The sequence below is a fragment of the Myxocyprinus asiaticus genome, chromosome 34 (assembly GCF_019703515.2).
Source record: "Myxocyprinus asiaticus isolate MX2 ecotype Aquarium Trade chromosome 34, UBuf_Myxa_2, whole genome shotgun sequence".
Lineage (NCBI taxonomy): Eukaryota > Metazoa > Chordata > Actinopteri > Cypriniformes > Catostomidae > Myxocyprinus > Myxocyprinus asiaticus.
This window is the reverse complement of record NC_059377.1, coordinates 12,113,969-12,248,090: the sequence shown is the minus strand read 5'-3', so window position 1 is coordinate 12,248,090 and position 134,122 is coordinate 12,113,969. Positions and strand designations below refer to the sequence as shown.

At 38.8% G+C, this 134,122-nt stretch overlaps 5 protein-coding genes and 1 pseudogene across 10 annotated transcripts; 4 read left to right on the top strand and 2 right to left on the bottom strand.

Moving 5' to 3' along the window:
* The first annotated feature begins 1,884 nt into the window (after window positions 1–1,884).
* On the top strand, window positions 1,885–8,934 carry LOC127425263 (sialidase-1-like). The gene is made up of 6 exons (XM_051671010.1): window positions 1,885–2,108; window positions 3,176–3,365; window positions 3,481–3,743; window positions 4,040–4,222; window positions 6,421–6,640; window positions 6,730–8,934. Exons 1-6 carry the CDS (start codon window positions 2,034–2,036, stop codon window positions 6,948–6,950), a joined length of 1,152 nt encoding a protein of 383 aa, XP_051526970.1. The 5' UTR covers window positions 1,885–2,033; the 3' UTR covers window positions 6,951–8,934.
* Window positions 8,935–10,106: 1,172 nt separating this feature from the next.
* Window positions 10,107–17,039, top strand: LOC127425262 (sialidase-1-like). The gene is made up of 6 exons (XM_051671007.1): window positions 10,107–10,337; window positions 12,661–12,850; window positions 12,974–13,236; window positions 15,336–15,518; window positions 15,668–15,887; window positions 16,088–17,039. The coding sequence occupies exons 1-6, from the start codon at window positions 10,254–10,256 to the stop codon at window positions 16,306–16,308; spliced, it is 1,161 nt and encodes a 386-aa protein (XP_051526967.1). The 5' UTR covers window positions 10,107–10,253; the 3' UTR covers window positions 16,309–17,039.
* Window positions 17,040–38,452: 21,413 nt separating this feature from the next.
* Window positions 38,453–59,128, top strand: LOC127425573 (protein PRRC2A-like). 3 transcript variants are annotated; one of them, XM_051671703.1, is made up of 17 exons: window positions 38,453–38,574; window positions 42,259–42,410; window positions 43,577–43,754; window positions 46,633–46,729; window positions 47,051–47,120; window positions 47,783–47,926; window positions 48,067–48,317; window positions 48,526–48,608; window positions 48,731–48,879; window positions 50,179–50,281; window positions 50,398–50,596; window positions 50,743–50,835; window positions 50,965–51,511; window positions 52,629–52,873; window positions 53,166–53,451; window positions 53,539–53,764; window positions 53,906–59,128. In XM_051671703.1, the coding sequence occupies exons 2-17, from the start codon at window positions 42,296–42,298 to the stop codon at window positions 56,862–56,864; spliced, it is 5,745 nt and encodes a 1,914-aa protein (XP_051527663.1). In that variant the 5' UTR covers window positions 38,453–38,574; window positions 42,259–42,295; the 3' UTR covers window positions 56,865–59,128. The 3 variants fall into 3 exon arrangements, with proteins under 3 accessions (XP_051527663.1, XP_051527662.1, XP_051527664.1); XM_051671702.1 differs by having other exon boundaries at window positions 38,462–38,724; XM_051671704.1 differs by lacking the exon at window positions 50,743–50,835 and having other exon boundaries at window positions 38,462–38,724.
* Window positions 59,129–60,342: 1,214 nt separating this feature from the next.
* LOC127425584 (casein kinase II subunit beta) lies at window positions 60,343–67,714 on the top strand. The gene is made up of 7 exons (XM_051671718.1): window positions 60,343–60,424; window positions 61,160–61,240; window positions 63,143–63,245; window positions 63,391–63,506; window positions 63,621–63,696; window positions 65,669–65,858; window positions 66,276–67,714. Exons 2-7 carry the CDS (start codon window positions 61,169–61,171, stop codon window positions 66,364–66,366), a joined length of 648 nt encoding a protein of 215 aa, XP_051527678.1. The 5' UTR covers window positions 60,343–60,424; window positions 61,160–61,168; the 3' UTR covers window positions 66,367–67,714.
* Window positions 67,715–69,417: 1,703 nt separating this feature from the next.
* LOC127424789 (protein disulfide-isomerase A3-like) lies at window positions 69,418–82,532 on the bottom strand (annotated as a pseudogene).
* LOC127425574 (GON-4-like protein) lies at window positions 81,566–106,140 on the bottom strand. Of its 4 annotated transcripts, none has more exons than XM_051671706.1 (29): window positions 106,099–106,140; window positions 105,531–105,733; window positions 102,420–102,491; window positions 101,398–101,606; window positions 101,157–101,231; window positions 101,022–101,072; window positions 100,455–100,505; window positions 100,255–100,353; window positions 100,040–100,153; window positions 95,832–95,996; window positions 95,416–95,626; window positions 95,213–95,314; window positions 95,068–95,108; window positions 94,871–94,980; window positions 94,557–94,761; window positions 93,385–93,471; window positions 93,078–93,246; window positions 92,705–92,834; window positions 91,682–91,829; window positions 90,928–91,044; window positions 89,208–90,713; window positions 88,183–88,219; window positions 87,744–87,871; window positions 87,299–87,496; window positions 85,112–85,255; window positions 84,739–84,996; window positions 84,432–84,613; window positions 83,054–83,156; window positions 81,566–82,794 (listed from the first exon to the last, which is right to left on the bottom strand). In XM_051671706.1, exons 2-29 carry the CDS (start codon window positions 105,712–105,714, stop codon window positions 82,654–82,656), a joined length of 5,037 nt encoding a protein of 1,678 aa, XP_051527666.1. In that variant the 5' UTR covers window positions 105,715–105,733; window positions 106,099–106,140; the 3' UTR covers window positions 81,566–82,653. The 4 variants fall into 4 exon arrangements, with proteins under 4 accessions (XP_051527666.1, XP_051527668.1, XP_051527665.1 ...); XM_051671705.1 differs by having other exon boundaries at window positions 81,567–82,794; window positions 84,432–84,616; XM_051671707.1 differs by having other exon boundaries at window positions 81,567–82,794; window positions 84,432–84,616; window positions 100,461–100,505.
* Window positions 106,141–134,122: the final 27,982 nt, after the last annotated feature.

Genomic DNA, 134,122 nt, shown 5'->3' with positions numbered 1-134,122 from the left:
GTAACGTTTAAATGTGTATGTTTAATTCCTTGTACTCATCTGTGTTTATTGTTTCACCTTCCCCATCTTCATTAAACAAGCCTGCGATTGGATCCATTGCTCTCTCGCCTTATCACAACAAAACGTTACACTGCAAAGCTCTCATTGCTGCACGTGGAGAATTTTTTGATGAGAACTCTTTGAAGTAATTTAAGAAGTTCTGAAAATGTTTCAAGATATGCTTTCAAACCAACATCTTATGACCATTTGTTTACAGCTTTTCTATTATAAAATTATTATTAAAATCTTAATATCTCATAAAAATATGTGTATATCATGCATTTGTTATTTTTTAATATGTGCATGTACCTGGTGTTTCTGCAGCCAGTCAATATCTTGCCCAAGTTTTATCCTGTATTGGGCAAAAAAAGTGGGCTCTGCCCAATGCAGAGTATGCCAACGTATCAAACCAAGGTTTACAGTGCCATATGAACCAAACATACTGAATGCATAACAATGATGGATTGTGTTTTATCTGGTAAAACATGCTCATGAATGCTGATTTTGTCCCACTTCCTACTAAAGCTGTCTCTACTCGACTCAAAACAACTTATTTTGGCCGAGGGTGTCGTTACATGCTGAGATCTCACTCTCTTCAGTCAGAGGTATAACACACTTGGCGATTAAAAATGGTGGAGGGGTGACACACATACGACTCACCACAACTATCTCTCTCTGACAAAATAACAACATGAGTACAACTGCAATAGAGTGATCTGGGGCGTTTTCAGACCTGTAGCATGCTTGATTTTTCCAAAACAGGGGCTAAAATAGTTACAATGTTGCATTTTCTTTATGGTTCGTTTGGCTTTCACAAGGTTATGTTTTAAAATGCACCAAAACTGTAAAATGTCCATCAAGGTTATTTTTTATCCATCATTAGTTGTTTTTGCATTATTTCTGCAGAATGACAGAATTACCATGGATTTTAATCAGCGTATGTGATATGCTGATGAGTGTGATAAAAAAAAAAAGTTCAGAACATCTTGTCAGTTCTTCTCAGTGACAGAATTATTATTTCAAACAAAAAAACCAGTGTTTTCAGTGCTTGAAGCCATTAACTCAGCAGGGAGTCCCGACGGTCAAGTGATTAACACCAGCCGCTGAGGGGTGCTGATGGGCACTCTGTCTCACTCTGCCTGGCCGGTGATTATGTTAATGAATCTAACACCTGAAAAATCACTGGAAAAATCAGCTAGTGTAGAGCCAGCTTAAGTGTGTATCATAGTGGACAACTATTGTCAAATTGGCCACCTGCTGGAAAATAAGTGCTATGATCATAACAAAGTTCAAAATACATTACTTTCTATTAAGATTTTATCTAGTCCCTCAATTAATTTAATAAAATATCCAATTTAGTGTACATTGTACTAAAAACACAATACTGCACTCAACTCTGGCATCCAGTGATCATCTGTCTTGACTATCCACTCAGCAGTCAGTAGCACTTTATTTGACAATACTGTACTACATTTACGTACTATATATTTACAACAACTATAGTAATTACTACTAGGTACTAACCCTAAAGCTAACCCTAACCTCAACCCATATTAAGTACATGTAGTTACCTAATATTACTCTGAACTTTCTTGGGTAAGTACACTGTAAGTATACTGAAAATACACATACTGTCAAATATACGATACGTGGACATTTTGTTCTACAACATAAATTACACACTTTCATACCTCAAACGTGAATTTTGAAACCATATTGAATTGCATAATAAAAATAAATAAATTTAAAAAAACACACGGTGGCTTCAAAATTCATGTTTTATATATATATATATATATATATTTCCCCTCATGACTCTGACGTCACAGAATGAGAGTCATATGACTTTATAGTCGCGGATGTGAAGCTGCTCTTGTTGTCATGTGACGGTAGTCCACGATTCACAAAACCTGTCAAAAAAACGAATAATTTAATCAAGGAACCGTCGTTTCTCTGCTGCATTGTTGTGGAGAACAGTTGCATTGTTCGTCTCAATGGATTTTATTGGACATCTTTGGATTGTACTTTGTATTACAGTGTTTTCGTGTGCACGTGCAGACTACTCTCAGGTAAATAAATGTGTATAAAGGAATATTCCTGGTTCAGTGCAAATTATTCTCAATCGACAGCATGTCTGGCATAATGTGGATTACTACAAAAATGTTATTTGAATCCTCCCTCATTTTCTTTAAAAAAATACACTTGCTGTATAATGGAAGTGAGTGGGGCCAATTTTTGAAAGGATTAAAGGTAGAAATATGAAGCTTATAATTGTATAAAATCCCTTTCATTAATTCCCCTTTTAAAACGTGTGTATTATTTGAGCGTTAAACTTGTTTAAATTGACGTTGATGAATTTACGGTCGTTTCAGGGTTTACAAGGTGTTCGTCATGGCTACGAAGTTGTAAAATTGGCCATAACTTTACACAGAAAAGGGTAGTAAGTGATTTTATCCCAGTAAAATCAAGTTTACACACATACTGTTTATGTCTTGTGGCTATACTTTTAAAACAGTGAGTATTTTAATGTTTACAGATTGGCCCCCATTCACTTCCATTGTAAGTGCCTCACCGTAACCCAGATTTTTGCTTTTTTTAAGAAAAGGAGGGTTGACTCTAATTTTTGTGGTAATCTAAAAAATAAAATATTATTCCACAAATGCAGTCAATTGAGCTTAACTTGTATTGAACCCCAAATATTCCTTTAATGACGTGGTGCCCCATAAACTGCTGTGTTCTGTTATTAGTGTTCAATAGTACATTCAAGTATATTATGCAAATGAAGTGCATTGTTTCCAGGTTTTGTGTTCCAATGAAACATTACAATACTAAATATGGTCCTGCGTATCGTGATGTTGGAAACTTTTCTCCAAGAGACCAGTGTATTCAAGCCTACTCTTTATTACACAACCAGTGTGCCAGTTTGAGAATTCATTCATTCATGTCCAAAATTTTGACTTTTAGTATATGTTACACAGATATCTCAGCTTCTGATTAAGATGTTTTGGTCATAGAATAACTTCCGGTAATAAATTGAGGTGACACTACACTTGTTGTTTTATTTATAATGTTTCAAGTAGACTTATTTACTCATTTGTTTTATTACATTGTAATACCCCACACTTCCCTTGTACAGATTGACCCACTGATATATGAGGAGCAGCTGATGTGGGTCGGTGGTGGAGCTGGTGAGGTGAACACCTATCGGATCCCTCTGCTCACCTACACATTAAAAGGTAGTTTGCTGGCGTTCTCTGAAGCCAGAAAACAGTCCTCCAGTGACATCGGGGCGAAGTTCATTGCAATGAGACGCTCCACAGACAAAGGTAGACCACCCACTTTAACCATCTCATTAGCATCTGAAATGCCAATATTACGTTTCATGTATCATAAACCCTATGGATTGTGGTTTATTTGAAATCTCTTCCTTTTCTATCTCAGGAGTCACCTGGTCCCCCACCTCATTTATAGTGGATGATGGTGCACTAGCGGATGGGTTGAATCTGGGTTCGGTTGTTGTGGATGAGGAGACTGGTGCAGTGATACTAATCTACTCTCTGTGCTTCCACCGTTACCAGTGTAACCCCTCCAGCACCATGCTTGTGGAGAGTCTGAATGATGGGCTCACCTGGAGCACCCCAAGAAACCTCTCCATTGAGCTGGGGGTGAAGAGCTTTGCTCCTGGGCCTGGCTTTGGTATACAGGTGTGACTTACCATGATTGTCAAACGAAAGGTTGACCTCCCTTTGTCAGAAGTTAATGAGATAGTAATGACTTTATTTTTCTGGTTATGTAACAGAAAAATAAACCATGCCATTTTAAACTATGACTAAGCATAGCAGTTAAAGGATAATAAATGGTATGGCATTCAATAAAAGTTCAACTCTGGACCACTGTATTATACTGATAATATACAAACTATACTACTAATATACTATGTATATATGTGTTTTTATATGCAATTTTATATAGTGCATGCATGATGCATCTGTGTTTGCAGAAACGCTATCGCCCTAATGTTGGCCGTTTGGTGGTGTGTGGCCACGGTTCCATTGCTGGTGATGGAGTCTTCTGCATCCTGAGTGATGATCATGGTAAATCCTGGAGATATGGAGCTGCTCTGAAGAGCATCCCTTACAACCAGCCTAAACAAGATCTGGACTTCAACCCAGATGAGTGTCAGGTAATTGTCAGAAAACTTCTCAATGTTTAGTTGGATTTAAATGTTAGAGTTCACTTGAATCTAGTTGACTTCATTGAATCTAGTCATTATAATGCTTTTTACTTAACAGTATGTCACATTTAATGCTCCTTTTGAGCCATTGAAGTCTAATATAGGTCATTTGCAGTAGGTTTCGGGTGCCTCCTGGAGGTGTTTTGCTGCAATAGTCACATTTGAAGCATCTATTTGCATCGCCTAAGTGGACGCATTAGCTGCCACCTTTTGTTTATCTGAGAGGTTTGTCTTCGCATTGCAGAAACTTGCAATCATAGTTTATACAAACACTCACATGAGACATGTGACTGCCTCCAGCTTATCAGGGATTGTAACATCAGTGTTACTTGTCATGTTGTTTTTTGTGGATGGCCAAATTACACAAAATTAAATATTTAAATAAATTATGAAATACATAATTAAATAGTTTGAACTATAAACTATAAAAAAAATATATAAATAAAAATATATGTAAAACTATAAAATCATTAAATTAAACATTTAATCTCTAAATAAATCTGTAAATGTCCCTTGTATTTTATTTTAGCACTTGTTTGCATCCATTTGCATTTTACATTTTTTGGGTTGGTTTTTCATTTGCACAAGCTTTGTGTCTTTTCATTTTCAGGGTTACGGTTATCGGCATGTTGATTTTACAAGGTGACAGCCAAATGAATAACTACAGTCTTGACCAACACAGAATAGGAATCATTTTAACGCTTAGAAGCTGTACTTTACAATGCATGTAGTCATTATGACCAAAACCGAACAAGTCCTTTGTAATTTGCAGGCAAATAAGAAGTGGTCTTTTTTAATAATTTGTGAATGGTAAAAACATCAAACTGATCAAATAGCCATATGTCATATGTCGTTGGAAAGCTCTCAAAGAGTAGAATAAAAGCGAGTAATAGCTAATACATGTCCTTGACATACATGTTACATGTAAACAGGTGTTGCTTATGAGCCGCATTGTCACCTTTAACTTCAGGAAAAATAAACAAAACATAAAATATATCATACCATTACTGAGAGGAGGGGATTCACATTAAAATGAGCCCACATACAATGTAATTGAATGCATAGGTCATTAGATAATCCACACGAAGCACAATGTGCACACAGCACATAATGTGCCATCTGGCTGAAAACACGTTAGCTTTCATGGATCAGATGATTTTATCAGAAATTATGTTGTACGTTGTCCAGCGTTATGGAACACTAAACCAATCGCATTAGGATTCAGATTGCTGCAACCAGAGGTGGAAGTCATCCAGATATGGGCAGAGAGGATTGTTCACTCTAAGTACATATGACCACCAGAAGATGGCGTCAAGTACATGACAGACTCGATGACTCAAGTGATACAGAATGGAATTGAATGAGATCTTTTTACCCATGCCTGCATGCTTTGGAGAGAGAGCATACCTTATTATGTTGTATTTGCATGTGTAATTAGTTCTTATGTGCAGTTATTATATTTTATTTGTTTGGAGACATTTTTTGGACACTAGGATAATTATTATAATTTTTTTTGTAATGCTATAACTTTTGATTGTTTTGTCGTATCAATGCAAAATTTTACTCAGTTACAGGTGACATGACTACCTTATTTTTTCAGCGGTTTCTTCATTATGAGGCTAAAAGTCTCATAATTTTTCATAATCTATATCATTAAAAAATTGGAAATGTTTTCTTAAAATTATACCAATCAATTGACCCTCTTTGGTTTGTTTGTAGAGTTATAAGTCATTTAATTTTGGGCATGCCACTAAAGTTAAGAATTTTAGTAAAAATGTTTCATCTTTTTTTGGCATTTTGTTTTGAAATATTTAAATACTAATGTATCATTAGAAAATAATCAAATTGAATCGAATCGTGACCAAATTTGAGATTTCACGATGCATCTTAATCGTTAGGTAAAGAATCGTAATCTAATCAAATTGTTGTCAGACCAAATATTTACACCCCTGGTAATAATCAAACACACAAGAGGCATGGAATCTGTAGTATCTTTGTGAATAAGAGGCGTTACAATTCTGTGGAAATCTGCAGAATTCAGCAGACAAAGATTCACTTTTCTTTGCAAGTAACCAAAACTAGTAGACTTCCTACTTGGCATAACACATCATCTCTTATTTCATTTTTTTCTATCTGCCATATCTCAGCCAGTGGAACTGCAGGACGGAAGCATAGTCATCAATGTACGCAACCAGAACAACTACCACTGCCGCTGTCGAATAGTGGTACGGAGTCTGGATGGAGGCGAGTCTCTGCCCGTAGAGGAGTTGGTATTTGACAAAACACTGGTGGATCCTGCTGTTGCAGCCGGTGCCCTGCAGAAACAAGGAGTTATGTATTTCACCAACCCAGCCAGCTCTCAACATAGTGAGGAACAGCGAATGACAAAGTCTTTTTTAGAAATATATAAGTTAAATCCATATTTAAATTTCTTAAGTATCTCAACTCTTTTACAGGAATCAATCTGACTCTTCGCTGGTCTTTCACTGATGGACAGTCATGGGAAAAGGAAGCGGTCCAGATCTGGGCAGGGCCAAGTGGTTATTCCTCTATGACATCACTCAAAGGGGATTCTCCCGATGACAAGAAATACATCTTTGTCATTTATGAAAAGGGCCATAAAGAGTACACTGAGACCATCTCTTTCACTAAAATCCATCTATATGGAGGCAAATAGAATACAGGAGCAAGAGCTAAGAATAAAGGGAAATTCAGGACTTTTTAAAGACATTTTCTAAGCTATGGTTTCAGTCTGATCCGAAATCATTTAAAAACATTTTTCCAATAAGTTTTGATTTCCGGCTAGTCAGTGCCATTGCACTGCTTGGCTAAGTCTAAATTAGAGAAAGTTTACAAGAAGCATGACATGAACCACTCCAAAAAGAATCAGAAATCCTGGTTTAATGTGACACTGATATAATTTTGATACAATTATGATTGTATTCACTGGTGTTTTAACATTGTCACGCCAATGCACAAAACTTGCTAAAATAGAAGTGGCTTGATAAAAATTATTTATCAGTTTTATCAAAATATTCATCAGTTTCCTGCAGTTAGACTGCTGCACCTGCAATTGCACATGGGTTTTTTGAGACTGTACTGTTTGATTGTTTTTAAACAGCTCGTGCTGTTTTTCTTGATGATTTTTTCACTTGTTGAATAGGTTAAATGGTTTTATATGTTGTACAGTAATGTAAACTAAACTTCATATACAACCCAATTCCGAAAAAGTTGGGACAGTATGAAAAATGCTAATAAAAACAAAAAGAAGATATATTGAAAGCACCACAATTACACATAATATGATGTTTTACCTTGTGATTTTTTTTTTTTTTTGAAAATGTACAGTAATTTCAAATCAGATGATTGCATCATGCTCCAGGGGCAATTTAAGACTAAAAACAATTTGTCGAGTTGAAATAAGGTGATGTGAAACAGGAGATGTGAAACAGGTGAGGCAATTGTGTCATAGTACTGTATACTGTATAAGGAGCCTCCAAAAACAGTCTAGTCCTTCAAGAGCAAGGATCGTTCAAGACATGCCAGTTCGGGGGACCTGGGTAGCTCAGTGGTAAAAGACGCTGGCTACCACCCCTGGAGTTCGCTAGCTTGAATCCCAGGGCGTGCTGAGTGACTCCAGCCAGGTGCAAATTAAGACTTTACTATGCAAAAAGTGGAAACAATGCTTTTTAGATGGAAAGTAGAACAGTGGAACTGTGTTTTTTGGTCCAAAGAGTCCACATTTCAATAAGTTTTTGAAAGAACAGCCGTCGTGTTATCTGGGCCACGATGTTATTAGCATCAGGTCCAAAAGCCAGTGTCTGTATGGACCAGGGATGTGTCAGTGCCCATGGCATGGATAACTCGCACATCTGTGAGAACACCATGAATGCAGGCAGATACAGTATGTTCAAATGTTGGAGCGACATATACTGCCATCCAGCACCGTCTTTTCCAGGGATGTCCTTGCATTTTCCAGCAAGACAACTTCAAACCACATACTGCCCAGGTTACAAGTGCATGGCTGTGTAAGCAGAGAGTGTGGGTGCTAGATTGGCCTGCCTGCAGTCCTGACCTGTTTCCAATTGAGAATGTGTGGTGCATTATGAAGCGCACAATATGGCAACGAAGACCCCGTACAATTGTGCAGCAAAAGACCTACATAATGGATGAATGGGGGAAAATTCCACTTTCTAAATTTAATAAACTTGTGTCTTCAGTGCATAAATGCTTAAGTGTTATTAGAAGAAATGGTGATGTTTCACAGTGGTAAACACCCGAGTGTACCAACTTTTTAAGAGCGTGTTGCAATCATCTGATTTGAAATTACTGTACATTTTAAAACAAACAATTAAATTCACAGGGTAAAACATCATATAATGTGTAGGTGTAGAGCTTTTGATATAGCAAAGGGTGATTATAATTTACAAATCACTCCTTTTTGTTTTTATTATCATTTCCATACTGTCCCAACTTTTTCGGAATTGGGGTTGTATGAAGATAAAGTTTTCTGAAACTGCATAACAATAAGTGTTTTCAATATGTTGAATTTCTCTACTTTTTCCTGGTTTTGATTGAATTGACAGAGCCCTCTAATATTACTGATACACACTGGAAGACAAAAGGACTTGTGACAAGTAATAAAAGCCTACTGAATATGACTTTTATATATGTAAACCTGCCTTGAATGACACTCAAAATGGCTTACTTTATAACATTTTATAACAGTTTATTCATTTGCCTTTTTCCTTGATTAGTTGAATTACACAGGGACACATTTTATTGTTCAATAAAATTGTACATTTTGATAGGCAAATACAGCACTGTAGGACTGTGGCTAGTGTACTGTGAAGCAAAATGGTGTTTGTCTGGGTCACCAGTGGAAATTATAGACAGGGAACCATAACAGGATAAACAAAATTCTCTAATACTGAAAGCAATTAATAAGGTACAATGGGGCTAAGGTAAACATGCTATTTTTCTGGTCATAAAGTGTATCAAGATTGAAAAAATACTTTTTTAATTGAATATTGATAGAGTAACATCATTTGTGTGAAAATAAATTATAACAGAATCTTGTTTTAATTATTATTTATTATTTATTTTTATTTATTTAAGGTGGCGAGGTAAATGGACCCCACATTTGGCCCCCATGGGGGTTAAAATTATATTGTGTAACTATAAGGACAAATACCCCAAATACCATCCTTTCACTTATTGGACAGTTATTTAAAAAAAAAAAAAAAAAACATTTTGATTTAATGACCTTGAACCAAAACTGAAAATGATAAAAAAAGTATTTTGTCTCAAAATAAATGTGATCATTTCAGGGATTCTCATTAACTACAGACATATGCAACATTTTAATATTATAAAATATTAGATCAAATTACCTCAGAATCAAACTTTAGACATTAATCTCATGAATCAGGAATATGTTGCAGTGTAAAGTGACAAACAGGTGTTTAGGAAAGTACTTTGGTAGTTTTTACTGTTTTGCATAAAAATAAAAATGACAAAAAGTGCCTTTTACCCCGGGGGGATTTTAGCCCCATTATACCCTACAAAACTATTAATACTGAGAATAGACATATTGCAAATAATAAGTAACAAGAGGCAAGTGATAACGTGCAAACAGATCATGATGATCGTGATTGTTATTGTTAATAATAATGATGGATATTGTCATTTATATTCAGTGCACTTAATAAGTAATCGGGTATTATTAGACTATACTAGCCTAATATTTCACATGGTTTACTCTCGCCTGTCTACAATATGAATGTTAGACTGTGAGTGATTTTACATGCCAGTGTATGCCTTATCTACACTTCCTGTACAAATGCCACAATACTAAAACTAAACCGGTCGGTAAAACCAGTTATGATGTCTTTTGTTCTTTATCAGCTGATTGACTCCGTATGATGTGTCGACATGAAATAGTGTATGTCACACCACAGGACTCATATGGACGTTGTACATGGCTTCAGAAGTTGCGGTTATGGATCGTCTTTTGCGCATGTTGCTTCTGGCGGTCCTGTGTTGGCTTGCGCACAGTGAACAGGTAGTAGCCATCTATAATTTATATAATTTAATCATTTTGATGAGAATTGAAATTGAACCTTGAACGGACAGACGTCGCAGAAGATTAAATCACATTGGAACATTAATAATCTAAAGATATCCAAGTCTATTGGATATTTCCGTTGTTAGAAACTTCATGAACTGGATTTACATTTGCTGAAGGAAATGCTTATAAAGCAGCTAAAATAGCGTTTAACAGTAAAGTTTTAAAACAGGCAAAAGTTTTAGTTATAGTGGGTTTTGGGGCTTTTGTTCTGGAATGGGAACAAGACAACGGCTGAGTTCGGAATGGCATAACACCATTACTGCTCTGAATACTTCTGCCATTTGTGTCTACGGCAGAAATAGTATAAGCAGTATGGTAGTATGCCATTCCGAACTCAGTCATCATCTTTTCAGTGTAAAGGCAGCTAAGATAAAAAAAAAAAAAAGAAAGTAAGAAAACAAAATCGAAATACAAGATGACACAAAGGCAAAAGTTACTGAGTGCACCTTTAAGCAGTTCTTGCTTAATTGTTAAAAAATGTGGCAACGAAAAAGAAGAAAAACTAGATTTTTGTCATTTTCTGAAATTTTTTTTAACTGATGCTAAAGTATTGTGGGTGTTCGCCAAGCCATGCACTTTCCAAGGCATTCTGATTGGGTTTTGCACTTTGCTATCCAGTTGCCAGGGTGTTCTGAGTGGTTGCTAGGGCGTTACTAGGTGGATACTTCTCTCAAGACAAAAGCCCCCACCCACCATCTTTGACAGCTGTGTCGGGCCTTGCTATTTTTTCTTTAAAGGTGCAGTATGTAACAGTTTTCATGTAATATTCGGCTCTTTTTTTTTTTGCCAATGTGTGAATGGCTTGTAACGCAGCTTTAAAAATGTGCCCTTTCCGGACTTCCTAGGTTGCCTATTAAAGCCTGTAGGCTGATTTTCATGCGAAAGGAGCGGGTCGGTTTTGCTGGGAATATGCAAAGGTTGTGAGGTTTATGCGCGCCCCCTAGAGCCTTGCCTCAGACAGTAATATCTTCTCTTCTGCTATTCAACAGCGTAAAATTACGTAACGTTATCTTAGAGATGGAATCCAGCAAACGTCCGGCTCCCAGCACAACTCCTACACAAACAGTGTAAGCCAAAAAAAACCCCCCAAAAAACATTTATCTACTGAATCCCGTCTGGCTAAGTGGAAACGTGATCGTGGTTGAGTGAAAACTACAGTGAACATCGGCATGACATTTGATTCCTGGAGAGAAATTTTGGGGATCAAAACCGACCCTGAATTGGCGTTCTTTTTACTGGACAGATAAGCTTAAATATAGTGCCATAAGGATTGATCTGTGTAATTTTAGCTAAACTACAATAACACATGAAATGAATGCTAGACAACGTTCAAGATAATGCAAAAAGACACATTCATTAGTGTAACGTAACATCAATATATCAAAATGACAGTTGTGATGGAATCACATCAATACTGAATTGTGTCAACATATTTAAAATGTACAGTCTATTTTATAAACAGCTACTGTCATCATCCACCAAATTTAGCTAACAGCTATTGATAAAGCTGGCTAGCTAGCTAACGTCGACATAGGCTATCGTATAAATGCTGTCAATGTATCATGCAAAGAAAAATTATTACTTCAACAGTCTTGCGTAGTCAGACCTATATCCACACTTTGTTTTAGCCCTGTTCCAGCACTGGAGAGTCAAATATAATATACAGTCTCAAAGTTTGTAGTAAAACAATCATAACATTTAATTTTAATTATGCTATCTCATCTGCCGGTGAATCACGTTGTCTCTTTGTACGTTACGTCATTGTTTTGGTCGATGCTCGCATCCCTATGGAGTGTGTGCACAAGCACGACCATGAGCAACAGGTAGCTGGCTGCAGTTCACTTAACGGCCACAGGTGTCATTAATAACAAGGGTTTCTGAATCTTACATGCTGCACCTTTAAGATGATGTTTAAAGAACATGATCTTTTAAAAATGCGTCTTGACGCACCTGGGTTCTGTTTCATTCGTTGCACTACACAGTGGCATATTGTGGATCTTATGAGCACAGAGGACCCCCCGTTTTTGCCCTCGTCATTTTCTACGGTCATGGTCGTTTTGGGCGGACGTTTCAACTGCCAACCCCACCTCCCCCCCCCCAGACCACTGTATTTAGCTGCTGGCACTACATCAACCTTTTTAATGAAATAATTTTTTTTGGTCTCAACCAGCCCTTGGAAAAGTAAAAGCACACCTCTATTTTTAAAAATAGCGCTAACCTGTATTATTTTATGCCTTTAATTATTAAATGTACCTAGATCAAACCAGCTATTGCTGATGAGCAGTTGCTCTGGGTTGGTGGTCAAACTGGAGAAGTACACACCTACAGGATCCCCCTTCTCACCTATACTCCTCAAGGAAGTCTGCTGGCTTTTGCAGAAGCACGGAAGATGTCTTTCAAAGATACTGGAGCCAAGTTCATAGCCTTGAGACGTTCCACAGATGAAGGTGTGTCATATTTAGTTCAAATCTTGGTTTTCTGAACTGAAAGATACTAAAGGTTCTGATTTTCTGTCTCATTTCCTTCTCCAACCATCACTTCCTTTTTCATTTCCTCTCACATACTCTCAGGAGTCACCTGGTCCCCCACCTCATTCATAGTGGATGATGGTTCTCTAGCAGATGGGTTAAATCTGGGTTCAGTTGTTGTAGATGAGGAGACTGGTGCAGTGATCCTCATCTACTCTATTTGCTTCCACCATTACCACTGCAAGCCCTCAAGCACCATGCTGGTGGAGAGTCTGGATGATGGTCTCACCTGGAGTGTCCCAAGAAACCTTAACCCTCAGCTGGGGCTCAAGAGCTTTGCTCCTGGACCAGGCTTCGGTATACAGGTGTTGCTCTTAGTTGAGGAGTGGGTTTATCTGAAATAGCTGATACAATAACACTAGTCTGGCATGGAAAATACAGTGTATTGTTAAGGCTCAATGTGTGTTAATGTGTGCAATATACTTCAAGCGAAATCGAAGAACGAACAGGTGTGCATTCATTTAGAACAAAATCTGGCCAAAACCAAGGTGCTATTGAGTTTGTTGCGGTGGTTCGAAACAGCTTGCCAGCATGAACTTAAAGATCCTGTGAAAACAGAATGAATGTTTTGCTACTTTTAATCCATATCTATTAGCTTAAGGTCGTCTATATTAAAGTGTTCTTCTAAATGTTGACAAACTTCGTTTTCAGAAGATACAAGCATTTCAAACTGCAGTCTCTCTCTCTTCTGGCTTAAAAGACTCACTAAGAAAATTGTCCAATCAAATGCCCACCCCCAACATCTGTTAAGTTCGTTTGGCTGTGTTCTAACTGGTGCTGATAATGCCTTCGCAGAGCTCTTTAAAGGGAGCACAATCCATGCTGTAGGGTCGTTCCAAACAGATTTTTTTTAATAACATTTGCTTAAAAAGTGAGTTCTGACTGACAGATTTAGCCATCTGAAGCTCTCACAGTGGAGAGTAATTGCTTTCAAAGGGAATAGGGCATAGGGATGATCACTTCTGAAGGGGATGCGCCAACCGAGAGCTGGACGCGAGGAAAATTGCTGAAGTTAATTTATATAAACTTGGGATGATCAGCTCGAGTAAGTGTTCTTTATTCTTTATACTTAGTGTATTGTAATTCAAAACATGTACATATTATCTTTTACTCACATGTTTCTTATTCATCTATATTGCCACTGGCTCCAGCCTCGTCATAAGCAAAGACCACGATGTGCTGTGTGCGTTTGTGGGCTGGTTATGGATGAATGTTGTCAGTTACTGTAGATCACCATTCAGTTCTCAAGTCTTTAGAAAAGCTGGCCGGTATTGAGATTGCTTCTCAGTGGTCTGCAGTGGTTTGCGCCAAACTCACACAAAAGTAAACACAGGTGCATAGTGCAAAAGTGCAAGGCGCTCTGGTTTCATTTCAATTTAACATTCGTGATATGGCAAATATTTTTGGTCCTTACAGGGTAGTAAGTTAATGACAGGTAGTGACAGTTAAATGCATGAAAATGTAATTAAGAACTAATTCTATTACCACTGGATAATAATATTCAATTAAATAATAATGATAGACATTACATTACTACAATATAATAGTTGGCTGGTTTCAGAGACTATTTAGCCTATAGACAGAGCACTTGTATTCAAATAAATGGGAGAAATTGGAACACCCAATATGGTAGTTGTAGAAAAGGAAGTCCCGCCTAAAAGTAGCCAGTCATCATTCAGATACAGACATTGCTTGCCCTTCAACTCGAGAATGTGCATGCGCATTAGCTGGACTAGCCTGAAAAATTTAGTTTTTTAGCAAGATCTGAGCTAAAGAAGCACAATATATGATACTGTTGTTGTCAGATTTAACTGCTGATTTGAAATATGTTTTTTTATCGTAATCTTGACCAAACATTTTTAGAGATTTCAGTATTTCCCCATTTAAGTAGATAAGAGCTGTACTTTTATACTGCTTGTATCCATTGATAGCTGCCCATTAGCGTTTCCAAGATTGCCACCGAGTTAACTGACTTGCCTTAAAGGGACTTTGCTGGGTTCCAAACACAACTGTGTGAATGTAATTGAACCAAGACTAAAGTTGACCAAAAATAAATATTTGTAGCCCAAATATTTGAGTTATTATTCATGTCATTCTACCCCTGTGCAATATTTTCAATGTTTTCAAAGCCTTATTTCAAAATTATAGGCTTATTATGTTATTATGAAGTTAAATTGATATTATAGGTAGGGCCTTTATGAAGCTACATATGAATAAATGACCTCATCTGGTCATCACAGAAAACTGTGCGATTTCATTCGTTTTTTTTATGAATTCACAAACCTAAAAAACTAAGCAGAATATACAGTTGTGCTTGTGGATAGTTCTTCTTTTAAAAGCACTTATTTTCAATATTCTAAATATTCAAGCTCTGACTTTTCTTTCGATCTAATGGTGCTGACAGAAGCGTCATCCACCTGCTGTTGGGCGTTTGGTGGTGTGTGGCCACGGCACCATCGCTGGAGATGGAGTGTTCTGTATCCTTAGTGATGATCATGGAAAAACATGGAGATATGGAGCCGAATTGAAGAGTATCCCATACAACCAACCCAAAAAGAACCTTGATTTTGACCCAGATGAGTGTCAGGTTAGAAGATAATAGGCTTTTCACTTTAGAGCTTCTATTTTCAGAATAATTTAAGGGTTAAAGATATCTGGATCTCAAAATGCAAACTAATGCTCTGAATCAAAATAATTTAGCAAACCTTCAAACTTCTGATCTGTCTTTCCTCAAAGCCAACGGAGCTGGACGATGGCAGCATTGTGATCAATGTGCGCAACAATAGGAACTATCACTGTCACTGTCGTATGGTTGTGCGCAGTCTGGATGGAGGCGAGTCTCTGCCTGTTGAGGAGCTGGTGTTTGATCAGACTCTGGTGGACCCTGCGGTCGCAGCTGGAGCTTTACAGAAGGAAGGAGTGCTTTACTTCACCAACCCATCCAACTCTAATAGCAGTGAGGACAATATTATAATCATTTATTTAATGATGGGTTGTGGTTTAAAAATAATGGCCTGAAATCTATAAAGGGTTTTCAACCCTGCAACTCATCAGCTAATTAGTAAAGTACTTCTTGAACTGAACTGGAAGACATCTAAAATGTGCAGTGAATGATAAACATATTCATTTTAAGTGCTGTATTTTCTGTTTTCTCAGGAGTTAACCTCACCCTTCGCTGGTCTCTGAATCATGGTAAATCATGGGTAAAAGATACATTGAAGATCTGGGCAGGGCCGAGTGGATACTCCTGTATGACATCACTTAAAGGCAATGGAACTGACAATCACAAGTACATTTATGTCATCTTTGAGAAAGGTCATACAGACTACTTTGAGTCCATCTCCTTTGTAAAAGTTGACCTGTACAGCAAACAATGAAAAAAGGCACTTCTTTCAAGTCAAAAGAAGCTTGAAAATGTGAAAAAGCTAAGTGGTGATGAAAAGGCATTTTTTGTTTTTATTTAAAACATGCTTTTAGTCATACAATTTATAATCTATTTGTGGAATATTCATGATTTGTGGAATCAATTGCCTTTAAAGTTCATGTGGTGATACAGTTACATGTAAGATGTGTTATGGAACTTTTTTGTTTTTTTGTTTTTTGTTTTTATAAAAATGTCTTCATTTCACTTTGGAAAGTGGCTTACAGTGCATTCAAAGTATACATTTTATCAGTACGCATGTTCCCTAGGAATTGAACCCACCACATATCATTGCTAGTGATTCTTAACCAAAGGATTTTGTTTTTAATAACTTTGAAAGTAGTTGCATTTGTAGTATTAGACTTTCACTTGTTAGTATGATTAAAGAAAGATTATTTAAAGTTTGATCAGCACAGGATCAAGTCTAAACAAGACAAAATTAATTTAATTTAACTAATAATGTACTGCAAAGCAAAAGCTGTTTTTACTTCAGGATAATCTGTGGATTCAGAACATGTGAGATTGAGATAAAATGCTTGTTGTTCCTTTGGGTTTTGTGTCATGTGAGTGCATGCATTTCCATAAATATGATTGTTGAGTGCCACCATTATTCTGGTTTGTTTGTTGGATGTTAAAGGTTCACTCAGTAACTTTTGTCTTTGTGTCAATAAAAATCTTATACTGACACCTAGTGGCTTGGATGCAGCATCATTTAAAATCAATAGTGTTCAGTTTCAGATGCCATTATAGAAATGTAGTATTCACAGTCAGCCTTGATTACTTTAATCAATGAGTGAAAGTGTCAAATAACAGGACGGTTTCTGAGATTAAGCAGTAGTATTCAGCTGATCATTTGATTCAGTCATGGCAGCCCCCATGTGTGGAAACCTCTCCATGTAGAATAAAACAGCTTTTAGAGGAAGTCCAGAGGAAGGGTGCTGGGTTCCATCTCGGGACATTCTGGATTGCGCCCTCATTGACAAATTCCATCAGCGTCATTGTGGACCATCTGGGGATGTCAGGAGTCTTCCTTGGTTGGTGGGTACTGTCACGGTCTCAGTCGGGTTACCGGCTATATCTATGTGTTTTCGTTCTCCTTGTGTGTTTTCCTCTGCCACGCAGCCAGTGTAATTAGCATTTCCTTGGAGACACTCATTTGCACTGCTCGTGGGGCAATTACCCACACCTGTTGTGTCGTGTTAGTCGCCAGATTGCTTTGTACGCTCAGTCGTTTCAGTCTTGAGCTTGTTGATTTTGTGCTGTTTTTTGTTTTCTCTCTTCCAGTTTGTTCCTGTGAGGATTTCTCCCTATCAGACTTTGCTCTCTGGATATACATTCTTTGGACTACTTACTTGGACTGCCTGTTCTCGGACTGTTGTTCGTTTGTGGATTTCATACCCTGTTGACTCCAGTCATCTCTTCGCTGCCATTCTCTGCTCTGGGTGGCCCACGCTGGTACACTGCTGTCATTCATCTTTCATTCACATCACTCCAGCGCTTTGCAACCTCTGCCAGGTTTCTCTGCCCATTATTCCATCGCTGAATTTTCAATTAAGACTTATCCATGTATTTCCTCTGCATTTGGGTCCTTCCTTAAACACCATGTGACAGCATCATTCCCAAAAAGACTTGAGGCTGTAATCGCTGCCAAAGGTGCTTCAACTAAGTACTGAGTTAAGGGTCTGAATACTTATGTCAGTGTGATATTTAAATTTTTCTATTTAATACATTTGCAGAGTTATCAAAAATAAGTTTTTTGCTTTGTCATTATGGGGTATGGAGTGTAGATTGATGTAAAAAAATATTTTAAGCATTTTAGCATAAGGCTGCAACATAAAATGTGAAAAAAATGAAGGGGTTGAATACTTTCTGAATGCACTGTACAGTTCTTGGTGGAGGCAGACGTCTCAGAGGTAGGCATCGGGGTGGTTCTCTCCCAGCTCTCACCCAAGGATGGCAAGATTCACCCCTGTGCCTTCTTTTCTCACCATCTTTCTAAGGCAGAATGGAATTAGGACATCGGCAACAGGGAGCTGTTGGCAGTCAAGCTGGCTCTGGAGGAGTGGCGTCACTGGCAGGAGGGGACCAGTGAACAGTTTATTGTTTGGACCGACCACAAAAATGTAGAGTATATTAGGTCCGCCAAGAGGCTTAATTCTCGGCAGGCTCGCTGGGCACTCTTCTTTGGGAGGTTCAATTTTGTCATCTCCTACCGCCCTGGTGCTAAGAACACCAAGCCTGATGCATTCTCCCGGGTCTTCCAGGACCCTGCACCTCCCTCCTCTCCCGACACCATCGTTCCCCCCAGCCGGGTGGTGGCGGTGGTGTCGTAGAGGGTGGAAGCCAGGGTCCGGAGAGCTCTCAGGAGTGTAACCGTTCCGGGAGGGTGCCCAGGGGGGCTGCTGTTTGTTCTCGAGTCGATCTGCTCTTCCGTCCTCCAGTGGGGCCACTCGTCCAGTGTTACTTGCCACCTGGGAGTGCAACGCACTTTGGACCTCCTGTGGCAGAGGTTCTGGTGGCCATCTATCGTCGAGGACACCCACTGGTTCATGACAGCATGCTTAGTTTGTGCCCAGAAAAAGCCTTCTCATGCCCCCACGGCCGGCCTCCTCCAAACTCTCCCCAATCCTTCCCGTCCCTGGTCCCACATCTCCCTTGATTTTGTTACTGATCTCCCTACTTCCCAGGGCAGCACAGTAGTATTAATGTTGGTGGACCGTTTTTCCAAGACTGCCTAATTCATTCCCCTCCCCAAACTCCCTTCTGCCAAGGAGACTTTGGCCACTGTCGTTAATCACGTCTTCCGGATTCATGCCCTCCTCCTTGTCACACTCCTCCCCACCCGATTCAGGCCGGGGCACCATCCGGACTGGCCTACGTACCCCTCCCCCATCTCTGGAGGGGAGACGCTGCCCTTCCGGTCGTTCCGCCAGCCGGTGAGCCACCCTGCCTCCTGGGAACCTGGGGAGAGATGAGGGGAAGGTGAGTGGGACAGACAGAGAGAGAGAGAGGAGAGAGAGAGAAAAACTTGCTCATTTGCGACTGGGCTTTAACTTCTTGGCTGATGTCTTGAGGTGTTGCTTCAATATCTCCACATAAATTTCCTTCCTCATGATGCCATCTATTTTGTGAAGTGCACCAGTCCCTCCTGCAGTGAAGCACCCCCACAACATGATGCTGCCACCCCCATGCTTCATGGTTGGTATGGTGTTCTTTGGCTTGCAAGCCTCACCCTTTTTCCTCCAAACATAACGATGGTCATTATGACCAAACAATTCCATTTTTGTTACATCAGACCAGAGGACATTTCTCCAAAAAGTAAGATCTTTGTCCCCATGTGCACTTGCAAACTATAGTTTGGCTTTTTTTACGGAGGTTTTGGAGCAGTGGCTTCTTCCTTGCTGAGCAGCCTTTCAGGTTATGTCGATATAGGACTCGTTTTACTGTGGATATAGATACTTGTCTACCTGTTTCTTCCAGCATCTACACAAGGTCCATTGCTGTTGTTCTGGGATTGATTTGCACTTTTCGCACCAAACTATGTTAATCTCTAGGAGACAGAATGCGTCTCCTTCCTGAGCGGAATGATGGCTGTGTGGTCCCATGGTGTGTACTATTGTTTGTACAGATGAATGTGGTACCTTCAGGCATTTGGAAATTGCTCCCAAGGATGTACCAGACTTGTGGAGGTCCACAATTTATCTTGGCTGATTTATTTTGATTTTCCCATGATGTCAAGCAAAGAGGCACTGAGTTTGAAGGTAGGCCTTAAAATGCATGCTCAGGTATACCTCCAATTGACTCCAATTAGCCTATCAGAAGCTAAATTAGGCTCATCATATCATTTTTTGAATTTTCCAAGCTGCTTACAGGCACAGTTAACTTAGTATATGTAAACTTCTGACCCACTGGAATTGTGATATAGTCAATTAAAAGTGAAACAATCTGTCTGTAAACAATATTTGGAAAAATTACTCATGTCATGCACAAAGTAGATGTCCTAAACGACTTGCCAAAACTATAGTTTGCTAATATGAAGTGGTTAAAAAATTTGTTTTAATGACTTCAGCCTAAGTGTATGTAAAATTCTGACTTCAACTGTATATATATATATATATATATATATATATATATATATATATATATATATATATATGAAATTTAAATTGTTTTAAATATTGCCCTAGTCTTTCTTTACTGTTACCGGATGGCCCCAGACACAGAGACTAAAAGAGTGCAAACTGAATGAAATCCCAGATGCATTTTATTGTGCTACTCCAATCCAAATCAATAATTACCAGAAGAAAACAAAAAGTGGTACACAATACGGGACTTTTAATTATAAAGAAGCCCAAAATACACTCTTATTTTGAAATGTCTGTGCTCTCATTTGTGAGCTCACTGACGGCTGAGAAAGTGAATCTGATTCAAACTTCTAACCTGAGCTCCTGAGTTCAAACCCTCAGTTCTTTTTGGGTGATTCATGAAAAAGACCCAGTTCAAAAGAGTCATTTGGTCACGACTCTCTCGTGCTGGGTTTGTTGTTGTTGCGTGCGGTGCAGTGAGCTCATCACAACATAACGGGTGAAAAGTGGTGCGAGAAAAATTTATTCAATAACTCACAAGATGATATCTGACAAAACCGCATATGAACGCACACAACCAGACTGTCGCCAATGGCAACTAGATTTTAAATAATTGTCGCAATCAATTATTTTTGGTTGCATTTGCGACCATTTTAGTCGCAGTCTGAAGCCCTGTGAGTATATATATACAGTACATAAAGTATGTCTTAAGCCTTAGAATCCAGGCGGTGGGCCTAGTGGGTGTCTGGGGTGCTAGTTAGGCACTGTTATCTGCAGGACATGGGTGTTATTGTCCATCGAGGTGTGAAAAACCCCATCAGACACCATGTTAAACGTTTTGGACACAGTGGTTTGCTGAAATATACATATAAAAAAACAAAGGATGAGACATTGTTTGCCTTTTAGAATGTTTGTACATAGTCTTTGGAATTAGAAATGTTCTCACCATGAAGGTGAAGACCATACTGGTAAGTGTAGACTCTGTATTCAAGTACATCTTTAAGTTGGTCAACTCAGTACCAACACACTAAATGAGCAAGGGAGATAATTATGTAACAGTTAGCATTAAACAATTATATATATTTAAAAAAAAGCACACTGCTAGGATTGGTAGGATTTAAATACCATTACAAACACTATTAAGTGTATGATGCTCATCGTGTGGTAATTAGGGTGAATAATTATTGTAATCATTAGTCTTCTTCTTCATAAGGTCTATGGCAGCCCATAGAACTGTACGTAGGAAAGTTTTGAAATTTGGCACACTGATAGAGGACACTCTGAACTGTAACTGATCCAAATTTGGGGTCTCTAACTCATACCTACTAGTGCCACCAACAGTTCAATTTGCACTTATGTTTATGCTAATAACTTTTGAACCCATGTTGGCCATATTGGGCATTGGCTATTTTGAATTTTGTCTTAAACTGCTGTATATTACAAAGGCATTGGTGTATCACTATGAAATTAGGAATGTGTCATTGGGGCCATGCCCTGAGGGTACCTATAAAGTTTGGGGCCAGTGCCACCTAATGGACAAAAGTTATAACAAAATGTGTAAAATTGCTTGTAATATTTGAGTAATTTGGCCTACCCTCCTGTGTGACTGCTCTCTGTAGATTCCTTGGGTCAGGCCGAGTACAATGATACCTAATTTGCCTTTGTCGGCCATAGTTCCTGTCCGTAATTTTGAATTTCATTAACATCCTACTTTTTTAAACTCCTCCTAAGCCCTAAGCCTGACTTGCACGAAATTTTGCATGTATCATGTAGGGACACACAGCGTTTTGATAAACCAAATCGTTCTAGTGTAACGCATCAGCAAATTTCATGGCAACATGCCAATAAGGATCTAAGGCTGTATCTCGGCAAGGCTGTGCCATATTGACATGAATGTGTTATTGTGACCACACCCTGACAGCATCCCATAAATTTGGTGACAGTGCCACATATTGGTCAAAAGTTATAATTAATTGTATTGTAATATTAGAAATTCTTCCATTGTTTTTTATGCTGCTTTTCTTAAAGTCATAATCAGTGATGTCCAGTGATACCTCCTTATATGCCATTTGGGTATTTGGCCCCTTAACTGCTGCTTTCAGCTATATTTAAAATGATTGTTATTGGAGTCAATTGGCAACATTTCATGTAAACAAATGTTCAACAAGCAACAAGGTCACATACAAATCACATACATCCAAATCCAATATATATATATATATATATATATATATATATATATATATATATATATATATATATATATATATATATATATAATTTATTTATTTATTTTTATTTTTTTTATAAAAACTACAGGTAGAACTTTTTCATCCAAATACACACCACAAGAGTCACACATTCAGGTCAAAATGTACTTTTAAATAAAGACACAAAGATAAGCAGCATTAAACATTTTAAGATGAATCAACCTGGTAACAAAAGACGTGAATGATGAATGATGCTTTACTTGGATGTACGCAACAGCCTTCGCATTTGCAAATTGCTGGGGAGGGAACTGAACATCACCCATAATGGACAGAGCAAATGGAGAAAGAGGTCAAATTAAACAAAAAGATAAAATGTATAATGTGCATTAAAGTTAGGGGAGTTATCAACTGAACACGTGGTGTTCAGATAATTCATGATAATGAGAGCTGCAAAACAAATCTACACTGATTAATAACAGAGACACTGAGGGAGTATGGTGACACCATACGAAGGGCAGACGTGTGAGAGAGAGCTCTGCGCACTTTGCTAATTTTTTAAATTATTTTCATGATATAATCCGGTGAAATTCGATACACCCAGCTACACATTTATTGTTTGAGGTAAACATAGCAAAGAAGTCAAAATCCTCAGTCTCTGGAGACATTAAAAGACACTTACGGGTTCAAGATGAAAGCCCAGACAGGCCTGTGGACTGGAGACTCGATTTGGATCACGCGGCAGGAGAAGGAATCCAGCGTCAACTGTCCAACATGTCGGTGATGTTGACGAAGGTACTTGCGGACTTGGAAGATCTCGCTGTAATACATCGATTGATTACGGCGATGGAAAAAATTCTCTGAGTTAGTCATAAGAGTGACAGATGTTGAAAAACGAATCGATTATTTGGAGTCATCAGAGAGGGAATTAGCCGCTAATCCACCCGCGACCAAAGTTGATTTGGAACGTGTTCTTGAAAAGCTTGAAGATCTTGAGAATAGAAGCCACAGGAATAACATTCGAACTGTTGGAATTCCTGAGCATGAGGAGGGCAGAGATATGGTGAAATTCCTAGACGAGCTTTTCCCGAGTCTGCTCGACATAACAGGCCACAAGCTGGAAATCGAGCGAGCTCACAGAGTCCCAGCTCACAGATCTGCTGAGGGAGGAAGGCCCCGATCGATTCTGGCCAAATTTTTGAGATCATCCGATAAAGATCTCGTTTTGCGCCAGGTGAGGAGCAAAGGAAAGCTTTCTTGGAAGAATTAAAATATTTTCTTGTTCCCGGACTTTGCGAACTTGACAAGAGAGAAACGCGATCGGTTTAGGGAATGCAAGAAACTCTTACATCAGCGGAAGATCACTTTTGCTCTGATATTTCCAGCCAGACTGAGAATAAACACCAAGGACGGCAGCAAAGTATTTACATGTCCCAATCAGGCAATGTCTTTTATTGAAACAATGGCTGAGTAACCACTGGGTGTTTATCTTGTGAGTGGATTGACTCACTGTACCTACTCTGGCTTTCGGAGGAAGCTGGGCACCATTTTTGTTTCCATTTGCGTTGGCTCCACCGAGCGGCTGGAGTTTGTTTTGTTTTGTGGATTAACACTTTTCCTTAAAGAAACATTTGCATTGACGGAAGATCACTTTTACAACGAACGGATGACCACAAAATATCTACATGCCCACACAAAGGATGTCTTTTATAAAGTTGACGGATTGTGTAAATCATGGGATATACTTTTATGCGGTAAATTGACTCTTGACCATCCGAGGAACTGGGATGCGTGTTTCGTTTCCTTTTGTGCTGGTTCTGCCTAGCGGTTTGAGCTTGTTTTGTTAAATAACATTACTTCAGGACAGTTATGGATGAATCTGTCAGTTCCTTGTGCTTATGCCTCCTGCTGTCTGGAGTATGATTTGTGGAGTATTTTCGTGGGACATTGGAATGATTATGTCATCTGCTGCACTCATCAGCTGGCTCACTGAAGATTCGTTTGTCTGACCGAGGAAACTGAACGGCTTTATTTCGGCTGGAATTTGTTTTGTAAAGGAACACACCTTTGAGACAGCTCTGTGAATGAGTCTACACATTCTTTGTGTTTATTCTGCCTTTTGGCTGGGGTTTATTTTACAAAATATTTGATGTTATGTAATTTTGCCTTACAAATTTGTGAGGCAAAATTGAGCAATCTGATGACAAAGTTGTCGCAGCGGGTCTTGACGCCGGTTGGCGCTTTCGTGCATGGGGTTAATGCGCACGTTTGTCTTTTTTCTGTTTGTTTTGTTCGGGGGGAAGTTCGGGGTTTTATTGTTGCATTGATGTTGAAATGTGGTCTTCATAATTTTGTTTTTGGCACATAATTTATTTTTTCTATTATATCAAAATATCGAATGTTGGTATGAGTGTACTATCTCTCTCCACTTGGAATGTGAATGGGTTGGGGCACCCCATAAAAAGAAGGAAGGTTATTTATTTTCTTAAATATAAGAAATATGATATAGTGTTTCTTCAAGAAACACATCTTTCCCCGCAGGAAGTGAAACATTTGGGAAGATTTGGGGTGGACATGTTTTCTTTAGTGTTGTTTTAAGTAAGAGCAAGGGAGTCATTATATTGGTAAATAAATATTTACAATTCAAATTTCTCAAACAGTTTAATGATAAATTAGGAAGAATCATTATTGTTTTAGCAGAAATCCAGGGATAATATTTACGCACCTAACGCTGATGATCAGGGCTTTTTTATAGATTTTGAAGGGATGTTGCAAGCCGCTGGCACCCCTCATGATATAATATTGGGAGGAGACTTTAATCTTTTGCTGGACTCAGTCCTTGATCATAGTGAAGCAAAAGTGTGTAAGCCCCCTAGAGCAACACTGACACTTCACAGGATGTGTAAAAATCTTGGTCTTACAGATATTTGGACCCATCTGGTAGAGACTATACATTTTTTTCATCAGTCCATAAGATTTATTCTAGAAAATATATATATTTTTTATATCCAAATCCCTCATTTCATCTGTTGTTGACTGCTCAGTTGGAAACATTTTAGTCTCGGCTCACGCCCTGGTGAGTTTAGAAGTGTTGCCACATATAGAGAAAAAGAAATCATAGTTGGCCCCTTAATGTATCCCTTTTTGGAATGAAATATTAAAAGTGCAGAGGCAGAGCTTAAGTACCGTATGTCATCTGATGGCCTTAGAGATTTGACCCAATTGAAATACAGATATAATACTATTTTGTCGCAGAAAGTGGAGTTTTGGTTATTCAGGGCAAGACAGTCATACTTTGAGTCGGGGGACAAAGCAGGGAAGCTTTTGGCTAGATATATAAAGCAGAGAGAGTCTTTTTCTACCATTCCCTCAGTGAAATCTGCTGGTGGTGAAATATTAACCTCAGCCACTGATATTAATAATGCCTTTAAAGAATTCTATCTTGATCTTTATATTTCCACGTCTTCGTCTACTGAAATTAAGATATTAGAAACTTTGTGGAACTATTAGATCTTCCTAAACTGACAACTGAGCAAAAAAACTCTCTTGATTCTGAGATAACCTTGGAGGAGCTTGACGAGATAATTAAGTCCCTACCTACTGGCAAGGCTCCGGGGCCAGATGGTTTTGCAGCAGAATTTTTTAGATCTTAAGCTACAGAACTGGCTCCACTTTTGTTAGAAGTTTATACTGAATCATTAAAGAATGGAAAGCTTCCTCCAACCATGACACAAGCACGGATCGGTCTGATTCTTAAAAAGGACAAAGATCCAAGTGAGTGTAAAAGTTACCATCCAATCTCCCTGATCCAACTAGATGTAAAAATGTTGTCAATAGGGGCACTCGGCAGGGTTGCCCTCTTTCCCCATTATTGTTCTGTCTTGCCCAGGAACCATTAGCAGCCGCGATAAGAAAGGAGGATGATTTTCCAGGGGTGATTGCGGGAAGTGTGACGCATAAGCTTCTGATTTACGCAGATGATATTTTATTATTCATCTCCGACCCCACTAGATCTATGCCTTGCCTCCACAGAATTATTAATTCCATTTCCAAATTCTCAGGATACAAAGTCAATTGGTCTAAATCCAAAGCTTTGGCTTTGACAGCGTACTGTCCAGTAACGGCCTTCCAGCCGGGCGCCTTCCAGTGACCCAAACAGGGCATTAAGTATTTGGGATTTTTATTCCCAGCAAATTTGTCTGATTTAGTCAGAGTTCATTTTGATCCCTTAATAAAAAGGTTTTCGAATGATGTGGACAGGTGGGCTTCATTACACTTATCGATGATTGGGAAGGTTAATGTAATTAAAATGAATTGTATTACAAAATTCAACTACCTGTTACAATCTCTCCCTATAGATGTCCCCCTCTCTTATTTCAAGCAATTTGATAGCATAGCGAAGTCCTTCATTTGGAATGGTAAGCGTGCCAGGTTAAATTTCAATAAGTTACATAGGCCGATTGACAAAGGTAGGTTAGGCCTACCCAAGATTTTGTTTTATTATTATGCATTTGGTCTCAGACATTTGGCTCACTGGTCACTTCCACCTGAGAGAGCCCCTCCCTGGTTTTGTATTGAAAAGGAAGCTCTTGCCCATATCTCACCTCTGCATAGCCTTTCGATCAAATTAACCTGAGAAGTCACACCCCGTTATTTTGCATTTGCACTCGATATGGACAAAAGTGTCCAGAATGTTTAATTTGGATATTTATTTAAACGTAGCCTCGAGCATATGGCAGAACCCTAAACTATGCATTAATAAGTCCCCTTTCTGTTGGTCAGATTGGATTGTGAGGGGAGTTGATACACTCGGTAACCTATATGAGAGTGGAGTATTGAGACCTTTTGAAAATTTGATTCAAAATTTTGGGATTCCCAGATCTCAATTTTATAAGGATTTACAGCTGCGCCACCTACTCTGCACTGTTTTTGGGAGTGGCACACACACCCCATCGCCCAAAACACAGAGTCTGGGGCAAAACGAAACCAAGTGCCCAACATGTCACACACAAAACTCTGAACCTTCAACCAAAATTCCTGGATCTCAGCACACCACCAAAAAACATGGGCCATGTCTTCATCCTCCGACTGGCATCGCCAGCAGGTGGATGTGTCGTTAAGACCAAGCCTATACAATCTAGAGGGGGTCCAATAGAATCTATGTAAAATCTTGAATTGCATAAGGCACACCCTTGCATCTTTAGATGCAGACTTGACGTTTTTAAGAATCCTAGCCCACACTCCCTCCTCCAATACCAAGTTAAAAATCATTCTCCCATAATCTTTTGATAGAAGTTAAAGCTCCGTCCCCCAGACTCTGAATTAGCAGGGAGTAATACACTGATGCTTCATGACCTTTTCCAAAAGCAGTAATCACCACTCCCAGAGTGTCTGCCGCTTTAGGGGGGTGTATGCTACTCCCAGAAATAGTACAGAGCAGATGGTGCAGCTGTAAATACCTAAAGAACTGAGATCTAGGAATCCTAAAATGTTGAACCAAATTTTCAAAGGATCTCAACACTCCACTCTCATATGTGTCACCGAGTGTAGCAACCCCCCTCACAATCCACTCTAACCAGCAGAAAGGGGACTTAATAATTCATAATTTTGGGTTTAGCTATATGCTCGAGGCAGCATTTAAATAAATGTCCGAATTAAACACGCTGGACACTTTTGTCCATACCAAGTGCAAATGCGAGATAACGGGGTTTAACTTAACTTCTCCGGTTAGTTTGATAGAAAGGCTTTGCAATGGCGAAATAGGGGCAAGAACTTGCTGTTCAATACAAAACCAGGGAGGGGCTCTCTCAGGTGGAAGTGACCAGTGAGCCAAATGTCTGAGACCGAATGCATAATAATAAAACAAAGTCTTGGGTAGGCCTAGCCCACCTTTGTCAATCGGCCTATGTAACTTATTGAAATGTAATCTGGGACGCTTACCATTCCAAATGAAGGACTTCTCTATGCTATCAAATTGCTTGAAATTAGAGAAGGTGCCATCTACAGGAAGAGATTGTAGCAGGTAGTTGAATTTTGGAATACAATTCATTTTAATAACATTAACCTTCCCAATCATAGATAAATGTAATGAAGCCCACCTACCTACATCGCTCTAAAAACTTTCTATTAAGGGGTCAGAATGACCCTGTCTATGGCCCTGTTTGGGCCACTGGAAGACGGCCAGCTAAAAAGCCGTAACTGGGGAGTACGCTGTCAGAGGCAAAGCTTCGGATTTAGACCAACTGACTCTGTATCCTGAGAATTTAGAAAAGGAATTAATAATTTTTTGGAGGCAAGGCATAGTTCTAGTGGGGTCCGAGACGAATAATTAAATATTATCTGTGTAAAGCAAAAGCTTATGCGCCATACCTCACGCCACCACCCCTGGAAAATAATCTTCCTTTCTTATCGCAGCTGCTATTTGTTCCAGGGCAAGACAGAACAATAATGGGGAAAGAGGGCAACCCTGCCGGGTGCCCCTATCCAGAGTAAAATAATCTGAAATTAATCCATTTGTTTGTACCGCCGCTACCAGGTTTCTATAAAGTAATTTAATCCATCCAATAATAGTATTCCTAAACCTGTATATTTCCAAAATCTTAAAAAGATAATCCCATTCTACCATATCAAATGCCTTTTCAGCGTCAAGTGAAGTGGCAGCGACCGGAATGAAACGCCTAATGTTATCAGAAGAGCTGCGGCCCTGAATAAACCCCACCTGATCTATATATATATATATATATATATATATATATATATATATATATATATATATATATATATATATATAATATAAGAGATGTCATAACTTTACTTAATCGGTTAGCCAAAATTGGACGATAACTCTTACACTCTTGGATCTTTGTCCTTTTTAAGAATCAGACTGATCCAGGCTTGTGTCATAGTTGGCAGAAGATTTCTATTCTTTAATGATTCCATATAAACTTCTAGACTTAAACTTCTGGAGCCAGTTCTGTAGTATAAGATCTAAAAACTTCAGTGGCAAAGCCGTCTGGTCCTAGAGCCTTGCCTGTATGCAAGGCCTTAATTACCTTGCCAAGCTCCTCCAAGATTATCTCAGAATCAAGATAATTTTTTGCTCAGTCATCAGTTTAGGGAGTTCTAATGGTTCCACAAAATTTCTAATATCTTAATCAGTAAACAAAGACGTGGAGCTATAGAGATCAAGATAGAATTCTTTAAAAGCATTATTAATATCAATAGCTGAGGTAAAAATTTCACCACCAGCAGATTTCACTGTGGGAATGGTAGAAAAAGACTCTCTCTGCTTTATATATCTAGCCAGAAGTTTTCCTGCTTTGTCCCCCGACTCAAAGTATGACTGTCTTGCCCTGAATAGCCAAAACTCAAATTTGAACCGACCTCTAAGAACTGCCTTAAGTGCCTCCCAAGCCACGCCCACAGAGGATACTGAGGATCAGTTGGTCTCCATATAAACACTGATTTCGGGCTTTAACATTTGTTGAAGTTCAGGATTTTGCAAAAGGGATACATTAAGGCGCCAACTATATGATTTATTTTTCTCCGTATGTGGCAACACCTTTAAACTCACCAGGGCGTGATCTGAGTCTAAGATGTTTCCAACTGAACAATCAACAACAGATAATGAGGGACTTAGATATAAATATATATATATATATATAAATCTATTCTAGAATAAATCTAATGGACTGATGAATGTAAATGTATAGTCCCTACCAGATGGGTTCAAAAGTCTCCAAATATCTGCAAGGCCAAGATTTTTACACATCCTGAGAAGCGTCAATGTTGCTCTAGGGGGCTTGCACACATTTGCTTCACTATGATCAAGGACTGAGTCCATCAATAGAATAGAAAGTCTCCTCCCAATATTATATCATGAGGGGTGACAGGGGCTTGCAACATCCCTTCAAGATCTATAAAAAAGCCCTGATCATCAGTGTTAGGTGTGTAAATATTAGCCAAAATCAACTTTTGCTCCTGAATTTCTGCTAAAACAAATAATGACTCTTCCTAATTTATCTTTAATCTGTTTGAGACATTTGAATTGTAGATGCTTACTTATCAAGTACAGTACTTTTCTAAAAACTGATTATTGCAAAGATTTAAACCTGTGAATTAAAATCAGAATCAGCATTATCTATAAAAATATTTTTCATCCAGTAATAATAAACGACTGTGTTTGGCCCATCCTGGCCAGTGGTGAGAAAAGTAGCATGTACCACGTGACACCACCATCTACGCTAGAAGAGTGCGCGACACTAGTTGGGTGAAACCAAATCGTACAACGGAGGGGAACTTTTTTTTTTGTTCATTATTTTTTTTTTCTTTTCTTTTTTTTTACTGATTATGACAGACTCATGGTCTGCAAGTTATCTCATACTAAATTATTTTAGTGTCGATAAAAACATATAACCAGATGCGTGATAACGACAGATGCATGATTGGGAGGGACAAATCCCCCAGCCCCCCACAATTATATGCCAATGATTTATTTATCCTTTTATAGCTCCTTTAACTTCAACATCTCTTCTAATTAAATAACTTTTCATTGGGCCAAACAGTGCTTGAACTGAACTGTCATGAAAAGCAGGTTAAAGCCACGTCACAAATTACAAGGTTTTCATATGATATTTTATATCAATGACTGTGTTTTTATAACAATAACTTGATGAAGATAACATCACATTTTAAGGGACAGTGATGCAGAAGTTTTATCTGTTGGCTTTCCCAGTAACATGCACTCTTTTTTTTTTTACGGCTATAACTGCAGCACTCCTCAGACCATGCTGATTGAAAGCCTGGATGATGGCCTGCAAACGGTTGCAAGAAACCCCTTAAGTTAGGAAAACCCTTAGTGGTAATAGCCTTAAAGGGTTTTGTAAACTGAAGATGTTCTGTGCAACTGGGCCCTGACCTGGAGCGCCCCACGATACCTCAATCCACAGCTGGGAACAATTAGAGCTTCACCTCTGGTTCTGGTTATAGAAAACAGGTTCTAACTTTTCTTTCTACTACCTTCTGCCACCTAGTAGAGCAAGTTTTTGTTTTTTTGAGGTGATGTAACTTATTGGTTTGATTTTTGGGCCAATCTAAAGTGACATATCCTAGTAGATTTGTATGTTCTATAAAACTACAATGCCCGTAAGCAGCAATCAGTTGATGCATTGTGGACCAGAAATAAGTCGTTATTCACTGAAATCTTGCATGCTTTCTGCTATACGTAAGTCTCCCTTACGCTTTTGCACATTCAAACCTAACTAACTTAAGTATAATTGTATCTATACATCATGGTAATTATACATCTAATTTTTTTGTGAGATTCATTCTCATACAAATTGTCAACATTCACTAGTCATCTGTCGATAAATGTGTTTTGTTGACTTGGTTTTGACTTCTTGTTTCTGCAAAACATGAAACCACAGTCATTTTCAGATTGCTTTTTGAAAAACACTGAAACTTCTTTTTTGTCCTTCCTCAAACCCAGTTGAACTAGTGTCAAACTCAGCTCCTGGAGGGCCACAGCCCTGCAGAGTTTGTACTAACATGCCTCCTTGTAATCTTCAAGCACTTCTGAAGACCTTAATTAGCTGCTTCAGGTGTGTTTAATTAGGGTTAGAGTCAAAACCACTATCACTGCTGCTGTCATATGGTTGATATGGAGGCGAGTCTCTTCCTGTGAAGGAGCTGGTGTTTGATCAGACTGGTGGACCCTGCAGTCGCAGCTGGAGTTTTGCATAAGGAAGGAGTGCTTTACTTCACCAACCCAGCCAACTCACATGATGATAGTAAGAAAGTGGATTAGAGCAAGGGTTGTCATGAGTTTCTGACCTGTTACAACATTATTATGGGTTCAAAGTACCATTAGAGTGGTTTTGTGGATTTTTATTGCATGATCTTTGCCATCTGGGTCATGTGCACTGACCATAAAGGTTATACTGTACAACAATAATTGTATAAACATTGGCCCCAAAAAGTATTTGGACACTTTTGAACACACTTATACAAAATTTAAAATATATGAATGTAATTTCATTAGGTATCAAATAGCAAGTAAAATATCAAAGCAAGTGGCATCAGCAAAAAAAGAAAAAGAAAAAAAGCTAGAGCTTTTATCAGAACTAATTTCACTTTTCCATTTTTGCAAATACTTTTAATTTAAAAAAAAAACTGTGGATGTATGAAGTCAGTTTCTCTCAAGTTCACACAGGTGTCCTAGCAGAGTAACCACAGGTGTAGTTTATTACGTTAACTACATTCTGCTAACATTTTGATTTTGAGCAGTTTGTTTTATAATTTTAAACCTTTTTTAATTTTATGTTTTGCCTGCAACATTTAAGTATGACTTGAGTATCCTAATAGATTTTGGGGCCACTGTTTGTATATTTGGTTGCTTGCCTCCACGTACCCAATTTCAATCCCTTGATGCTGAAATAGTCTGTTTTTGGTAAGAAGTTTATATTACCTACCTTGACATTAACTCGGTTTGTTTTCTCCCACCAGGAGTTCACTTGACCCTTTGCTGGTCAATGACAGGAGGTGAATCATGGGAGTCTGACTCCATGCAGATCTGGATAAGGATCTCCATTGTAAAAATCCATCTGAACAGTGGACTATAAAAGATAAAGGAAGTCAAATGGTCCTAGAAACTTTACTCTAGATTTTGTCAATCATAGCATGCCAAAATATCAGCCATTTTTTATGTTTAAAAGCAAAAGTATAGTATATTTTCCTTGCATTTCTGTGCTTATAATGGATACATGCTAAAAAATAATAGTAAAAATAAAAACATAAAACATTCCAACAAGTTTGTAGACAACATAGGGGCTTGATGAACATTTAATTTCAAAACCACAGGCATCAGTTTACCCCTTTGCTGCAATAACAGATTTCACTACTGTATGTAGTAACATGGCCGCAGGGATTTGATCCCATTCAGACACAAGAGCATCAGTGAGGTCAAGCACCATGTCTTTAAGGACCTTGCTTTGTGCACATGGGCATTGTCATGCTTGAATAGAAGAGGACTCTTCCCCAAACTGTTACCACAAAGTTGGAAGCACACAATGCCCTAGAAAGCCATTGTATGAAATGGCATTATGATTTGTCTTCACTGGAATTAATGAAGTAACTGAACTCGTTAATTAAAAGAGGGTGTCCACATACTTGGCCATTTATATTGCACATATGGCTCATGATACATTGTTTTCAGTGGCCTTGAAGCGATTCACATGCATTGTAAAGGCTAAGTCCTGCAAGTTCACATATTTGCGCAAGTTCACACATTTGAATTTGCTTAATTTTTTTATTACAAATCTTAAAAACACAAAGTATCACAGAAATAGAGGAGGTGACAGCATTTCACATTTTGTAAAAAGGAACATGGTAAACTGTCAAATACACACTGACACTGCAGTGTACTTGTGTTCTGCCAAAATAAAACCTCCAGGTTAAAGTGAAATAAAAATGACTGAAGAAATACTGTATATCACTAATGTATGAAACAAATCCTCAAATAATTATAATTCAGTATCATATTATAAAAATAAACTTCTGGAAAGTAATAAATTAATCTATAGGTTCCAAAATATAAGTTTGTGAAGTTGTAGTTTTTGAAGAGAATCTTTTATATAATTGCAATTCAAATTGGCTTTCAATCACTTGCTAATTCTTGATATCAAGAATGGTATTACTACTAGTGTAAGTGCTAATTTTTTGTATCAGTAATTACATTTTCTACTGTTGCAAGCAGTTTCAGTATTTTAAGCTATGGCAAGTCGAATTTGCATATAATGCCTAATACCTGACTAGTCGTAAAAAAACAATTCCAGATATCTAGTATACGATTTTGATTGGTCATAATTGAAGATATATACAAAGCTATATTGGCTAGAAATAATATACAGTGGCAAGAAGATGTATGTGAACCCTTTGGAATTAGCTGTTTTTCTGCATTAAATGGTCATAAAATGTGATCTCATTTTCATCAAAGTCACAAGTGTAGACCAACACAATGTGCTTAAACTAACAACACACAATTATAATATTTCAAGTCTTTATTAAGCACATCCAATTAAACATTCACAGTGCTGTGGAAAAAGTAAGATTTAATAACTGGTTGATCCTCCTTTGGCAGCAATAACCTCAACCATGTGTTTCCGGTAGCTGCTGATTAGACCTGCACAATGTTCAGAAGGAATTTAGGACCATTCCTCCTTACAGAACTGTTTCAGCTCAGCCATATTATTAGGATGTCTGGTGTGAACGGCTCTCTTGAGGTCATTCCACAGCATCTCTATTGGGTTAAGATCTGGACTCTGACTGGGTCACTCCAAAAGGTGGATTTTCTTTTTTTTCTGTAGTGGATTTACTTCAATGTTTAGGGTCATTTTCCTGCTGCATCACTCAAATTCTGAGCTTTAGCTGGCACACAGCCACCCTGACATTATACTGTAGGATATCTTGATCGCGGTCCAGGCCCCGAAGCAGAAAAACACCCCCAAATCATGATGCTCCCTCCACAGCACTTCACCGTTTGGATGATGTTTTCATGTTGTATGTGGTGCCTTTTTTACGCCATACGTAGTGCTGCATGTTCTTCCTAAACAATTTAACCTTAGTTTCATCAGTCCACAATACATTTTCCCAGAAGCATTGTGGAGTGTCAAGTGGTGGTCTTTGGCAAACTTCAGGTGTGCAGCAAAATTTTTGTTGGAAAGCAGCGGCTTCCTTCGTGGTGTCTAGAGTAGACTCATGAACAGAGATATTAACCAGTTCCAATGATTCCTTCAAGTCTTTAGTTGTCACTCTAGGGTTCTTTTTTACCTTACTGAGTATTCTGCGGTGTGCCCTTTGAGTCAGCTTGGCTGCACAGCCACTTCTAGGGAGAGAAGCGACAGTACTAAATCGTCTCTGTTTGAAGACAGTTTGTCTAACTGTGGACAGATGAATATCTAAGCTCTTCAAGATAACTATGAAACCCTTTCCAGCTTCATGCAAAGCAACTCTTGATCGTAGGTCTTCTGAAATCTCTTTTTTGCAAGGCATGGTCCACTTCAGCAGATGCTTCTTGTGAATAGCAAACTCTATTGAAATCATTATTTAAAATCTCAAAAAAATATACTACATTTAGCACTCAAATAACACAGTAAGTTTATTGTTCGCCTTTTAAACGTTTATTTGTTCATATATTATTATCTGCATGAATACCCACAAGCAATCCACTTTAATCCCACAGACTGCAGGAAGTGTGCAGTAGCTAAAACCATAGACAGAGATAAATGAGCCCTAGAAATGAATCTTGTATGTTTTTGTGACATTAGCTGAACTAAGAACAATTGTGCATTGTCAAACAGACACTGCATTCTGCTGCCATCTATTGACACAAATAAGTAGGCCACAAGTGAATATCTTCTGAGTCAGTTCTTAATACAATTATTAAAGAGATATCTAATTTCATAGCAATGTCTGATTTTTGCTATTAAATTGCATGTCTCATTAATTATTTTCAAGTATTGGTAGGTAAGCTTTCTTGTTTTTCTTTGGTCCTAAATGCACAGTAACAGCATGTCTGTCCCATTTGGCGATTTTAGTGTCTGTGTTTGGTGGATTAGTTTGAGTTAGTCTGAAATCAAAGAAGCATGAACTGGATCTTAATGTCAAATGGTGCTGTGCATTGTGAGGCATAAGTATTGGCTTCATTGGATTTGTGTAGCAAGTATTTGAAAAGAATTACCTAATTTCATAGCAATGTTTGATTTTATTTTACTGATTTGAGTAAAACAAATAAATGATCATCATTTGCATTAATAATTAGTGTCTTTAGTCATGTGTTTTTATTATTGTACTAAATAACACAATCTGTCACTTGCAGTCAAGATTCTATACTGCCTAAACTTTTCACTTGTTATGTTTGAATACTTTGTGTCTGTGATGTTTGCACATAATTGGAAAGTGTTATGTACAGTGATTTGAACCTCATAACATGCATTTCATTGCTTGGTAAACTGTAAGCTGTAAAATAACAAATAAACATGACTTGATATGATGGTCTATTCTCCACAATAGATAGCCTGTCCTACTGATTGCTTATGAACCCTTTAAGCTCTGAAGGTGTTTTTAAAGATTCCCTGTTTCAGTGGCATACACAAATGTAAAGGCTTATAACTCAAAAAAAAAAAAAAAAAAAAAAAAAAAAAAAAAACATGGAGGCTCAAGTGTTTGGTATCATTATAAAGAAAACCTTTCAATTGTTTTAATGATATAGATTATGATAAATTCTGAGACTTTCAGCCTAAGAAACTGCAGAAAAATCACAAAAAACTTAAGCCAAAATAATGTAAATAAAGTGGCTCCAAAAAAAAAAAAAAAAAATACAATTGTTGATTCATGTCAACTGTAACTGAGAAAAATGTTGTGTTGATACGACAAAGCAATCACAAGTTATAGCATTACTAAAATAATAAAATGTCTCCAAGTGTCCAAAAGCCTCTCCAAACAAATAAAACATAATAATTATGAACATAACTAATTACACATGCAAACACAACAATGACTGAAGGTTTGTATTGCATGCAGACATGATTTTAGTAATGAGATTTCACAGAATGAGTTTCATTCTGTGCCGTTTGAGTCATCATTGAGTCTATGTCATGTACCTGGCGCCATCTCCTGGTGGCCATATGTAAAAATCACCAATCTCTATGCCCAAATACGGATGACTTCAAATATGGATGAGGTCCATCTGAGCTGAAAGGGTTAAGGATGACATTCTGGAAATAAAGAACCAAATATAGGTTCTAGGGGTGTATGATATTGACAAAAAGAAATTATACCTTGATATTTTCTTGGACTTTGTCGATAACGATAAGTAGACGATATTTTGCATCCTTCTAAAATGTGTTTGTAAAAGTCTTATATTGTACTAGCTCGCTCTTTTTTGCAGAATGATTCTGCTAAAGTTTGCCAAGTGTTTTTTTGTGCTGGTACAATGGCTGGTTTAGGACTGTCGTAGACAGCTGACGCAGATGGTGAAACAAGTTTTTATCGGCAACCGATTTCCGACATAGTTTGTAGATTGCCGTGTTTTGAGCGACATCCATCTTTTTTCAAAGAGCGAGGATGACCCACGTCTAGCAATTAAATCTAACGATGTAGATTGCGAGACCGGCGCTGTATGTTCACTCGTTTTTTCTTTTTTTTTTTTTTTTTTTTTTTAAACTTCAGTCATGCATTTTTAGGCCACGCTAGCTTAACTTGTGGTGAGGTGACCATGTTCGCCTATATTACACACTGCATTCTAATAAGCTATATCACGCAGTGAATGCGTGGACTCTCAAGGCGTGTTTTTTATTGTTTTTTTGCAAAGTGAGTGACATACTCGATAGTCAGCTCGCACATCATTAAAACAACAATTACGATATTATCGTAAACGATACATATCGCACACCCCTAATAGGTTATATTAAGAAATATGTCTTTTATTGAATATGAGCAATTGACATGGCTCCATAATTTACTCAAACTGTTTAGTTCCACTTGCAAATCGACCTGTGTTTCCAGCATGGAAGAAAGTTAGTCATCTTGTTTAATACAAATAATTAAGCAGAATGAGAAGAAAATATCTAGGCGCAAGCATTGTCCTCCCAGGTCATTCATTTTATAAACAGACTTCTATCATTGAGCAAATGGGCGTGCTTTAAATGAATGCAAATAAAACATATTTGAACATATATCATCTGATTGGTCAAGAGGCCGGTTCGCAACTTATTATGTTAATTAACTCCGCCCCCTGATGCTCACACCCGCCCCTCTCCGTTCTACCGTCCTCAGAAGCCGTTGACGGCTCTAATAGTGACGGATCGACCCACGCAATATTATTTTATTTTCCTTTTTCATTTGTTTTGTGGGAAAAAAGAAAAGGGAGAACAAGTAAGCTTCATTGCACACATCCGTCCTCTACAATCCCCATCAGATCTCTTCTACACATAATCCTGTTTTGAGCTTTTGTATGAGTTTGTGCTAACGGCAGCTAGTTGACGATTATTGCTACAACCTCGAGACAAGTCGGGACAAGACCAGGTTAGTAACTGTGTCTAATGATCAATCGAGTGCATTACAGCGGGTTTATTAAAGACGAGTTTATGATCGTAGTGTTGGGCTCCAGCTGTCCTGCTTTTCATCGGTCGATGGAGGCTAACGTTAGCATGCTAACAGCGTCGCTTGTGTGTGTGTACCACATCCTGGCGAAGATCTAGCTTTTTATTTTATTTATGTGTCGGTGAACTTTTACTTTAGGTCAACAGCTATTTGGGCAAATTTAGTGTTCATTTTTGGCGTGGAGTAGTTTGCCACGATGAAAGCATTTACTGACTGGCAGCTTGCTTTCTGTGAAATATTAAGGATCCGATTGACTTGTTTTGCCAAATGTGTATGAAATCGCACTTGAAAGTCATTACATTCTACCTCCAGATGCAGACTGTGTTGTTGAATCGTCTCAAATTCTGTTGCTAATGTGCTTGTAGTTCTGGCCTCACTTCGCCGCCATTTTGTTTTGTTCTCGGCATCAAATCCGTGGCATCAATTATACGGGCCGTTTCGTTCCCAATGTGCTATTTGTGTCTCTTTCAGTGTATATGGGCTTCTTCTAGATTAATATACCCAATTAATACGATATACGACGATGAAGCGATGTATGTTATGAAACGTATAGGTCTGCCCCCTCCTAGCACGAAACATGGTGGCCGCTGCTAAAAGAAGCGAGTTAACCAGTCAACATGGACAATTTACCGCTTTACAAAATATCAACCACCGTATTTCTAAAACAGATACCGGTCTTTTGTGTGGTTAGATCAATAACATGAGTGTTTTTGTGAAAAGGTGCTCTCCTACATGAGCAGTTGGCAAAGGTGGTAATGATCTCTACGCAGCTCAGGTTCATGTTGCGTAGAGATTATTTTACAGGCTTTGCCAACTGGGCATCACTGCTATTCCTAATCTGCACTGACCCCAATCAATGACAGTGATATTTGGTCCATTGCATTGGTGTTAATGTGTTACATAGAGAATGCATTATGCAGAGTGTGCACTTCACTAACGTTTAATGCGCGTTTAATATTAATGTTGGTGATGCGGCTGTTGTCTTGTCATTTTAATTCTCCCTTACAAAAATTACGAAGCTGTCAATCTTTATTTTAATTCACTTTTTTTGTTTTTGTGGCTAACACTGTTTATTGTAGTAACACTGTGGTGTTTTGGATCAAGCTGTGGTTGCCACGGTAACTTCTTGTTAAGGCTGTTGTTCATGTGCGTTATTAGTTCGTTTAGTCTTGGTGAATTCATGCCACTGTATCTTTTAATAAAAAAATATTGTTTTGTTGTGCATTTTGCTCAGGTATGATCGGCTGTGATTTGACTGGTATTAGGGCTTCACCACAAAACAATGTAGTGCAAACGTGATTTTGCATTACTGCAGTATCTCCTGTTTAATGGCATCAGAATTGTATTTGTAATATATTACTTTGCATTTAGAGCATTTGCCTTGTGATAAATCAACTCAAGTTGTTGAGGTCATCTGTGGATGAGTTGTACATATACCTACCTATTTTTGTATTTTAATCTAACGTGGCATTAAAAAACAAACGTGTCAATAATTTGTTTATTTTTAGGGACATACCAATACTGTTATCAGAATTGGGTCTGAAACCATATATATGTCTATACGTAGATGCCTTATTAGCAGCTGTTCCTATGGACCACGAATCGTCCACGCATACACCATATTGGAAAGGTCAAGAGCTGTCTGTCAGCACATGAAAGTAAATTGACAGCTACGGTCTGCAACAGTCTTTTCCAGCAAACTTTCAGATTATCTGATTTTAGATAAACATTGGGCAAGATTTTAGATGATATAAAAAATCCTGACTTCTAAAACAGGGTGGTGTTTTTTTGTAGCAAACTGCAAATAAAGTCCTCTACAAATAAATAGAATATATCATGGCAAAAATACTGAAAATTAGCACCCAGTCAGTCAATTCATTACACGATGAACTGTTTCCACACAAAAGCAGTTTATGCAGCGGTCCGAGGCTGCTTCTCCATTCACTTGCATTCAAATAGAGGTCGACCTATATATTGGATTTACCGATTAATCAGGGCCAATAGTTGCATTTTTTAACTATTGGCTATCGGAAAATCTTGTACAGTTTCCGATAGTTACATTGGCGGCCAAAAGTTTGGAATAATATACAGATTTTGCTCTTATGGAAAGAAATTGGTACTTTTATTCACCAAAGTCCTTTGTCTTTGAAGACTGTAGTGTACAACTTTGTATGAAATCTTCAGTTTTTTGGGCAATTTCAAGCATTGCATTGCCTTCATTCCTCAAAACAATGATTGACTGAGTTTCTAGAGAAAGCTGTTTCTTTTTTGCCATTTTTGACCCAATATTGACCTTAAGACATGCCAGTTTATTGCATACTGCGGCAACTTAAAAACAAACACAAATACAATGTTAAGCTTCATTTAAGGAACCAAATAGCTTTCAGCTGTGTTTGATATAATGGCAAGTGATTTTCTAGTGTCAAATTAGCAATTTAGCATGATTACTCAAGGATAAGTTGTTGGAGTGATGGATGCTGGAAATGGGACCTGTCTAGATTTGATCAAAAATGACTTTTTCAAATAGTGATGGTGCTGTTGTTTACATCAATAATGTCCTGACTATACTTTGTGATCAGTTGAATGCCACTTTGGTGAATTAAAGTACCAATTTCCTTCCGAAACAGCAAAATCTGTATATTATTCCAAACTTTTGGCCAGCAGTATATTTATGGTTTCATTTCTCCGTGGCCAGCGCTGGAGGATTCTACAGTCTGAACTCCTTGGATCAACAATATAATGGCACCCTCTAGAGTTTAAATAAAAACACTCACTCCGCGTGGAGTTTGTTTTGCAACATTACTAAGCTATTTATAGAGACAAAGCGGGTTTGAAACATTGACAGAAAAAAGCCATGGCATGTATATACAATACACGTTGTTATTATTATCATGGTACAATAAATCAGTCATTTAAGACAACCAAAGGTGGTTTGATAATTAATTTGTTTATAATCGCTGCACTGGAGAATTGCATTGCCGACAAGGTGGAGAGGATGCTAACATTAGCTGTTTGAATGGTTAGAACAAAGTCAAGGATGGAAACTGCTTTACCTTTCCTCTTAATACGCTGTTTTTTTTCTTCTTTTTTTTTCGGGAGATGAGGTGAATATATTTTCTGTGGTTATTGACGTTATCTCACAAATGCTGTCAATAGAGCTTAACTTGTATTGAACCCAGAACATTCCTTTAAGCAGCGCCTGTTAATCAGTTTAAATGAGTGATGGGTTGAGGTGATTTGAGTCACTTGTTATGGGATTTTCCAGTTCTGTCTATTACATTGATTCTGTTAAACTTAATAAATGACAAACAACAGTATAGTTTTTAAGTCTATAGTGCTTACACTTAGCAGTTCAACTGTTCATCTTGATCCTGAAAACATAGGAAAGCTTGAAAGTGAACACCCTTTGGCTCTGCATCGCTTTCTTCCTTTTCACTCTCTCTTTCACTCTTTCAGTCTCAGGACTCACCATACTCAATGAGCGTACAGCGCAATGTCAGAGCGCTCTGGGCAAACGGCAAAGGGGAAGGATGGCAAAACCAAGTATGCGTCTCTCAACCTGTTTGATACATACAAAGGAAAGAGCCTTGAAGCACAGAAGCCTGTTGGTGAGTTGATGTCACTTAAGCCAGTTGGCTATTGGTTAATGTTTAGGCAGTGTTTTAGGTTACTGTTATTGGTAATGCAGCCTTACTAAAGTCTTGCCAGTAGTTGACGCAGCAATTAATTCAGTTATTTAATAAAAATTATGGCAAAAACAGCCAATTCTGGTATGGAATGCCCACTTTTCACAATCCAATAATTTCCCCAATGGATAAAATCAGTTCTCACCCTACTTTTTTCTTGAATATCCTGTTTCACTCAGAAAAATATCACTACGTAAGTCAAATGGGTTCCAAATGCAGTTTCATGTTTACCTTTTGTCTGGCTTTTACTGTAAGACACATTACCACACATATAACACACAAATTATCACCACAAGAGTTGCTGATGTTAATATTGATGCAAATCATCTCTCAGGTCCTTGCCACTAAAGTGTCATACAACTATAGTGTATGAGCAAAGAAAGTATTATTTTACAATGTGCCAAGGCAACAGAGCAATCTAAGAATGTATTCTGTTTGGCCTTTGTGAAAGAAAATGGCAGAAAAAAGAAGAAATTCAATATCTTTCATTTCTAATATTCTTAAATCCCACTCTGTCACCCTTGTGTTTTTTAGACTGTTCCCAATTGTTTTCGGATAGCGGAGGACAGCCCACTGAACTGTCAATGTCTGACCTAGGACAGAGGTCTTCTTGTGATTTATAATTTTCCCTCCACACATTCCCTACCTATGTTTTATTCAGGAGCTGAATTACCAGATCTAAGTATCTGTCACTGTTTCCCAAATACTATTTTCCCAGCACTCCAGGCAGCTTGGCTCTAAGAAACAAACAGGGGATTGAGAGTCGTCACAGATGTACTTTTCACTGTCTGAAACCGCCAACTTGGTCCAGTATCACTGACTGCGTGACATATTTTGCATAGCCCAGTCTGTCGTAAGAGTGTTATAGTGGGATTTTTGACCAACTACTTGAAACAAATCCACATAAGTTAGTTTCACTCCTTACACTGGCCAGTCGAGCATTCCTAAGCCATAATGAATGAAGGGCTTTGACATTCTCACAAATGCCACAGTGTCTGCTGCTCAGTTTCAGATGGTGTCCCTTAAGATGGTGTAAGTTTTCTGCGCTTGTTGTTTATTTACCCCCTTATTCCTTTTCTTCTCTTTAGTTGCCCCTCGTCATGGCTTACAGTCTCTTGGTAAAGTTGCCTCTGCACGGCGCATGCCCCCCCCTGCCAACTTGCCTAGTTTGAAGGCAGAGAACAAAGGCAACGATCCCAACGTCTCGCTCATTCCCAAAGACGGCACAGGATGGGCAAGCAAGCAGGAACCAGCAGACCCAAAGAGGTTAGGCTAATTTCCCAACTAGAATGAACAAAAATGAAATTCATCATTAACATGCACTCATTTTGTTTAAGCACCTATTATTCTCTTTTGTGGGACTCAAAAGGTGAATTTAAAAAAATAGAATTCAAAAATATCCTGGCCTCTCTTTTCCATACAGTGAAAATGAATGGGGTTGGGATCTCTAAAATGTAAAAATTACAACAACAAAAAAACCAAGTCTTCTGAAGATGTATGATAGCTTTTTTTGAGGAACAAATGGAAATTTTTAGAGCTTTAGTAGAGGGGAAGATTATCAGTGAATAACACATTTTGGTCTGTTTGTCACACAGAAGACTGTGAATATAGTGCACAAGTAATATGGACTACTTCTATAGAACTTTTATGGCGCTTGTTTCATTTTGGAGACAGTCCTCATTCTTTCATTGTATGGAAAAGTGTGGCCAGGATATTCTCAAAAATGTGTGTTTGATGTAGTGTTGGGCGATATGGCAAAAAAAATAAAATCTTTATTTTTTTCAAACTTTAGGATGAATCACGATTAAAGGGATTGTTCACCCAAAAATGAAAATTCTCATTTACTCACCCTCATGCCATCCTAGATGTGTACGACTTACTTTCTTCTGCAGAACACAAATGAAGATTTTTTAGAAGAATATTGCAGTTCTGTAAGTCCATACAATGCAAGTGAATGGTGACCAGACCTTTCAAGCTTCAAAAAGCACATAAAGGAAACATGAAAGTAATCCATACAATTCCAGTGGTTAAATCTACATCTTCAAAAGTGATATGATAAATGTGGGTGAGTAACAGATCAAAATTTAAGTCCTTTTTTACACTCTGTTACTCACCCACACCTATCCATATGATTGGATATGAAGGGCCTGTAACTGTCACGTAACTAATGCTTTATTGTGGGTATTTAAAGGAGACCTATTATGCCCCTTTTTACAAGATGTAATATAAGTCTCAGGTGTCCCCAGAATGTGTCTGTGAAGTTTCAGCTCAAAATACACCACGGATCATTTATTATACCATGTTGTAAATGCCTCTTTTTGGGTGGAATCAAAAACAAGCTGTTTTCATGTGTGTCTCTTTAAATGCAAATGAGCTGCTGCTCCCCACCCCCTTTCCGGAAGAAGGCTGTGCCTTTACAGCTCGTGCTTCGGATACTATTGCAACAACAAATCAGAACCAATATGACTGACACTGTAAATACATTTTGTTCAGCCATATATGTACAAGCCATTATTTCCGGCGTTTTTCAGTCAATTTCTTGCATTTTCCCCCTCTTATGAACAACAACTTTTGGTACATGATAAAAGCTCCTTGTGGTTTCTCGGTTTGATCGATTTGAGCAACCATGAACGATGCAAAACCTAGGCATTTTGAGTTTGTGATGGTGCTTCTTATGTAGAAAATCACTTCCTGCCCTCCATCTGCATTTCACGCCACAGCAACGCAGTGACGTGACGTCATGTGCAAACAAGCTATAACGACATAGCTCTGGTCTCGGTGAATACAATCAGAGACAGTGGTAACTTTAGCTGCATTAGCCGTGGAATCAGCTAACAAGCACATTCGGAAAGGCGATTTGCAAACATTCACAAAATATAAAGTGCGATACTTGCATCTTCAGGGTATAAAGCTGGAACACGAACAGTTGGTACTGATCCATGCTTGAGAGTCAAATTTTTTGAAAATCCTGCTTTATATTGACCCTCATTCACAAAGCAGTCCGGTGTAAAATGATTTGCACAATCATACACAAATTTTGGTATGTTTTGGGGCACATTTTCTTCAAAAAAAAACTTGTCCACTGCGTCTTCAGTGGCTGTTATGCCGGGAGTACATGATGACTCTTATGTTCACTTTTACAGCCAACAACACTTATGACGCTTACGAAGTTGAGACATTATTCTTCTCACTGTAGCTGCTCCAGCGTGAAAAAAAATGGCAGACTGTGTGTAGAACACTCGGGGGAGGATCTATGATAATAAGGTGGAGTCTATGATAATAGGGTGGAGTCTGTCACCAGCCATGGGCGTGGCCTGGATATGAAAACCAGTCATTTTGAGACACTGTTTTTGATTAATAGAAATATAAGAAAGAGGAGTGGGTGGACTTTTAACATTGTAGGGTGGTTATGTACACACACTGCCGACTCACATTTATGTTCAAACACCATGTAAAAATGCATTTTGCATAATAGGTCCCCTTTAAAGAAAAGAAAGGAGACAGTTTTTGCATAAACGTACGCACAACACTGAGGCCAGTTATGGAGTCGTATTGATTATTTTTAGCTGCCTTTATGTCCTTTTTGGAGCTTGGAAGTGTTGGCCCTCATTGACTTGCGTTGAATGGATATATTCACCTCATATCTCCAAAATATCTTTGTTTGTGTTCCGCAGAAGCAAGAAGGTCAAATGTGTTCAAAATGGCATACGGGTGAACTATTCCTTTAAGGAGTTATAGTCCTCCTTTAAATGACTGCTTGTTTGATTAAAAACATAACCTTTTTTTCTTTCCTAAACACCTACCAACTCTATGACTTAAGTCTGCACTCTGCAGATATCCTCGACAATGCCACAATTGACTGACAATATGCTCAAATTGGGCAACCAATTTAATCACAGACCACCCAGGTTCTTAAATCAACTTGTTTGGAGAGAAATCAGTAATCACATCCTGTTTAACACGAGACATCTGTTTTTGAATGGTCTGTAGAAAACTCCAGCATAGACATAATCTTGGAGATCTTCCACCTCCACTATATATAAATACACTCTGATTAGGTACATGTCCATGTTTGTCTTCTTTGGCCATGTGGGTTGAGATAATGGGTGTTTTTTTTGTTTTGTTGTTGTGATCCATCTTGTAGTACCGATGTATTGTCAGCAGCGCAGCCGGAGTCGCAGCAGCCTGTGGCCTCACAGACATCTGCACCGAGCATGCCGAGAACACCCCCAGCTCAAGAGGTGCCGTCACACAAACATGACACATATAGCAGTCTGAATGTTCCACTACATCTAACCATTGAGCTTACCAAGCTGGCCCCTTTTAGCTATAGTTGTTGTATGCAAAGACAAACACCAGTAAACATGTTAACATCAGGGGAAATATTTTCAGGCATATATATATATATATATATATATATATATATATATATATATATATATATATATATATACACAAAAGTTAGACCCAGAATTTTGTGGTTTTCAGCACATTTAATTAATGCTTTTTAGTTAATCATTCAGGCAGATTCTTGTGTTTTGACACTTCTGTATTTCTCTTAGGCTCCGACTCTAGCCGTAGGGCCAAAGTCCTGGGCTCAGGCCAGTGTTACACATGGAGTACAAGGAGATGGTGAGTTACTGTGCAATGATCATGCATATAGATAACTTATCAAAACTTCATTTTATGCTGGAACAATTTAAAATTAGTTAAACTATAGTTAGGCTACCCTGTTGAAAATAAGTGCTTAGCTACCTACAGATTGAAGCTATTCAATGGGGTAATACTGTATCAGTTTAAGTATATAACCTTTTTGAAATATATTACATAATTTCTTTGAACAATCTGAGGATTTGTTTGGCACAAAAGCAATGAGAATCTCAATTATAGTGACATTGAACTTACGCTGCTTGAAAGAGAGATGTTCTAGGAGAGTGTGTTTGATTATCGGTTTTGTCAGTAAATTGTGTTTTTCACAAGGGAAATGTAAAAAAAAATAAATAAAAAAGCATTTTTTACTGAACCTGTACTGTAGCTTACTTTAAAAATTTTCATTTGGTTAGTAGCTACTTTTAGTTAGTTACTTGCCAAAATGTTTTTTTGTCTTAAAGAGTTTTAAAATATAAAGTTGAAGTAGCTGTTGAAGTCCAAAATGTTCTTGGACTTTTGCTGTAAAACTTATTTTCTTATGTCAATCCTTTTGTGCCCCGGTATAGATGGATACCGGTTCATTTCTAATGAAGTACATCTTCTCATATTTCAAAGCTAACCACCTCCCTTTGGTCTCTTCACAGGTGGAAAGGGATCAAACCAACCATCGCCATTCTCTCGCGAGGAATTTCCCACCCTGCAGGCGGCTGGAGACCAGGACAAAGCTGGCAAAGAACAGGCCACTGCAGATCAGTGGTATGGGCCCGGACCAAGCCTCCGCCCCCAGAGTAAGCATTCTAGTTCTGCTCTCCTTTCAATAATTCTTGCTATTTCATGTGGTATGCATATTATATTTGTTATCTTCTAATATGTATTGATTCACAGATGTTCAGCAAACTCTTAATAAACAAGTTGCTTTCTTTTACAGACGTAACGAGTTGGCGGGATGGTGGGGGCCGGGCATTGGCACCCACCCTGGCTGGGGAGGGAGTTGCGGAGGGCGGTGCTGGGGGAACCATGGTGATGGAGGGTGCTGCTGGGGCCCTTTCCATCCCACACCAAAACGTGTCCTCCCATGGGCCGCCTAGAGCCCCCCCAACCAGCAACCCCGCACTTCCTCTCCCCCAGCCACCTATCGGCCCGCAGTTCCAGGCTTACAGAGGGATCATGCCTTCCTTCGTAAGTTTAAGCATTTCTGCCATTAATTGTTTAAATGAGGACAAGTGATTTCATACAAATGAATTGTGCTTAAGATTGTCTTTTTGTATCTTGCAAGTATGTCATGCATCTAATTTTTGCTCTTATGTTGGCTGTGCTGTAATTTGTTCTTTTTAGTGGCCATAGCCTACTTCAACCCTTTCTGTTTTGTCTGCATCTTTATCCCCAGATGTATCCACCATATCTGCCCTTCCCACCCCCATATGGTCCACAGGGACCGTACAGGTATCCACCCCCAAATGAGGCCCAGAGGTAAGTGATCATTATTGTTCATGTGCTCAATCAATTATAACTGCAATTTTACTAATATTCACCATCATATAGTTGCCATTTTTTAATCCTCCTCTGACTTATGTCTTTTCTCCTCTTGCCAGGTTTTCTCGTTCACAGGGTGGAGTAGGACCGGATGGGAGGCCTTCTGGAGGCCCCCGGGGTGAGGTGGTAAAACGCCCCTCCATTCTCAAACAGGATGACCTGAAGGAGCTGGATGAGCTGGACCATGATGGAGATGAGGGCTGGGCTGGTAAGTAGAAATCTCTTAATTCCACTAGCTTATTAGAGCTAAATAGGACATTTGAGCCAAGTAGAATGTTGTTGTTTTTTTTTGTGCATCCTCCATTTCTCGCTCCTCCATCCTCAAGCCCATGACCCGGAAACCGATCAAAGTCCATAATCATTAAGGACGTATCAATTCTCTAAATGCACAGGGAGGATGGAGGACAAAGAAGGCTTGAGCAAGGAAGCACAGATGCATCATATGTAGAAGACGTTTTTGTTTTTTTGCACCTGACGTACGCATAAATGCTTCTCCCCCATCACATCTGGCACAACAGTTTTATTTCATGTTTTACCTTTTGCGTATTAAACCATAATTTTCATACTTTAGAAGTGCATCTTGAATTATTAGGTTTTATCATGAAACTATCAGTGAATCAAGTTTTAACAACATAATAGAAAGTGCTCTGAGGTAATGCAAAGTCCACACTCTGAAGTGACATGTTAGTGAGCAAGGACATTCCATTTTACAAATATGTCTTGCTTTGGTTCCTCCATCCTTGTTTACTTTCCTTGCATCCTTTCTTTGTTTTCTAAGAGGGTGGAACTAGGATGCAAGGAAAGGAAATGAGGATGCTCATTTTAGATTTAGATTTAATTTAGTCTTTGCACAATGAGTGTTTTTTGTGTCATTCATGTTTCCCGACTTGAGTCTCATTTTAAAATATAGTAGACACTTTTGCTTGCAGCGAGGGTGATCCAGTTGATGGTTAGTTATCAGACTAAATCAGATTAGATAAATCAGACTATCAGTGTGCTCACACAACACACTTTCAGTATTTACAGCTTACACAGAAATAACAGACAATCTGTTCTCACCAGAAATGGCAAGAGCTGGTCCTTTATTAAACATCACTGTAACTAGGAAGTGCCTCCACCCATTTCAGTTTAAATATGGTCTTGATTCTTTACTATTCATATGGTATATTGCATTATATGTTTTTATCATATAGATACAATGTAAACACTCTAAATTGCTGGATGCGTTTTATTTTTTGTGTTGATGTATTTTATATTGAAACAGGAAGTTTGTGTGGGACATATTGGAGCCATTAGACTTTAGTTGATATATCAGCCTGGCAAAACCATGATTTGATACTTGCTATTGCTAGTCAGTGGCAGGTGATATTTTAGGTGGACATTCTCATTCTAGAAGGCATTTGATTGGACAAAAATGTGTATACGCCACCATCTGGGCGGTCCATCATCAGTATTTTTGATCATTTTTCCTGGAAGAGAGTGACTGAATTTCTTGCTTTGTTCTCAGGGGCACAGGAGGAAATTGACTACTCTGCCAAGTTGAAGTTCAGTGATGATGAAGGAGAGGATGACGGGGAAGAGGAAAGGACTGAAAACAAAAATGGACCCCGGTAAACAGAAATGTTCTCCATTCAGTCAATTTGTTTTAAACTGCTTTCCTTTTGACTGATTTTTGTGACACTTTTATTATTTACAAAAATGTGTTATTTACATTCTTCCTTACCAGGGAGGCAAGGGAGCAACAGAGATCCCAAGATGGACCTGCACCTGTTTCATGGTCCCGAGCATCTGACAGTGGAGGGAATTCACGGTGCACCCCTCCTTGCAGTCCTGACGATGGCTCTGCACCCCCCTCCAGCAAGCCAGGCTGGGCCGAGGAGGGAGGAAGTAGCTGGGGCAGTCAGACAAATGCAGGATCTTATCAGGTATGAAACTCATCGCCCACACACGGGTGCAAACCTTCAGTGTACCACTGGCCTCTGCCGACTAATGTGCAGTCACTGTGAGGACGGGAACATGCTTGTAGTGGTTCCTGGATGACTCGCTGATTGATGCGTGTACCCATATGCAGGGGCGTAGACCTGGACTAGGTGGCCCAAGGGAGCAGCCCTCCCCCCCACCAGGGCCACTTCTTGGACAGGGGCCCTACTCCTACTACCACCAGGTATATGGGGAAAGGGTCCAAGATATAGGACAACAGCGAGAACGAGGACTAACAGAAGCATGTTGGTGATAATGGAGTTTACATTGGTGAGCTTTAGTTTTACATATGTAACCCTCCTTCTATCAACAGGACCAGCCTTCGAACCATTTGGCAATTTCAGGCCCCAACCTGGCCCCTCAGAAGCCTCCCAGCGGTGCCCAAGCACAGCAGCAGGCAGAGTCAGTGCCAGGTGGGCAGACCCCCCCTCCTCCTGGCACCTTGCAACCCCAGCAACAGGGCGAGGATGAGGACGAGACATGGCGGCAAAGACGAAAGCAATCATCGTCAGAGATCTCTGCCGCGGTAGAGCGTGCCCGCCGTCGGCGTGAAGAAGAGGAACGGAGGATGCAGGAGGAACGCCGTGCTGCCTGCGCAGAGAAGCTTAAGAGACTTGATGAAAAACAGCAGCAGCAACAGAGCATGAAACCCAGTTCTCCCAGTGATGCTCCTGCCAGCAGCCCAAGTCCCTCCTTGTCTGCGCCAGCCTCGTCTCCTAATGTCAGTCTGCCATCGTCACCCTGCATGGACCCAGAAGAACCTCCTCTGTCATCCGCTCAGACAAGCAGTGCAACATTGGTGCTGAACATAAATAATAGACAGAGGGCTGGCAGCAACAGTAGTCATGACTCTAACACTGGTTAGTTCTCCATAATTTTCTGTTCCAGAAACATGTCCAGTAAAGTAAGATGTTGAGCAGTCGTATGAGTGTTGTATGACATTACATATGTAGAGGTTGGCCGATATGGGTTTTTTACTTGGGGGTGGGGGGGGACAATCTTTCAAAATTAGATTTTGTGAGTTTTAGACTGTAGATAGCAGTTTATCCTGGTTTCTGTTTAGTCTTCATTTTAGTAATTTTTTGAACATAAAGAAATTGTAATACATTAGGAAGAAGGAAATAACAACAGTGCACAAAGTAGATTTTATCACATTTTCTTACAAAAAGAATGAAACTAATTGCACATACAGTGCACAGTAAATGTGACATTTACTCATAGCGCACGTGAAGCACTTTTACTTTGAAGTTGCTCTCACATGCTAGTAGTGCGGATTCAGTGAGCAACAATCTACTGACCGCTTCCAGTTTACTCAGCCCGGATTGCCTGCTTGGACTATCACAGACTGACCGTTGCACTACATTCGTTAGAGCGATTTTTGATCCATGCTTTTATAAAACATGCTCAAGAGGAATATATACGAGCACTTCACAGGAAGAAAATGAATTTGTGCAAGTTTCATGAGGTATGTAAATTAAATATGTTTAAATAAGACATTTTCATACGATATATGATAGATGTTTTATTGATGTTTGCCTTTATCATTTGACAAGACGGTTAACAGTTACAGGAAACTGCTGAAAGAGAGAGGGAAAATGAAACATGAGGTTTGTTAATTAAATCTGTTTAAATGAGAGATCCGCATGTATGACGATGTTTTATGATAGAAGTTTTAGAGAGGGAAAATGAAACAACCGAGCACTTTAAACTTTTATGAGCATCTGTCTAAGACGAAACTGTTTAAATGAGACTGTGTTGTACACTTGACTATTCTTGTGATAACACGATGGCACAAAAGAAAAATAACTGTTATTGGTCATTTACATGTCGTCTCAGAAGGCTCCTTCATGTGCAAGCAGGTGATTTTGCTATCGCAGCTTGAGAAACGAATTAGCCAAATGGGAAAATGTATCGGCCCCTGTAATATCTCATTCGACCATATACATATGTTGATTTGATCATTTCCTCTTCATTCAGAATCTCAGCAGATTCTGCAGCCTCAAGTCACCCAGAATCAACAATCCCTGGATGTCCCAGTGCCTGGAGATGGCAAGGATGAACCTGTAGTAGGTGGGCCACACATTCGTGGCACTAGAGGTGGAGATGATCCCGTGAAGGTTGAGAATGTTGGTGGAACAGGACGGCAGGGAAGTGGTCCTCCCGGACAGGGCTTTTCCAAGTATCAGAAATCGCTTCCTCCTCGTTTTCAGAGGCAACAACAGGTCTGTGTGTTGTATCAAATGCATTCCAGACCAATTATATGCAATAAACTCTTCATTTATTTGTCAGTGTTTCAATTAATGAAATATACTGTACTTGATTAAAAATTTAATAATGTACTAATAATGTTTTAACACCGTGTGCACAAACAGCGCATGATATTGTTTCATACCCAAGCAGAAATATGAACATTCTTTCTTAACTTATTTGAAGCTCTCTATCCTCAGGTACTGAGATTATTTAAAGTCTGACAAATATGAGTACAAAGTGTGACGTTTATCATTGTATGAACAGGAGCAACTTCTCAAACAGCAGCAGCAGTGGCAGCAGCAACATAATCAGGTTGCCCAAAATCAGCTCCAGTCCCAGCCTCCGAATCTGCAGGGCCCCTCTCCGGGCACCACACAACAGTCTGGGCCCAAACAGCCAACCCTTTACCCCCCTGGTTCAATGGGACGTCCTCCACCTCTTCCCATGAACTTTGATCCCCGCTGGATGATGATGTCCTATATGGACCCTCGCATAATGCAGGGACGTCCCTCACCCATGGACTACTACCCTCCCAGCATGCATCCTTCAGGTTAGTAAAGAACTGAATGAAATCAACTTTAAATAGTAGACCAAAACCCGTGCTTGTCCAGAGACAATAAGGGCTTTTGTGTTTCAGGGATAATGAGTCGAGAGCGTTCTGATTCAGGTGGCTCTGGGTCAGATCCCTTTGATAGGCAGCAGCATGGTGGACCCCCTCACCCCCATCGTGGCACACCCCCCATGGATCCTAAGCTGACTTGGGGGCCAGATGTTTTTCCAGGGGGTACTGAGGATCGGGGACGTAGCTCCCCCCTACGGCAGAGAGCTGTAGAGGAAGAGGATGTCAAAGGCAAAGGTCAAAGGTAAGTAGCAGCTGTTCAAAACATAATTGTATATAAAATAAATAGGCAAAGATTTCCAAACTGTTCCTTTATAAAGTTGTAATATTTCTTTTGAGTTTTTATAAGCATAAAACAAATGTTTTCTTTTCTAAATGTTTCTAGAAGTGACACTCCTCCAGTGCGTATGCGAGAGGGAGGCACAGCTCATATTCAGCCCCCAAGTATGTCTTCCAGCTGTCCATCTGGCTCATCCAACCAAACCCCACCACCTTTGGCAATTCAGGTTGGGGGCCAGGGTACTGGCCACCATGGCCACCATCAGCCTTTTATGGGCGGGCGAGGAGGTTACTGTAACTTCCATGACAATGGATCCAGGATGGGCTCCCACCTGCAGCAAAGGGCCAGCAGTGGAGGGACACTTCATGGATTTAGCCATCAGGAGGGGGGTCAACAGAGCCAAATCTGGGGGACTGCTCATCCCCATTATGACCGTAATGGCCGTTCTGATCACTCTGCCTTGGAGAACAACTCGTATCTCCAACACCATGCTCCACCCCCTCATTTCTCCCTTCATCCTCACAAGCAGGAGAATGGTAGGGAGCGAGAAAAAGGAGGGGAGCCAAAAAAGAGTGGCCCTTCACCTCCACTCCATCAGCCGTCCCTCTCCTCCTCCTGCTCATCATCATCATCTTCCTCAGCCAGGGAAGATGGCAGTGGGAAGCAGTCCCTACATAATCAAGTCTCACCGCAGCATGAGCATCACACTGGATCCACTCATGTTCCAGGAAGGAAACAGGATAAAATGGGAAATACACACAATCAGCCCCCACAGCATTCTTTGCAGCAGCACCACCCTAAAGCCAACTCTCGCAGCCGGGAACACAAAACTGAGACACAGTGGGGTCCAAGGCCTGGTAGCAGTAGCGGGAGTGTTGGCTCATCCCATAACAGAAAGGTAGGCTCTGGAATGAGTGGAAATACTGGAGGGGAAGAATCCATAAATCAGGTGGCTGAGAACAAGTCCTCTGCCCAATCAGCAGATGGTGTCACAGTCAAGCGGGCAGGTCCTATTAAGAGACCAATTTTAAAAGAGATGAAAAGAGAGGGTGGTGAAGGAGAGGGAGGAGAAAAGACCACTGGAGGCTCTGGAAAAGACAAGGAACAAGATACTACTCAGACAACCACCAAACAAGAATCAGCTTCTGGGGCTCAAACGTCCTCCACACACAGTGGGAAAGATGATGCAGTCTTGTCAAATAAACCCAGAACTGGTGGAAAGGAGCGAGGTAACACTGGAGGTACAGGTAAAGGATCCAAAAATGGAGACAACTCCATACAAAATTCTGGGTATTCTGCTCCTCAATCCAGAAGGGAAAGGGAGCGTTCTTCTGAAAGAGGGAGCACGACTTACCATGCATCCTCATACAGAGGTGGGCGATCAAGCCGTGGCAGAGGAGAGTTCTACGGGCGAGGCAGAGGATACAGGGGCACTTACACGGGCAGTACCGGTGGTAGCAGTCGTGGGAAAACAGGTGGCAGAAGCAGCGGGGCCTACAGGCCAGCTGCCAACAGTGGCTACCACCACGGACCTTTTAATCAAGAATACAAGCGGGAGGCATCATCTGGCAGTGGTAGGCATGGACATGGAGGCCCTCAGCCAAATCCGGGACGTGCTAGAAACCGCAGCGAGACCCGAAGTGAAGGCTCTGAGTATGAAGAGGTGCCTAAGAGGAGGCGGCAGCGGGGTTCTGAGACCGGCAGTGAGAGTGCTGGTAGTGATCTTGCTCACTCTGACAAAGAGGACCGCAAACCTAACATCAAGACTGGCACTGGAGGAGAGAACCCATCAACAGGCCCTTCATCCTCTTCAGCTCCAACCAGAAACTCCCAGACTAGAGTATTCACACCAAGGGGAGTGCCATCAAGACGTGGTAGAGGTGGAGGTGGTGCTGGAGGAGGTCTTCATAGAAGTGTAGGCAATGCTGGAGTCTCTGGCGGACACAGATCTGGACCTGGCCCTCCTTCCCATGGCTGGTCTACAAAATCTGCAACTGTGCGAAAGCAACATACATCCTCCCAACCATCTTCTCCCAAAGACTCTGGTCGTGGAGCTAATAGCGAAAAGAAGAAAGCTGGTGACCAGAATCAGTCTCAGATTCAAAGTGCAAATTCCTCAGCACCTAATCCCTCTGTGCCTATTGTCCAACAGGGGTCCACTGAGAATGGAAGTGTTGGGGCTCAGCTGTCTTCTAGTAATGTTCCGTCAAATTCCACTGGCTCTACTACACAGACAATTCCTCTGTCTGCTTCAGATGGACGAAGTTTTCCTCCCAGAGGATTTGAACGCCCCCCTCGTCGTAGGCGCCATGGACGATCTCAGCATCAGCAGGACAAGCCTCCCAGATTCCGCAGGCTGAAGCAAGAGCGAGAGAATGCAGCCCGTATTAATGGAAGCAGTGAAATTATTGAAGTTGTAGCTGGACAACAGCAGAGGCCTGCTTCTCCATTGCAGAATTCCCAGCAAGAAACAAATAGCACTCCCAAAGCATCTGTCGCAAATGCAAACCATAATGTCTCCGCAACTTCTAATAATAATAATAATAGCGGCCACCATGGGGTTGGAAACCAAAATTTAAATAGTCACCACAACCACCATTACCAGGGCATCTCCCAGTCGCACCCTCAGCACCGTCATAACCATAACCCAGCAGGGGGCGCCAAATCTCCTGACGTCTCTAACCAGAACTCTGACCAGGCCAATGAGGAATGGGAAACAGCTTCCGAAAGCAGTGATTTCACCGAGTTTCGCGAGAGAGAAGGTGGAGGAGGTGGTAAATCCTATTCCTCCCACCACCACCATCACCATCATTCAACAGGAAGAGGTAGTGGAGGTGGCGAGAGAGAGATGACAGCTAAAGAATTGGCCACCAGCAAGAGAAGCTTCTCCAGTCAGCGCCCTGGAATGGAGAGGCAGAATAGAAGGGTGAATCCCAGTGGTGGTGGAGGAAGAGGCCACAGGGGTCCACCCAGTGGTGGTGGGCCTGTAGGTGGTGCTGGCAATGGTGGGCCCAATCGTGGTGAGAGACGTGGCAACTGGCCATCCCCTAAGAACAGGAAGTGATTTTTTTTATTTTTTTTTATTTGGAAATGTTTCAAATGCATCCCTCTTTCATTGGCCACTTATTTCTGTCAGTCCTCTTCCCCCCTAACATGTTAACACTTTATTGTAAAAGATTAGTTAACAAGACATGTACACATTCATTCTAGCTCCCTTAGTTTATTGCTTTTTTTTTTTTGTCCTTTTGTTGGAAATTCACACTCTGTGCCCTTTCACGCTCCCATAAATCCCAAGTTCTACGATGAGATTTGACATACTCAACCCCTTTTTAACGGAAGTATCTTTTGAGACTGAAAATAGTCAACCAGAAGACATCCATTTATTAATCCATTTGTAAGCACAATATGACATCAACATGATTAAGATGTGCTTAGTTCGTGTATGCTAGGCATGTTACATGTATTTGTAGAACTGTGGCTTGAAGCATATATGAAAGGCCAGGGTTGATATTATGTACTTGTGTATTCACATTGCATAATTTTGGATTGTGTATTCACTGTATTCTCCGTCAGGTTGGATCTTGGAAGTTCCTCTTTTAATGAGAACAAATGTATCATAGATTTGTTTTTCCCTCTTGTGTTTTGAATTCTTTCCCTTATCTTAAATTTTCATTTCAACCTCACCCCTCTTTTAAAGGTGAGGGTATATATTTTTTTTTTCTGCAAAGCAGGTCATTAAAATTAATTTTTAACTAAACCCCCCTTCATTTTTGGTTTTGAGCTCATCTTTTACTGCAGTGCTTGCCAACCCAGTACAATACTACTGCTCACATTCTAATTTCATGTCCACTGGTTCAGACCTACATGGTGTTTTTTTTTTTTGTTTTTTCCCCCTTGTTTTGAAATCAGGTCTTCACTGCTCATTGCTTTGGTTTACAAATAGTTTCATTAGCTATTCATTAGTTTCTGCCTCCGCATGGAATTGTAGTTTAATAGAGTACATTATACATGTTTATATAATTAGATGAAGTGATCTTAAGATCCTTTAAAGTTCCCATTCATGAATCACTTCATTTTAAGGCTTTGCTGTTTGACTCGGCCTTTAGTGTCACATCATTAAATTTGAATTTCTTTTTTTAAACATCTGTTACAGATTCTTTCTGTCTTGCACTTATTAAGCCAGTAAACTTCAAAACTCTCCTGTAGGATGAAGATTGTTCAGTGTTTTTTTGTTTTTTTGTTTTTTTTTTCTCCATATGACTAGCTGTATATTGGGCATCTTTTTGACTAGGTGTCATACTGCAGTTCCAGGTTATTTAACATGGAATGCAAGTATTGTGCTATTGTTATATTCACTTAACAGTTCTAGGACGTGTAGAGAACCGCTCTTTCACTACCCTCTGCATTGTAAATTACCTTTATTTTAAAAAAGAAAGTTTGACATAAGCTCCTCTTCCAGTCTGTATTTCCAAAGTTCCCCAAAACGTTTCTCTGAACTATGGGCAATTGTCTTGCTCGCATCTATGGACTGAGCTTCAATTTATCTTCTCAGTGAGATATGTCTATGCCAAGGAGTCTGTGCCCCTTTTTGAGTAGTGTTACAAAACAAGACATTGGTTCTGTGTGCAATATGCCTGATGTCAAACAAAACTTGCCCATCAACTATGGACATCTGCTCACGCTAGTGAACGGAGTCTGAGCCCAGGTTAACAAGAAACAACAAATGCTTGATGTCTAAATTGAAACCGATGAAAGCATTTTTTACTCATTTCGACCAGCATCTGTATTCAACTGGTGTAAGTTGGGGTTTGTTTGTTTTCTGGGAAGGCCTTGATCTGATCAGCTTCGGAATAATATGTAAGGCTTTTGAATGAAATGTATGTGTGAGTAGGGCATTTAAAAAGTATGTGTGAATTTATCTGATCTTTACATGTAATGTGCTCTCTTGGGTAGAACGCTTTGTGAAAGGGGAATATGAGTCCCAATTGCCCACTTTTTCAACACTATTAGGATGTTTATTTTATATAGGATATTTTCATTATATACATTCAAGTGTATACGTTAATCCAAATGAAGTGTAGTGGGAAAAAGTAAAATCGATATTTTTTCCTATCTTCTAAGAAAAATACAATAAAATGGGTTTATTTAACTTTTCTCAGACATTTTACGAAGCATGGTTTTATCCTCCGATACAGCTTGGTGGGTATATTCATTGGAAGCCATTCACATCAGCTTCCAGTGCTGTTTATCATCTCTCTTAAACTCTTAATCCATTGACGTGGTCACATTATATGTACCAATATTTGAATAAAAATGAATAGAAATGTGTATTCCTTGAAATACTCAAGAGATTGTATTATACTTCTAACCAGACCAAGGTACCTGAAGCTGTCACTGCTGTTCTAGCATTTATGGTTTATTATTGGAACCTTGATATACACACATGTATGCATCTGAATTTGTCTGCCCCAACTTACATTCCCACTCACAATCGTTGCCATTTTAAGTTCAAGGGAGCAATGTACAAGCAGAGAAGTGTCTTATTATAATAAAAAGTATACAAAGAAAAAAACCACGATCTGTGGTTTGACTTTATTTCACCATCAGTGTGATTGGGGGCATAGGGTGAGTGACTGCACACCAGAGATCCACATTGGCAATAGAATCAACAAACACGAACACTATTAATGTAAATGCAACACTAAAGGTTCACGCAGTAATTTTTTTTCCTCATTTAAAAAGTTTTACTTCTAAAGAAATGAATAGTAATTTTGAAACATATGTATAAAATCATGACCACTCAAATTAATCTCAGTAATTGCCCTGTTATTGGACACTTTCATTCATTGATTGAATTAGTCATGGCCAGTTATGAATAGTGAATTTCTACAATGGCATCGATTACTGGAAACTACTGTTTAAACGATGCAGCATCCAGGCCACTAGGTGTCAGTGTAAGTTAATGTAAGACACTTCGACATACTTCAAAAAATTACTGAGTACAGCTTTAAGTAAATGTTTGAGAGGGTGGCAACTTAAAGTAATGTTTTAACTTTCTTTTGGAATTGTGACGGTATCATACCAATTTCTGTAATTTTACATATATATGTGAGAAAGTAAAGTAAAACTGAGTACAGAGGAAAAACCTATGAAATAATTATTATAAATTATATGATATAAACAAATGAAATTATTAAAACAACGTTCCATATAAAACTTGTTTAATCTGAAACATGTTTAGTGAAAAAAAAACTGACTTGGAATAGTTTTTAATAAATTGCCAGTTTTTCATGTATGAAATTAATGCATGGCACCCAGGGACATTGCAACATCCGACCAAAACAAAGAAGTGGAATTATTTAAAATTCACCCGCGTTCACGTTTTTGTACAAGTTACTATGAATTTCTATTTTAGAAATGTGAGCTTACTAATTTATAAAGCATATTAATTAATATATGATGGGGATAAAACTGAAATGACCCAAAAACTACAATTCCCAACAACATAAGCAGTGTGAGCGGAAGTGTCCTACTTTATGATCACGTGCTCTCGAGCGCAACGCTCCAATCAGCGTTCAATTGTATCGCTGCAGCTAAGATCATCGACCCCGGGAGGTCCTTGAGGTAACACGAATAACTCTTTTGTCTCTATAATGAACAGAAAATACATACCGGTTTCAATAGTTATGCTTCTTTGGCTTATTCACAGTTAATTTTAAATGTTTAAACACTCGCCTGTCGACATATATCGGAGGCAGTCGGTGAATTTGTTGCGGCCTAGTGTGAAGCGTTAGCTAGCAACTCATTCTGCGTACACAAACAGCAGAATGGGCAGATTTCTTGACTAAACGTGTCATTTTAGCGTTAAATTGATTTTAGAAAATGTATGTTTTTATATTGAGCCCACACGTGTCTCATCAATCGTGTTTTTGAACGCTAAGACTAGAGAAGGTAACTAAAAGACTGTCTCAGCGTTTGTCAGGCCAGTCGGGTGAATTGTTTACGTGGAAAACACTCAGAGCCGCTGATTTATACTTTGTTCATTAATATATATATATATATATATTATAATTATCTAATACCTTTCAATGTTGTAATCTATGTCGTTAATCATTGCATGTCGCTGGTAAAGTGACTTTACCAGTTATTGAGTACTAATGGTAGTATTAATGAGAGTGTTGCAGTGTGAAGTCGTTAGTTCTGCTGTAATACTCAAAAATAACAGCAATTTTATGATGGATGTGCTTTCAATGCTAAAAAACACCCTGAAATGTACATTTTTTTTTTTTTTAATTCACTGACCTTTTAAAAGTGTTAAATATTTGGTTGTATTCTGATTTTCTCTTCTCATCTTCACAGTTTCCCAACATGAGTAGTTCAGAGGAGGTATCGTGGATTTCTTGGTTTTGTGGTCTGAGGGGAAATGAGTTCTTCTGTGAGGTATGTGTTAGTATCTGAACGCCTCTTATAGCACAGTTCTATCATAATTATCTATACAGGGCACAACCTTAAGGTTTCTTTTTTTTTTTACTGATGGCCAAAAAAATACTTGTTTTTTTCTACTTGCCCTTCCATATGTGCCAGAAACAATATTTATACTTTTCATTACATTATACATTTTCTTTACAATTAACTACATTTGCTGGAAAACAATGGCATAAGATGCAAAACATTACTAATTAATTTTAAACCCAATCTTTCTGATTCCTCCAAAACTATCACAAATCATTCTCACAATTTCAAGAGAAAAAAACCCTTATCCGTGTTTGGTAGGCACATTTACCTTTCGCATGGTGAAAAACAGTCATCTCAATGGGAATTTACGCAATCGTGAATTTTGCGCAATGGACATCCTGTGGCGAAGAATTCCCCCTTGCAGATTTTGCGTGGAGTTCAAGTTTGGTGAACTTTGACAGGCGAATTTCCCACGTTGAACAATGGGAAGAAGCTTGGTTTGGCCGTGACCTATGTGTGGGCAGTGCTGCTTTATTCGGATCCCCAGTTGCATCCACAAAGTGGTTGTTAGACTTTCTAGTCTTCATGCACAGCTACACTGAATATTCACAATCCACACTGATATTTTATCGATGAGTTTCTTTTTGACTTCACTCTCCCAGAGTATGAAATGCAGCATTAAAAAGAGTCTGCTTCACAATTCGTTTTTTGCTGATTTCACGCGCACACAACATACGCCAACGCCGCCTTCGCCCGTGGAATTTCGCAGTGCAAAGGAAAATGTGACCGTGCCTTTAGCCAGCTAAATAACTTTACCTTGATGCTAGTTAAATCGGCAGAATTTGGAATAACAATGTTCAGGACGTCACAGAAATCCAAATGTTTCGGTTTGCAAGTCATCAAGACATTAATAAGATCAATGAGTATAACATTCAGCGACAGTGTGGCACTGGCCTGATAGGGCATCAGCTGGCCCAAACCTCTCTTATACTGGGCCAGCGGGCCATTCTTATTGTTGAGCTCTGCTCAATTGGGCCATAACTGCATCTGTATCACCTAAAAATGCTAAGTTGTCTGTCTTGCTAAAAGCAAGGCAGAGATCCTAAGCCTCCTTAGGTTTTTGGAGAGCAGTAGATATCTTTTAGATCCGTTTCCACCTGGTATTATGATGAGTCTTGGGTGATCGGATCACGTGGTCAGGTGAGACACATCGCTGGTTACATCTGGTCGCTCAAATGCATCTCCTGTGACCACTTGTATTCAGGTTTGGAGGGGAGGGTCTCTGTTTCATGACGACATACATCAATCACTATGTCAGTGTATGAAGACAAAGCGCAACAGTGGTTGAAATTTAATTTAAGCACAAACGCAACATGTCAAGCAGAATTATCCGTTTAGTGTATTACCTGTATTAAAGGATCTTCTGGTGTTCCTGCTTGTCATCTGTGTTGAAATCAGACACACTAAAGAAGATCCGTGTAGCTCTCGTGATTTTGTATGCATCTGCTTTTTAAAAATTTCCGATCAGACGGTTATTTCCTTTTAAAGCCGCTCGTAAACGGCAAAGTTTAAGCTCTTGTTTTAGCGCAGCAGTTGATTGACAGGTGAGGGGTGGCGCTTTGCTGCTGGGATGCATTCAGGACAGATTAGTGTTTACACCTCAAATGCAATCTGGTCACATGCGTTTTTGACCACATTCATATGTGTGTTTTGTGATCTGATCATAAAATATTTTAGACCCCGTTTAGATCTGTATTTAGGCCTGACCACATGTGATCGGATCACCCAAAACACATCATAATACCAGGAGGAAACGGGTCATAGTATATCAACTTTACTTTTGGTCCAATGTTTATGCTAAACATTTTCTTTTTTCTCTCCAAACAGGTAGATGAAGACTACATTCAGGACAAGTTTAATCTTACAGGGCTCAATGAGCAAGTTCCCCATTACAGACAAGCACTGGACATGATTCTGGATCTTGAACCTGGTCAGTTTGTCTAGTTTGTGTTTTCTAGTTTCCATAATAAGTAGATTTTCCCTCAAGGTGCATCCATAAAACACAGAAAAGACATCCTGTATTGTGATGGGGCAGTTGTGTTGTGTATGTCTAAATGTCTCTCTGTCTGTGACAGATGAGGAGTTGGAGGACAACCCCAATCAGAGTGACCTGATTGAGCAGGCTGCTGAGATGCTCTATGGACTGATCCATGCGCGGTATATCCTCACTAACCGCGGTATTGCCCAGATGGTATGTCTTGGCATTCCCGACATCATTTTGTTGACAAGTTTTAGGATTTTTAAAATTTTATTCAATTTTTTTTAAATACATGCTTACGATGTTGTTGGTTTTTTTTTTCTTCAGCTGGAGAAGTATCAACAGGGGGACTTTGGCTATTGCCCACGTGTTTACTGTGAGAATCAGCCAATGCTGCCTATTGGTAGGTGTCCTGCTGTGCTTGTGTGTAATTATAAAATTTTGGTTCTTGGTTCTCAATATGGCGATGCATTTATTATGTACACTAATTAAATTAGACTGCTATGAATGTTTGGAACAGCTGTGGTAAGGGAGATTGACAAATAGGGTTGTCCTAGACAATAAAAATTGGAAATCTTTTAAAAATCAAGTTAAAACTCATGTCAAATTTGTAGAAATGTAATCTTTGTGTCCAAGTTGGTTTCATAGATTTTTTTTAAAGACATACATTTATTTGGTAGCAAATGCTATAATGACTTAAAATGTTGTGCTTTAACCATCAAGAAAGATATATTAAAATGCATTTCTTGCTCCTTGAATACATGTGAGTGTACCACTTTATCATTTCAAAAAAGTTTGAAAATGTATTTTTCATTAATATACATGCATATACTCACTGAGCACTTTATTTGGAACACCTGTACATCTACTTATTTATACAATTATTTAATCAGCCAATCATGCAGATACGGGTCAGGAGCTTCAGTTAATGTTCACATCAACCATCAGAATGGGGAATCAATGTGATCTCAGTGATTTGGACCGTGGCATGATTGTTGGTGCCAGATGGGCTGGTTTGAGTATCTCTGTAACTGCTGGGATTTTCATGCACAACAGTCCCTAGAATTTACTCAGAATGGTGCCAAAAACAAAAAACAGCCAGTGAGCGGCAGTTCTGTGGACAGAAACACCTTGTTGATGAGAGAGGTCAACGGAGAATGGCCAGACCGGTTCGAACTGACAGAAAGGCTATGGTAACTCAGATAACCACTCAAGAGCACGTCGGGTTCCACTTCTGTCAGCCAAGAATGGAAAGCTGACCAACACTGGACATTTGAAGACTGGAAAAACATAGCCTGGTCTGATGACTCTCTATTTCTGCTGAGGTACACAGATGCTTGGGTCAGAATTTGGCGCCAACAGCATGAATCCATGGACCCAACCTGCCTTGAGTCAACAGTCCAGGCTGGTGGCGGTGGTATAATGGTGTGGGGAATGTTTTCTTGGCACCTCTTGGCCTGTTAATACCAATCAATCATCGTTTGAATGCAACAGCCTATTTGAGTATTATTGCTGACCATGTGCATCCCTTCATGGCCACAATTTACCCATCTTCTAATGGGCACTTCCAGCATGATAATGCACCATGTCACAAAGCAAAATTAGTCTCAAACTGGTTTCATGAACATAAGGAGTTCACTGTTTGTCAGTGACCTTCCCAGTCACCGGATCTGAATCCAACAGAACACATTTGGGATGTGGTAGAACGGGAGATTGGCAGCATGAATGTGCAGCTGACGAATCATTCATGTCAGCATGGACTAGAATCTCAAAGGAATGTTTCCAAGATCTTGTGGAATCACCACGAAGAATTTAGTCTATTTGTATTACACCAGTATTAGTGTTCCTAATAAAGTGTTCAGTGAGTGTATATAATTTTTTTGTTTTGTTTTTTTTTTATATACAGTTATCATGAATTTAGCCATAAATATCAATATATTTTCTTAGGGTTACTCCAGGTAGGGTTACTTAGGATTTGACCTGAACAAAATGTTTTTTGTTTTTTTCCCTTAAATATGGGAAAATATCTGATTTTTTACAACTTCGCACAGTCATGAGGGTCTGAAGGGGTCCTCTCCGTTTTATGAGGGTGCTTATCGCATAACAGAAAGGCTGCCTGCGTGTTGGCAACATCACCTGACTTTGATTTAGTGGACAAAACTTTTTAATTTTAAAACAAAAACTGTCTCACACCACTTAAACATTTCTGACTTTATCTACATGTTCATCATAGTAGTGTGAATTGCATTTTTAATGTATGTTTTTATAACTAAATAGATCAGAAAAAAAACCATCACCCCATTGACCCGTAGTCCAGTAAGTTTATATGCAGCCATTGTGTGGTTTATGAGGCTAATGTCTGTTTCCCTCATCAGGGCTCTCTGACATACCTGGAGAAGCCATGGTGAAGCTTTACTGCCCTAAGTGTATGGATGTGTACACGCCAAAGTCATCCAGGCACCATCACACTGATGGAGCCTATTTTGGTACTGGCTTTCCCCACATGCTCTTCATGGTGCATCCTGAGTACCGGCCAAAGAGGCCTGCCAACCAATTTGTGCCCAGGTTAGTCTTTTCTTAATATGTCATGTGCAACTCAATGTTGATTTACAGCTATCTCTAAAGTGAATCAGTTGAGTCATATAGACTGTTAAACGGATAGATCGCCCAAAAATGAAAAGTCATTTTCTCACCTTTATGTTGTGCCAAATCATGTGACTTACCGTTGGAAAACAAATGGAGATGTTGGGCAGAATGACAGCCTCAGTCACCATTCACTTTAATTGTATACAAAAAAAAGATGTAATCAAAGTGAGAGACTGAGAATTCCATACAGCCTAACTTCCACAGAAGATCAAAAGTCATACAGGCTTGGAACAACACAAGGGTGAGGAAATTATAATTCACTTCTGGGCGAACTATCCCTTTCAAGGTTGAGTTTCTTATTATGTGCTTCTCAAAACCACCATTCTCCTATTGCAGGCTCTATGGTTTTAAGATTCATCCAATGGCTTACCAGCTACAGCTGCAGGCAGCCTCCAGCTTCAAGAGTCCAGTCAAAGCGATCCGCTAATAACCTGAAGAGGGCATGAGGGGGTGGGATTGGGATCGGGTGGGTGGTAGTCTGTCTGTCTACATGGCCCCACTCTTCTCTTACGTTTTTGTTCTAGATTCAACCAAGACAAATGTCTAAATATGGAGAGAGTCGGATTGTAAAACAGACTTTGCAGAGAACAGAAACCTTACCTCTGAAACACTGTACAGAAAATGAGGTTTTCCTTGTAAAAAATTTTTTTCAGTTCTTAACCTCTACATGGAAGTTATAATTAAGAAAGATACATGAATCTTGCTCACTCTTTGGTCATGTTTATTTCAGTTTGTGTAATATTACCATACAAAACTGTCATGACTGTATGGATACTACAGAGATATTTCATTATTCAATCCCCTCCTCGATTAGACCAGATCATTGGCTTTCTTTGAAACCGCTGTTGCATGTTAAAGGCAGTATGTTTGATATTTGTTTTAAGCTCTAAATAATATTATTGGGATTGTCTATGACTGTTTTTTTGTTGACAGATTGCAAGTTTTCAGTGCATGTATTAGTAGAAATGGCCAGAAATGGAAAGACACAAGTACAATCAGGAAACTCTCTCTGTCTTTATCTGATAAAGTATTTTGTTTTAATCAGTAGTGCACTTCACTTCAGAACAATGCCAACCTCCTATGTTCCTTCAGTGTCAAGATTACTTACGAGATTTTAAAAAATTGACTACAGAGCCACAGTTAGGATTTTTTTTTACTATTTGTAATGGGCCCAAGTTTTTTTTTTTATGTGTGTGTGTAAAGCATTTCATATGTTAGAGAGGCATACGAGTAGAATATATAAATCAATTTGGATGCATTGAAGTTTTTGTGAGTGATTTGTTTTTGTTGGTCCTTAATGTTTTTCCCTTTACAGCTGTTGAGAAACCAGGGTTCAGAATTCAAAATAAATGTCTTTTCCTATAACTGGTGTGAGAGTCCCTCACGTACTTGGGTGAATCAGAAGCCTTTCAAATCAGCCTTTCTCAAAGTGTTTTAAAACTCTAGTAGACGTTAACATATTTGTTGCTCGTGGTAGCTTTAGAGTTAAAGAATGTGAAAAAGTATATGATAAAAGTTACTATCAACATGAGTTTGTGTATATTTTAAAAGTTCAATTAATTTTGAGTTTGTTTGAACCTGACTACTGCTATTACAATATCAATTGCTGGAAAAAGATGAGACACATTCAGATTCATAGAAACGTCAATTATATACTATTGTACTAAATACTTTTATTATAAATGTGCTACATCCACAAATGTCAACAAAATATTCACCCATCTGTCCACTATCTAGTTTAATAATAATAATAAAAAAAGTTTACTTGATTCTTTATGGGTTTATGTTTGTTCTATTCTCATGTTTAAATTGAAGTGATTTGTTTGTAATTATAAATTCAGTGTTAATTTTGTTTTTTTATTATTATAGTTGAGAATCTCTTCACAAGCAGTTGTTCCATCTGAGGAGCATGTGCATTGATGGTTATTTAGACTAGAACAAACAAAATGGAAAGGTAATGGAGTATGGAGCAGTACTCTGAGTCTGAAGAAGGATATGTTCAAGACTTCAGCTGCAGTCGCGTATGGTCTCGAGAAGCAATTTCTGACTATATTAAGGCTATAGATAATACCCCAGGCTTGTTTTGTGCCATATGCTGGTTTCCAAACATCATTTAAACATCTTGCTACAGTCTTTTAAAACATTTTAATTAGTGGAAAGTTTAAAGGGATAGTTCACCCAAAAATGAAAATTCTAACCCTCATGCCATCCCATATATGTATGACTTACTTTCTTCTGCAGAACACAAACGAAGATTTTTAGAAGAATATTTCAGCTCTGTAGGTCCATACAATGCAAGTGAATGGTGACCAAAACTTTGAAGCTCCAAAAATCACATAAAGGCAGCATAAAAGTAATCCATACGACTCCAGTGGTTTAATCCATGTCTTCAGAAGCAAAATAATAGGTGTGGATGGGACACAGATCAATATTTAAGAACTTTTTTTTTTTTTTTTACTATAAATCTCCACTTTCACATTCTTTGTCCATATCACCACCTACTGGCAGGGAGGATAATTTATAGTAAAAAAGTACTTAAATATTTATCTGTTTTTCACCCACACATATATATCACTTCTGAAGATATAGATTTAACCACTGGAGTCGTATGGATTACTTTTATGCTGCCTTTATGTGCTTTTTGGAGCTTCAAAGTTCTGGTCACCATTCACTTGCATTGTATGGACCTACAGAGCTGAGATATTTTTATAAAAATCTTAATTTGTGTTCTGCAGAAGGAAGAAAGTCAAACACGGATGGCATGAGGGAGAATGATTCATTTTTAAGTGAACTATCCCTTTAAGTTCCATATTTGCCTGAGCCATAAAACAAAGATAAAGCCAAAGTCAATTGTCCTTTAAATAAATTAAAATCTCTTAATTCAGTATTTCCTGCTCAGCAATAAGAACCAAAGTCAGCTGAACAGGTGTGTTTAGATGTCAATCAAATTACCGACATACTAAATCTTAAGGCATACATAATAGGGAGGCAATCCTAAAATGACAAGAAATCAGTTTAAACTGTATTCAGCTTGCACCCAAACTCCTCATAAATAGTCAATAAATAAACACCCCCAACATCAAAATCAAATAAAAATCAAATCATTAAACAGTCAAGCAATTTTCAGCCCATCTATCATCATAGAAATAGTAAATAAATCTTTGAAAGTCTTCATAGAAAATATGACAGCAAGACCACTGGCTTGCAAGAGATGAGTTAAAAGATGCCATTCCTAATGATCAGTTCAGTAGCAAATTAGGAGTAAGAAATGGCAATTGTAAAAGTTAATAATTTGGTAATAAGACAGTTATCTACTAAATTAAATCTTACTGTGAGGTATGAATATTGATCTATGACAAACAACAGTGATAACTGCAGACTGACCAGTAGTTGCCCAGAGGTAAAGTAATATAAGCACAGTTAAGATGATCTTACAACAAATAAATGAATATCAACAGAGAGATCAACAACAAAGTGATTAAGCAGTACAACAGAACTCAACACTGTAGGTTAGTAATCTGCTTTTGCTAATCTTTGCAATTACAATATTGAGATCACTGTATAGCTAAGGGTCAAACGAGAGCAGAGAAATTAGAAAACAAGTGGTGATAAAGTTGATGAAAGAGATCAAAAATAAACTGATGTTTGCACGTCATTCAAATGTTACCTGTTCTCCGAGCTCTGTATACTTGGGCTCCAATTTTTTACAGTGGCCGCACCACGGTGCATAAAACTCTATAAGCACGTCTTTCTCTGGGTCATTCATGATCTCTACAAACGTATCTGCCACAACCACCTGCCCATGTTCATGCTTGAAGTGACCGTAAATGAAGACAAAGTGAAATTAATCTCTACAAATGAATAGGTTTGCTGACACTAACCTTGACTGGTCCATTGTTTTTGGCAGGCACAGGCTCAGATTTGAAGTTTCAGTCACTCAGCAAAATAGTCTTCCAGACAACTCTCTAATGACTTTCCATCTTGTCTGAGTAGAGTTCATATTTACAGTTCAAATCAGACATAATTAATGAACACTGACCTACAATTCCCTTTTAACAAATCAAAGTGCTTTGCATGTGTTGGATTATTCTGGGGTAACACTTAACAAATAATATTATAATAATTACTCATATTATATATTATCAATTAATATTAATATACAATTTATAAAATGTATAATTAATATTAATGTTGAATAAAATAGAGTAATATTTTCTTTACAATATTCTTGCTGTTAAAAGGTGCACTCAGTAATTTTTACCTCATTAGGAGTAAAACTTTTTTAATGAAATGAAAAGTAATTTTGAAACCCATGTATGAAATCATGACCAGTTACATGGGACTAAGACTCTAGTCATATCTGTTATGTTATAAAAGCTGTTTTATTCTACATGGAGAGGGTCCACACATGGAGGCTGCCATGTTTGAATCACATGACCAGCTGAATACTACTCTCTTAATCTCAGTAACCCTTCTGTTATTTGACACTTTCACTCATTGATTAAAGTAATCATGGCTGACTGTGAATATTTAATTTCTGGGCTGTCGGATGTCCCTCAAAGTCCATATCCTTGATGCTCATCTTGATAAATTCAAGGAGAACATGGGAGTGTACTCGGAGGAACAAGGCGGGCACTTCCATCAGGATATACTGGACTTTGAACACTGCTACCAAGGACAGTATAATGAGAACATGATAGGAGACTACATTTGGGGCTCATTCATGAAAGTGATTTACAGTATAATTGTAAATCTCGAAAAACTACTCACTTCTAAATCTTTTGTAGTCATTTTTGTATTACTTTAGTATAAATATATGTTAATTTGGATTCAAAAGTTGTTTTTTCTGACTTTATGTGAACGAAAAGACACAAATTCGCCCGTTTTCTCATTGGAAATAGGTCAGTTTCAAAATATCACTCTCCTGGTCACAAAAGCAAAGTTTGTGGGGAATAATAGCCATTTTCTATACTTCTGAGGCATAAGCAATTAGGAAATAACACGTACTACCCAGGAACAAAAATTGTGTTACATAGTGAATAAGTTGAAAATTTAAATATGTTGTTTTGGGTGTTAATACCTTACAGAGGCATGCCCTAAATAATCAGTTTCTTCAGAATTAATTCAATAATTAATTGAATTAATTATTGCATAATCTCTTCTCTGTAAATCAGGATGAGGACGGTGTGAAGCAGGGCTGGTTTTAGACATTAAGGGGCCGTGGGCAAAATCTATATCTATAATAGGTGTGTTTGACTTTATGTAGGCCTGCGCAGACTGATCGGTGACTGACTAGAAGTAATGCATATTAGTTAGAATTTTTTTCCCCCTCATTTCTCTTTTTGTCTTTATTTTTTTAGAATGGTGGAAGAAAAATGTTACCTATTTTTATTAATTACTGTGGAATGGCATGCAACAAAGTGATACAGTCAAACAGTACTCTTTCAAAGATTCAATGCCATAAACTTGCTGCAAATCTAATAAAAAATCTAATAGTTTTCAACCAGTTTTTCCTCAAAAGATGCACACTGTAGCAGCCTGGTAACTTCTAAACAAAACTTTGTCACCTGATGAACTGATAAAATGTTGCATTGGAGCCAGCCAATCAGAATGGATTGTCTGCCAGCTTTTGCCATTTTTGCTGCAATATGCATCGTGCTTGCCGTGAATGATCTGTGGGTATCATGGGCATGCTCTCTGAGACTGTTTAGTGTTTTACAAGTACAGCAACTAAAACATAAGGAAGTGCAAAATAATCAATCCCATATCCAGAACACATTTTGATTTAGTGACTTATTCTTTTATAACTATTGATATTAATGTGAAGATAAATTATAGCAATTTCTAAAACTCCAACACACCAAAGAATATGCATTTTCTTACTTCCTGCTGTAATAAACACTAATATACTAAATATAAAAAATTTTGACAAATGTTTTTAAACAATAATTGTACTGGTTTTAGAATAGATCACTGAAAACCGTCTGTCGACACTAATATGATTAGCCTATTAAGCCCCGTCCACATATGCGGCAACTTTATCGATTGATGTCACTAGTCTCTGTACTGTGAAGTTGCTATTGGGAGTTCCTACTTCTGCTGCTCTAACGTTATTGGTGGACTGCACGTCTGGCCATATCTTTAGAAAATCTGATCACAGATGAGACACATTGCCAGTAAAACTAAGATAGTATTCTAATTTGACAAGGAATCAGTTTTCTTGTAGCTAAAAATAATATATAAACTACAGCAGTGCTCATAGCCTTAAATCATTAACCGGATGATGAAAGATCTATTAATGTACGAAATCTATGAATCAAACTCACTCAGACTGCCAACAGTTTCTAAAACAGCAGTTTTCTTGTCCCTAAAAATGAACATTCTGCAGCATAGTGTTTTAATATGAACTGCAGCAGTGCTCATTGCATCATATCATTAACTAGATGAATGATCCATACATTTTTATTATATCCATGTATATGGTTACAGACAAATCATATAGAACAGTGAAATCACTCTCAGAAACTTTACCATCTCCTCTGTCCAGGCTGCACTCGACTCCAGCATCTCACAGGAGACGGATGACTTGAGCTCCACTGACACCTACTTCTCTCCTATTGGTTGTCGCTGCCAAAAGTCACTCCTCATTTGCATAAAGTTACACTTTTCAAGTCACTGGACACGCCCACATGTAGTCGCCAGAGGCTGCTGTCGCTCGTGTCGCCCGGAAGTTGCCAGCTCTCATTGAAAATGAATGAGATGATGTCGCTTTGTCCCTAGAAGTCGCTGCGTGTGTGAATGGGGCTTTAGAGGAATGCATCACATGGTGTTTCTCTAAGAAACATGTTGAATTCAGTGTTTCTGAGTCAAAGCTCACCATCTTTAAGCTCATTCTCTTTAAGTAAGGCATGTAGATACTTACAGACTTGTGGGCAAACAGAATAATATCTTGCTTATTATTTGATTCCTTCTCAGTTTCTGTTGCTCTTGTTTGTATTGCGTGCAGTGCATGAAATTGTGGTTCGCGGCTCTTGAGCGCGGCCGCACGTTCAGCGCAAAGGGAATGTTACCTTGACTCTGAAAACCCACAGTGCTTGAGATTTTGCGATAGCAAAGTAGACACCAGACTGCAATGCTGGTAATAGGCGTCATTTATGGATTTTACAAGCGCTAGAAATTAAACTTATCGCACATGTGTGGATTGGTTAAAATTAATTTTCTCATTTAAATTTGTAATTGCAAGCAAAACTGTCGCACTGTACAGCCCTGGCTAACTACCAAGTTCACATGTCTTTTGGAGGCCCCGGGGCAATGCGGAGGCCCTAGGCAATTGCCTAGTCTGCCTTAAAGGAATAGTTCACCCAAAAATAAAAAATTCTCTCATCATTTAGATGGTTCTAGAAAGTGTAATCGAGCTTGAAATCATGATTGCCAAGGAGACAGCTGATGTCAAGATTTATAGTGAAAAAGGAGTTATATTTTGGTCTGTTCTCACCCAAAAGCGATTGGATCACTTTAGAAGACATTGATTAAACCTAGAGTCTGATGGATTACCTTTATACTGCCTTTAAGTCCTTTTTGGAGCTTTAAAGTTCGTGCCACCATTCACTTGCATTGTATGGACCTACAGAGCTGAAATATTCTTCTAAAAATCTTCGTTTGAGTTCAGTAGAAGAAAGAACGTCATACGCATCTGGGATGGCATGATGATGAGTAAAGTATGAGAGAATTTTCATTTTAGGGTGAACATTCCTTTAATGCCTAGTGGACACTACATGACTCAAGCTCGTCTACTTTGATGCTTTGAGTCGGCGACTGGTCTGTGACGAGAAGTCTCAGATCTCACGACGAAAGGTCTTGTTGTGTGCACACTCTTGCAACAGGCCAAGATTAGTCCCAGATGCTGCAACAATTTTCAAAACTGTTGTATTGTATTGTCGTCATGTGTGCGCACCGTCCCGACAAGTGAAAGACAGACAACGAGCCACAGCTAATGAAATACAGAGAGAGCACAAGAGAAGGGCAAGGTATTAGGAAGCAGAAGATAAAAAATTATTAGAATATAATAAAATGAAACTTCACCCACATCTCCCTACCCTCTGTCTTCACGAGGACCCTACTGTTCTTCTAGGCGTTTATAATTTTTTTCCCCAAATGAACTGCATTTTTGAGGGCCTAAACATACTCGAAAACTCATGAAACTTTGCACACGCATCAGAAGTGGCGAAAATGTACATCTGATATGGGTTTCAGAATGAGGCGTGGCAAAATGGCTCGATAGCACCACCTACAAACTTTCAACGATGTGCGCTTTATGCTACGTTTCACCTACATGTACAATAATTGGTACACTTGTGTAACATGCCAATACCTACAAAAAAGTCTCTTAGAACCATGTCCTAAACTCAACAGGAAGTCAGCCATTGTGATTTTTCTCTTCAATTTTTGCTCAGTTTTTGCCATTTCAAAGGCCTTGGCGATGCTAAATTGCGAAGATTTTGAGTTTTCTGTGAACGGCGTGTCCGTGGCGGCCTGACAAAGTTTGATGTTTCACCATGAAACAGGAAGTTGTTATAACTCAAACATAAAATGTCCAATCTGCTCCAAACTGTACATGTTTTATAAGAGTACCGGCCTGAACACTTCTATATGCCAATATTCAGTTATAGTCATAGCGCCACCTACTGGCAACAGGAAATGACTTGTTTTACACTGTGATACACTCTTAACAACATTTAAGTGCTAAAAAATGCTAAAAAAAAAATTGGAGTGACATTCCCCTGGCACAGCAGCCTCAATGTGCACCAGGGTGCGAGGGCCCGTTCATCGCTGCTTGCAGCTTTAATTTTAATCTGTTTTTCTTAAATGTTTCCTTTTGCAAATAGCAAAATGGGCGCAAGCCGTTCTTTCATGTTTATTGAAAGAGGAGAGCAAGATTTGGGTTGCAGGAGACAAAAAAGAATTTGAAAATAAAATCATCCACATCTCCTGTTTTTATTTTATTTTTTCTTTGCAAATGGTGCCACTAAAGCACGAAAACAGGCGAGAGCTGTTCTTTCATGTTTTTTGACATGTATCAAGAATAAACTGTTTGTGAATGAATTTCGTTATCTTAAATTTAAGATGCATTTTTGGCGATCCGTTTGAAATGGGACGACACTAAAGTCAGCTGAAACGGCCATTTTTTCACCAGTTCCATGCGGATTTCAAGGGAATAAGCATACAATCGTAAATTTTTAAAAAGGCGAATGCATGAACATGTACAATAGGACACAGATATCAGCAGCACGCACACTAGAAGCTCAATTACAGGTACTGCATTAAATTAACTCGAAATTCTGCTCTAAATGTCATTTTTAGGAATATTAAGAGAAACTGTGCTCTGGTTTTTAGCACTTTCTTTCTCGTCTTTGACTTTTTTGTGCTTTATCATTTAGTAAAACACAGATGTAATGACTGATGTATGTCCTCAAGAAATCAGAGACTCTCTCCTCGAAATCCGAACACAACTGGTCAAAAGTGATGTTGGTGTAACGGTGATGTCTCGCTTGTACATTTCTGATCGGATCATCCAAAGCGCATCTTAATACCAGGTGTACACATGGTCTCAGTCGGGGACGAATGGTCTTGTAGTTGATACACTACAGTCGTCGAAGTGTTCGCACCAGCACAATGAGTCAAAGGACGCCGACTGCAAGTCGTGTAGTGTAAACTTGGCTTAAGCTAGCGGCAGCCCTGGTGTGAAGTGTTTATGCTTATGTGAACTCCTCTCTCATGGTATAATTTGTGTCCTGTTCATGTCCTGATGGTGACAAACGGCAGCTCGGTTCCATCTGATGCGCCCAGACCAAACTCATCTTCAAGCTCCTCCATGAAGTCATTACGGTTAGCCACAGAGAACAACAGACCACGATAACTGAACTTCGAAGTAACCTTCAACACTCTTCATGTAATCAAAACAGAAAGAGACATAGAGACAATAAAGGAAAAGTGCCTATGACCTACAACCACAAGACAGAAGACAAAGAGACATCAGTCACCTTTTGGGTAAATCCAGGTCTAGAACATTCCAAACTCTATACATCATTAACTAGATTTGTACTTTTTCTGAAGAAATTGTGAGTAGTATTTGTAAAAATCACTGCCTCGATGCTAGGGTTTTATGGGTGCTTTGTCGGGGTGCAATACAGTTTTTCTGAGTAGATTTTAGTGTTGCTATCAAAGTCCCTTCTAAGGCAAGTCAGTTCACTCGGTGGCAATCTTTGAAACGCTCCCAGGCAGCTATTTTCTATGGGTACAAGAAACATAAAAGTACAGTTCCTATCTACTTGAATGGGGAAAGAGTGATATCTCCAAAATGGTTGGTCAAGTTTACGATCGAGTACTCAGCAGTAAAATCTGACAACAATGGTATCATAAATTGTGCTTCTTTAGCTTAGATCACACTAATGAACGCTATGTTTCAGGCTGGTCCAGCTAATGCACATTCTCGAGTTGGTGGACCGGCGATGATTTACCTGTAAGGCAGGTCTTTCTTTTCTACATCTGCTATATTAAGTGTTCCAATTTCTCCCATTCATTTTAATACAAGTGTTCTGTCTTGGGGCTAAATAGTTAATAGTCTGGCTGCAATGTGGGCTCTTTTGCCTTGGGCAGCAAGAAACCACCCAGAATACCCTAGCAACTGACTATTTAGCCCCAAGATGGAGTACTATAGATAGACAGACATCCATCCATCCATCCATCCATCCTTCCTTCCTTCCTTCCTTCCTTCCTCAAATGCAGTACATACTCTGACAATAAGTGATTTCAGACGCAGCCACTGTGTCTGACAAGCTTACCTGTTTCTCCAGTAGTTAGATCCTTTGGGGTTGCGAAGGAAATCCAAGTCGTAATACGCAGTCAAGAAATCCCTTTTCCTCAATGTTTCCTGGTTCTCCTTGGTCAGGTGGGGACAGAGTCCAAAACTACAGAGGAAAAACAACCATCATCCATTCTCTGTATATATTTTAAGGCTAACACGCTGTCTACATCAGATGCTAGCGGCACACTGCGTTTAAAGCAAATCGCTCCGATTATAGTCAATGATGCTGTCTACACTGAATGCGTCCATTGTGTGGCACTGAACGTGGACGAATGCCCAATTCTACCTCTGACGTGCTCAAGCTACTCCAGATACTTTATTATCCCATCCGTCTGAAATAAAATTATATCACATTTCATATTTTGTCATCAATTTTATTTGTTATGTATTTAAATATCTTCTAACCGCTACATCAAAGCCAGATCCTGATGTTTCTGGTCTCTAGTGTAATAATTTAAATCACCTTATGTTTCTAACCATTTGCAGTTGTTAAAATAATCACATTATATTAATAATTTTACAGTATATTTTTATACCAATGGATTTCCCTTGAGCTCATGACTGATTGGTCCATGTCATTTCAGAACGTTCACTTTGTCGCTTTCAGTGTAGACACGCCTCAAGCTGCTGTGACACGTCTTATCACGTCATTGGTTGTGTTCGGTGTAGACGGTGTAATTCACACTGGTTGTTGGGGTTTTGTTGGATTAGTGCATTAACCTTGTTGATTTCTGCCTGGTCAGAAATTTTAATCCAACAGCCAACTTTAGAATGTTTGAATTGTTGGTGTTTCTTGGTGTTTGTTGGTTCAGGGTGAATCAGCCTTTATGTGAGTGTAGAGCGCAAGTGTCTGCGTTCAAAGGGAGAACGTCTACTCACATTTTGTCTCTGAAGCAGCGTCGCAGCCCTGTGATGGACATTGGTCCTTTTTGGTGCATGACTCTCTCTTCAAACTTACTACTCAGTCTTGGGGGTCTGAACAGAAGTACAGATCTGCAGAGAATGCGAGAGTGCTCTTGTGTAATCACTGTAACTCAAGTTATTGTAACTCTCATCCTTGATAGGATGGGTTATTTTTTTCTACTGGTGCAACACTTTTCCCTAACTTTCAATTAATTTTCTTTTCAATGTTCACTATTCCGAATGGCAACAGGCTACATTTATCATTCCCCCTTGCTTACTCATATTTGACTTCATATTTGTGTTCCAGCTGAAGGTCTGTGGTGTGAGCAAAGCAGAAACTGTCCCTCATTAAACTGGCTCCTTTAAGAAACTCGGCCAGTTGAGATCTGTCACTGCCTGAGAAGAACCCTGAGGGGATGAATAGAGAAATGGAAGAGAGGTGCTAAACACATTTATTATACAATATGTGCTCATCCATATCTATACTGGATTATGCTGCACACAGACAACATGAAAAATAAACGTCCTTGCTAAATTATCTGTAATTTTGCTTATGCATTCAGCATATGAAGTTCTCATGTCTCAAGTCATACTTAGTGTTTTGGATGTTTTCTCTCTACTACAGAAATCATAATAAGCTAATAAACTAATCAAAAGTTGTGTCCCAAATGACACACTATACACTATGCACTCAGCCATGTAGTGTATAAATTTTCTATTCTTTTTTTTTCTCTCTAATTTGGAATGCCCAATTCCCAATGCGCTCTAAGTCCTCGTGGTGGCGTAGTGACTCACCTCAATCCGTGTGGCAGAGGACAAATCTCAGCTGCCTCCACTTCTGAGACAGTCAATCTGCACATCTTATCACGTGGCTTGTTAAGCGCGTTACCGCGGAGACATAGCGCGGGTGGAGGCTTCATGCTATTCTCCGCATCATCCACACACAACTCACCATGCGCCCCACCGAGAGCAAGAACCACACATTATAGCGACCACAAGGAGGTTACCCCATGTAACTCTACCCTCCCTAGCAACTGGGCCAATTTGGTTTCTTAGGAGACCTGGCTGGAGTCACTCAGTAGTGTATGAATTTTCAAAGTGTAGTATCGTCCCAAATGGAACACGTAATGTTTTTTTTTATTTTTTATTACAAGGAAGCAGAAGTGACGTTTTTATAACGCATGCAATGTGTTGATGCTAGATTTAGCGCATGAGCCAACCTCAGTTTAACACATGTATCTCAAACAATGTACATATTAACACAGTTTGGGGTGATGGTAAAGCACTCACATTTGTAAGGTGCTGTCTTCACAGAAGTTTTGCTAGTTGCTACATTCTCCATTTTTTACAATTGTTATGTCAGACCATCAACGCAGACAGGTAATTCCGCCCCTTTTACTACGTACAGCAAGCCATGTGTGCTGAGTACATGAAGTGATCGCTATTCAGCAGCACAGAGTCTGGCCCTGCCTGCTTCTTCATATAGTCCACAATTCCATCTGCAGACACGGTCAAATTTTAAGATTTTATCCACAACTGTCATAAGAAAAATTTATTTGTATTTAGACTGTATTTGAGAGGTCATGAATGCATGAGCATTCAGGAGTCCATAAAATTCCTACATGCAGATCAAGGCCCATCATACAATGAGGATTCCTGTCGATTCCAAAATATTTTGAGCATTGGGTATCCAGTGACCCCATAGTGCTTACAGATCTCTGTATTAGTGGTACAGTCCACCTGCAAAAAATGTCATTCATCCTTAAACCATGAGAAGAATGTGCATTTGTTCTGGCAATGCTGAACAATTTAGTCAAACAATATATCCTTGTCTTTTTATGCCCCTAGAAATGATTTAGGTCAGTGGTTCCCAACCCTGTTCCTGGAGGCCCCCCAACACTACACATTTTAGATATCGCCCTAATCAGTCACATCCAATTCAGCTCATCAGCTCATTAGTGGAGACTCCAAGAACTGAACTGAGTGTGTCAGAAAAGGGAGATATATAAAATGTGCAGTGTTTGGGGGGGGGGGTTGGGGGGGAGGGGAACAGGGTTGGGAACCACTGATCTAGGTGAATGATCTTTGAAATGCTCTCAATAACCACGGAATTTTTTTTGACTCATCCCTCTGTAAAAATAAACAAACATCATTCAGTGTTAAAGTAATGCAAAAGTATAACTAGAAGACTTTGTGTGCTCAAATATTATAAGTGTCAACATGAGAGCAGTGTGAAAGGATTACTTACTAATCTTGTGTCGTAACATAAGATCCCGCAAGGATACAAGCTGGTTGTCTGCATTAATTGTCATAAAATGTGATCTCATTTTCATCACAGTCACAAGTATAGACAAACACAATGTGCTTAAGCTAACAACACACAAACAATTATAATCTTTCATGTCTTTTTTGAATGCATTCCTTTTTACATTCACAATGCTGTGGAAAAAGTAAGTGAACCCTTGGATTTAATAACTTGTCGATCCTCCTTTGGCAACAATAACCTCAACCAAGCATTTCTTGTAGCTGGGATTAGACCTGCACAATGTTCAGAAGGAATTTAGGACCATTCTTCCTTACAGAACTGTTTCAGCTCAGCCATATTCTTATGATATCCGGTGTGAACGGCTCTCTTGAGGTCATTCCACAGCATCTCTATTGGGTTAAGGTCTGGGCTCTGACTGGGTCACTCCAAAAGGTGGATTTTCTTTTTTTGAAGCCATTCTGTAGTGGATTTACTTCGATGTTTCGGGTCATTGTCCAGCTGCATCACCCAACGTCTACTGAGCTTCAGTTGGCGCACAGCCACCCTGATATTATTCTGTAGGATATGTTGATAAACTTGGGAATTCATTTTTCCCTCAATGATGGCAAGCCGTTCAGGCCGTCCAGGCCCTGAAGCAGCAAAGCAGCCCCAAATCATGATGCTCAACACTTCTCATGTTGGTATGCGGTGCACTATTTATGCCATATGTAATGCGTGTTCTTCCCAAACAATGAAACTTTAGTTTCATCAGTCCACAAAACATTTTCCAGGTAGCGTTGTGGAGTGTCAATGTGGTCTTAGGCAAATTTAAGGCACGCAGCAATGTTTTTGTTGGAAAGTAGCGGCTCCCTTCGTGATGTCCCGCAATGAACACCATGCCTGTTTAATGTTTCTGTATGGTAGATTCATGAACAGATATGTTAACCAGTTCCTATATCTTTAGCTGTCACTCAAGAGTTCTTTTTTTTACCTCAATGAGCATTCTGCGGTGTGCCCTTTGAGTCATCTTGGCTGGACGGCCACTTCTAGGGAGAGTAGCCACAGAACTAAATCATCTCCATTTATACACAATTTGTCTAACTGTGGACAGATGAATATCTAAGCTCTTCAAGATAACTTTGTAACCCTTTCCAGATTTATGCAAAGCAACAATTCTTGATTGTAGGTCTTCTGAGATATTTTTTTTTTTGCGAGGCATGTTCCATGTCCGCGGATGCTTCTTATGAATAGCAAACTCAAAATGTCTGAGTGCTTTTTATAAGTCAAAGTAGCTCTAACCCACACCTCCAATCTCGTTTCATTAATTGGATGCCAGGTTTGCCAACTCCTGATGCTAATTAGCTTTTGTTGATGTCATTAGCCTAGGGGTTCACATACACTGGGGTCCAACCTACACTGTGATTGTTTGAATGATGTATTCAATATGTACAAGAACAATACAATAATTTGAGTGTTAGTAGTTAAAACAGATTTGTTCATTATCTAAATTTAGATGAAGATCAAACCAGATTTTAAGACATATACATAAATGCAGGTAATTCAAAAAGATTCACATACTTTTTATTGCCACTGTATGTGGCACATAACCAGATGTTCATCAGCTGAGGACAGTAGTACACTTACTAAAAGGCAGATTTAGACAACTTTACAGCTGATTTAACAAATATCTTTGTATGGAAAAATAATATAAGCACATTTCTGCTTCCCCCATACACTTACATTGTCAGTGCATTACTGTAAATAGGATTTTTGTTTGTTTTTAGAAATTAAGGGATGAGTCTAAATTATGTATGCAACTGATGCTGTTGATAGAGCATGGTTTGAACCAAAACGTTCCTTTAAGAGTGATACACACAACATTATACATGAAGCTTGCATCTCCTAAAACATTCACCTTGGCTTGAGTTACTGTTCCCTTCAGTCATGTAGCAGCACTTTCAAACTCTGGGGAAAGTTTCTTACAATGGCCACACCTAGAAACAAACTACAGGGCTCCAATAATCTCCACACCGGTTGGTTTCCACCAATATTTGCGCCTGAATGATAAAAGCGTGTCACCGAAGATGATGACTGGTTAGTAATTTCACAAGTGAGGAGATGTAAAGCGGTCATTTGTGGATTACTCTGTCAATCAAAGCACATCCCGCCGTGTGTTTCTCTTGAGAGATCCATGCACAGCGGTGTATTTATGACAGTAAACATCAAAATAATTTATTTGTGACATTCCTTTACATACAAAGGGATATGACCATCCCTTATAAATTATTGACATAAAACTACATGAAAAATTAGCAGTACACAATAAAATTTAAAATACAAAACCACATAGGTTTCTTTGTTATGGCAAAAATAGTATTTTACATAAAAACATACGCAACCTCTCCACTTATGTCAGATGTCACCGAATGTGCAAATGCTTAAATGCAAAATTGCAAATCTGTCTGGCTTCAAAATTAAGAGTCCTTCACCTCTGAGTTCATGAGAGAGTCTGAAACAGCTCAATCCAATTTTTGTATTCTTTCATATAAATATATTTTGACCCAGGGATCACAGATTTCATAATACTACATGGTATTTCCTTTGTTCATGTACTTCACACAAAAACATTTACAGTGGTGTCCATCTTTCTATCTCCTATTCAGGAGGCAGGTCCGGCCTGCACTCGTTTACTATCACAAATCTTATTGCTCCACACAATCATATTTTCTGTCTGGTTCATTTTCTGTTGTACTGGACTGGTCTTCCATGTCCGATTGGCTTGTGTGAGGTAACTTGCTGGATTTATGGTACAACTTAATAAGGTCTTGAAAGCGTTCCAAAACCTATGAAGAAAGAAAAAATTTGGTTGTTTTCCAACTGCAATTAAAAACACTGACATAACTGCAATTTTAGTTAATTGAATTAAGGATAAATTCAATTATCATCTAACCCAAGGTTATTGCACACTGCTCACGGTCATGTTCAAGATTTCAAACTGTGTTAATAACTGCGTATTAATAAGAGTGCCATGGTTATCCAGCTTTTTATTTATTTCAAACGGTGTATTTAGAGCCTGTGCATGTGAATTGAGAGTGCTCACACCTCCTTGGTGGTTTTGTTGCCAAGCTGTGCTGCAATGGCACGAAAAGTGGCCTTCTTGGCTCCTCTCTGTCGACAGGTGGTCAGTATTACACGGTCTGCCTCCCTTTTTCATCACACAGACAAAATACAGAAAAACACTTAATAAAAATCATGAATATACATCTCAATGTGTGTGATACACAAACAATTTTAGTCATTTTAAAATCTATATCAATAACAAAAAAATCAAATATATCAAAAAATGAAGTGTTCTGTAGTGTCAGACCAAAGCTCTGCTCCAAACTTAGTGAGCTACATATGCACGCAGTATTTTAAGGCATCACTGCCGCTCCTGACACAAAGTCTGCTCCAAAAGGTAAGCAACTTAATTATGCTGTCTCTGAAGACACCACATTTTAGCCAAATAATATCTTTCATGAAAAATCAAACAAAACAAAACATGATGGCGTATGAAGCGAGAGAAATGCTGATAATTGTAAATATAATTCAACCAAAAATGATCAATAAAATAGTTAAATATAATGAAAAATATACTACTTTACCCAATATTTGTGTGATATGTATATTAATGCTTTTTAGGACCAATTCCAGAAAGGTGCCCAGCTTTGTGCCAAACTGGCTGATTAGCAACACTTTAATGCCAAACTTCAACTTATATTAATTGCGAGTCTAGTCTCCTGTGTGTCGCACTGAGTTACTGCCTACGTAAAGCATTCCAAATCAGTCACGAACGCATTCTTGTATTAAAAAAAGCTAGACGTCGAGTCACAAACAGTGCAAACGGAGTGTGTAAAAAAATAAAACACACAAAAAAAGCACTGTGTAAAATAAAATAAAAAATAAATAAAAAAGCGCAGACGGACACAAAACTGTACTTTGTGTAAAATAAAAATGTGTAAAATTTGTAAAAATGTTTTTTAATAAAACAGCACAGATGGACACAAAACTGTACTTTGTGTAAAATAAAAATGTGTACTTTTTTTTTTTTTTATAGTAAAAAAACAGCACAAATGGTCACAAAACTATGCTTTGTTCAAAATAAAAATCAGTGTAATAAACAAAACCCTGAGTAAATAACAGCAGACGGACACAAAACTGCACTTTGTGTAAAATAAAAAAACAGTGTAAAATGTGTACAAAATATAGTAAAAAAATTAGTAAAAAAACAGCACCGACGGACACAAAACTGCACTTTGTGTAAAATAAAAACAGTTACATTTGTTAAAAAAGGAAAAAAAACAGCAGAGACAGACATAAAACTGCACTCTCTGTAAAATAAAAAAAGTATTACATTGGTAAATAAACAAATACATCTAAAAAAAAATTTAAAAAAAAACGTGCAGGAGGACACAAAAATGTGTAGTACAGTGTTTCTAACCTTGTCCAGAGGACGACTTTTTTCCCATTTGGTGAGTGTAAGATATTCTTGGCACAGACTGAATTTTCCATGCATTTAAATGAAGACGGCTGATTATCCACTGAAGAAGAACCTTCATCTACCTCACTGTCCAACTCTGTGGCCACATTACTTCTTCTTGCATTGTGCTTTTTGACTTCTGTCTTCTGAGAGAGGATTAAATCATGTGAGATAAAGCCAAATTAAAATGAATCTTCAGAGTGTATATGCAAACAGAACTAGTAGGACATATGCTTAAGAAGAGTTTAATGGACTCTTCATTTGATACCTGGACATGTTTGTCTCTCATTCTCCTATGTTTAATAGCAGTTTTGTGGGGTTCTACTTTCCTCTCTGGTGAGAGAGTTCTGATTGGTGGACATGACTGGCTCCCCTTCAAGCCCTGAATAGTTTCCACACTGGACAGATGATCTGCATTCTGTTCAGAGTGCAACTGCACTTGAGGGTAAAGCTGCTTAAAAAATACCCAGAATTCCTCCAGCAAGTCAGTGTGATCACAGAACAGCGATGATATTTGAGCTTTCATCTAAAAAAATAAATAAATAAACAGAAGAGACGCTTGCATGCCACAATATAAAGTGCACATGACCTGCACTAAACAGATGTTAAAGGACAGATTTTAAGGGCCCCTTTTTGAGTACCTCTCTGGAGCCAGCAAGATCCCATGATGGAGCCCCTTGCAGAATGTGCACAACCTTTGTGTAAAGGGCTGATTGTTCTCCAAAAGTGCGTTCCAGCTGGCGTAGAAACCGTTTGCTTCGTTCAAATGCCTGCTGCTCTGCCAGCTAAAGTAAGATATAAAAAATAGCATTATATCAGTTCCTTAGATGATGACTAAGCAAGTTTTACTCTACACAAGAGATATTTACTGCAGATGAAAACTAGTCAATTGCATATTCACTACAGAATTTTCCATGACTATAAAGGGATAGTTAATCCAAAAATGAAAATTCTTTCAACTATTACTCACCCTCATGCCATCCCAGACGTGTATGATTTTCTTCAGCAGAACACAAACAAAGATTTTTAGAAGAATTTCTCAGATCTTTTGGTCCTTTCAAGGCAAGTGAATGGGTGCCAAAATTTTGAAGCTCCAAAAACCACATAAAGTCAGCATAAAAGTAATCCAAAAGACTCCAGTGGTTTAATACATTTCTTCAGAAGTGATATGATAGGTGTGGGTGAGAAACAGATCAAAATATAAGTCCATTTTTGCTAGAAATTCTTCTCCCTGCCCAGTAGGGGTCGTATGCATGAAGAATGTGAATCACCAAAAACACAAGAAGAAGAATGTGAAAGTTAAAATGGAGATTGACTGAGCAGGGAGGACAATATATAGTAAAGATTTACTAAAATATTGATCTGTTTCTCAACCACACCAATCAATTCGCATCTGAGGACATGGATTTAACCTCTGGAGTCATATGGATTACTTTTATACTGACTTTTAGAGATTTTTAGTGTTCTGCTTAAAAATGACATATCTGGGATGGCATAAGGGTGAGTAAATGATAAGAGAATTTTCATTTTTGGGTGAACTATCCCTTTAAATAGTTTATCAATTTCCATGACTTTTCCAGGCATGGAAATCACAGTTTTATTTCCAAGTTTTCCATGACCATGATTAAAGCTGCACTACGTAATGTTGTGCTCTCTAGCGACATCTGTGGTCGAAACTTAAAATTTCAAGCAATTTGCAGAAGAACACTTTACGTCAGTCGTGTTCTGACACTGCTCTTCTGGCGGATGAATTTCCTAATTAACTGGACATCACCTGTGTGTGATCATGACTGCAGCTTGAGTCATAACGTGCTATTTTCATGTTGATATTATGTTATACGTTTAAACATTTGATTTGAGATATTACTTGCTTTAAGATAAACAACACTCTTATTTACATATTTGAATTAATTTTACACTTAAATTGCTTTTCTGACACTACACTCAAAGCACTTTTAAAAAGAGAAGAGGGGACTATCCTAAACCACCACTAGTAAATCTTAATATGATTATTCAAGTGTTTTATCTACTAATAATGTTTGAAAATGAACTACAATTTTCAATTTAAGAGGTTAAACTCGTGATATGGCTGATACGAGTTCAATAGATTTGATTATTCTTATACTATATTGTCCATCCTCAGTTACTAAAATAGCATGTCTGTGCAATGCACACAATAATACATAAACTGAAAACATAAAACGAGGATTCAGTAATGATGGGGATAAAATATACTTTATTAAACGTAAAAATAATATGCTTAAATACGCAATATAACAATTACAAGAAGTTAATTTCTTAAGTCATACATATTAAACATGTCACAGTAACTTCACCGGACAACGTAGACACATCACGATTGGTTAACACACGAGTAATGTTCGATTCATAAAAGCATGATAAGAAATATAAGCTTCAACAACCCTACCAGAAAACATCCAAGCATTATAGCAGGTAAACAACTTCGCCAAAAGGATAACAGAAAAACATCCATCTAGACTGCAACGATGCTGTCCTGAACTGTGTGAGTGTTACTGAACTGAGTTAAACAGCGTAGTTAGTTTCTCCAGTCGGAACACGAGACAGCCGGCATTTCTTTCCTGTGTGAAACTAAATGTCCTGTCACTTACGTCAGCGAGAGATACTCTGCATTTTGAACCATAACTGGCCAGTCACCTTGTTTTGTGTAGTTGTCAAAATCAATTCTCGCTTGCATTTGGCACTTGGTGAGTGTTAACTATGACCCTGTATACTAGGCATGAAAATCTACCTCTATGCTTGTGCACTATATTTGGCTATATATATGAGAATAGAGTGCTAATTCTCACCAGGCCACACTCTCTGGCTTGGTCTGGATGCAAGAAGGCAGCAAAGTCTCGAAGCAGTTCAGGCCAGTCAGCCAACATGGGTTTAAGTCTTCTCAAGAGCTCCAGTGAGGTGCGACTCTCTGGATCTTTCTCAAACTCAGACAGAACACCCAAGAACTCTTTCAACTTCCCTGGTACTGCCTGCAGCACCTCATGCACCTGGAGACAGAAAGACAGCGTGGACTTTAAATGTTATGAATAGTTGTAAAGAGTGAAATATAAAGGAATCATAGTAGCTTGATTAAATGGAAATCTGTTGTGCACTGACAAATGGGCTTGAAGTCAATCTTTTAATGAACAGTTTTGGGACATTTCAGACTGAATAAGAACAAGGAGATCACAGAAGCTGAAAAAGTGTGCACATTAATCTTTTAAAATCCAAAAAGGCTGAATTAATATTTCTTGCCTTCTCCAGGTAAGCTTGGGCAAAAGCAACATCTTTAGCATCCCTGTGAGGATCATCATCGAGTGTGTCATTGTAAAGGACAAAAGCTCTCTCCACATCCATCTCCTGAGTGTAGGCACGATGAACACCTGTGAATTCAATGTATTTCTTGTGATAAAGAGATGTCAGCTAGATAACACAAGAGGGTATAATAGGGAGGGACAATCTCCGAAAGACATGTGAAGCCCATTTAAAAAATGACAAAACATGAAAAATAAAGAAATTAAAGCCTATTTTAGGACCATTAAGATTTTTTACATTGTGACATTATTTTCATGACAATTAAGCACATTCCACCCCCAAATTCTCAATACAGTAATGCAAAAAAGCCTTCTCAGATGTTTTCTGCATTAAAGGGATAGGTTACCCAAAAATGAAAAATCTGTCATTATTTACTCACCCTCATGTTGTTCCAAACCTGTACGACTTACTTTCTTCTGCAGAACACAAAAGGAGATTTTTTTATGTATACTGTGATACCTGGTTTCCATACAATTGTAGATGCTGACTTACTTTAAAGTAGTCCATGCAATATATTCCAAGGCTTCTGAAGCCTTACGATAGGTTTTGGTGAGAAACAAACCAAAATGTAAGTTATTTTACAGTGGAAATCTTGACTTCCACCATGGCTCTCTTTTGTGCGTTCATAAGTGCATGAGAGAGGCTTAAGGAGAGCTATGGTGGAAGTCAAGATTTCCATCCATTTCATTCTGTTTTTCACCAAAACCTATTGTATGCCTTCAGAAGACTTGGAATATAACGCAAGTAGAATATTGCTAAATGTGACAACATTTCATGGTTTCCTTCGTATTTAAAATGAGAAAAATCTCATTTTTTCAGTATAAAATACAAAATGTATGAACAGGAACTTAAGTTTGTATAATAGGGGAGATCAGGGCTAGTTGTCACACTTTTGCCAGTTGTCAATGATTATTTCTCAGGGCAGGTTTATTTTTGAAAGTCAGTTGCTGCATAGTCACATACCTTGAGGTCTTGCTACAAAAAAGTTATTAAATATTTTCACTGCTATTGCCCAGGAAAAGAGATACTGTTCACTGAACACTTATTGACTTCTGGTGACAACATGCCCCGGGGTAAGCATAAGTCTCAATGGAACTTGTAATTAAACCAGGTTTTATGTGAACATTTTCTAGTCATCCACAATCACAACCACCAAAAACACATTTAAACCTTTCGTTAAAAATCAGCCTACACAATATAATTGACCCTAGCCTGAATGTATGGCAGTGTGATTTTAATATGTTCACTTGTTTACCCAAGAGCTATTGCAAAAATATTCTGATTCTGAATTCACAAAATTATTGGTTTAGGAGAAGCTAGAACAGCAGAGTCCCTCTGTATAAGTTTAAGGATTCTGATTATGAATTCACAAAATTACATCACAAAGAACAAAAACAATCTCACCTGAAGCTCTGGCACAGACCCGACTTCTGAAACATGGTCTCCACCTATTTCCTCCTCCCCGGTCCATCTACTACTGCCCTTCCTTTCTTTTTCTTTCTGCTTCTCAAGTTTCCTCTCCAAAACCACCTCCATATCTCTGTCTTCCTCTTCTATACTGGCTGCTGGGCTCCCGGAGGATTCAGAAAGCATGAGGAACAGCTCTCTGAAGTCTTTCTCACCACCATCCTCTTCCACCTCATTCTCAACCATCCCACCATCATGGTTATTGAGTTCTTCCTCCTCTGTAATTTCTTGCAAACAATCAATGGAGGACAATGTCCCTTGAATGGAGGACATTTCCAGTGGACCTCCTTGTAGCCCATCTGTGCTGTTGTCTGAAGTTTTCTCATTCCTGTTCTGTTTCCCCTCTGGAGCCGAAACTTGTTTACAGTTTTGATCTACAACACGTTTGACTATCTGATGGCCAAGGTTGTTCCTTGCAAGCACATAGCCTGGAGGTAGCAGAAGAAACCGATTAAGAGGTTTTTGAGATCCAGATGTTTGTTTAGGAGAAGCTAGAAAAGCAGAGTCCCTTGGTATAAGTTTAAGGAGGGTGCCGTAGCGCTGACTAATGTGATCTTTAGCCAACGGGACGCTGGCTGGGGAAGTCTTCATGATGGGTGTGGGACAAATGATGGCTTTAGGAACTGGAGGTGGAGGTAGACTAATGATTAGTCCACCTTGACTTGATCCTGCTGGAATTGCTGTTACGACATTAGAGGCGACCAATGGTCCAGTTTGATTTACAGTTACGTGCCTTGAAGAAGGGGAACTCAACTGTGGTGCATTTGTAGCAGCTGTAGGTAAAGTGATGAGGACTTTCCCTTGGTTTGCAACAATTTGAGCTACCTTTGGAGCACCAGAGATGCCCATTGGCATTTCTACAGCATTTTTCACAGGTACAATCCTTAAAGAGTTCAATTCAGTGGTGACTGGAGCAGTTGGTAAAGTAACAACAACTCCACCATGGCTTTGTACCATTGGAGGAACCTTTGGGGCTATTATTGGTCTCTCAATGGGACAGTTAATGGCTCCATTTGCAGACGGGCAAGGATTAGGTTCTGTCCTCAGTGGAACGGTTTGAAATTGTGGGCCTGGACCCTGTGAGAGATGAGGAGGGTGGGAAAGCGATGGACTTGCGACTGTAGAAGCCTTCGGTAAGATGGGTGGCAACTGACTGAGGACTTCCTCTAGTTCCTTAGCTGACAGGGTTGGTTTTGAAGGCCTGCTGGATTCAGATGGCTTGTCTTTTTTCTTTTTGGAGGAAGCTTCAAGTGCCCGAGACAGGTCTTCAGGAAGGCGAGGAGGGTAACGGGTGCCTGGAGGGAATCTACAGTGGAGACCTGGAGGCTCATTGGCCTCCTCTGTTGGCGTAGTGCTTTTGGCAGAAGTGGTAGTTTGGAATTGCGAGTTGCCAGATGGCTGGTTATAGTTTCTTACATGCTCATTAATGATCTTAAGGTTTTTCTGTGGGAGATTGAAATGGTTAAATGTTACATATAAATTCTATGCTGATGACTTCAGTTGTTATGTGGTTGCTAGGGTGTTCTGGGTGGTTACTAGGCTGTTGCTCGTTTGTTATTACTTTGATAATAAACATTGGTGAGATAAGAGTTAATTTATTTGCTTGTCAAGCAAGAGAACATTTAGTAATTGCCGAAGACAAGAAGACAATTATTACCTTGAGCCAATCAGGCATAAGGCTTTTTTCTCTCTCCACTGGTGGACGCTGCTCACATGGACTGACTCTTTTACAGGCCAAAGGCATTGGGGGACATTTTCCTGCCATAAAGTATGTCTGAAACATGTGAAAAAATATTACAGGGGTAAATCTCAGATCAAACAAATATACTTACTTGCACATATGGATACAATGTTTACAAACAAACGCTTAGTGCCACTTCTGGGTTCTTTAGGCAATGTGAAAAACAGCTATTTTATATTAGAATGTCATGCAAATTGACCGAAAAGTGCTGTGTTTCGTGAAGAAGCACGAAGAGATTTGGGCTTCTTGAGATTTCCATTAGACAATCAAAAACAGCGGTTATTAAGGCTGACTGATGCCAAATATTATCACTTGTGTGGTCAAGTAATTCTGAGAAATAAAGATGCATTTGGTGGGTATTTTTAATTTTATATGTCACATTTCAGAGGCTTAAGAAGGATGCATTATACGCATTGTGCCTCTCTGAAAAATTCAAGTACTGAATCAAGTTAAAATGGTTTTGGAGCTGGTTTAATAAACACTTATGTAAATCTCTTCACTATAATCCATGGGTATTACATTATAATAACTTTCATTAAAATCAACAAATATTAATACATTATGCAATGTTTTACAGATCATTACAACCACAGCGCTGCCTACAATCATCACTCGAAGCTGCTGGTCTGAAGAACCCGGAAGCGTGTTTGCTTGTTGTGTGATGTCACACCTTGATAACACTTGGAAAGGGCTTTTGACATGCATCCCGGATGTGTGATTTTAAACGGACAAAGCTCCTAGCAGCAAGTAGATAGCGACATGTCATCTGCAGTGGGTGTAGGGTGCTTCTCAAGTGCTTATGACCCAGAACCACAAGACTAAAGAGGAAACGACAGAGAAAAATCACCTTTACTTGAGATTTCAATGTTCATGTTCAATTAACTGTTTCATTGGCATGTCCAAAATTAAAGGCTTATAACAACCAAAGAGGGTCAATTGTTTGGTATCATTTTAAAGAAAACTTTTCAAAAGGTTTAATGATATAGATCATGATAAATTATGAGACTCTCAGCCTAAGAAACTGATGAAAAATTAAAAAAAAATAAAAAACTTGAAGTGTAAACACAGGGTGAAATAACAGTTCATAAATAAGGTAAATCCATGTCACTTGTAACTGAGTAAAATTTTGTGTTGATATGACAAAGCAATCAAAAGTTATCGCATTACAAATATAATTCAACCTAGTGTCCAAAAATGTCTCAAAGTCTCCTAAAGCCTCTCCAAAGAAATAAAACATAATAATTGTACAACATCACTGAATCTGTGTTATGTACTTGGTGCCATCTCCTGGTAGCAATATGTAATTACAGCGAACGATCCTCTCTCCTCCCACATTTGGATGACTTTCACCTCTGGTTGTATTCTACTCTTTGAGAGCTTTCCAACGACATATGACACATGGCTATTTGATGAGTTTTACTGTAAAATTTGTAATTTGTACAGTGCAAAATAATTAATTATGAAAACAAAACCCTTCTGATTTGTCTGCAAATTTCAAAGCACTTGTTCAGTTTTAGTCATAATGCCTACATGCATTGTAAAATAGAGCTTTTTAGCTTTTAAACAATTCCTATTTTGTGTTCCTCAAGACTGTAGATATTTTGAAATTATATTTATTCTTGGTGGGCCAAGCTTAAAGGGTTAACTAAATGAATAAAGTATAATAAATAAGGTAGAGGCATGAGTATATTACTAGTCCTCTGCTGAGGTGAATGGTCCTCTGAATCTAGTGGGACGCAGTGGGACTGTAGGAAGTAGCTCTAGGTAGAGAAACACTGGCCGAGTCGCCATCAACCAGGTCAGATGAGCTGGAAACTGAGATCCTACACATTAAATAAAGCAAACAAAAAGAAGAAAGATCAACAGAATTGAATAAATCATAAAATAACTTCAGTGTGCAGCAGTGCATTTTTGTATTCCAATTTCAACATCAACCAGATAGTGTGTATATAGCAGGAACTCTTGATCTGTAGTGTAACTCAAACTGAAACTGAATGCATCTGGCTTGTTTTTAATAAAAGAGAAGAAGTGAATGCATGTGAGGACTGGAGCCTTAGATAAACTACCAGGGAAGCATGGACTGGGAGCAGAATGGTCTCGTCTGGGTGACTGCTCTAGTTCCTCCAATAGAGAAATTGCACCCTGAAGATTAGAGGCACTGAAGATGCTGCTGAAGCCAGGCTGTACTGGACCATGGGATTGCTCCCCACGCTGAGCAAACATCTGAAGCTCCAACTAAAAGAGAAAGAGAAAGAGAGAGAGAGAGAGAGAGAGAGAGAGAAGAGAGGGAAAGTTCACATTAACATTGCATGTACAAAAACCATGCAATTACATTCGGAGGCATTTCTCGATGCAATATGCGTTACGTCTTACCAAGAACTGTTTGCTTGTTGAAGCCTCTGTCTCCAGACCCTTGACAGAACTGCTCAACATGTTCACCTGTGTGAGGAGCTGCACATGCTGCAGGAAGGAGCAAACAAAACATTTTATCCCACAACAACAGTATAAATGCAATGCTGAGACCAGGGGCTTGAGACTTTGTTTTGGATCTAGAATGGGGTGAAATTTTTGACAAAATAAAATATTGGTGGAATAGGCAGAAATAAGCAGTTACACACATCACAGAGCCAACAGTCTGGTTACAGAAGTAAAAATCCACAGAGAAATTGATTAACAATAACTTATAAACATTTGAAGACAGACATACCGTGAGCTCTGAGGTTGTTAATAGATGGTATATGCTTCTATTTAAGCCATTTTCTGCGTTATTTCAAAATAATATTAATAAAAAAAAAAGTGTCAATCAATATATTTTATTTTAATCGTGATTAATCAAATAATTTTTTGTAGTTAATCGCGATTAATCGCAGATTTTGAAAGTGCTGAAATTTCACTCTAAATATACTTATTTTCCTATCAAAATGCATTTATTTCCATCTTAGGAAAGAAAACAATCATTATGTAACAATATGATGCTTTATTTTTTTTATTTTTTTTTTCTCCTCTTTTCTCCCCAATTTGGAATGCCCAATTCCCAATGCGTTTTAAGTCCTCGTGGTGGCGTAGTGACTCACCTCAATCCGGGTGGCAGAGGACGAATCTCAGTTGCCTCCGCATCTGAGACCGTCAATCCATGCGTCTTATCACGTGGTTTGTTGCGCACGTTACCGCAGAGACGTAGCGTGTGGAGGCCCACGCTATTCTCCACGTCACCCACGCACAACTCACCACACGCCCCACCGAGAGCGAGAACCACACATTATAGTGACCACGAGGAGGTTACCCAAGTGTAAACAAAATGTAATGACAGCAACACAAACATTTTAATAAACATGTAATAAACATTATAATAAGCAAATATCTCATTTACTCTAGGTCATGTCTCTGATCCTATTTATTTTCTTAATAAAAGTCCCTGGTCAGTTAAATAAAATTTCTCTGTTGCCACTTGTTCTGCTCTACATTGACCAAATGATTAATAAAGCATTGATGCTTTTAGTGTTACTGCTGACGGCGTCTGATGAAAGCAGTGGGTGGAGTCTGACCTGCTGGATCTGCTGCTGTAGCTGGAGTTTCTGAGCTGCACTGAGTATCATAGGAGTTAAGGAGCTTGTGGGGCGCTGAGGGCAGGGCAGGGGTACGGTCACTCCTTTACTCTCCAGCAGAGCCTTATGCTTCCTCAGAGCTGCCAGCTGCTCGCGAACTGTACGATAGCGCTGTTTCATCACATCTGCCAGTGGGTCCTCATATCTACACACAGGAAACATTTCACTAAAAAGTCTGTGCTGCAATTGTGTCATCTCTGTATATGTGATGACAGTTCTGCCATGTGCTTTTTAAATTTTACGGATGGTTGTACTGAATATTTTCCAGAATGGCAGGTGGCTCCTGTGGAGGATTCTCATCTTCATCTTTTTCCTCCTCTTCCTCATGGCATTCTTCATCCTGACCCCCTAACTCATCCTGAAACTACCGGTGACAGAGGAAAAACTATAGACACATGTTTTAAGAGTTAACAATGTCAGAATGTAGCCCAATATAAATCTAAAGCCTTACTGCATCAAAAAGTTCATCCATTAAGTCATTCACTTCCTTCTCTGAAGAACAAGGAAGAAAAGCGATTAATATCAAAAGGTATAGGAGAGAGACACACTGTATTGAGGCACACAGAAGTGCATCTTGTGCTGTAAAATGAACTCACTGGTGATGCGCACTGCCTTGTCATTTCTGTAGTCCTCCACATCAGGTTCATCAATGTCAGCCAGAAAGTTATACTCGGGGTCATCTTCATCATCACCCTCCTCTGGCAGGGAGTAAGAATGCGGAAGAGTATTTGAGAAACACATTTGGGGAAAGTACATGATTTGACGGCACTGTTAAATATATTTGAGACCCAGTCTATACCTTCATTCTCCATATCTGAAATCATGAGTCCTTGCAGCCAATGCGTCCATTCTCGATCCTCGAGGGCGGAGCCAAACTCATACATGTCTGGAGTGAAGTCAGGAGCACGTAACTCCGCCTCCAGACGGCCTAGAGGGACATCTCTCAGCGGGCGCTTGGATCGTGTTCGTAATGATATCAGGCTCTCATCTCCGTTAGTGCTACTAAGACTCTAGACGCCAAAGAGAGATACAATTTAAAGAAAAATTAGATCTATGTATAACATTTATCTACATTAAATCCCTGTAATACCAAATTTACTCTATAAATGTATGCTTGTGTATGTAGATTAACTTGTTTTTGTGTTATCTTCACTTTATTAATAAAAAATGAGATGCTTAAAATAATATAAACTGCAGGAGTGAGTTAAGATGCACCTGATATGGCTCTATGCAGTCAGTGCTGATGGCCAGCTCCTCATCCACAGCATGGAGTTTCTCTAAGAAGCTGCAATCCGGTGGGGCCCTGGAGGGGGCCGGAGGTGGTGGTGGGGGCCCCATTGGAGCAACGGCCACTGTCAAGTGCCTGGATCTGCGGAGGCTCTGTTGAAATAACAAGTACATTAGATATGTTTGTGTTTAGTAATTAGTTTGTGAGGGTCTATGCAAGTGTTCTAAGGCTGGCCAAATATATTTATGATATATTCAATATGATTTTTGCTGCTAATATAAAAATGGTGCAACATTATGGTTCAATACAAGTTAAGCGCAATCGACAGCATTTGTGCTATAATGCTGATTAGCACAAAAAATAATTTCGACTTGTCTGTCCTTTTCTTACAGTGAGGCAATGCAAGTGAATGTGGTCAATTTGTGGAGGGTTTAAAGGCAGAAATGTGAAGCTTATAATTTAATAAAAGCACTTACATTAATTCTTCTGATAAAACTCATGTATTATTTGAGCTGTAAAGTTGTTTTAATCGTAATTTTTACAGTCGTTTTAGGGTTTGTTGCATTACATCGTCATGGCAACCAAGTTGAAAAATTGGCTATAACTTTACACAGAAAAGGTTAGTAAGTGATTTTATCAAACTAAAATCATGTTTGCACGCATACCATTTATGTTTTGTGGCTATACTTTTGAAACAGTGAGTATTTTAACATTTACAGATTGGCCACATTCACTTTCATTGTAAGTGCCTCACTGGAACCCCGAGTTCTGCTTTTTTTTTTTTTTTCTTAAAAGGAGGGTCAAGTTGAAATAAAATTTTGGTAATCAACATTATGCCACAATTGCTGTCGATTGAGCTTAACTTGTATTGAACCCGGAATATTCCTTTAATCCTCTTTTTATTTGACCTTTCAGTTTCTTAAATCAAATCAAAATCAAATCAAATCACTTTTATTGTCACACAGCCATATACACAAGTGCAATGGTGTGTGAAATTCTTGGGTGCAGTTCCAATCAACATAGCAGCCGTGACAGTGATGAGACATATACCAATTTACAATAACATCAGATTAACACAGCACAATTTAAACATCTGATATACACATAATTACACTCAACAATATACAAATAATAACATACACTGTACAGTATACAATACCCCGGTTTTTTTTTTTTTTTTTTACCATATAGATACACATTATTCAATAAAATTAAAAATAAAAATATATATATTAAAAAAAAAAAGTATAAATATATATGTATATAGAATGTACAGTATTGTACTGTATTGACATTCAGGCTGTCGGTTGATAGTCAGTTGTTAAGAGAGAATATAATAATAATAATATAATTTATGACAGTCCGGTGTGAGATATAAGAGTAAGGGTAATAAAGTGCAGTGCTGATGTATTTTGATTGTGGGAGATCAAGAGTTCAGAAGTCTGATTGCTTGGGGGAAGAAGCTATCATGGAGTCGGCTGGTGCGGGTCCTGATGCTGCGATACCGCCTGCCTGATAGTAGCAGTGAGAACAGCCCATGCCTCGGGTGGCTGGAGTCTCTGATGATCCTCCGAGCTTTTTTCACACACCGCCTTGTATATATTTCCTGGAGGGAGGGAAGCTCACCTCCGATGATGTGTCTGGCAGTTCGCACCACCCTTTGCAGTGCTTTGCGGTTGTGGGCAGTGCTATTGCCGTACCAGGCGGAGATAAAGCCAGTCAGGATGCTCTCCACAGTGCAGGTGTAGAACCGTGTGAGGATGTGGCGGTTCATTCCAAACTTCCTCAGCTGTCTCAGGAAGAAGAGGCGCTGATGAGCCTTCTTCACAACGACTTCAGTGTGGATGGACCACACTGAGTTCCTCAGTGATGTGGACACCCAGGAACTTGAAGCTGCTGACTCTCTCCACCGGTGCTCCATTGATGGTGATGGGACTGTGTTCTGTCTTTTCTTCTGAAGTCCACCGCAAGTTCCTTTGTCTTACTGACGTTGAGGGAGAGGTTGTGCTCCTGACACCAGTGTGTCAGAGTGTGCACCTCCTCTCTGTAGGCTGTTTCATCATTGTCAGTGATCAGACCTACCACCGTCGTGTCATCAGCAAACTTAATGATGGCATTGGAGCTATGTGTTGCCACACAGTCATGTGTGTACAAGGAATACAGTAGTGGGCTGAGAACACAGCCCTGCGGGGCTCCAGTGTTGAGGGTCAGTGATGAGGAGATGTTGCTGCCTATTCTAACCACCTGGCGTCTGCTTGACAGGAAGTCCAGGATCCAGCTGCACAGCGAGCTGTTTAAGCCCAGAGCCCGGAGTTTCTCATCTAGCTTGGAGGGCACTATGGTGTTGAATGCTGAGCTGTAGTCTACAAACAGCATTCTCACATAAGTGTTCCTTTTTTCCAGGTGGGAGAGAGCAGTGTGTAGTGTAGATGCAATGGCATCATCAGTGGAGCGGTTGTTGCGGTAAGCAAACTGCAGCGGGTCAAGAGAAAGTGGCAATACAGAGCAGATGTAATCTCTGATTAGTCTCTCAAAACATTTGCTGATGATGGGGGTCAGAGCAACAGGACGCCAGTCATTTAAGCAAGTTATTTTTGATTGTTTTGGAACAGGCACAATGGTGGATGTTTTAAAGCATGTGGGGACTACAGACAAAGAGAGGGAAAGGTTGAAAATGTCCGTAAAAACACCAGCCAGCTGGTTCGCGCACGCTCTGATGACGCGGCCCGGAATGCCGTCTGGACCTGCGGCTTTGCGTATATTCACCCGTCGGAAGGATCGGGTTACATCCGCTACAGAGACGGAGAGTGAACTAACCTCTGTAGCTTCGGCCGTGAGAGCTCTCTCCGCGAGGGCGGTGTTATTTCCCTCGAAACGAGCATAAAAAGTATTTAGCTCATCCGGTAGAGAGGCAGCGGTGTTCATGGCGGAGTTTTTATAAATATGAAACTGAGATTTTTACAGTCTTTTACTTAATGCATGAAACATTTTGAATATCCTTGGGAACACAGGCTTTTTGGTTTCTCTGATTGAAAAAGATCACCCTTTTCAGTTATTTCAGAGCAAATATCGAAATATATAAATCAGGGCTGTCGATTTAAAGCATTAATCAGTGTGAATAATTATATAAAAAATAAGGCGTTAAAAAAAATAATGCAATTAATCATGTCTTCGGTCCGTAATTACGAATATTTTTCCCATCGGAGCAATTCAAGCTTGAAGTACCACCTGTTTTCTCCAAGGGGCAGTAAGCAAAACTCCAGCTGTATAGGCAACACGCAGCTATACAGAACAAACCACACTTGTCAACAGCAGACAACACAATATAAAAATGCATTCTTGTGTACAAACACAGTTTGATGGAGTGCAAATCCATAGGCAGGACTCTCAAAACGTGTTTTTTACTTTTTTTTTTTGTTTTGCTCCCGTTTTTCCCCAATTTGGAATGCCTAATTCCCAATGTGCTCTAAGTCCTTGTGGTGGTGTAGTGACTCGCCTCAATCCGGGTGGCGGACGACGAATCTCAGTTGCCTCCGCGTCTGAGACCATCAATCCACGCATTTTATCACGTGGCTTGTTGAGTATGTTACCGCAGAGACCTAGTGCGTGTGGAGGCTCATGCTATTCTCCACGGCATCCACTCAAGACGTGTTTATCTAAGTTTCAAACTACGATTAACTTGACACAGCGGCCTATAAACGTTACGTTTATGAAGCAACGCAACCAAAGTGAGACGCACTAAAAGTGTCCGTCTGATGCAGGTGTACATTGAGGCGCCCTTAGAAAAGTCCTTAAAATAAATCTCGGACTGATTGACGAATTCAATTGCAAAACGGATTGCTGTGAAATTTAGGCCAATGATTGGCTTATGTTCAATATGGAAATAAACAATATATTGCATTATAAGGCCACTTTTTGTATAGTCTTATCAATGATATACTCCTCTGCCACAATAATGTAGTTCATTTTAATTCTGAATTATAATTTGTTATAATATATATATATTATTATTTGTAATTGTTTAAATATAACAATTTATAATTATTACATCATTATATTAAATTATTTTTATTTGAGGGGCTTTCTCCGCAAATATTTATTTATGCGATGAATTAATCAGCATACCATGTAATTAATTTGATTAAAAATTGTAATCAACTGACAGCCCTAATATAAATATCTACAGGTGTTTTACCAGTCTGGAGTTGCCAGTCATATCCTCCTCATACTCTGAGTGTGATCTGTGTAGATTCACTCGACTGCCTCGTGGAGAGGATGCTGTGCTCTCCAAGTCACTTTCCAGAAAAGTCTACAAAACACACGAATAGTCTCTACAAACCCCAACAAATATTCAACCAATTTTTTTTAAACATTTTTTTCAAAAAATTGCGAAGAACTATTCTCTACAACCTCCTCAGCCGTTTCATCCTCATCCTCTTCATCAGGCTGATACTCTTCATCAGAGGAGTCTTCCTCTTCTAAAGGAATATCCACAAACTGGGTTCCCTTCTGTAAATGCATACCAACATTTAATAATACATTCCACAAAGTCTGGTCAATTTCTCATAAATACTGCTTAACAGCTTATATACTTTAACTTTAGGAGTTACCTTCACCTCAGTCTGCTTCTTAATTGGCGAAATGTTCCAAGCAGGAATGACCTACAAAATAATGTTATTGATTACTGTATGAATCACTCCTTATGCAACAATTTGTGCATGTAACAGCTAATCTAAGTAAATAGCCAACAACTAAGAGGTGACTTTCAGTAAAATGAGTCACATTTTATTAGATTAAAATCAACATAAAGGCAGTACAAAAATACTATCATGATATTTAAATACTTTACAATTTAAATATAATATTTATTTTTTTTTTTCACATTGCAATATTTGAATATAATATTTTTCACATTACTAGATGGGAATGCAAAAAAACCAACAAAAAACAAAACAAAAATACAAATAAAATAGGATTTATTTTTTTTATGCAAAATGTAATTTCTTATTTTCTTATATATCTTTTGATTTTGGGGAGTAATATGACCCTGACATGTTCTTGACAGGTTTTGTGACATCCTTAGGTCCATTCATTTAATAAACTGCAACAAATAAATAATAGATACATGGTAAATTAAGGAATTCAATGCACATTTCACATCAAAGCTACAAACTTACAACTCCTTTCTCCACAACCTCTTTCAGTTTAGAGCGAGTCATCTTGGGCTCCTGAGAGAGAGAGAGAGAGGTGTGAGCAAACAGCTGTCAATCACTATCTATCAGAACAGATGATAACAGGACGTTGATACTCACAAACACAGAAATTGGTTCAGTTTCATTGATGGCAGCTTTCATCATGGCCACAACATGCTCATTGGTAATGACTTCCTGCAGACAGAAAGAGCAATATGACAACAATGATATTGAGCAAAGAAAAATCATTATGAAAAGCCTCATATCTCTGAGGAAATATCGTTACCAAGTGTCTTGTAGAAAGAGGGCATATACATTTGTATAAAGGTAGATGAAGTAGTTGAAAGCAGTCCACACTCACATGAATGATACTTCGAACGTTCGCTGAGGTCAGTTTATGTTGTCGAGATTTATTCTCCAGTTCTCTGTCCAGCTCTCGGTCGATCTCCAAATCTGGCTGGATTTCATCGTCACCTTCCTCTTGCTGACTGTCTTCCTCATCACACATTTCCCTCTTCCTCCTCATAGCTTTCCTTCTGCCCACCAGTCGAGTGCCACCCTGCTCTTTATCTGAAAGAGAGAACGGGTTTTGCTAAGAGCTACTGCTCTGTGTAGTTTTCATTGTGTCTTTTTTCAATTACATGAACAAGTAAACACAATATTTACTCAATATTAAAGGGATAGTTTACCCAAAAATGAAAATTCTCTCATCATTTACTCACCCTTATGCCATCCCGGATGTGTATGACTTTCTTTCTTCTGCAGAACATAAATGAAGTTTTTTAAGGTCCAAAAAGCACATAAATACAGCATAAAAGTAAATCATAAGACTCCAGTGGTTTAATCCATGTCTTCTGAAGCGATATGATAGGTTTGGGTGAGAAACAGATCAATATTTAAGTCCTTTTTAACTATAAATCTCCACTTTCACTTTCAGCCACCTACTGGTTGGGAATGGTAAAAGGTGGAAATTTATAGTAAAAAAAGGACTTAAATATTGATCTGTTTCTCACCAACCTATCATATCGCTTCAGAAGATATTGATTTAACCACTGGAGTCTTATGGATTACTTTTAAGTTGTCTTTATGTGCTTTTTGCATTTTATGAACCTGCAGAGCTGAAATATTCTTCAAAAAATCTTTGTTTGTGTTCAGCAGAAGAAAGAAAGTCATACACATCTGGGATGGCATGAGAGTGAGTAAATGATGAGAGAAATTAGATTTTTGGTTGAACCATCCCTTTAACTTAAAACTACTGGAAAACAGAAAACAAAGTTCAAACTTCTGTAAATCGGCCGGTTCATTGGCCGATTCTGATAAGATGAACAGAATAACAACCGATTAACTGACCAGGTCAATAATAAAAGTATTTTAAGAACTCACCAAACGTGATGACCAATGCCTTCTCAACATCATCTTCAGATGTCTTGGAACATTCAGTATGCTGTTCTTGGCCTGGTAATGTTTATACAAATGTTTCAGACTATAATTTTACAAGCAGACATTCTAGAAAAAGGATACCACGATAATTATAAGTCTTTGACAAATATTACGCATTGGTTATAAATCTGGTTTTTTTTTTACAAAAAGGTCAGGGAAATGTGACAGTATCATGGTACAGTGATGGTAGCAGATGCAAATACAGATACTTGAATATATAGATTATAGTACTGAATAAACAACATATTCATGTGCCATAGATGTCGACCGATAGTGGATTTTTGCCAATACCGATACCTAAGGTGGTGGAAAAGGCTGATAGTTTTAAAAAAAAATCTTATGGCCGAAACATACTCTACGCAAGTATGTGAATGCAGATGCAGATGTGATCGCTTGGTCACCGCTTTGCCAACGTGTGGTCCAGCTGAACATGCTTAACATGCGTTCTTGTGTTACCATGACGGAAACAAAATCTCAGTACTCAAGGGGGCCATAGAGTTACCTTTAAACGTCTGTGCCATTAAACTAGATGTGTTATTATTCAGGTTAGTTACTTTAAATATATTTACTTTAACTTACTTGCTCAGCACTATTTTTTTTAAACAGTTGCTCTGCCATGACAGTGGTTGAGATGAAAGAGAAAATTTACCATAGAAGTGGACAGTTAACACTAATCTCGCTATAGCACCCATTGCGGCAACTTTGGGAATGCAATGCGTAGTTGTGTTAAGTAAGAATTGCGGTCTGACAAATTTCAGAACACAACAACGCGTGAAATCGAGCTTGTGCTGCAAGATGCATCTGTGTTCACGTATTTGCCTAGAGTATGTTTTTCCCCTTAGTCTTTAAATACTGTGACGGGTACAGATATAGAGATGACGAGAGTCCAAAATAAATAAAATCCCAGATGCAGTTTATTAATCAACCAAAATCCCAATAATAACCAGAAAAAAATTAAGATTTTGTCCATAATGTGGGACTTTTAACTACAAACAAGTCTGAAACAAACTAGGGACTCTTATTTTGCTATGACAGAGACTTGGCTCCATTACAACGCTCTACATTTAATTATTTACCAAATTAACCCTTTTAAAGCCTATATATTCACCAGATGAAGGGTTTTGTGTGTGTGTGTATATGTATATATATATATACATACAGCTCTGGAAAAAATGAAGGGACCACTGCAAAATTATCAGTTTCTCTAGATTTACTATTTACAGGTATGTGTTTGAGTAAAATGACATTTTTTGTATAATTCTATAAAGAACTGACAACATTTCTCCCAAATTCCAAATAAAAATATTGTCATTTAGAGCATTTATTTGCAGAAAATTACAACTGGTCAAAATAACAAAAAAGATGCAGTGTTTTCAGACCTTGAATAATGCAAAGAAAACAAGTTCATATTCATTTTTATACAACACAATACTAATGTTTTAAGTTAGGAAGAGTTCAGAAATCAATATTTGGTGGAATAACCCTGATTTTCAATCACAGCTTTCATGCTTCTTGGCATGCTCTCTACCAGTCTTTCACATTGTTGTTGGGTGACTTTATGCCATTCCTGGCACAAAAATTCAAGCAGCTCGGCTTTGTTTGATGGCTTGTTGCCATCCATCATCCTCTTGATCACATTCCAGTGGATTTCAATGGGGTTCAGGTCTGGAGATTGTGCTGGCCATGACAGAGTCTTGATCCAGTGAACCTCCATCCATACCTTGATTGACCTGGCTGTGTGGCATGGAGCATTGTCCTGCTGGAAAAATCAATCCTCAGAGTTGGGGAACATTGTCAGAGCAGAAGGAAGCAAGTTTTCTTCCAGGATAACCTTGTACGTGGCTTGATTCATGCGTCCTTCATAAAGATGAATCTGCCCGATTCCAGCCTTGCTGAAGTACCACCAGATCATCACCGATCCTCCACCTGGTCATCTAATGGTCAGATGGAGACCTGGAGAGGCCTTCAAGCCACAGTGTCTTGCACCCACTGTGAAATTTGGTGGAGGATCGATGATGATCTGGGGTATATTTTTATTTGGAATTTGGGAGAAATGTTGTCAGTAGTTTATAGAATAAAACAAAAATGTTCATTTTACACAAACACATACATATACTGTAAATAGTAAATCCAGAGAAACTGATAATTTTGCAGTGGTCCCTTAATTTGTTCCAGAGCTGTATGTGTGTGTGTGTATATATATATATATATATATATATATATATATATATCACCAGAGATTTAATTAGGAATAAGGTTTATTATTATTCACAAGATATGAAGTTGGAGACACAATGTACAGTATGTTGTCGGGGGACATTTCCATACAGTCGCACTTTTCTTTGTACGCCCTTGCTTCAATTTAGCATTGAAGAGAGGATAAAAATATAGATGAATATTGTCAATAACAAAAGATTTACATATAGCAAACTCCCACATGATTGTTTTTATTTCAACTCTAAAGGCCGCTGTGATACTATAGTACTAACTGTTCTAATTTAAAAATCTTCCAGCAGCGGTCACAGATTAAAAAGAAAACTATCGGCACCGATTAATCAGCCTATCTCTAATGTACCATGGTAGTTACATGATTCTCCAAGATACTTGAAATAATACTATGGTACTTTTCGGTATGTAATTGTTCATGGCAGGACACTCAAATGTAAATAGGCCTAAAATATATTAATAAAATTTTCAAAACATTTCTAACTACGTGATCTAACCTGTACATAGCAAATGATCTATTAAGCATATCCTTAGTCAGTGTGCGGCTACTGATTTGAAACTTTTTTTATTGTCAATGTGACGAGCTAATCAAAATAAAGGCTTTTTAATTTTTATGACCAGAAGTAGTGCCTTGGACTTTTTTTTGTATATGCATATATTCAGATGGTATTAGCTGATGTCATTAATGAAAGTTGTTATAAAGTGTTAACTCTCAACGAAAAACAACAACAACAACAAGCAGCTTCTGATTTATTCCAATATGAAAATGCACATAGGCAGTGACAGAATTGTGTCACCACAGGTCACTGTGTTTTGCTGAAGTCTTACCAGCAGTGTCTGACTGTGGGCTGGATACTCTGATCTTAGTGAAGCGTCTGTGTGATACTGTACTTTCTGAATCATCTCTGCTGTCTGCAGCTTTAACATCCTCTGGCTCTTCAGCCCTCTTCACTTTACCCTGAGGAAGGCCATTTTTCCTGTTCGTTAATCTCCGTTTGCGGGTTTGATCCATCTCACACTGCCATTCACACCTGTCGGGATTAAACATGATCAATTCAAATGATCAAATAGTGACACGTGCATGTCTTGTGCCTTATCAACTCCACTGGCCGGGGGAAAAACTTAAAGTTTAAAAAACGATAGTTAATAGTTCAACTATAACTTAGATATATATATAAAAAAACACACTATATTATTTTTTTGAAGTATCCGCTTTCTTGCTGTATTTGCAGGTGAAAGAGACAGCAGTGTACACTGAAATAATCGTGTTTGCTGGGACTGGAACATTACTGGAATAAATACTGTCATGACAATAGAGTATTCCGCATGTCATATTTAATCGTTCGAAAGGGTTCCTGTAAAAACATAAAGAATAATTTCAATTCTTTATACACACCCGCCAACATATGAAAGGCACAACAATAGTGCGTCACTTCCGGTTTACTCAACGAGGAGTGAGTGTCATAATAAAAGTCTTTAAAAATGTAAATCATTTGAGCCAACTTTAACTTTGTTTTTTTAACCTTTAGCTTAATTTTATAAAAGTGTTTCACACAAGCTCTGTTGTTTTCTCATTTGCATACAGGTCATATGATCAAAAAATATGAAAGAATGTATCTGAGTGGATTGGATTATAATAATTGGGTGTTTTTCTTCAACTACAAGCACTTTTATGATTTTTAATCAAACTAAGTGTATTCTTTTTCTTTTTGCTATGTGAAGATAAAACTATATAACAATAATATAAAAAACATCAAGCATTTTTCTAACGGTAGGGTTCCCATAGATAGTATAGCGGCATCTTTGATGGTAATAAAAACGAGTCTGTGAAGGATAAAATTGTCCTTGATCTTTTGACATATAAGAGGTTCCTGTGCAATAATAGTGTAAGTTTCAAAACTCAAAACTTTTTTTGAAAAAAAAAAAAAAAGAAAAAAAAAGTAGGCTATTTAAAACAGCAAAAGAATGGATGCTAGCAGCGTTAAATAATTGTCAGAAGAAGAGTTTTACTCTTGTACTATATAAATAGCCTACGTCTAAAACCTAGATATAATCATTAATAGTTTTGCAATATTTTTGAGGTTTTTTGTTCAAAGTCTATAACCGTGTGTAATTTAACATACATTTTGAGGAGGATGTTTAGGCTATTTACTGTGTACAATCTCTTGAAAAACATATTCTAACATTTACTTTCCTAATCTGTCACGGACGATCGACTGTCACTATGGCAAAGAAGATTTTATAGTTATAATGTCAGAAATTATAGTTTCGATGTCAGGAAGTGAGTGAAGTCACGTACATGCAATGGAACACAGAACGCCATAACTGCACCTGCTGCTTAAAGTCCCAATTAAGAATGACACAACGTTCTTTTTTGCTTTATGTGATGTCATGAAAGAATGTTTGTGTCCTGCAGAATATTCAGTGCGAGCCTGCATACCCTTAATAATGCATTTTGTCATTGCTTTGTAGGTTCACGTGAAGAGTATCGTGTATAAACATACATACGCACCACATCTCTGCGCACGAGCGCAAGGTATTTTGAATACGATTGAGAAAGTAGTTGGATTCAAACGTTTACATGGCTAATATTTTTATTTTAATCTGATTATATTAGGTCTACACCACCCCCCTTCAATTGGATGGAAATTTAATTTGGATCCAGCTCAATCGGATCATTTTTGTGTTTACATGAAGGCTTTTCAATCTGCTTGAGCTATAAGTTCTAAATATATATATATATATATATATATATATATATATATATATATATATATATATATATATATATATATATATATTCTAAACGGATTATTTGGTGGCATGTAAACGAGCCCATTGTGATGTCACACATGATGTAGGCACAGGGTGTGTTAGACTTCTCGATTTCGTTGAGATTTGCCAGCAGTCGGGGGAGGAGTTGAAAAGAGAGACGTGAAGCCAGACACTTTTGTGCTTCCTGTCGTCTGCTAAACCTACACTAGTAACGGCAGATCACGTGATGTTTGTTTTCTTTATTGCAGACAATAGTGGAATACAGATAGACAGAGGTTTGAATTTTAACCAGAAAAATAATAACCAGAAAAATTATTCACTTAAAAGGTTAGGCTATGTGCTGCTGTATGTATAAAATTACGCAGTGCGATTCTTCCATTAATAAATATTTATTTGATTATGGTAGCATTGAATTGAGTCTGCATTTGTAACATTCATTTTTAATTGCATCCATTCATGTTTAAATCAATAAGCATCCGATAAGTCTCGAAACAGTCCAGCATGAAGATGACTGAAAATAAATTCATCATCGTTCCTTGATCTTGTGAAAAAGACTCTCTCCACTGGATTTGATCTTAACTTCCAAAACTTTAATTCAACTAGATGACACAGGTGTGGGACCACTTTTAAGGCATATGCAGGTCCATACGGTTCCATTTTTTATTTTGTTTGTTTATTTATTTATTTTATTTTGCTGCATTAGCAAAGAGCTTTTATGACCTATTATTTAATTTGCTGTTATGCCCATAAAATAAATTGTGCATATTTGCTTGTTGTAGTATTGAGTCTCAAATATAATTATTAATATGAGTAGCCTCCTTGCATCTGTGTAAATAACAATAATTAACCATTTCTTCATCTGGAAGTTTTTGTATGGAGTGTGAACATTAACAGTTGGTAGTAGATAATTGCAATTTAATCAAATATTTAGTCTTGAATGCAGGGGTTAAATTAATCGTGTGATTGCTGTTATAAACATACATTCAATTAAAAATATAGGTGTCTAAATATGTATAAATTTATAGGCCTGTGTATGGTATTTCATATCATTTATGAATCTCTTTGACTGGGATTACTTTCATTTTAATGAATTTGTCTATCATTATTTTTTTAACTTAAATGCGAAAATAGTTATTTGATTTACATTAAATGACAAAAATAAATGTTTAATAATGATATCATATGTATTTTATGCATTTGATAAAAATCAAATGACAGCTGGGACAAGTTTATCTTCTTCTTGCATGAGGTAAGGTTTCACATTGCCTTTGAACGTGCTAAACTAGCCAATTAATTTACTATTTCAAAGTAAATGCACATTTTTAAGGGGTGTACAGCTTTGAAATAAACTAAGCAAAATTGCTACTGCATACTGATCTCAGAAATGAGTGAGCAGTTAATTCCACACCATATTTCACGATTTCAATGAATTAGAGACCACAGAACAATAGAGAAGCCTTACCCTGCAGTTCATTCACCCACCACCTATGACTTGGAAATATATAGAAAGACTTTATCAAAGACATCAAAGTCAGTATATTTGTCAAATTTGAGCATGTTTTTGTTTAAGGTGGTTTGAAGAATTATGAATTATTAATAAAAATCATGAGCACTCACATGAGATAAAGATTCATATTAGTAACCTTATAAAAGCAAACTCAACTTTAAACATATTTATAATTGCAATCCCCTTTTTTTAGATGATGTTTACTAAAGCTTAATTCAGGTCAACTATAGTTTGTTATAGCAATTGTCTAGGATTTGGTTGCCTTAAAATGAATTAAAATGATATACACTCTTTAACATAAGTTAACATGACAAAGCCCTCTATCTAGCTATTCTGGCATGACTGGTGTGACACAAATACACCATCATAACAACAAAAGTGCACATTCACGTTTATTTTAAGTTTACGACAGAAAAAATTCCTGCATTCTCTGGCTAAGACACAAAGTTTATACAGTTGTGCTCAAAGGTTTGCATACCCTGGCAGAAATTGTGAAATTTTGGCATTGATATTGAAAATATGACTGATCATGCAAAAAAAAAAAACTGTCTTTTATTTAAGGATAGTGATCATATGAAGCCATTTATCATCACATAGTTGTTTGGCTCCTTTTTAAATCGTAATGATAAAAGAAATCACCCAAATGAGCTTGATCAAAAGTTTACATACCCTTGAATGTTTGGCCGTGTTACAGACACACAAGGAGACACACACAATTAAAGTTTAATTTCCCACACCTGTGGCTTTTTAAATTGCAATTATTGCCTGTGTATAAATAGTCAATGAGTTTGTTAGCTCTCACGTAGATGCACTGAGCAGGCTAGATACTGAGCCATGGGGAGCAGAAAAGAACTGTCAAAAGACCTGCGTAACAAGGTAATGGAACTTTATAAAGATGGAAAAGGATATAAAAATATATCCAAAGCCTTGAAAATGCCAGTCAGTACTGTTCAATCACTTATTAAGAAGTGGAAAATTCGGGGATCTCTTGATACCAAGCCAAGGTCAGGTAGACCAAGAAAGATTTCAGCCACAACTGCCAGATGAATTGTTTGGGATACAAAGAAAAACCCACAGGTAACCTCAGGAGAAATACAGGCTGCTCTGGAAAAAGACGGTGTGGTTATTTCAAGGAGCACAATATGACGATACTTGAACAAAAATGAGCTGCATGGTCGAGTTGACAGAAAGACGCCTTTACTGCGCCATTGCCACAAAAAAGCCCTGTTACAATATGCCCGACAACACCTTGACACACCTCTCAGTTTCTGGCACACTGTAATTTGGAGTGATGAGACATAAATAGAGCTTTATGGTCACAACCATAAGCGCTATGTTTGGAGAGGGGTCAACAAGACCTATAGTGAAAAGAATACCATCCCCACTGTGAAGCATGGTGGTAGCTCACTGATGTTTTGGGGATGTGTGAGCTCTAAAGGCACGGAGAATCTCAGAAAATACTGGCAGACAATTTGCATTCTTCTGCACGAAAGCTGCGCATGGGACGCTCTTGGACTTTCCAGCACGACAATGACCCTCAGCACAAGGCCAAGTTGACCCTCCAGTGGTTACAGCAGAAAAAGGTGAAGGTTCTGGAGTAGCCATCACAGTCTCCTGACCTTAATTATCATCGAGCAACTCTGGGGAGATCTCAAACGTGCGGTTCATGCAAGACGACCAAAGACTTTGCATGACCTGGAGGCATTTTGCCAAGACGAATGGGCAGCTATACCACCTGCAAGAATTTGGGGCCTAATAGACAACTATTACAAAAGACTGCACGCTGTCATTGATGCTAAAGGGGGCAATACACAGTATTAAGAACTAAGGGAATGCAGACTTTTGAACAGGGGTCATTTCATTTTTTTCTTTGTTGCCATGTTTTGTTTTATGATTGTGCCATTCTGTTATAACCTACAGTTGAATATGAATCCCATAAGAAACAAAAGAAATGTTTTCTTTAAAAATGGTACATATATTACCAATTCTCCAAGGGTATGCAAACTTTTGAGCACAACTGTATGTATAGCCTATTGGCTTTAGTTTTGTGAGAGCCAAATGTTTGAAAATGTCCCCACAAATATAATAAAACATCAAAACAACAGCAATCTTTATGACAATTTATTGGATTACCTCAAATCGTGTGTATTTCAATGTCTTGGGTAACTGATGTTTGGGGCATAAGAAGCCCCATAAGTACAGCAGAAGCATATGTGACATCCTTTAAATTACTCAGAAATATCTCACTGAAAACCAATGTCACATCAGTGATCTGCTTGAGGAGATGCTTTGCAGGATTCCCTTCTGTAACCACCAAGAGTGATAATAAATTCATCAAGCATTTTGATGAACAACTAATCATTTACAGAGTTGAGTACAGTGAGGGTTAGTGAATCATCCATAGTGTGGATATTTAGTTTACATTGTTATTTTTCATTAATTTACAAATTATACATACAAAATGTATTTTAAATTGAAGCTCTTTAGCTTTATATTCTATATAATATAATAAAATATAATAATAATCATTTACTCACCCTGTTCGTTATCGTCTGACTTACAACTCAAGTGAATAAGTAGAGCTGCTAGTGCTGTCAAGGTCTAAAATCAAAACAAATCAATCAATCAATCAATCAAACAAACAAACAAACAAACATAGTGCAGGTATCATTGTAGTTTATATGACTTCATTCTAATTAACTGAAAATCATGGAATCTTTACTAGACTAGACACGTTGTCAGATTTATGAAATAGTCATTCTTTTGAGTCTACTCTTTTTAATGAATCTGTTAATACAGTTCAGCTCTGGGTGTGTTTCCCAAAGCATCTTAACTGAGCTCTTGAAAATTATTATAGATCTACAGGTGCTCTGGAGTAATGGTAGATTGCCAATTGCACTATAAATTGACGGACTCCCGCAAGACAACAATAAAATTACACTAAACATAATACAGTTAGAATGCTTACACTATGTGCGACTTTAATGAAATGAATCTTTATATTTTATTTTAATTTTAGCTGTAATATAGCTGTAATATATGTAATATATTATTGAATTTATAATCTAAACAGGATGTATATAAATTAATGTATATCATATTGAATTAATCAATATCACTAAATAATATCAAATACTTTATATCTAATCTAATAAATTAATTAAAATCTAATTATAAGTATTAAATAATATTAAATACATGAAAAAATATAAAATGAATGAATAGATAAATAATAGAAAATACATGAAGAGAGTAGCCTACACTATATACTTATACCTAGTTAGTGCAAGCAAAGTGTCGTGATGATAGCTGCAGACAACTGTGCAAATGAACTTCTGAGGGAGTGGAGAGATTATAGTCTATATCAATGAGTGTTGCCGTGTTAGTTTGTCAGAATGTCTTCCCATGCCTTTTACAGCCTCCTCTTATTCCTCTCTGACCCTCACCGTGTACACAATGTTCAAAATGTTTTGTCAAGTAGCCCATCAAACGTGGTTCATGTCGTAACATTTAAATTAACCAGTTTTGTCCTGACTATATTTGAATTAACCAACAAACAGAATTTTTAAAGATTGATATATCTCCGTAAGTGAACAATTTTCTGTTGACACTTTTTATTAAATATTATTCTTATGAAAAATACAAAATATTTAAACAAAATCTACAATATATTATACATTACCCATATTAAGTAATATAAATGAATATACACAAATAAATACATACAATTGCAGGGTTTGCATTGATAGTGGATAAAACTTTTAGTTTGACAAGGGAAGTCTTGGTGTTTACCCGCAATAAATATATGTAGAATCCTCGCCTTCACACCTGTACATGAAATTCCGTGTTTAGACGCTATAACGCGGACACACTGTATTGACGTCTTTATACGATATTTGTCTTTACATGTAATGTCTGTACACGTTACTCCTCAAGACGTTTTTGTCCATGGAAGGCCGGATGGACAAAAACGTTTAAAAATGTAAACTAAATATCCACACTATGGATGATTCACTAACCCTCACTGTACTCAACTCTGTAAATGATTCGTTGTTCATCAAAATGCTTGATGAATTTATTATCACTCTTGGTGGTTACAGAAGGGAATCCTGCAAAGCATCTCCTCAAGCAGATCACTGATGTGACATTGGTTTTCAGTGAGATATTTCTGAGTAATTTAAAGGATGTCACATATGCTTCTGCTGTACTTATGGGGCTTCTTATGCCCCAAACATCAGTTACCCAAGACGTTGAAATACACACGATTTGAGGTAATCCAATAAATTGTCATAAAGATTGCTGTTGTTTTGATGTTTTATTATATTTGTGGGGACATTTTCAAACATTTGGCTCTCACAAAACTAAAGCCAATAGGCTATACATATATGCTTTGTGTCTTAGCCAGAGAATGCAGGAATTTTTTCTGTCGTAAACTTAAAATAAGCGTGAATGTGCTCTTTCATTGTTATGATGGTGTATTTGTGTCACACCAGTCATGCCAGAATAGCTAGATAGAGGGCTTTGTCATGTTAAAGAGTGTATATCATCATTTTAATTCATTTTAAGGCAACCAAATCCTAGACAATTGCTATAACAAACTATAGTTGACCTGAATTAAGCTTTAGTAAACATCATCTAAAAAAAGGGGATTGCAATTATAAATATGTTTAAAGTTGAGTTCGCTTTTATAAGGTTACTAATATGAATCTTTATCTCATGTGAGTGCTCATGATTTTTATTAATAATTCATAATTCTTCAAACCACCTTAAACAAAAACATGCTCAAATTTGACAAATATACTGACTTTGATGTCTTTGATAAAGTCTTTCTATATATTTCCAAGTCATAGGTGGTGGGTGAATGAACTGCAGGGTAAGGCTTCTCTATTGTTCTGTGGTCTCTAATTCATTGAAATCGTGAAATATGGTGTGGAATTAACTGCTCACTCATTTCTGAGATCAATATGCAGTAGCAGTTTTGCTTAGTTTATTTCAAAGCTGTACACCCCTTAAAAATGTGCATTTACTTTGAAATAGTAAATTAATTGGCTAGTTTAGCATGTTCAAAGGCAATGTGAAACCTTACCTCATGCAAGAAGAAGATAAACTTGTCCCAGCTGTTATCTGATTTTTATCAAATGCATAAAATACATATGATATCATTATTAAACATTTATTTTTGTCATTTAATGTAAATCAAATAACTATTTTCGCATTTAAGTTAAAAAAATAATGATAGACAAATTCATTAAAATGAAAGTAATCCCAGTCAAAGAGATTCATAAATGATATGAAATACCATACACAGGCCTATAAATTTATACATATTTAGACACCTATATTTTTAATTGAATGTATGTTTATAACAGCAATCACACGATTAATTTAACCCCTGCATTCAAGACTAAATATTTGATTAAATTGCAATTATCTACTACCAACTGTTAATGTTCACACTCCATACAAAAACTTCCAGATGAAGAAATGGTTAATTATTGTTATTTACACAGATGCAAGGAGGCTACTCATATTAATAATTATATTTGAGACTCAATACTACAACAAGCAAATATGCACAATTTATTTTATGGGCATAACAGCAAATTAAATAATAGGTCATAAAAGCTCTTTGCTAATGCAGCAAAATAAAATAAATAAATAAACAAACAAAATAAAAAATGGAACCGTATGGACCTGCATATGCCTTAAAAGTGGTCCCACACCTGTGTCATCTAGTTGAATTAAAGTTTTGGAAGTTAAGATCAAATCCAGTGGAGAGAGTCTTTTTCACAAGATCAAGGAACGATGATGAATTTATTTTCAGTCATCTTCATGCTGGACTGTTTCGAGTCTTATCGGATGCTTATTGATTTAAACATGAATGGATGCAATTAAAAATGAATGTTACAAATGCAGACTCAATTCAATGCTACCATAATCAAATAAATATTTATTAATGGAAGAATCGCACTGCGTAATTTTATACATACACAAGTGAGCGCATTCTTGAAAAACGCGTTTGCAATTATTCATGAAATTTCGTAAAGCCGTGTTTCCACTATATATTTTGAAAGTTGTCCTTTATCTTGTTGGTAACACCCGTCATCATCACGTGACTTTAGATAGCGCTGGCATATATGGAAAGAGGAAATTACATAGGACAACAATGTCATGCACAGGGTTGGGATGGTTACTTTTGAAATGTATTCAACTACAGATTACATGCTGTAAAATGTCATTTGTAACGTATTTCGTTAGATTACTCAAGGTCAGTAACGTATTCTAAATACTTTGGATTACTTCTTCAGCACTGGTAGATTTTTTCACTTGTTTTGACTATAAAAACTCTGCCAGTACAGTAAGACAAAATACACATGTTAAAAATACATTCTCTGAAAAACCTAAATATCTTATGCAGTGTTGTTTCTAAAACAAGATAAATCAAACTGATCTTGTTTTAAGGATTTTTAGATATTTTTACATGAAAACAATACAAAAATCAAGAATAAGATTTTTGCCCTAATATCAAAGGTCTTACTAAAAAGAAATTATGATCTAACGTGAATTTTCTTGATAATAAAATATGATCATGCCTGGTAACGTGCTTGTAAAATGGCTAGAAATCGCATTTTAGCTTAGCATAAAGCTGACAATTTACACAAGGTTTATTTGTATTTCTTCTGCTCCAAACTTACTTCAAACTTACTTCTTTGTCTGCTTGTATGTAGTAATACATCATAAGAAAGTGTTTCACCGCTGTTCTAATGCACTTTGGATCGCACCATTTATATGTATAAATGTTTTCCATCTGAAAGGAATAAATATTAAATGAAACAAATGAAAATAAAATGCAAAGTAATCTCTTCAGTAATCAAAATACTTTTTGAATGTAACTGTATTCTAATTACCAATTATTTAAATTGTAACTGTAGTGGAATACAGTTACTTATATTTTGTATTTTAAATACGTAATCCCGTTACATGTAATTTGTTACTCCCCTACCCTGGTCATGCATGATGGCACATCATCTTCATACACATTATTCATTAGTCACATGGGGTAACCTCCTCGTGGTCACTATAATGTGGTTCTCGCTCTCGGTGCGGCGCGTGGTGAGTTGTGCGTGGATGTCGTGGAGAATAGCGTGGGCCTCCACACGCGCTATGTCTCCGCGGTAACACGCTCAACAAGCCATGTGATAAGATGTGCGGATTGACGGTCTCAGACGTGGAGGCAACTGAGAGTCGTCCTCCACCACCCGGATTGAGGCGAGTCACTACGCCACCACGAGGACCTAGAGAGCATTGGGAATTCCAAATTCCCAAATAAAAAAATAAAATAAAAAAATATTCGGGCTCGATTGGACAAAACATAGACATCTGTACACGAAATTACATGTTTAGGCACAATAACGCGTACACACGTTATGTCATCTGTACACGTTACGTGTCCTCAAATAAAAAGCTCTCCGGCCTTCCATATGAGTGAAGCGGCAGACGCAGATGGCGCGTTAACAAGACACAGACGTCACGTTCATACAGACGAGCGAGTGATGCGATGTGAAGGCACACGCAGATGTCACGTTAAAGAGATGCAGACGTCACGTTCAGTGAGACGAGTGCGTGATACAAAGTCATAATTTTGACCCCAAAGGCACGCCATACTAACCGACATGCACTGCTTCAAGTTCGGCGCCGATCAGTCTGTGCAGTGCTGCATGAAGTCTGCATCATTTGCATCTGACCACCTTCACAACAACACATCAGTGCCTACATTACCCTTAAGTTACTTCTGTAGCCCACCCAGTAGCGGTGAGCAGTGAGATGACAAGGAAAGAGAGCAGGTCAATCAAGAGCAGAGAGCCAGTCAGAACAGTGGCAGTTTATTGTCAAGTTTTAAAGGAGAAGCAGCAACCAAACCGAGGGCTGGTTGCACTAGCTGGATATAAAAAAGTTGGGCGTAACCCCTATGCCGGGCTTAGCTACGTCCAGCGTTGTAATAAATATTTACACCTGTTGCACCATCTAAAACTACGACTGTCCTACCGCAGTGATAGTTTCCAGGCCATTCACATTGCTATGGTAACAAACTTAAATTTACAGTTGAATAGATTAAAAATGACGTCAGACACCAGTCATGAAGGTAACATTGCCTCTTAAAAATAGTAGGATGATAAATTGTAATAGTAATAAACATGTTCCCACTGGGAGTATGGATAGCCTACACAAATTCATAAAGCAAGTTTTATTTTATTGAAGCTGCATTTTTTGCAGAGAATCCCAACCGGCTTTAAAACACGGCAACTGTACCTGCTCGAAAGACAAGAGACCCGGCAAAACTTTGCTTCACCCATAAAAAGACAATACATCAGAATGTGCAACAGAGGATCTCTCCGACCCTTCAACTTGTGCTGCCATGTCTTTGGAACATGTCGGGAAGGTCGCCAAACCTAATGGCTTTACTTTCTAAAGAAGGGGCTTGTAAAGCTAAATATTTGTTAAAGATGTAAGTATCCCCAAATAGAGAGAATGTGAGGATGACTTTAAATTGCACTACTGTAATGGGAGTTATTTCTCTCAGGGACTGATGAGGAGACCCTCTATTTAATAAAGCTGAGGACTGAAAACCATTTAGACTTCACTGGGAGGAGGTACAGTGCTAAAAATGCCTGGGCGTAAGTTAGTCTTATGCTGTTTATGAAAAGATATTGTAACACTTTGTGTAATGAGGTCTAATACCTCAATATAATCGAAGTTATTTACCTATTGATGTTATCTATCTATTGTTGGAAATCCCTAAATATACATAAATATCTGTGACAAACTTCTTTACATTGTGAGATTATTCTCTGAATCACATTTTTGTGTGCCTTGTAACATGTTTTGTGTTGTACAGTGACCTAGTGGAGAAAATGGGACTCAAAGACATTCAAAGCCAAGTCAGGGTGCCAAAAAAATGGGACAAACTGAAAAGACATTTTTATGTAATTCTGTACATATTTTAGCCTAATTGTTGCTCCTTGAAACCCATTTATGCTACTTCAGTATGCTCCCCATTGTTTATCTTCTAGGAGCTATGTTGTCCTCCAACGGGAACGGGGACAGACAGTGGAGAAGTCACTGCAGCTACATGGCCATGGTTTGCTGCAATGCATGAAGCTATTGGGAGGAGGCCATCTATAGAGCCTCCTGTCCTGATAGATTCATGTGTTGCACAACCCCATGGCATGTTCTTCAGCTGTGGCCTTGGACAGCTCATCACCAACTACAGCTGCTGTCCAGACGAGTGTGGATGAACCGGTGGACAAACCTGCTCCGTCTGGATCAACCAGCAACACTCGGGAAGATGAGCCATCCACTTCTAGTACCCCACATCCTAAAAGGGGAACAGTAGGGTGCTGCAATTTTTGGAGAGGGAGACCAAGGACAAAAGATTTCGTGCAATACACGAATTGATTACCACTACCACCAACAGGTTCCTTGATCTGTTTGAACCATTAAAAAGAGAAAATTAAATGTGATCCTTCAGTGTCCTTTTCAAACACACACACACACACGTTGTTTCTACATGGGGACTTTCCATAGACTTCTATGAATTTTATACAGCTCTAACGATGATTTCTATCCCCTAACCCTCAGAAACCTTTTTTACATCTTCAAAAAGAACATTGTTTAGTACATTTAATAAGCCATTTCCCTCATGGTGACCACTGGGTGGTCCCCACAATGTACAGTGCATCCGGAAAGTATTCACAGTGCTTCACTTTTTCCACATTTTGTTATGTTACAGCCTTATTCCAAAATGGATTTAATTCATTATTTTCCTCAAAATTCTACAAACAATACCCCATGATGACAACGTGAAAGAAGTTTGTTTGAAATCTTTGTAAATGTATTAAAAATAAAAAACTAAAAAAATCACATGTACCTAAGTATTCACAGCCTTTGCCATGACACTCAAAATTGAGCTCAGGTGCATCCTGTTTCCACTGATCATCCTTGAGATGTTTCTACAACTTGACTGGAGTCCACCTGTGGTAAATTCAGTTGATTGGACATGATTTGGAAAGGCACACACCTGTCTATATAAGGTCCCACAGTTAACAGTGCATGTCAGAGCACAAACCAAGCCATGAAGTCCACGGAATTGTCTGTAGACCTCCGAGACAGGATTGTATCGAGGCACAGATCTGGGGAAGGGTACAGAAAAATTTCTGCAGCATTGAAGGTCCCAATGAGCACAGTGGCCTCCATCATCCGTAAATGGAAACAAGTTTGGAACCACCAGGACTCTTCCTAGAGCTGGCCGCCTGGCCAAACTGAGTGATCGGGGGAGAAGGGCCTTAGTCAGGGAGGTGACCAAGAACCCGATGGTCACTCTGACAGAGCTCCAGCGTTTCTCTGTGGAGAGAGGAGAACCTTCCAGAAGAACAACCATCTCTGCAGCACTCCACAAATCAGGCCTGTATGGTAGAGTGGCCAGACGGAAGCCACTCCTCAGTAAAAGGCACATGACAGCCTGCCTGGAGTTTGCCAAAAGGCAAAGAGAAACAAAATTCTCTGGTCTGATGAAACAAAGATTGAACTCTTTGGCCTGAATGGCAAGCGTCATGTCTGGAGGAAAACAGGCACTGCTCATCACCTGGCCAATACCATCCCTACAGTGAAGCATGGTGATGGCAGCATCATCACGGTTCTACACCTGCACTGTAGAGAGCATCCTGACTGGCTGCATCTCCGCCTGGTACGGCAATAGCACTGCCCACAACCACAAAGCACTGCAAAGGGTGGTGCGAACTGCCAGACACATCATCGGAGGTGAGCTTCCCTCCCTCCAGGACTCCAGCCACCCGAGCCATGGGCTGTTCTCACTGCTACCATCAGGCAGGCGGTATCGCAGCATCAGGACCCGCACCAGCCGACTCCATGATAGCTTCTTCCCCCAAGCAATCAGACTTCTGAACTCTTGATCTCCCACGATCAAAATACATCAGCACTGCACTTTATTACCCTTACTCTTATATCTCACACCGGACTGTCATAAATTATATCATTATTATATTATATTCTCTCTTACCAACTGACTATCAACCGACAGCCTGAATGTCAATACAGTACAATACTGTACATTCTATATATACTATATATACTTTTTTATTTTTATTGAATAATGTGTATCTATATAGTGCGTATTGTATACTGTACAGTGTATGTTATTATTTGTATATTGTTGAGTGTAATTATGTGTATATCAGATGTTTAAATTGTGCTGTGTTAATTTGATGTTATTGTAAATTGGTATATGTCTCATCACTGTCACGACTGCTATGTTGATCGGAACTGCACCCAAGAATTTCACACACCATTGCACTTGTGTATATGGCTGTGTGACAATAAAGTGATTTGATTTGATTTGATTTGATGCTGTGGGGATGTTTTTCAGCAGCAGGAACTGGGAGACTAGTCAGGATCGAGGGAAAGATGAATGCAGCAATGTACAGAGACATCCTTGATGAAAACCTGCTCCAGAGCGCTCTGGACCTCAGACTGGGGCGAAGGTTCATCTTCCAACAGGACAAAGACCCTAAGCACACAGCCAAGATAACAAAGGAGTGGCTCTGGGACAACTCTGTGAATGTCCTTGAGTGGCCCAGCCAGAGCCCAGACTTGAACCCGATTGAACATCTCTGGAGAGATCTGAAAATGGCTGTGCACCGACGCTCCCCATCCAACCTGATGGAGCTTGAGAGGTCCTGCAAAGAAGAATAGGAGAAACTGCCCAAAAATAGGTGTGCCAAGCTTGTAGCATCATACTCAAAAAGACTTGAGGCTGTAATTGGTGCCAAAGGTGCTTCAACAAAGTACTGAGCAAAGGCTGTGAATACTTATGTACATGTGATTTTTTATTTTTTTTTAAATTTGCAAAGATTTCAAACAAACTTCTTTCACGTTGTCATTATGGGGTATTGTTTGTAAAATTTTGAGGAATATAATGAATTTAATCAATTTTGGAATAAGGCTGTAGCATAACAAAATGTGGAAAAAGTGAAGCGCTGTGAATACTTTCTATATGCACTGTAGGTGATTTCAGGTTTTACTATCCTTGTTTGGTCCCCACAATGGAGGTTAAATCTGTACACACACACACACTAATACATAGTCATTTTCTCCAAATCTATTATACATATTTTGTTCTGTGTATTACAAAATGAAGTGTTAGGCAAAATGTTAAGCATGGACAGACTTGGTCACCATTTGCATTCATTTTATGGAAAATGTAGGTATGCAATGAAAGTGACTAGTCCCGGAGTCTGTTAGTTATTCTGCCTAACATACCCCCCCTTTGATTGGATACATTTTGAACACTTAGCTTATTTGTGTAATTCAGGACACTGTAGGAAGTTGTAAGGTGTTTAGAGTTGCTATGGAAGAATTAATCTTTTTAGGATTGTCAGAAATTGGAAGGGGTTTGAATTTGAGTCTTATCAATACTTGAAAGGATTCTGTACAAGCATTTGAAGAACACACACAGTTTGACTGTTGTAATAAAATTATATTCATGGTTTAAGCTATAGACCGTGATAACGTGCTATTACTGGAAACCGTTTGGGGAAATGTTGCACGAAAGAAAATATATAGCAATTACAATACTTGTGTGTGAAACAGGTTACCATCTTAAAGCACACTAGAATAATTTAGAATCATAGACTGATACGAAAATGTATGACATATCATAACATTACTTTTATATATGTGTATGAAATATATGAAAGTAGTGTAACATTGAATGTGTGGGGTGAGGCTGAAATTGTATATACATATTTAGTGTGCATACAGCAAAGAGTGTAAAAAGGGCTACAAGAAACCATGTCAAAGAGAAAGTATTTCAATGACGATACAGACACAATCACATTGTGGGAAAAATAAACAATCATTTGAGTAAAAAAAACAACAACAAATAATCATGCTCATTTAATTCAGCAGGATACACCTGCAGAGCTGAGAGTTGTGCCGCCAGCTTATGTTGCCAGCCATTCCCACTTTGTTCCTCTCTCACTGGATGAGGTGGAGGCAAACTAATGTCAGCTACCGCTTCAATGATGTCGCCTGTTGTCAGACAGATGTTATGCAGGACAGCACAAGCCATGATGACTGTTGGAGCAAAGGTGTGGTCTACTTCAAGAGCCTTGAACAGCAAGCACCTCCAGTGTGTTTTCAGCATACCAAAGGCCCTCTCAATTATGTTGCAAGCCTTGGCATGGTGGCAATTGAAGAGAGCCTGTACCCTCCCTTGGACTGGCTCCTGGTATGGAGTAATGATGGCTATAGGATGGATCATGCAGGGGTAACCACCATCTCCCACAATGAAGTATCCTGGTGGAGGATACAGAACCTCTCTGTATATCAGAATTAGCTTTATTGCCAAGTATGCTTACACATACAAGAAATTTGTCTTGGTGACAGGAGCTTCCAGTGTACAACAATACAAAAACAGCAGCAAGATATAGATAATAATAAAAAATAATTAAATTGAATAAAAAATAAAGTATATATAGAAAACACAATAAGACTAATATATATTAGCCTGAGTGAAAAAAACTGTTCTGTGACTGACGGTTCTGGTGCTCAGAGCTCTGAGGCATTTCAAAATGAAAAATGAACAGTTCAAAAAGGTAGTGGGCAGGGTGAGTGGGGTCCAGAGTGATTTTCCCAGCCTTTTTCCTCACTCTGGAAGTGTATAGTTCTTGAAGGGAGTGCAGGGGGAAACCAGTAATCCTCTCAGCAGTCTGAACTGTCCTCTGTAGTCTTCTGATATCCGATTTCATAGCTGAACCAGTTGACAGTAATTGAAGTGCAGAGGACAGACTCAATGACTGCTGAGTAGAATTGAGTATGTCCTGATGTTCTTCAGGACTCTGGTGTCATGGACAGAACCAGGATACCCAACGAAGATGTTCAGGAACCTGCCTTTTCCATCACATACTGCCTGCATCTGGATGGATGGGAACAGCTTCCTGTTTATGTAGTCCTGGCCACTTAGTCCAGAGGGTGTCTTAATATGGACATGGCATCCATCTATGGCTCCCACACACATTGAAAAGACTGGCCTATTGGCTAGATGTTCAAACCCAAGGCCAACATAATTGGGCTCCAAAGCAGTGGGCAACTTGATAGACTGTTGCCGTAGAGCTGCAATTTTGTTGGTTCCTGTGTGAACAAGCCTGCACACAGAGGCTACAGGCACCTGAAATGCCCAAGACACCACACTGTATGACAGACCGTGTGCAAGCCAGTACAGTTATCAGGACTGTAATGTGGTGTCCCCAGCCATATGTGCCATCATGGGGCAGGATGCTTCTTAAGGTCTCCAAGGAGACTCAACTTGGCATGTAGTCCACCCCGAGGTCTTGCTCCCCAAAGTATTTTTGTAGCACCGGCACAGTAGCATTAATTTTGGTATAGACTGGTGCAGGAGTACTTTCAATATGTAATGTTAAAGACCTCATATTAATGTACATGAAGAGGTAGCATTCAACAATGAACACTATAAACAATAAATATTGTTCATGAAAATAAGTTACACAACAGCTTTAATTAAATCTGTTAGAGGGATGGCGTTTATTGTGTGGTTGCTTGCTTTTTTTTAACAGGACTATGTGTTGCGAAATAATACAGCTGTTCAATTTGTCATCAGAAATCAACAGCGCTCTGCAGTGATGCGTGAGCGAGACATTCCATTTCACAAATCCGTCTTGCTTTGATTCCTCCGTCCTCATTTCCTAAGAAGGTGGAGCTAAGAAACGAGGAAAAGAAGCAAGGAAAGGAAACGAGGATGCACAATTTAGGAAATGAGAAGCATCCCAAGAGAGAAGGACTGGAGTTGCTCCTCAAGAAACCATTGGCGGTCTTGAGGGGTCTTACTCCCAAAAGGAAGAACAGTACCCTAAAACTTTAACTATAAAAAGAAAGAGTGACTCGTACCTGTGTTTAATATAGGATACTGCCTTTTTTGGGAAAGAAAAGATTTAAAATGTCAAATAAAACAAGTATTTTAATTCAAAGCGGTACACATTGTTTTTTTTGTTCCTTTTTGGAGATCTAGCCAGAGACGTGTCACCACCGATATATATGTATCGGTGCGTATTTCACCCCTTTGGACAAAACTACAAATTATATGGATTATGGACATTTCCATGGTTCAACCCACTTACTCCCACTGGTTACATTTGTGTCTGAAATTTGAAGGGTCTAAAGAAGATTTGTTGGGGAACCAACAAATGAAAGTGCAGACTGATTTTGTGTAATAATTTTTTACTTGGGTGGTGCAAATGGTCCACTGTGTCTCTCTAGATGATGGTGTCCGTGTCAAAGATTCATAAAAGCAAGCAAGTAAAACCTGTCAAAATACACATACAACTACCATCTTTGCCACATATGTTAAAATGGTTGATTAGGAATTTATTTTAATAAGATTACCCTGGCTCATATGAATGTTAACACATTACCATAAGTTTACAATCATTAACATTAGTAAATGTATTAGGTATCGTGAACTAACAATAAACGATGTAATTTGTTTTTTTACAGCATTTATTAATCTTTTTAGTTAACAAAAATACAGTTGTTCAATATGTTGATGTTAGTTCATAGGGCATCAACTAATGTTAACATGTATACAACTTTTAATTAAAAAAAATGTATGTTTTAATTAACATTAACTAAGATTAATAAATGCTGTAAAAGCATTGATCATTGTTAGTTCATGTAAACTGTTAACAAATGAAAACTTATTGTAAAGTCTTACCAAAAATGTTAAGAAAAGGCATATAGTTTGTGTCATTGGGCTATCCATGGAGTAAAATAGACATGACCACTTAGCAGGGGAAAATTTGGGATTAAATGGGTTAAGTTTCAATGACTGTTCCAGGCCTTAAATAACTTTTTTTTTTTTTTAAAGGCAGACGCTATTTGCACCCTGGTGCAAATAATGGTATATGCTATTTACACCCCAGTGCAAATAGATACTATTTGTACCCATATTTAAATACTAACATACAGTATGGGCATCACTGCACCATGCTTATTGTGTTTATTTAGAGTCCCAAAGACACACTACATTAACCCCTACCCCTTAACCTAACCTAAACTTCAGAAATATAAGCTTGATTTTACCATGGTATTTTGTTGTAAATGCACAGTAACCACGGTTACTCTATTAACAACATATTACTGTACTAACACAATGGTTAATTGCACTAAAACTATGGTTTCTGCCAAAAAAACATGGTTACTACAGTATTCGTATTAGTAATACAGTGATGCAATCACCTTGACCAAATCTACTATTATTTTATGTAGTATTAAAAGGAAATATTTCGAGTGGAAACAGATAATCAGATGGGAAAAAGAGTGGGACTGAATGCGCATTCGAACCGCAGTCGCTAGGACAACAGTACACAATCATACATCATCTTTACACCCCACACCAAATAGCCGTACTGTGTGGTAGATGATATTTACACCGTGGTGCAAATAGACGCTGCGATTTTAAAATTGGTTTTCCATAACCATTTGAACCCTAATGCAGGGAAACGTCTCCAGTTACACATGTAACCTCGATTCCCTGAGATGAAGAGAACGAGACATTGCGCTGAAATGCTTTGGGGAATTCCTTCTCCCACAACCTAGTTGAAGCCCTTGTATCATAATGCCAATCTTATGATTGGTAATGGTGTTTGAACCCTGCCCCTTTAGGCGCACATTTGTCCTATATAAGCAGGTGCTCAATCACCATTTCTTCAGAATTTTCTGACTGAAGGACAAAAATGCATCGCTTGTACCTCGAAACTCTGAAGTAGTAGTGTGGCCAAGTTTTGCAATTTCTCATTCCCTTCATCTCAGGGAACTGAGGTTACATGTGTACCGGAGATGTTCCCTATAGATTCAGTTCACTCGACATTGCAGTGAAACACTTTGGGGAACGGCGTCCCATCATGCCGCACTACATGAAGCCATACCCCGAGAGATACACCAGGGTCTAATGAAGCCATACCCCCGAGAGATACACCAGGGTATAAACACTTGTAAAAGAATATGTATATGAGGTAACAGGACCCACCAGGCGGTGTATAGAATAATGAATAACCCCATATGGTGACAAACATATGGGAAATTAATCTTATGCTGGGGATATATACGAGTCATGGAATACACACAGTATACATAATATCGATTCATTATGCCCCCTGTGGTGTAAACACCTGAAAAAGAATAGGAAGACACAGGCCTACAGGACGGTGACTTATTAAAGACATATCTTCAAGTGTATGAATTAATGAATAACCCCACATGGTGAAAATCAGATGGAAGTTAATCTCAGCCTGGGAATCTATATGAACCATATTAATACACACAATCTAAATTTAACCCCTTCACAACCTTCGTACAGAAAGGAAATGTATTCCTTATTGGAAGTGCTTGTGACTTTTAAGGGGGGTAATTTGAACAACAGCCTATATACAGGTGGCTGTACCAAAATATTCATATATCTGGTAACCCGTCCGTAATAAAAGGGCCTGGGCTCACCTGCTGAGTGTTGGAACAATAAGCGCCCTAGATAGAGAGGACTTTGGAAGAGATGGACGTCACGCCACGTATTGTTTGTGACGACCAACCTGCTGCAAAGCATATGTCCTGCAAGGACACGCCATTTGTCCATGTCCATGAAGAGGCCATGCCTCTAGTTGAATGCGCTTTCACACCAATAGGGCATCTCACGCCCTGTGGTTAATAAGCGAGGGCACTTGCATCAATGATCCAGTGAGAGAACCTTTGCTTGGAGTCGGCTGCTCCTCGTCTGAATTAAACGGTGGGGGAGAGAAGGCTTGTAGGTGGACCACCTGAGCTCCGAAGGCCGTGGATAGAACCTTAGGCACATAGCCTTTCTGGGTTGATGGTGGCTTTTGAAAGACCAAGCCCAAACACCAGGCAAGAGCTATCGACCAACAGCGCCTGCATATCACCCACTTGTTCAACTGAGGCCAGAGCCAATAGGAGTGCGGTCTTAGAGAAAGCACACGCAACTTAACAAATTCCGATGGTTTGGGGGAGGGGGGTGGCGGCTCATGAGCACCTTCAGCACCAGGTTTAAATCCCAAGCTGGGGTTGTAGCAGGGCGAGGGAGGACATGTCTGCCTATGGAGGAGCCTCCGGGGTGTGGTATGCCGACATAGTTGCTACCTAATCGTTGATGTGGTGAGATCTGTGTCCAGCCGCTCTTGAAGGAATGCAAGGATCTCAGCTATGGAGCAGTTCACCACGTGAAGAGCACCAATTTGTAAACACACGGCACTTAGCACATAGAGGCGTCTCATGGACAGCGCTGTAGCTTGCAGAATGGCATTCACCCCAGTGGAGCACGTCATTTATGTAAGCTACCACTGTCATGTTGTCCTTTTGAAACAGAATGTAGTGATTCGCTACCTCGGAATGCAAAGCCTTCAAGGCTATGAGACAGCTAGTATTTCCAGATGTGCTAGGTGCTGAAGGCTGGTTGCCTGCCGCACAGTGTGCCTCAGCCTGCGCTGAATGCATCCATGACTACAATCTTTTGCCAGAAGACCTGACCCAGCATGATGCTGTTAAAAGGTTGCAGCTGCCCAAGGTGCTTGAGCAGCCAGAGAGCTGCAAGTTATGTCAATGCGCATGCGCCCTTGGCGCCAGGCGTGCCGCCAGCGTTGGATGTAAAAGACCTAACAGTGCGATGGCGGATAGTTTTCACCCAGTTTGACATTGCCATTTGTACAGCCTGCGCCACAGAGTAGTAAATTCCCGTACTTGCACAACAGAGCCTCTGATCGGGCTAATAATAGCACATCATAGAAATAGTTCAAAATGCGCACGGCGCTCAGCTTCAATGGAGCGAGTGCTGCATCAGTACACTTTGAGAGTGTGGAGAGCCAAGGATAGGACTCTGAATTAATAAGCTGTTCCCTCAAATGCGATTCTCAAAAACAGCCTAAGACGAAGTGCAACTCGTACATGAAAGTACATGTGCGTCCTTTAGATCTATTGATGCAAATCAGCCCAAATCAGCCAGATCTGTTTCTGAAATACCGTTTTGAATGGGTGCTTTGCAAGCGCACGATTCAAGTGTCTCGGATCTAAAATGGGCCAAAGGTCGCCATCTCACTCCGGAACGGAAGACATCGGCTGTAGAACCTTTGTGTGCACCGCAGTTCAGGAAAATCTCTATTGTGTTCTCTACGAGGAGATTGTGAGTTTCTGCGCGCAACATAGATGCATCCAGAGCCGGGACCATAGATGACCGAACACCGTAAGCGAGATAACGGGTGCGTCGGCTCGCTCGCTAGAGGAGATAGATTGCCACTCGCCACCGGGAAGCGGTTGTGCACAGAGTGTGTGGGTAAAAGAAGTGTGAGGGGCTTCTTTGAGTGCGTGCGCCTCGTGCAGTGCAACGAGTGCTTTTCTATTTATGAGAACACTTTATTTAAACACAACACACAGAAGCAACATTCTGTGCAATATTCCGATGAAGAGCCCGATGAACTCCGGCATGGAGGGGGAGAGAAATGAGAATGTTTGGGTCTCCTGAAGGCATCACGAGCATTTTCTCTTTTTTGTAAGAATCTTTGTGTATCATCCCGGAGAACTCTGCCGGGGAAAGAGCAGTGTGTGAATGTGTGAGTGCATCTCTTGCATCAAGCACTTTCTCTTTTGTGAGAACATTGGTTGTGTGAACACAACACACAGAAACACATTTGTGTATCATCCCAGAGAACTCTGCCGGGGAATGAGCAGCATATGAATGTGTGCGTCTCAATATTTGCGACTAGCACATTTCTGATTTTTATGAAAACAGTTTATGTGAATACAATACACAGATACAGCCTACGTGAAGCCTCCCGGTGAACACCAGTGGGGAGGGGAAGTGAACAGCATGTAAATGTGCGTGTCGAGCATGTGCAGCCCGAGCACATGCAACAATCACTTTCTCTATTGTGTGAGAAGATTGTTTATATAAAAATCACCACACAGAGACAACACACGTAATCTCCCAGAAAACTCCAGCGAGGAGGGGAAGTGAACAGCATGTAAATGCATGTGTGTTGAGAATGTGCAGTGCGAGCAGACGCAACCAGTGCTTTGTCTATTGATTGAGAAAATCATCATACAGAAATGTGGTGAACATCAGTTAAGATGGCATTCCAGGGACCAGTTTATGGCAGGGCCCCTCTCTAACTGCCGGTGTAGAAGATGATGTACCTCACCTTGATTGGATCCTTGGTGAATGAACATAAATGTTCAGCAACATCAGATAAGATGCTAAGACAACTGCCAGACACCTCTTACAGGGCAGGAAGGGGGACCTTCTGCACACACCAAACTTGTTCCTAAGGTTTAAGCAACAACTGCCATAAATTCCTTCAGGACCTCTCGGAGGCAGCAGCAGTGGAGGGCCACATAAATCTATTCTATAGATCTATAGGTTTAGAGGCCTTAAATTAATATAAACTGCAACACATCCACTCCAATTTCATGCAAAGCAGTTTATGTTAATGGTTATTGACTGTTAACACAACAGTTCACGGGACAGACCTATTAACAGATAAACGAATGCATGGATGATGACTTAACTGTTTCTTATCGTGTTTGGTCTCGATCTGTTCCATACGATGCCTTTAATAATTTGAAAGAGGTTTGGTAAAGAAATAATGCATGGATAAAACATTAAAGACACTGTTTTAACACTGTACTTTATGCAATGCAAATGAGACACTAGGGTGGGCAAAACCGTGGCCACTTCAGACACCAGTGGCCAATCGCACTCTAGGATCGGAAAGGTGCCAGATTTCAATCTCCTCATCAGAAAGGGATAAATATGTCCCCCGGATAGACACACCCTTGTCCTGTGTTTCCAACTCGACGGGGAAGGAGACATTAGCAGACACACCACATCCTGAGTTTCTGACCTGACTAGGAAAGAAGCTACAAGATAGTTGAGGTTAAGCTTTTGCGAGCAAAACCTTTTATATTGCTTTATCGCTATATTGCTGCACTCTAGCTGAAAAAGGGCCCCAGCATTGAGGAACCTTATCTGACCCTTACAGCCCCTCCTGCAGAGCATCCCAGTCCACAAAGGACCTCTGCATCAGCAGACATTGCCTGTCCCACACAGCTCCTCAGTGACGCAGCCAGCCTGCTAAGGACCCTGTGAAGATTCAACTGACCCAGGTGCCCAGTCCACTCTTTAAGGACCCTCTTGGCGCAACCGAAGTTCAGCATCCTCCAGCCCAGCATGGCAACGACTACTGGATCGCAACTCTGCGCACTTCCCACTGCACGCTACCTGCATAGCCAGTGGAAAAAGTCTCTATTGCCAAACTGATCACCCGACTATGTGGAACGTAAATATAAACTTACCAAACCTCTTTCTAGAGACCTTGGCATTAGTTTATACCTGCAGCATATGTTTTTCTAACTTGCTTAGATAACAGTTAAGTGGGGTCAGCTTGTTACAAATAATAGTTATATTATTTGTTTAATGATTAATAAGCAGTATTTATCACCATTTTGCCAGAACCATTAGGTGGTTTCCCATAAGGAGCATTCCCATACAATTCTCTGCCATTGCTACATTCAGTTCAACAGCATTGCATTTATCCATTCTGTGTTCAAATCTTTTATTTGTTTTATTGTTTAATTCAGTACTTTCCTTTTTGGTTATTAGTTTATTATCCTTTAGCAGTGCATATTCATTATTAATCGTTGTGGTATTTACTCTTGCATATCTATTGTTAATAAATTTCATTAATTTTATTACAACTGTGTCTTCATTGTGTTGATGATCAAAGACTCTACTAGTTGCCAGACTCTCACAAATCCTTAAGATAAATCAGCTGACCAACTCCCTCTAGTTTACATTAATTCTAAATTATCGAACAGCTCTTTTGGGAGTGTTCTTAAATTGTTAAGATAGTATTCTTAACTGGTGCCCCGTACTGAAAAGGGGGAGGGGTCATCTGATACACTCATAACCACACCTTAAGTGACAGGTGATCAAAAATCACTACAGAAACAACACACATGCAATCTCCCAGCGAACTCTGGTGAGGAGGGGAAGTAAATGTGAGTTTGTGTCGAACCCGTGCAGCGCACGCAGACACAAACAGTGCTTTCTCTATTTAGTGGTATAACACAACACATAAGAACACACTTGTCTACCATCCCGGCTTACCTGGCGGGGATGAGAAACGTGTGAATGTGTGCGTCTCGACAGCGAGCACATTTATGTTACTTGTGAGAACATTCTCTATTTGAACACAACACAGAAACTATTTGATGGCTCGGCTGTCTTTGGCAGAGCCGGAGCAGTAAGGGTAGGGTTCTCCGCCTGGCACTGATCTGAAATAGAGCCATCATACTGAGTCACCGGTGACTTTGTGTGATGCGCAATGCCATCTTGAGGCAACCACTAAATTTCGTGCCACATCCATGTCATGGCACGTATCAGCATGAGTCGATGGCTGGTTTTGAACTGCAGTCCTCTGACTCTAAGGCCAACACTTAATGAGGCGAGTTAACACACAAGCCGGATCTCCGGGAAGAATGGTGCTGCCCTTTGAGACACAGTCTTTTGATGGCAGCCGGCCACTCATCCAGGCGAGATATTTACAGCTCGACTGGAGGGGACCACTTTAAACCGAGCTCCTCAACCACCCACGAGTGGACACGAATTAGCTCTTATCAGTGGCATGCACCCGCTCCTCACCCTCACTGGGGGGAGAAGCTGCAACATCCTCCATGGACCATTCTCCCATGTCCAAAGTTGCAAGGGACATGGCATCATTATCACCACCAGACCCGCCGAATACAACAACACCGTGCTCATCTATAGAGGGCCAGAGGTCGTCACGTGCGTACTGCACTTGCAAGGACACTGTGTGGGAAGATGCATGGGAAGATGGGGTTCGTGGGGCTTGTGCCGGCATGAGATCCTCCTTGGGTTCTTCCATCTCTACCTCGCAGCCCTGCCGTGCTTCCTCATGTGGTCCCTTGAGACTTAACACAGAGGAAACGGTTGGGAGGGCGAAGAACCCGATTCTGGCAGTGAGGCGGAGAAACTCTTCACCGGAACACTAGAGGGGGTTGGTGAATCTTTCACTACAGGTGCTGAGAGTCAGGCGAAGAATGTCCTGATGCATCTGCAGGGAAATTCCGTCCGCTGGAAGGTGTCCGTCGACGGTGAAGAGAAGGATGTTCAGATGAGATGATTGTCATAGACAAGAGGAAATGTTATCGGTCTTGAAGGTAGAAAATTCTGAAGAAATGGTGATTGAGAGCCCGCTTATATAGGGCAAATGCACGCCTAAAGGGGCAGGGCTCAAACACCACTGCCAATCACAAGACTGACATTATGATTCAAGGGCTTCAACTAGGTCGTCAGAGAAGGAATTCTCCAAAGCGTTTCACCGCAATGTCGAGTGAACTGAATCAATAGGGAACATACATTTCCTAATCAAATCTTAAAAGCAAATACAGGATATATGAATATATAATTGAAAGCAAATTGTAATTATGTAGGATTCACTTAAATATGAATGGCAGAAACTATTTTTTTCAAAGGTAAATTTACTATAGAGATTATAGAGATTGCAGACTGGTTTTGTGCAGGAACAGCATAGATTTCTATGAAAATCAAAGGTTCAAACATGACCCGTCAAAAGTGTTAACGCCTTACATTATCAACTACAACGATGTACATCCAATAAGCTTAATCAATTCAGCTGTCAAAATCATTGTATCTTGCATCAATATTTGTGCTTAGAGGCATGTGCATTTCTTTGCATTTACAGACAAGTAGGCCCAGATGGAATAGGCAGGTTTTTTTCCATATTTTCACTGCTGATTTTGGGGGAAAATCTGCAGAATGCATTTAAATATGGTAAAATTTGTTCAACAGAGCTGACAGTACTTCACCTACGTTGCAGAGAACACCATGAATGCTTCTAATTCTATAGGCATTGGAAGGACAGAGAAGGAAAACACAAGGCTTTGTGAAACTGACACTCCATCATGCGACCAATAGTTGAGAACAAGAAGCTGGCTGAGAACATTTACCGCAAATCATTTTTGCCGCAACGCACTCTGATGTAGGCATTTGTTAATTAATGAAAATCTCAGGCCACATCCACAGTAATCCATTTTCATTTGAAAATGCATTGATTTAGCTACTTTTATGCCTCCCATCCATGCTGGAACACGTTTTCCTCAACCGAAAAACTTTCTAAAACAAAATGATAAACGCTAAGGTTGCCAACTTTTCGCCACATGAATACGGGATGCATGAGCTTCAATACAAGATGGGGGTCATCCTCAAGCATCTTGCCATCTAAAATATGGGACAACAGGCGTCTAGTATGGGACGTCCAAATTTTGGTCAGAATACAGGACGTCAAAGGTAAAATGGGACATTTGGCAACCCTAATAACCACATATTTTGGAAGTCAATTACGTTAGGAAACTGAAGACAGATTAGTGTGGATGTGGCCTAAGAGAGGCAGGTCCAGTTGTGCTTTCATGAAATTCAGTGTGTGCCCGCTTGAATTCAAACTGACATGGCTCATCCCACACCCTCCAAACGAGCTTACGCATTCATATCCGTCAAACCCTCCATCTGAGCTTGCCCTAGGCACAGTGCAATGAATGGAATAGAGAGCAGGTATCTCAAGACTAATTTTGTTATAAGTTGAAGTTCTTTTAACTTGACATGGCATCTTAAAAACGCGGCAGTCCTGCACGATGTGCCGAAAACACGGCGCGGCACAACAGTCAAAGACTTTCGTCTAGTGCATAGACATACATAGAAAAACTATTTAAAAAACAACACAGACAGATGTAAAAACACCTTCTGTGAAAGGTGAAACTTTTGGTAACAAAACCAAACTTTTTCCAGCCTTTTTATTAATATCATAGTCCTTTAACATAGTTACAATCTGTTTTATGAAAATAAGTCAGTAGAAAGAATTTTTTTTAAAAGTCCATCAACAAGTAGAGTCCTCCATTTGTACAGTCCAACTTTCTGCACCTCCGTGCATTCCAAACACAAGATAAAAAT

Bases quoted from the DNA above. Each gene is read 5' to 3' on its own strand.
- LOC127425263 (XM_051671010.1), top strand. From the start codon at position 2,034: ATGGATTTTATTGGACATCTTTGGATTGTACTTTGTATTACAGTGTTT. The intron at 3,366-3,480 runs GTAGACCACCCA...TTTCTATCTCAG, and splicing joins GAGACGCTCCACAGACAAAG to GAGTCACCTGGTCCCCCACC. The intron at 6,641-6,729 runs GTGAGGAACAGC...ACTCTTTTACAG, and splicing joins CCCAGCCAGCTCTCAACATA to GAATCAATCTGACTCTTCGC.
- LOC127425574 (XM_051671705.1), bottom strand. From the start codon at position 105,714: ATGGATCAAACCCGCAAACGGAGATTAACGAACAGGAAAAATGGCCTT. The intron at 95,997-100,039 runs GTAAAACACCTG...TTATTTCAACAG, and splicing joins TGACTGGCAACTCCAGACTG to AGCCTCCGCAGATCCAGGCA. The intron at 87,497-87,743 runs GCAAGAAATATT...TTCTGTCTCCAG, and splicing joins CCCAAGCTTACCTGGAGAAG to GTGCATGAGGTGCTGCAGGC.
- LOC127425262 (XM_051671007.1), top strand. From the start codon at position 10,254: ATGGCTTCAGAAGTTGCGGTTATGGATCGTCTTTTGCGCATGTTGCTT. The intron at 12,851-12,973 runs GTGTGTCATATT...ACATACTCTCAG, and splicing joins GAGACGTTCCACAGATGAAG to GAGTCACCTGGTCCCCCACC. The intron at 13,237-15,335 runs GTGTTGCTCTTA...TGGTGCTGACAG, and splicing joins GACCAGGCTTCGGTATACAG to AAGCGTCATCCACCTGCTGT.
- LOC127425573 (XM_051671703.1), top strand. From the start codon at position 42,296: ATGTCAGAGCGCTCTGGGCAAACGGCAAAGGGGAAGGATGGCAAAACC. The intron at 48,880-50,178 runs GTAAGTAGAAAT...CTTTGTTCTCAG, and splicing joins TGGAGATGAGGGCTGGGCTG to GGGCACAGGAGGAAATTGAC. The intron at 50,597-50,742 runs GTATGAAACTCA...ACCCATATGCAG, and splicing joins CAAATGCAGGATCTTATCAG to GGGCGTAGACCTGGACTAGG.
- LOC127425584 (XM_051671718.1), top strand. From the start codon at position 61,169: ATGAGTAGTTCAGAGGAGGTATCGTGGATTTCTTGGTTTTGTGGTCTG. The intron at 63,246-63,390 runs GTCAGTTTGTCT...TGTCTGTGACAG, and splicing joins GATTCTGGATCTTGAACCTG to ATGAGGAGTTGGAGGACAAC. The intron at 63,697-65,668 runs GTAGGTGTCCTG...TTCCCTCATCAG, and splicing joins TCAGCCAATGCTGCCTATTG to GGCTCTCTGACATACCTGGA.